Genomic DNA, 140,783 nt, shown 5'->3' on the forward strand with positions numbered 1-140,783 from the left:
CCCCATGGCCCCTGGCAGTGTCGGAGGCGGGCTGGCCGGGGCTGGGGGCAGCGGTCGGGGCCGGTGCCGCGGCAGGGCTAGCACTGCGCGGTCCCTCCGCCCCGGGGCCGCTCCCGCCTGATCCCCGCGGGCCCGCCAGCCCAGCAGCGCGCATGCGCAGAGCGGCGGCACCGAGCCCTGCGCGGGCGGGGCGCGCAGGCGCACTGGGGAGCGGGGCCGGGTTCACTTCCGGGGCTGTGGAGCTGCTGGGAGCCCTGCGCGTTCGGCGGGACTGAGGGGCTGAGGGCACGGCGGGACCATGGTGAGTGCGGGACTGGGGCTGTGAGGGGCTGAGGGCACGGCGGGACCATGGTAAGTGCGGGACTGGGGCTGTGAGGGGCTGAGGGCACGGCGGGACCATGGTGAGTGCGGGACTGGGGCTGTGAGGGGCTGAGGGCACGGCGGGACCATGGTGAGTGCGGGACTGGGGCTGTGAGGGGCTGAGGGCACGGCGGGACCATGGTGAGTGCGGGACTGGGGCTGTGAGGGGCTGAGGGCACGGCGGGACCATGGTGAGTGCGGGACTGGGGCTGTGAGGGGCTGAGGGCGCGGCGGGACCATGGTGAGTGCGGGACTGGGGCTGAGGGGCCGCTCAGCACTTGTCCCCTGGTGCCACCGCTGTCTCGGCGCTCGGAGGGGACTGGCCGCGGGCTGGGAGCGCTGGCGGCGAGGAGCAGGGCGGGGTCGGGGTGCCTGAGGCTGCTCCCTTTGTGTCTTGCAGGCTCGGAACGCGGAGAAGGCCATGTGAGTGCGGCGGGAGCACCGCTGAGTCCGGGGTCACCTCGGCTGAGGCTGCGGCCCGACCTGCTCTCACACACCCTGGCTGCTGGCCACGACTATACCTGATGTCACACATCTGTGACTGGCTGGCCCATAGAACTCGCTGTTCAGCCTCTCTTAAAGCACTGATGGTTTAGTGATGCTTTTGGGTACTCAGTTGTGCGTGTGCTGGCCCAGACGCAGTGGGAGAACCTGGTGCTGTGGAGCTCCTGTGGCTGTGCTGGGTGCGCTTGTGCAGGAGAGACCCTGTAGTAATGTACTTGTCCCCCTGCAGGCTGGGGGATAAGTACACTGAAATGTGTTATAAAGGACTCTTGTGGTTTTAGGCACTTCCCATTTTAGGAACAGAGATGCCAGGCTTGCTAGGAGGAATCACTCAGCATTGGTTTGCTTGAAAAATGAACCACTGAGGATTTTGAGTAGTGAGAAGTCATTAGCTGGAAGAGCTGGAGGTGGTCAGTGAATGTGTTCAGGCCTTTGTTTTCTGCAGACTGTAATTAAGACCATAATAAACATCCAGAGCAAAATTTGTTCCTGTTGGAATGTGGATTTGCAAAAGTAAATCTGCTTTCTTCTCTTTAGGACGGCCTTGGCAAGGTTTCGTCAAGCCCAGCTTGAGGAAGGAAAAGTCAAGGTGAGATGCAAAAGCCCTGGAGGTTTGTTAGCTCAAGTCAGGGAGGAAGGCAGGCCTTGTTCAGAGCCCAGGTGTCCTGTGCTTGACTCCAGTTAGAAGGAAAATGTTTCAGCTGACTGAATTTCATGTTCACACAGCCAGGAAAATTCTCCACTAGAGTTTCTCCAAAGCTTTTTTACTTTTATGTTTCATATTGCAGACAAAAGGGGTTTAATACCTTTTAGTAAAAGGTAGGGCCTTTTAATAAAAGGTAGAACTGTGGGGAAAGGGACAAAATAACTGCACACAAAAAACCCTGGAAACAAGATGATGCATTAGTTTGTGTAGGCAAGCCAATGGAATGTGAAGAAAGTTGAGGAGAACGTACTCTGTATAAACTGGAAATAAATTACCTTATTTAGTAGTAGTAATCAATAAAAGCTTAACATTTAGGAGGGCGTGTGTGCTGAAAATGGTGAAACTGTCCTGAATGGAACATTTGTTGTATTGGAGAAGATTATGGGGTGTTCTGAAAAAAACAGGTGATAGATTTTGGTTTGGATAAAGTGGATTTAAGTAGGATTTTGTAGTCCATGATAGTTTAATTTGTCAGGGCCGTAAATCATTGTTATTCTCCACTTACTAAAAATCCATGGTAGCAGAAGGCCCTGGAGCTTGGTAGCAAAATTTGGCATTAATGGAGCAGTAAAGGCTGTGTGAAATGCTGTGTGTCAGTGCTCAGCTGAGTTTGATGTGTGTGGTTTTCTGTCCAACAGGAGCGAAGGCCTTTCCTTGCATCAGAGTGTAATGAGCTGCCCAAAGCTGAGAAATGGAGGAGACAGGTAATGGCAACCTGTGGATTTTCTGATTCTCTAGGAAATAGGACTTTACACTTCCTGCTCAGACAGCCTGCTAACAAGGGGTTTTCCACAGTTGTCAGTACCCTGACAGTTAAATCACAGAATGTTTTCTGAGATTGTGTGAACACACAGCTCAGTGTTCAAAGTAGCTCCTACCATGTCAGGTTGCTGCAAGGCCATGTCCTGCTGACTCCTCACCATCTTCAGGGATTTAGATTCCAGGTTTTTTGTTCCAGTGTTTGATTATCTTCCTAATGATTTCTTTCCTCTTGAATTTAGTCAGAATTTCTGCAGTTTCTACTTGTATTTTATTGCTACTTGTTCTATTGCCTTGCACTTCTCAAACAATCTGGCTCTGTCTCCTTTGTTCCCTCCACTGATTTAGAAATGAATTTCTGTGTTCTTATTTGCCTAGATCATTGGGGAGATTTCCAAGAAAGTGGCACAGATCCAAAATGGTAAGGTTCTTCTAACTGTGTTTTATTTATTTGAATATCCAGTCATAAGCAGTTACAGTAAAAATCACATTTCATGTGAACTATGCTGTTTCCATGGAAAAAATTCTGAAATTCCTCTGGTGTTTCCCTGAGCTGCCTAATTTATTGCTTTTTTTTCCTCTCTAACAGCTGGATTGGGTGAATTCAGAATTCGGGACCTGAATGATGAAATAAACAAACTTCTGAGGGAGAAAGGCCACTGGGAATACAGAATAAAGGAGCTGGGAGGTCCAGATTATGCTGTAAGTGTGGAATATGTTGTACTGCATGGTTGTTCTGCTTACAGGTGAACTGACTGCTGAGAAAAATACATAACATTTAGTTAGCTATGGATAGCTTGGCCAGTGTTATTTTTATTCAGTCCCTAAAATGTTTGGCAAGTTTTAAACTATGAACTCTGTTTATTTTTCAGAGGATTGGCCCAAAAATGTTAGATCATGAAGGGAAAGAAGTTCCAGGAAACAGAGGCTACAAATACTTTGGGGCTGCAAAGGATTTACCAGGAGTTAGAGAGCTTTTTGAAAAGGAACGTAAGTAAAGAGCAGCTCTTCCCAGACATGAATCTATGTAGTAGAATACCTTGAGTAAAATGCTGTTGTAGTTTATGGGGAGTGCTGGTAACAGCATTTCTGAATGTCTTAGGTCAGCTCAGTGAAACACTGAGCACAGGTAATTAATTAAATGCTAGAGCACCTTTGGCTCTTTGTAATTAAGGAAATGTAGTAAGGAGTAAACTGGTTTCTACTGGGAATTCCAAATGGTAAGGACTGATGGCTTATAGAAACTTTCCAGCATAAGAGGCAAACTTATTGAGAAGTTGTAAATGGTACTCAGAGAGTTCAGGACTAGAAAAAGGGAACGTTGGGTTGAGCATAATTTTAGAAGCAAGAATGAGTTTTCATAATGAAAAACTGGATGTAAGGGGATGAAGCTTTGTCATGGAATGAGTGAGAATTGCTTGGGCCTGAAAGTGAGGCAAAGACAAATGATAGGAGGTACTCCAGGATGTGGGGGAACCATTCAGTGATGTACTGGAACTGGTTTGTGCAGCCAGAGGGTGACACCAGCGCTCCCAGAGCTGGCAGCAGCTCCATGGTGCTGGGTGTTGGCTGGCGCGAGGCAGCTGTGGGTGCTGTGAGGTTGGGGACAAGCTGGGGACACTCAGCAGGTGATGGAGGTGACCTGGTGGGTGACAGTGGTGTTCTTGCAGCCCTGCCACCCCCACGGAAGACTCGGGCTGAGCTTATGAAGGACATTGACGCCGAGTACTATGGCTACAGGGATGAAGATGATGGGATTCTGGAGCCCCTGGAGCAGGAACATGAGAAGAAAGGTATGTGAGATTCCAAACTGCACAGAGCAGCCCAGGAAGGGATGATGATGGATGTGAAGTTAAGGCACCTTTTTTTTTCTGATGTAGAGGATTTAGGCAAGAAGTTGAAGTCCATTGGAAAAGCTCTGGCAATAAGACCATGCTGTTCTGACTGGCTCTCAGCCACACTTGCCATTTTCCTTTGCTCCCCAGTTATAGCAGAAGCAGTGGAAAAATGGAAGATGGAGAGAGAAGCACGACTTGCAAGAGGCGAGGAGGAGGAGGAAGAAAACATCTATGCTGTCCATGAGGAAGAGGTAGGGGTGGCTCAGGTGATGTGACTTCTCATGTGTCTTTTGTGCTTCCTTCTTGGACATGGCATTACTCTGCCAAGGACATGTCTGCTGCTGTCCTGCCCCTCTCCCCACCTGTCCCACTATGCATTTTAGTAAGAATCAGTAGTAGGGGAGTGCTCTTGGCCCAAACTTAGGGAGTGCTGGAGGATGGCAGGTGAGGACAGACATTTCACTGGAGTGAGAAACACCTTTCTGTGATTTAAATGGCACTGTTTTTGTCAGGTTGTGTGTTGGTAATTCTGCTTGGTCTGGATTCTGAGTACAACCTGCCTCAGTAACAGCACAAGCAGCTTTGGGGATAGGATAATATCACACTGCCACTGTGTGAAAACCCAAGGGTGCAGGGCGTTGTTCACACTTGAATTATGATGCAGCAGGGCTTTGCTGATGCTGGTGTCACTGCTGTTTCTTCTCCCTGCTCCCAGTGAGATCTGGAGAAGGGTACTGGAAACAAGTTCCCATTTCTCAGTCTGTATCTACTTGGGTTAAACACAAGAATAAAAAGGAGGAATCCACCAGATGATCTGGTCACTCCACCAGTACCTATTTTATTTCTGTGATCCCATGGTTCATGAGCCCAGCTTTTAGGTGTGGGACCAAAGCAGTACAGAGCTGTACAGGGAAGTGGTACCCATATTTTTAAAGCACTTGCTGTCTTCTTGCATAGCTGGCTCTTCTTCTGTTCACAGCTTTGCTGTGGCAGCCAGAGATATGGAAGGGGAGGAAATGCAGCTTTACATTCATGCCCATGCCACAGCAGAGCAAAGGCCGTATGAGAACTGGAAGCAGTAATGCTGAAAATGTCAAGGAAAAGAGTCTGATCCTTGTGTTCTTATGTGCTGGGTCCTCTTCACTCATTCCTGTGTAGTGTTGAGCATGCTTTGTTCCTTCTGGCAAAGCAAGTGGAAAAGGGGTTTTTTTATGACCTCTACAGAAAATAAACTTGATGTGATTTTTTTCACTTTTTAGTCTGATGAAGAAGGTGGCAAGGAGAGAGAAGGTGAAGACGGCCAACAGAAATTTATTGCACACGTTCCAGTGCCAACTCAAAAGGAGGTAAGGCATGCCAGCACTCAGCTGCAGAGATGCACACTGGCTTTTGCAAGACACATCTTAATTTACATCAGGTCATCAGTAAAAGTGCCCTAAATGTGTGATTTCTGTGACTTGACCCTGCAGCTTTTTAATCCTCTTGCAAATGCTATAACCCTTTTCACCTGTGAATTCCCAAAAACCTTTCTAAGTATTCCATAAATTAGGAAGTGTTGTGGTATAGCTGATTATCTGAGGTTTCAGCATCTCAGCTGAGCTGAATCCACCCTGTTTGTATCTCTGCAGATTGAGGAAGCTCTTGTACGAAGAAAGAAGATGGAGCTGCTCCAGAAGTACGCCAGTGAAACCCTCCTGGCACAGAGCGAGGAGGCAAAGACACTGCTAGGATTGTAGCAGTGCACCAGTGATCTGGTTTGTGTGTGCTCCCTCTGAAAGCAGCAGCTTCCTAAGTTCTGGTAGCAGTGGGGTTTAGCTCTGGAAGTTGCTTTGGATGTGGAGCAGACTGCTGCAATTACAGTGTGCTGTGCAGAAGGAGAGCATCATTCTGGTTTCTCCACTAGGATGACTTGTACTCCAGTGCTGGAAAAGGTCAAACATTGGTGGACTTGCCTGTACATCTAACAGCTGTCTTCAGTGCTTTCAGTTTGGGAAGGGGTCTGTGCACTGGGGCCTCTTACAGATAGAACCACACCCAGTGAGCTCCTAAATCCTGGAAGAAAACCCATGGTGTTCCTGCCATCCTGTCTGCTCTGTCCTGACTGTAAATGTGCACAGCTTCTCATGCTGGGTATTGTTGAGCTGAGGAGTAGTTCACACTATTACCCTGCTTAGTTTAGGCAGATCTTAGTAGTGACTTTGGAGATTTGATTCTTTCTGAAACACATGCAGTATCTAAAACCTGTTACCATTTTTGTGATCTGTAACTGTGCCTGGATGAATTGCTTAAATGCTGGATATTCCAGCAGCTACTGTAAAAAATTTTGCAATACCATGTTCAAATATTTTTGTTAAAACTTATTTACAACCTGCTGTCCGTTTTATTCTAGCTCAAAGGATTGTGATGATTCCTTAATGGTAGCCAAAGATTGGGATCATAGATAGCCATCCCTGTAGGGATTTGAAGCTCTGCATCCCCTACTGCTCTTGGCTCGTGAATCCTGGGGCAGGAGGCAAGGTAGAGCCTGCTCAAAGTCTTATGGATGACTAATATTTTTGTACAGGTCTGAATGAATGGCATTTGAAGGTGGACATCTGCAGCCATGGGGAATCTCTGTCTAAGGAGCAGAGTATTGAACAGCCATGTCTGGGACTGTTCAGCATTTCTGGATGCTCTCAGTATTTATCTATTGCAATCTGTTGTGAATAATCCACTCCAGAACAATCAAAGCTCTAAATTATAGACACAAGCTTTGTGTTACTTGATGAAGTGATAAAAAAAAAAAAAAAACCCAAAAACCAGAATTGAAAAAGTGGAAAGCATAGCTGCTAAATTAAAACCTAAAAAAAATCCAAAAAAAGCCCAGAATAAATCAAAAGCTCAATTATTGGTAGCAAGCAGACAACTAACATCACAAGCACATTCTTCTCTCTTCTGGCAGCAGTGCAACTTTCTCTGCTTTATAAGAAAGCAGCAAACAATGTCTATGGCTTAAATTTGTTGTAGATTTGCTTAACTGTATACTGGAGATAACCAAATCAGATTTAAGCAGGGGAAAAACAGCCTGATACAAGTCTGAGGGCTTGGTAATACCAGTGGTAGATCCCTCTGTCACTCTGAATCTATAAAAGAACACAAGGGTAAAGGCAGATCAGGGACAGAGTGATGATAACAGAAATCCAAAAGCAGAATAAATTGAAAGAATGAGAAAAAAAACAACAGGATTGTAATTACATTCATGTTCAAAGGAGTATGACCAACATCATGATGTAAAAGGCAAGTTTATAAGACAGGGCTAGTCTCTGCCAACCAACACAGAAAAGGAATAAATGCACAAAACTGCAGTGTGTAACTGCAAGGCAAACTGGCTGCTGCCTGGCCCTGCTGTGCTGGGTCCTCTCTCTGTAGCTCTATGTGAAGCATTTTTGAGCTGAATGCTCTTGGCTGCATCTGAGGGAACAAATTGCAGAGTAATTATTTCCCACAATGGCCTATAGCAAAATGCCCGTGTCCTGCCAGGCTGTGGAATTGCTGGTGGAGTCAGGGTGGGGAAGTTGCTGTGGTCACAGCTAGGAAATGGATCCTGTTTGTGCTGGAGAATGGAGCAGTGGGCAGGCTCTGCCTCAGCTCTGCAGGTGCAGCTGTGTGTGTGGTGCCAGGCTTATGGCTCATACCATCTCTGGAGTGCCTCAGCCCTGAACACATCCAGGTTATAAAGCAAATACTTTCTGCCTGCTTCAGAGTTCTGCCCTGTGTGTGGTCCTGGCTTAAGCTCTCTAATTGTTCTGTCTGATGCATCCATTTGGTTCTGCTTTTGTCTCTTAGAAATGCATTTGTGTGTTTCATATAATGCCAGCCACGTCAGTGGTGCAGATGGAAGGCCACCTTCCCTGTTCTGTGTCCTGGTGAGTGCAGTGCAGTTGCTGAAGGATCAGTTTCTCCTTGCAGTCAGAGGGGTGCTGAGGAGTATTTGTTGGCAGCACTAGGAAATAAGTGTATTAGCGGATGAGCAAGATAAACAGAGACAGCTTTGCAGAGTGTCCATTAGCTAATGACATTTTGTACTGCTTGTTTCACTTTCAAGTCTATCTGTAGGGGTGCAGAGCTGAGGGACTGGTGTTTGTGAATGTTAGATTTTTTCCCAAAAGACAAATCACAGGCTGGAAGTGACCACTGTGGGGTATCTGCTCCAACCTCCCTGCTCCAGCAGGGCCATTCCAGAGTGCAGGGCACAGGATTTGTCCAGACACTTCTGGGATAGCTCCAGTGTGACAGCTCCACACCCTCTCTGAACAATCTGCACAGGGGAGAAGTTCTTCCTGGGCATCAGTTCCTGCTCGTTCCTTGTGTCCAAATGTTTGGCACCACCAAGCAGAGCCTGCTCCATCCTCTTGGCTTCACTCTCAGGGCCGGACACGCCCAGCTCCCTTGGCCTTTCCTCGTAAGAGAGATGCTGCAGTCCCTTCATTTCTTGGCCGGGCAGAACCAGACAGAATGTTTCTTCTGATCTGTTACTAAATTAAAACACGGTTGTCTCCTCGGCCGGAATGTTGTGCTGGCTGCTGCTCGCCCTGCTGCCAGCCGCGGTGCGCCGGAGGGGCCGGGGCGGGGGCCGGCCGGGCGCGGGAGATGCCGGCGGGCGCCGCTCCGCCGCCGGGGCTGGCGCCGGCCCGGAGCGTGTGACGCTGCCGTGAGCTCACGCCGGGCCGGGCGGGGCGGCCGCCGGCCCCGCACTCCGCTCGCCATGCGCCGGGCGCTGCCGCCGCTGCGCGCCCTGCTCGGGGCCGCCCGCCCGCCGCGGCTCCCGGCGCGCCGGGGGATGTGCGGCCCCTTGGCCGGGCGGAGCGGGCACAGCGCGGTGAGCGGGGCCGGGGCCCGGGCGGGCGGGCCGGGGAGCAGAGAAAGCGAAACGGGCGCGGCGGAGCGCGGCCGGGCCACCCGCCGTGCCCGTGGCCGGGGATGCCCGGGAACATCCTCGCTTCCCCGGGACGCCGGGATGGATTTCCCGGGCACTGCTGGCCGTAGTTCCCGTCCTGGGGCTGCGTGTGCTCTGGTCTTCCAGAGCGAACGAGGGAAACTCGTTCCGACTACTGCCGGCTCTGTCCCTGTGGTTGGGCAGCGCGGCACAGCACTCCGATCACCAACAATTTATTTACAGTCGAAAGGGAAACAAATCTGTTAACATCATTACCTCTGTATATCATTATATCTATCATATATATATATATATGTTCAGTTCCTTTCTTAGTGCTTTCCCCCCCTTTAATACTTTCTTTTTCTTCTTACTAGTATTACTCACTGTAAAATTCCCATTTGTAATCTGTTATCTATACATCTGTTATTTGTATGTTGCAAAATTAACGTAAAGAATCGCATCTGCTGCAAAATTCTTCCAATACCAATGTAATTTCAGCAGTTTCATGCACCCATTCACAAAGCCGGGGAAGACTGCTGTACATTTATTAGCAAGCCTTCAGCGGTATCTCTCCAGCAGTTGCGTTATTTCTGACATAACTTTCCTGAAACAGGTGCAGACTATGTGGAGACAAGGACTTCAGGTGTTTTGTTCTTTAAATTAAAAGGGTGATGATTCTACAGAGGAGAGAGCAGAAGGCTTCAGGGGGAGTTCTTGCATGTAATGACAAAAACCCAGGCTAATTTAAATGAATGAGAATGCAATATATTTACAGTGTTGACGTTATTAACTCAGGCTGCCTAGGGGGGTGGATTTCCGCTGTTGTTTGATCTGCATCCCGATTCCCAGCAGTGCCTATCCCTGTGCTGTGCCCAGCGGCAGAAAAAATGTGGTGGGTGACTAACTGATGTGGAACAAAGTGCTGCTTGCGTGGGCAAAGTGCCCTTCTCCTGCACAGGAGACACGGTGGCTGTGGGTGTGTTCCCTGAGAGCTCTGGTAGCAAAGGCTGTCCCACGTTCCAGGGCTGCAGTCCTCTCTGTGCCTGTTCCCCTCATCGTGCTCAGCCTTGGCCCTTAACCCTTCCCTTTTCATCACTGACCATAAATCCCAAGGTCCCTGTTTTCTGCTTTAGGCTCGGGAGAGAAATGAGCTTTAGATGATAGGTTTTGTTCCATGCTTTTCCAGCCTGATCCAGTAACAATTTCATTGCTCAGCAGTCCTCTCTCTGTCTCTCCTCCTTGCCCTTATCACCCAGCTCATCCTTCCTCGCTCTCCTTGCCAGGGCTCACCAAGTCCAGCTCTTCACTGCCTCTAAGGCAGGCAAGGAGATAGATTTTAGTAACTCGAGCAGCACCTTGGTTTAAGGAGGTGCTGATTTTCCCAGTTAGTCTGCCCTATGTGAAACTAGGACTGAAGCCATGTGTAGGAGCACAGCAGTCACTTGGTTGTAATCAAACTCTTGTGGAACAGAACAGTTTTACTACAAACACCTTGTAAAGGAGCAGCCAAGTACAATACTTGTATCCAAGACCTGCCTACTACTGAAAAATCTACTTTTGCATATTTTGTTAGTATTCTGTGAGGGCCAAGCCATTAAAGTGTGACTCAGTGGCGCAGCAGCATGTATTTTGTACCTCTTGGCATCAGTTTAAGTTAATTTTTCCCTATCTTCTGAAACAGTCTGGACCTATTTGTAAGGCAAAATAGCTCTCATGAGTCTGTATGGATAAGGCAGAGGGAGTTGTGGTGCTCCTTGTGTCAATGTATTTTTAGCATGAAGATGTGTCTGTAAGGCACATTAAGGTGTGCAGTATTATAGATCCCCTGCTCTCACTGGAGGTGTCTGTTCTTAGGGGGCTTTAGCTGCTGTAAACTCTATTAAATATATGTAAGGACAGGCATAACTAATGGACCCTTTGATTTCATCCCTCCTTCCAGCTCAGCGTGCTGCCATCCTTTGGATTTCTCTTTGACATTGATGGGGTGCTGGTGCGAGGGAGGACCCCCATTCCTGCTGCCAGAACAGCCTTTCAAAAGCTGGTCAACTCTCAGGGACAGTTCCTGGTGCCCGTGGTCTTTGTCACCAATGCAGGCGACTGCCTGCGCCAGAAAAAAGCTGACCAGTTGTCTCACCTGCTGGGGGTTCCCGTGAGTCACCTAAATCCATTTACTTCATTAGCATGTTGAATGTGTCAGCTGTATTATATTCTATTCAGTGCTGCTCAGTTCATCAGGTCTGTTTTTCCCTTAAGCCTCCTGACATTCTTTGCTGAAAGTGAAAAGTGCAGTTGAAAGCTAATGGCTTTTCTACTGGTAAAGGCACTGGTTTTTCCAATAGGGAAGCTAAAGATATTTATTTGGAAAGATGGTAAATAGGGATCCACAGGAGCATCTTTCCAGAATAATAGTCTTACTGGTTACTACCTGTCCTGTTGAAGGGTTAAAGAAATGTAAACTAAAAGAAGCTGATAATCTGGTACAATTAAATCAGAGCTGCAGTTTAGCACAGAGCCCACAGCTGGAATTAGTTCTGATACTCCTTCCCTCTTTACTTCTAAATTAATTTGGTGATCTTATAAAACCAGAAGAGAAAGGCTTGTTCACGTTGAATTGAGCTGGAAGCTGAAAGGGAGATGTATGATAATTTGTCAGTAAAGTATTTTTTTCTGGCTTATTATCAATACATCATTTGTGAAAGGAGAAAATGCTGATTGTTATGTAATTCCTGGAATCTCTCGCATCTGTTAATTGAATCTATATATAAACAACTTCTCTGAAAAACAACAGACTCCTTTTGTTTTTAAATCCCAAACAGATTTCCCAAGATCAAGTGATGATGTCACACAGTCCTCTGCGGATGTTCAAGAGTTATCATGAAAAATGTGTCCTGGTATCTGGACAAGGACCCCTTCTTGATATTGCTCAAGAGTATCTTTACAAAAAGAGTTTAAAAAAACCATCAACTTTCTGTCAAAGTGTTTTTCTTAATCAGGTTCAGGGGCTACTATGGATGAAGTGAAAATCAAATATTTCAACCCTACAAATGCAGTAATAAATAGTAATGGTAGTTCCTAGTATGGTGCCAAATTTATGTTTTGAATGTGGTTTTATACTAAGTGCCCAAAGAACTTGAATTATATTGATATCATGGTGGTATCAAAATTTCAAACTGTAACTTAATAACATTAGCTTTCGCATAAACATTGCTCAGGCTTCCATTAAGTCCCTTCTGCACTTTTTCCTTTAGTGGGATTTTCATTGAAGTTGGTGTAAATCATAAGTTGTAAAAATGTATATGCAACTTTTAAGCATAACTCTATTTGAAGTACAAAACTGAGAAAAAGGTATTGAGAGAACGTTCCAGTTAACAGTCAAAATTCATTAGGCCTGGTTAAGAGAGAAGCAGATGAGAAGACTGAAAACAAAACAGAAGAACTTTGATCTCTCATTTATCAGCAGTGAGGCAATCACCTTTTTGTCTCACAGGAGGAAAATTTGTCTTTGATGTTGCTTTCATTGCTAACTAATTTGTCAGCTGAACACCTTTAGATGGTTAAGGTGGAATGAGCAGTTTGAGAAGCTTTTCCTGTGAGCAGCTGTGTGTCCTTAGCTGGTGTGCCCCAGCCTTGGTTTCTGCCAGCCCATCACCATTGACACCCTGCGGGAGAAACGCCCTCTGCTCGATGCAGTTGACCATGACAGAAGGCCCAACGTCCTGGTGAGTGAAGATTTTTGTTTCAAACCTCTCTGTTTGCTCCTTGCATGACATCCTATAACATTATTTAATCAATATTTAACTACCAAGCTAATGCTGATGTTCTTACATTGTATTTTGACTTTGCCTTTCTGCTTCCTTATTTGTTTTATTACAACATTCTCAAGAACAATTCTTTTCTCTTAGTAGTAATTCTTTAACCCAGCCTTTGATTTTGTAACCTGCTGTTGTGGGAAAGCTCGCACAATCTAATACAGATACCTAATGCAAAATCTGTCTTGGAAAGCTGATTAGCTTCCTCAGAAAGTGTAGAAGGTAACATAAGCTTTTCCCTGTATATATGATTGTGTTGTCATTGTTTCTAACCCATGGGGTTGCTTTGATTGGAAATGAATGCTTTGAAGATAAATAATTTTCCCTCAAAGGGCTCCCATTGGTGTTTATGGCATTATTGAAATGTCAGCAGTAGGTACAGTGGTTCCAGTTGAATTGTGCAGAATTTAAAGCAGAAGTGAATGGCTGGGTGTGCTGTACATGTTCAGGGCCAGCCTACAAAGTGGATTTCCCCCCACTTGTAGCAAGGACATTCTCTGGCACACAGAATCCGTAACTCAGCTCCTCACCCATGTGGATGGGGGAGGTCAAGAGCCTGTTAAAGTGTTTGTCACCACAGAGAGTAAATAACGAAGTGAAAACTCTCAATTGTTTAGCAAATATATTACATGTTATACAGTGCATTCTTTATTAGAAGTGTTAAAGAAAAACATCTCAAAAACTATTTTTCAAATATCTTGGTACTACTGGAGGCCTCTTACTCCTGTGTAAAAATACACATTCATACTTTTATACACAAGTAGTTAAAACAACTAATTAAACAAGTAATTTAAACAACTGAAATTACAACACAAGTAATTTTAACAACTGGAGTTAAAAAACTCCAGGGGTAGCTGAGGAGAAGCAGGAGGCAGGTGCAGGTACAGCACAGTCTCTGCTGTCCCTGTGCCAGAGATGTCACTTCAGAGAGGAAACACAAGTTTCTGAGTGAACTGACGTCAGGTATACACCAATACAGAGTGCATTTCCTGCTGGAGGGACAGGAGGCAGCTCTGGGAGCTGTGCTTGAATTTATTCTGTTAAAAATAGATGTTTAATCTTGTAGAAAACTTTCACTTTTTTTTCTTATTGCAGTCCCCATCTGCTGTGGAGCTTCCCAAGATTGAGGGTCAGTTATCTTTATTTAACTTGCATCTATTCATTAATAAATGAAATATTTTATTTTATTATCAGAAATTATTTTTAGATTGTTGGGCACTTTGAAAATTTGTCTGAGACAATCCAAAAATTTCCTTGTTAATGACATCTGTCATTCATTTGAAAGCACCATGTGTTGTAAAGCTGGTTTTTATTGTGTGCAGTTTTCAGCCACTGGGTTTGAAGTTTGAAGGGTATATGTGAGGTCTCCTTTTCTTTTCATCTGCCTTTAACAGGCTGTTGTTGCCCTCCTTTCATAAATGAGGAATGAACTGATGTTCGTTATTCAGAAATAATTGGTCTTGCTCTTACAAGTAGTCAAGAGGCAGCTGTAGTATGAGTCTTGTGTTCACTCTTATCTCATCTGAACTGCAGGAAAGTAGAAATTGGACCTTAGGATTTTAAAATACCCATGTCAGATTATTGCTGGAGACCAAAGCAAATTTTAAAAACAACATCCAAATTTTGTTCTGAGATGAACAAATTAACATCTCTGGTGTTGTATTTAAATACTGTGTGTAAACAGAGAACTCATAAGTTATGGAAGACTTAGAAATACAATTTAGAAGTTAATATTGTAATTTCTGGAGAAACCTCACCTGTAAAATAAAATTCCTAAACCTGTAGATTTTGCAGTGGGGTCTTAATACTTCTGAGATTTTCTGTGAATGAATGGGCATGTGATATATGAAGCCCCTAAATTAATGTGACTGTTTGATAAGTTCCTGGTTATATTAAATGACTTGTCCAGTCTCTTTAGGCTAAGTTTTAGGCCCCATGTCAGAGACTCTGTCAAAACTCCATGACTGTTCTGTACCTGTGGTTCTCACAGCTGTGGTGCTGTTTGGGGAGCCAGTCAGATGGGAGACCAGCCTGCAGCTGATAATTGATGTTTTGCTGACAAGTGGCTATCCTGGAAATCCCTATGGGCAGGAAAACTACCCTCACATTCCCGTGCTGGCCTGTAACATGGACCTGATGTGGGTGGCTGAGGCACAGTCCCCAAGGTGAGTGCTTTATTCATGTAATTGGGATTTATATGGGGCTTCCTCATTTTTCCAGTAGGATTCAGAGCCGACACTTGAATACAGAATGTTTGATGGAGCTTCGCAGCAGGGCTTGGCTTTGAATGCAACGTCTCTAATGCACTTTCAGCTAATGCTGCCTTGTTGCTGGCTGCATTATTGCATCCAGGAAATCAGTTCTCAAGAGAAAAGCTGCTTTTAAGCTTTAAACCCTTTTGTTTCCTCACTCCCAGAACAGTGGAGAAAGAGAGGTTTTCCTGAGGGCCTCAGAGCCTTCGTTGAAAAGCAAAAATAAAAAAATTATCAAGGTTATTGATTTTTTTTCATTAGGTCCCTCTTTGGTATTTATCTTTTACTGGTAGGGTAAAGGACTGACCCTGCTGGTTGAAAGCAGTGAGTGGTTCTGAGCTGAGGACAATGCAGTGAGCTCTTTAAGGAGCACATGAAAAAGCAGGTAGAACATGCAGAGCAAGGTGCCAGGACCTTTTAGAATGGTTTTGTTTGATTTTGCTTTCAATAGAATGTACTTCTTTAATAGGTTTGTTTCCCCTCCCTTCCCCTGTCTGTAATTTGAAATAAAAACTTGTTACTGTGACTTGATTGTTGTCTCAGCCCTGGGTCAAAGATCTGCTCAGATACCAGTCTTTAGAAGCAGAGGCTATTTCTAATTAGCACTTTGGAAAAGCACTTTGGCTTCAGGCTACAGTAAGGCAGCCAGGATACCTCCAGTGAACAATTTTAAAATTATATAAATCTGTTGTGCCATCCCAGTCATGTGGGTTTATTTTGGTGTCTGTTTTTCATCTAATCAGCACTTAATTTTCAGTCAACCAGCTGCAGAAATGTTGCATGCTGAGTGGAATTTGACAGTTGCAGGACACAATTTATTCCTAAAAAATAATGAAGTAAAAAGCCTTGTTTGATGTTTTAAATCTGTGCTTAACGTAATTTGATTTGGTATTATATCTGTGTAGGTTTGGGCACAGAACGTTCATGGTTTGGATTTATATCTGTGTAGGTTTGAGCACAGAACATTAATGGTTTGGATTTATATCTGTGTAGGTTTGAGCACAGAACATTCATGGTTTGGTTTTATATCTGTGTAGGTTTGAGCACAGAACATTCATGGTTTGGATTTGTGTCTGTGTAGGTTTGGGGATGGACCATTTATGGTTTGGTTTTATATCTGTGTAGGTTTGGGCACAGAACGTTCATGGTTTGGTTTTATATCTCTGTAGGTTTGGGGATGGAACATTAATGGTTTGGATTCTTATCTGTGTAGGTTTGGGCATGGCACGTTCATGGTTTGCTTGGAAAACATTTACAAGAAGATCACTGGCAAGGAGCTGAAGTACGAGGCATTGATGGGCAAGCCCAGCAGGCTGACATACCAGTATGCAGAGCACCTGATCCGTGCCCAGGCCCTGCAGAGGAGCTGGGAGCAGCCCATCCAAACCCTCTATGCTGTGGGGTAAGCTGTGCTGAGCCCCACAGGTACAGCAGGGAATCCCAGACCCTCTGTGCTGTGGGGTCAGGTGTGCTGAGCCTGACAAATACACCAGGAAAATACTCACAGTGTAAATGCCAGCCAAGAAAAACACACAACTCTTACCAGCTTGTTTCACCTACCATTAAGACCATCTAACTTTCTTGGTGGTATGCTATATTTCTTGTGACATTTCTAATCTTAAAAATTAATGATGCTTTGCTGGTTTTATGTGTAATTTCTACAGAAGCACAGAAGGTGTTTTATATGCAACTAAGATTTCTCCTGATTTTTTTTTTCTGCAATAGGCTGTGTAAATCTAACAACAAAGTTTTGCCTGGGTGTTTATTCTATTAGGTTGAGTTGGTGTAACACCAACTGCCTTTGAGCAAAGGACAGTTAGATACTGTAGAGCTAGACTTTATCTCTTAGGTCATTTAGGTTGGTCATATGCTACTGCGTGTGTTGCCACATCATAGAACCCTTTTCAGAGAAGAAGATAAAGCTGTATTGTATTAAAGACTTTCAGAATCTCCAAGATGTTTGGAAATATAATAAGGTCATTCATGGGCTGCTCATACCTCGATTTTCTCTCCCCTTGCCCCGATCTGCAATATGGAGAGTGATTAATTTTTTCATGCTTCATGAAAATGGTGCAATAAGATAGCTGCAGGGCTGGACTTCTCCGTGTCTGCCTGGTTCCACACCAAGTGGTGTAAAGTATGCAATAAACTGTTGGATGGGAATGGTAAGAATGCCTTTTGAGAGCTGAAGCTGCAGTGCTGACTGAGTTTCTGGTTTCAGGGACAATCTGATGACGGATGTGTATGGAGCTAACCTGTACAACCGCTACCTGCAGGAGAGCTCCAGGACAGGCTCCAAACCCCGTCTGCAGGCCAAGGCTTCAGCAGGCAGAGCCCCTGCCCTGCTCCCCCAGGCCCACGAGCCTGGCCTCAGCTGGCAGAACGAGCTGGCACCTGCAGCTGCTGCCCGCTGCAGGTCTGTGCTGGTCTGTACCGGGGTGTACAGCCCCCACGGCGAGGTGGCCCTGCCCACCAGGGACAGCATCACTGAGAACGTCTTCCACGGCCACAGGGATTTCACCTTCGACCCTGGCTTGGTGGAGCCAGACCACATTGTGCCAGATGTGGATGCTGCTGTAGACCTGGTCTTCCAGCTGGAGAACTTTGCACCTCATTGAGGTACATAATTTCTTAAGGACCACTCAGTGCTGTGCTTTTCTTGCCCAAAACACACTGTACTTTACAAGAGTGCCACAAACTGCTGCCTTCTAAATTTTTTGCCCTCTGAATTAATACAACCTTCTATTAGGTATGCTTATCAGTAGTACATATAGGTACATGTGTGTATTTAATTATATTAAATGTCAATAATGCTTTTTATAGAGCTTCTAAATATGTAATTTATGGCTGGAGTTGCTCTTTACTGTCTTCCTCTTTGTTATGCTAGGGACTTTAACAGCAATATTTCATAGTAGCCTATTCATGTACTGGTACTTAAATCCCTTCATGAAAGTACCTCCTTTATTTTGCTGGAAGATTTAGCTTTCAGGTGTTGAGGATCTTGAGGATATGAGATTGTGGTGCTGGGTTACTCAGCCCACTCCACGTGGGCTGGCACAGAGCACAACATGTATTGTTGCCTGGCATTCCGCAAGTACTGAATGCTCCCTTCAATCAGAGTGCAGTTCAATTTGTTCCACCTTGGACTTGCTCTCATCTGACCTGCTGCTGCCTTCCTCGTGTCTCTTTTCCCATGTCCCTGGAGTTTTATTGCTCTTCTCTGCTGTGTGAATCCTTAACCGTGTTGGAACTCCCTAGTCCTGGAAGGGAAGCAGATCAGGGTGCCCTCTGTAGCCTTTTTGCTCTTTGCCTTTCTATCTCCACTTTCTTTTTTTGCACTTTTTAAAAATTTTTTAAAATTTTTTTTTAAGGAATTGTGAACCTTAGAAAGCTTTAGCAGTTTTGTTTCATGTGTTTCTGTGAGTTGGGACTTTATACTGAATCAGTGACTATTGCTCAGCCAAAAAGTGCCTCCTAATTTACTTGAAGCCACTGTGGTAATTAACTGGCCTTTAGTGTAATATATTTCATCTCATGTCAATGTTATGTGTTGTTTGGTTCATGGATTTTATAGCTGTTCGTTTAAAAAGAAAAAGTAATTTATTTTTTGTTATTTTTGTAAAATGCTTCTAAAGTTTTCATCCCAAAGATGCCTTTGAAAATATTTCTGTGTTATTTGTTATAACACAGAAGCTTGTGACATAAGTTTGGAAAACAAAACCCAATTAATTGTTTTAAACCAAAGTCAATTTACACACAAAGATCAATTCACATTAGGGAGTAGTTAGGTTTTTGAGATGGGTTTTTAAGGTTTTTTTTCTCAAATTAGAAATTGTACAAACAAAACTTGAGAGTTCATTTCTGCCAGCTTCCTGCAGGGCTGTCAGAATGACTTCCTGGCCAAATCCTTCCCTGCTCCTTACCCCAACAGCAACTCTGAGAGCTCACAGCTGCTGTGTAGTCAGATTTTGTTGCTGTGTTTCCTCTCTTTGCAGAGCACTGTAATCCCCTCTCCACTGTCAGGATTGTTGATTCATCTCTTGTAATGTTTCCTAAGCAGCTCTCAGTGTCTCGCTGGATGCAGTGTAAGGACACTGCTCTGAACAGTTCATTTCCTGCTTCTTCACTGGAAACCTATTTACAGCAGCACATTCTTGCCTTTTTATTGGTACAATGAACAGATAGCCACCTGTTTCTTTAGATATCCACCTCTTTCTTTACTTTTCTGTTAATATACCAAGTATTTGCAAAGAATGCCAAATCTAAGTAAAGATTGTAGTTTTGGAAGGTCAGGGTAATTTCAAGTCACATTGTTTCAGTACTAAAGCAGTACTCTCTAACTTTACCAGAATTGGTGAAGCAAGGAATAAAAATGTTTGAAGTTGCTGAAGAACAGAAAATGTTCTGTTTGTTTCTCCTTTTTTCTCTACAGTTTGGACAAACACTTCAAAATGTTCATGAAGGAACTGTATATAGACCTCTTAGGTCTCACCCCTCATGGAAACATTAACATAAAAGGTGTTTATAGAACAGGAAGACTGACTCTTTTTCTCTGGCATATCACCAGTAAAATCTAAAACCCTCCAGCCTCAGAGTATTACAGATTCTCCAGCTCCATGGACTGACCTCCAGCTTGGTGAGGGCAGACCTTCAAAAAGCCAAAATACTGAAAAAACAGCAGATGAAGGAAATAAAGGAAATTAGAAAATAGTGACCTGAATAACACTACACACACAAGTCAGTCACCAAAAGGGGTGGAAATCTCTTCCCATCAGTGTAAAGGGGAGAAACTGGGATTACAAGAGTTTCTCAGCAACTCAGTGGTGTGCTGGTATTCTCTGTAACTTGAACAGCAATGGGGACTAACAGATATCACAGCATATCCCACACAGTCTGTACTACAATCTTCTGTCTAGACAAAGATGGATTCTTGGGTGATGAACTATATCCTGTTTTCAATGTTGACAGAAACAGGCTGCAGACTTAAAAAGTTTCAGGAAAGTGTTTCTGTGGTCACTTCTGTGAGCAAAAGAGATTAGTGCTTATTCCAAATAGCACAGGTGAGTTTACTTCGTGTAAAGATTGGTTTAATTTGTCTAATTCAGACCACCTGGGACTCAGCTGATCTTAATTAAAAGTTCTCCTCCTTGCACTGTATTGTCTTTTATCCAAGCTCATAATTCAGTACTGGGTTCATGCTAAACATGTCTTACAGTTTAACACCCAGCAGGTGATTTATGTATTTATTGGTTTATTTATTGACCTGTTCCTGAAGCAGAAGCAGCACCTGGAGTACAGGTAAGAATTTCTGTAACCTAAGAATCACATTTTCAATAGGATTTGGGATTGGTGTCTTGTTTTATGGAGTTGTATCTGGGAAAATGCTTTCTGCTACTTCAACACCTAACTTCCTGCCCACAGATGTGGAGAAAAAATATTCAGTTAACTATAAAAAATACAGGTATTTTTCTGCAGGTACAAACTACATAGTGAAAAGTCAGTTCACCAGAGCAAATGAGAAATGGTTGTAGTGTGTGTAGATGTCTTGTACCCAAAGTATTTCGTTTTCTTAGAGAATTCCAGGAAATGAGAAAAAAAATTTAAGTGCTCATCTCATGCACTTATAACAAGCCATTAAAAGGAAAAGTTGGGTTTTTTTCCCCATGCAGATTTAGAAACTCCAGTATAAATGTGTAGAACATGAGAAAATCCAGGTCAACCCCTCCCAGGAGCAGGAGATGTTACTCATGACACCTGCACAATTTCCCTCTCTCACCAATTCCCCAGCACACCAGTGCCAGGCCGGTCACAGCCACAGCGTCTCAGCAGTAAAAACGTGTCCTTAAAGAGAATAAAGTGACAAATTCAGCTGCACCCAGCACTCTGAGGAGCCAGCTCTAGAGCCTGGCCATTGCACTGACTCCTCTTTTGACACCTGAGGCTTTACTGAAGCAGCAGACAATGCAAACCAAGAAATTCAGTATTTGGCTCCTGCAGATCACAAACTCCCATCTGCTGACGTTCAAATTAAAGAGCCAAGCAAAAAGAAAGGGGTGTTGCTTTGTTTAATTTACAGCACTTCAACCAAATCCAGGATCTAAACACTCCCCAGGGGAGGTACAGTTGTTAATTGTTCACACTTAATTGCAAGCACTGAAAAAGGTATGTGCACTCCTCCAACACTGAGAATTTCAGATTTCATTTCTCATCTTCCAGACAGCTCTGCTGGAGAGTTTGCTAAGTGGGAACAATTGAAAGTACATGCATTTCTGGAAGTGATGAAGATTTGGGAGGATTAGAGGAAGTTATTTCAGCACCATTTGTTTAATTAAGGGTACATGAGGTCATATCTTGTGTAAAAGTAGACCATACAACACTGTAGGATAGGATATATAATTTCTTAGAATTGATTTTTCTGATCATATACCACAAGGTACCCGTATAAAATAACAACAAAAGGTATTAATTGCCAAATGTTTAATTAAACCTTTTTAATGATACACAGTGCAATATATCCACTACTTTGCTAAAATTCACAACAAAAGCAGGTTTCATGTTTAAAAATACTTTTCATAATAAATTCATAAATAGATGAAGGTAAAGTATAAAAAATTACCGTAGTATGCAAGCTTGCTCCCTTGTCTCCTCATATTCAAATCATTTCGTCAGTATTGTGATAAGAAAGTTTAAAAGCAAAATAGATACTGATGATTAGAAATGTACAGCCTGCATCTCTCGAAGAAACCTTGAAAAGCAACAGATTTGTCCTAGAAAATGCAGAACCATTTTAACACTGTTATCACCCAAACCCCTGAAATAATTTTGGAATGCAGTGAATGAATTCAATATGAATTAGAGATTTTTTCCTTCCCCCCCAGAGGTGTGTGTGAGCCAGACTGGCTGGGATGCTCCCTTCTCTGGAGTTGTGGGGTTTTTACCTGTCAGATCTCAGCGAGTGAGGCACAGGAGAGGGAAAATCTGGCTGACAGCACAGAACACATCTGCCTATCAGAAATCTCAAAGAGAAATCTTTAAAAACACTTACAAAGAACTAAATTTACCTTCTGCTCAGTACCAGCCTGTATCTACTTTCTGTCTGGCAGGCAGGACAGGGTCTGGTGTTCCCCACTGACTTCCCCTGTTTTGGGAATGGTTTCTGTGTCTCACATCATTCCAACACAACTCTGTGGGAAATCTTTGATACTGCACCACCAAACCCTATTAGCAAAATTATTCTCATCAATATTATCACTCTCCTAAGAAAGCATTTATTTTGTCAAGTATCAATCTACTTTTCACACTTTATCTATTTTAATATCATTTATAAAGGGAAAGATCTTAGTTACGCACAGCATTGAACTACGAAATGAACATGAAAAACGCAGAAAAATCAAGATGCTCTGTCTTTCACATTAATGATTTTCTTTCTCTGATAATTATTTCCCTTTAGTGCAAAACCATTTCCACACAAGTTCTGTGCTTTATTTGCAATGGTATTGAGATGCTTTTGAAGACATTGGGAGGCATCTGTCTGCAGCTTTCATGTCTGTGTAAATTCAGCTCTTGGCTCACTTTTAAAAAATGTCTTCAAGTTTTCAAGACAAGTTTGCATGCCATGCCCAAAGGACAATCTTCCAAACCCTTGTTTTCACATATGACAGTCTAGGCACCCAAAAGGAGCAAGAGCTCCGCTTTTGGTGAAGCTCCTGGAAATCTATCAGTATTAGCTAATAGGAAAGCTTTTAGTGCTTTTAGCTGGGCTTCATTTAGATTTTCACCCCTAAAAAACGTGCTTGCCAGCACAGTGACAGTAAGAAAATCATCAGGACTTCTCCTCTCTTAAGTATGCTCATTTTTCTCAAATTCTGCTTTGCAAAGCAAATGTTAGCAGGTTTCTAGGCCTATATATTTTGTTTTATATTTGCATAATTATAAATATTTGTACAAGTTCCACCCTTGATGATGGACTGGATGAGAAACTGGAGATAAAATTAGCTTAAAATTAATACAAAGGGTAACAAAGGCTCCTGGGAACCACATTCTGCTGATGATTTCATTTCAGTATCTGCTTCTGCATTCCACTCCCAAGTGCTACAAGGCAGAAATCAATGTCCCCTTCTGTGCTTTTGTAATATTTTTGCACACTCTGGTACTGCCAAAAAGACATTATAAATACAAGTGCAAATACATGATCAGCCAAGGGGATCTGCTAAAAAGCAATTACTGCACCATAGCCTTGTTAATGTTCAACTGGCAGTAAACAGATTTCTTGGCAAATGTTTATGCTGTGAACTCTGAACAAGCACTACTGAATTATTCACTTGATGTACATCAGTGCCCATTTATACCCTGAGAGGTGAAACTCAGGTTTTTGCCTGTAAATCACAGGTTTATTGCTCCTCACTCTTCACCCAGGTAGTCTTTTGGTTTCCATAGAATTAAAGGAGTAAAACCAACAATCTTTCTAAAGCCTGAATTCCACAGCTGTGTGTGAGTCCCAGGTTTGATAAAGCCTTCAGCAGGGCAGTGAAAAGCTCCACATTTACTGTTTATTTCTGGTCAAGGAGCTCTCAGCCTAGTGGGTAGTGAACAAAGGAAGAGTTTGATAATCAAAGTAAACTTTAACTACGGACAGCCCAAGCACCTCCAGCTGCTAACCTAAGAAATAAACCAGATCTTCAAGTGTCTTCTGAAAAAAATTTAAAAAGCCCAAAAAACCAAGTCTTATTCTATTTCTTTTGTTCAGCTAGGAGGGCATGCAAACTTGTACTCCACTTGTTACAACACAGAAGAGCCAAGAGTTAAAACACAAAACTGATTTAAAACCATGGTTTTAGTTTTCTGGAGGAAACTGGAAACAAATTGGAATTGGTGCCTTCATTTAAAGTACAGCAAACAAATCACTGCTGCTGCACATTTTCTGACTGAGCCAGACTGACCTGCAGACAGAGCCTCATCCTTTAAGCCTAGTTTAAGAAATAAATCCAGGCAAATTGTAATGAAAAGTGTAGTGCCTGGTCTAATTCTCCTTATTCACTAAACAAACCTCAAAACAAAGAAAATGGATCAGTAATTCCTCAGTTCATCTATTGTAAAAACACCATCATTCACTGGCTGCACTGGAAGGAGGATTTATGTTCATGTTGCTTCTTGTTCCAGTTTTAAGATGAGTTACTATGTAAACTATGGATTTCAGTCTGAGAAGTAGCAATACTGTTCTTAAATGCATATGGGTTTTTCTCAGCATTCAATAATTTGGCACTAATGCTGCAGGTGGTGGGGGCTGAGCTCATCTGGGGCTCCCTGCTCAAGCAGAACTGCAGGACCATGACCTACAGATTCAAACTGTCATGGGTCATGACAGAAAGTTAAATGTTTGCAAATATTCTGTACCTCACCAGCAGGAAAAGCAGTCACTTGGTTTTAGCTTGGACTGTCTTCACAGTTTCTCCTGAGAGCAGAATATAGGGAATACACCAACAACTCCAGGGTGTGGAAATTCCCATTTTCATTCCCATTCCCAAATGTCTAACTTGGCATTTACTGCCTACTATCTTTGGAAGTAGGAATATCCTGGAAAACCACCCAAAACCACTACCAAGTGCTGCAGCTCAGCCTGCCTTTCTGTAGAAAATATCAGAACTGTGAAAACTATACTAGTTGAAAAATTTAAGGCCTTTTCATTCTCACAACTATAAAATCTGAAAACTAACTCTTGAGACAGAAGCAAACAGGCTACAAAGCACACATTACTCCTCAGTTATCTCCCTCACAGTTTAAAAAACCAGAAAGAGGGGTTCAATATTTGCTACAGGAAGATGAATAGGATTAAAACTGGTATCCATTAGCCCTTTCCTAAATCTTCCTAATTTTCATGACACTAGATAAGTTGGATGACTGAACTTGGATGAAGTGCAGCCCCCATAGCAAAACAATTCAAGTCCTTTCTGATCTGGATTTTTCAAAGAGACAAGACCTTCACTTCAAATGGTGCTTCTTGAAAGTGACTCCTTCAAATTATCAGGATTGCAAAAATTGCTTGTCATACCTGAACACCTCTGCTTCATCTGCAGAGTTTAAAATATTGCTGCTCCTGCTCTCTTTGCAAATCCACTTTTGTAAGGTGCCTGAGAGTGTAACTGCAGAGGAGTCCATCAGAACCTCAGCTACATCTACAAGGTACAGAGCTGCATCTGAAAGAACTGCATTATGAAATCTATTTTACTTTATGTAGACTTTTGATCCACTATGATGGATCAAAAGTCTACATAAGACTTTTCCTGCTGAGTGTTTTAAAGAAATGAAAAGCAGCTGGTAACTTGTGATAGGGAGAGGGGAACATCTGGGTACAAAGCTGGGAGAGAATCACTCAAAAAGACACTGGTTTCTCACAACCAAGAAGTCACAATCATGCAGTTCTTAGCTATTCTGAGGTCTTCTTTCCCATTATATGCCCATGCAGTATTTAAAGAGATGGTTTAAAAAACAAAACCAATAAAAAAATCAAATCCACTTATGCACTCTGGTAATGTAACATGAAATGTGTGACCAGAATGCACCCTGTATTTGACCATTAGGCACATGGCAAGAGATCTTGGCTACAGTCAGTTCAAGATTTCTCCAGTTCCCGTTTCCAGTGGTGCAGGTCTTGAGTTGTGGAATGAAGTGATGAGACCTGAGGGCAAAATCTCAGTGATGCTTCCGCCTGGAAAAAGAAGCCATCACTGTGCAAACAACAGGCAAATGAAATGCATCTTCCCTCTCCTCAGGGCTGCTTTAAATCACCACCCTGGTCCAGTGACAGTGCTCAGGCTGGTTTTGCTTTCTGTTAAAACACTAATTTCAAATGATAACAAAACCTGAGAGAAGCTCCCCCACCTGGGCCTGCTTCAACAATAACTAGCAATCCATATGCCCTAGGACAGGTGGCTGCTATTTGGTCCTGTAATCAAAATCTTGGCTATTATGGCCCTTGAAATACCATTATCAAAGACCCTGACACTTCCTGGTCACTGGTGGAGTTTTGAGGATTTGAAGGGATATTGTCAGAACTGTCTATTCCAAAAGTCACCTCCTTTGCCACCAGTCCCATGGTAAATGCTCAGACCTTTGGGTTTGCATCAGTCTCTTCCTCAACCAAATGTCTTCCCACCCCAAAATACCAAGTTCAAAGTAGTTCCATCCATTTTTGTAACTTGTATGAAGGTTACAGAAAATAAAACCGTGGGGACAAATGTTGAGTAACTTTTTCAGAGGGTTTGACTTTTAGGACCACCTCTCTGAAGTCCCTTTTTAAAAATAAGACACCAAAGCAAACAGGATTGTGTCTAACTTCTACAAAATTGCTGGTTTCACAGGAAGAGGAGGAGAATATGGCTACCATGCTACTCAGCATTAGGGTGAAGCACCATCTAAACTCCAGTAAAGTTAGGGATATCAGCTAGCTCTTATCAGCAACCACACCCCCAGCCTTCCACAACGTCTTTGCTGTCAAGCTTGATGCTGTCAGTGTTCTTCTCACTGAACATGGGCCCTCCGTGCCTCATCATCAGCTCTGTGGCCATCTTCACAAACACCTCCTCCACGTTGCTGGAGTCCTTCGCCGAGGTCTCTATGGCACAGATGATGTTGTCATAGTGTTCAGCCAGGCTCTGAGCTTCTTCCAGCTGAACCTCTCTAAGGTCACTTAGGTCAGACTTGTTTCCTGGAAGGAAAGGGAACAACATAGGGATTTAGAACAGCTTTTGTGTCACAGGAAGCACTTGGCAGGAGGGTCGCGGGTTGCCCAAGGAAGCTGAAGAATTTCTATTCTGTAGATTTTCAAAATGTGACTGAAAAGGCCCTGACCAACCTGACTCTGGCCTGGCTGTGAGTTGGAGCTTGCACTGGATAATCTTCCCAGCCCTTTCCAACATATATTTCTGTATTACCCATAGAGAGCAGGAAAAGTATCTGAAGAGTGTTGGATGTAGACCCTAACAGAACAGGCTAGAAATTGAACTTAAAACCATTCTGTGAAAACAGCAGCTGTCTGCTGATTCCTAGGGAAATCCAGAATGGTACTGCTGTTGTATTAGCAGCTCTACAGGCCCCAGGAGCCCCATCCGAGTCCAAAACATTCAGCTCTTTCAGTAAAACTTCCAGTTGGGTCTATTGCACACACCTTAACTGCAACCAAAACCAAAAGCTGTGGCCACGTTACACAAGCAGTGGCACTCCCAACTCACCAATCAGTAGCTGCACGATGTTGGAGCCAGCATACTTCCTGACATCCTCGATCCAGCGAGGGATGGACAGGAAGGAGCCCCTCTTGCTGATGTCGTAGGCCAGGATGGCCCCGTTGGCGCTGCGGTAGTAACTCTGCGTGATGGTCCTGAACCTCTCCTGGCCCGCCGTGTCCCAGATCTGCAGCTGAGGGGACACAGCAGGGTCAGACACAGCCCACAGTGACCCACAGTGACCCACAGTGACATGTGGAGAATTCAGGACTCCTGGACAACTGACCAATATGATTAAGCAGAAGCTGTTTATTGTTTACATTATGCACTTTTTTACAGATTCTATCTCTACTGCACACTGATCACACATTTCTTATTGGTGCCTTTGTCTTGTCCATGTGTTCCGTGTGCACCTCTCAGAATATGGGACTGGTTACAGTCCAGGTGGCTCACAGCTCTCTGCTATCTCTTTCTTGTGGTCTTGGAATTCAGTTTCTTAGCTTCTTCTTTCTTATTTTTGCACAGTTTATGTCTTAGTAGCATTGATGAATTTCAGAGGGCCCTGAGAAACTTCTGATAAGAACATTTACAAGTGGAATGGCTGGTGCACACTGCAGTCTGAGTGGTTCAGATATATTGCTGCAGTGACACACTGTGACACACAGCAGCTGCTCTCCTCAACCAAATGAGAGGACTTGATCCAAGAGCCTTGATCCAAATCTCCTGTATATGCAATGCATTCTAGCCCTGTGTTTATCTAGCCTTTTGTACATGATCTAAGGATGAGAATATATGCTTGAGAACCTTGATATAAACATATATATAATAACTACATGAGTATGTATATATATATACATATACACACACATATATATATCTACATAATCTGAGAATTTGGCTGCTCCAAATTTATACCTGCATCAGTTGGGATCCTGGTTTCCTGCCAGCAAGCTCCTTCTGTGGCAGATTTTGGAACTCTCTTGTGTGCCCAGCCCCAGCCCTTTGCCACCCTTGGCAGCAGAACAGGGTGCCAGCCTGCAGCCAAGGTCACCTGGTGTGTCACTGCCTCTACAGATGGGTTTTGGCTACCACACCATCTGTGGCTCTGCCAGTTCTGCAGTGGGAAGGAACAAAGGCAGCAGGATGTGGTCACGTAATCTGAGAGCACTGAGGCTGTTTCAGAAGGAAATATGAGACAATTAAAAGAATATAGACAAAAGAGTGTGTAAACTAAATGCCAGCAATCCTAGGTCTCAATAAAGTCAGTGAAGGATCTGTCAGTCTCATCACCTGTCCTCTTCTGGGTGGTAAAATACACATTGCAACTGAGCAGGAAGAACTGCTTGGTTTATATACTTTTGCCTAAATCCAGCAGCATAAGAATTATGAGTTTGGTATCAGAGTTTGAGTCCTCAGTATTAGATGTTCCAGAGGAAGAAACAAAATAATTCAGAGGGGACAAACACAGTATGCTGTTCATAGGGAATTTCTTTGTAAATCCTGATGTTTTATAGGTTGTCTAATGTCCTGGAACATGATGGCTTATATTCCAGGATCTTTTAATCTAAAGTAACTGTGGATGTCCTTATCCTCAGTATAAATCTCTAATCCTTTCTGAATTTTCCAAAGCTCTTGGCTTCAATATATTGTCACACTATATATTGTGAAATTAAAGAACTTCCTTCTATGAATTTATGTTCTGTTGCACTTTCACTTCTCTATCCCCAAGTGATAAATGGGAGACCATTGCTTGTGTTTTTGTGCCATTTCTTATATTTTGCATCTCCACTGAAAGAGGACATAAGCAAATACTACTGGGGTTTTTAATCCTCCCATAGGGTGAACCTTTTATTTATGGTTTCCCCTTTCTCTGAACCTCCTCATTCTAAAGTGCTGTCAACACTTTAACACAATGTGCCAGTGCTATTTTACACTAAATAATATGGAATAATTTTTCCTTTTATTTCTTTTGCATAGTAGTGTTTTCTTTGTATCTTCTGACTGCTGCATTTTTGAGCAGCAGATTTCCCTTTGGGAAAGGCTGTGCTGATAAGATCTCATTTCCTGTGCTAAGCAAGCATTCAGATCCCAGCTGATATATGTACAGCTGAAGGGAATCAATCCCAGGAAAAAGGACTTCTCAGTGCTGGTAAGAGTATTCTCAGAGCAGGGAAAGGGACTGGAATGGACTCAGAAAACCACAAAGCAATGATTATTAAAGAAACAGATAATGGTTCAGAGCAGTCAGCAGCAATTAGCAGGGACCAGGAAATTGGGGGCAGGTTTATGGATGATCTCTGCACTCAGGTCTCCCACCAGCCCTTTGTGTTTGTTAAATCTCAGCACTTGATTAGGTCAAGTGCTAGAAAAGGCTAATGATGATTACCCAACTCTTGGGAAAGGCCTGAGGGATTCTGTGCACACAAACTGGAAACACTTGAATTAAGAAATAAAATTGTTTTGGCTTACACTTTTCGTGTGGTGTAAATAAAAGTGCAGAGTGACTGAGCTGAGAACAACTCCCCCTCCAGTTTGGAAGCTTGAAAACCTTGTCTGGTCACATAATTTGTAATTTAAATAATATCTTCTAGCATTAAGAACACACACTAGAGACACAGCAAGGAGGTATTATGAACCAGATTACTTAATGTAAAGCAAGTTGTATTTCTAAAGGAACAATACAGCTAGCTTGCTTTACAGCATCTTTAGAAAATTCTAAGAAAAATATTTCCATGTAACATTAATCAGCCTGATACACTGCTAGAAATATTATTTAAGTAATTACCAAAATACAAGTTCTGACCCTAAGTAAACACTATTTTCTCCAGCATGCCTACAGAGATAAATTTCACCGAATTCTACTGAAAAAGAATAATGACAACTATAAAAAAATACCAATCACAACTATAACTTTAGCCAGCTTTTGCATAGTAGAAATTTTATATAATATTTCTGTTAAACTGTATTTACAAGCATGTAATTCTTGAAAAAAAAACCAATTGAAAACTCTTTGGAAAAAAAAAATGTAGTCATAGTATTTCTCATTCCAAAGTCCCTCAGTTTAAGCTAGAAGTTAAATACCAAAAGAACTGTAGTAGCCACAGGTAATTAAAAAAGATATGCTCATGTATTCTTTTGTATTGTACAACTGTATGATGTATGTTGTAAATTACATAATTATTAATAATTTTAATTATTATTTATAAAATTAATTATATTTTAATAATACTTACTACTACTAATAATAATTACTTAATTACTAACACTATTTATTTATTTATTTGCTTCAGCTTTGTAAATAACATGATGGTAGCCACACCTGTCACTCAGTAACTTTTCAAAGCTGTTCCTGATTTTGTAATTACTTCGGCAACTCCTTTGGTGTAAGAAAGGCAGAGAGAAGTTGGGATTGCTGGAGAATTGTGCTGAATTAATTTGAAATTACTAATTAAAAACACCTATGAAATCGGAGATTGGTGGCAGGGGGACCACTGCTAGGAACAAGGGAGAACAGGGAGTAAAGACTCCTTGTTCAGAAGGAATATGGCAGAATAAAGGAGCCACCTTTCTCCTGCTAATTGTTTCACTGCTGAATACTCATTTACTCACCAATGTTAATTGTTTCACTACTGAATATTTATTTACTCACAAAAGCTGGTTATTTTGATCTTCTCTGAGATTTGAACTTCTTGGACAGCCACACTCCTCATGGTGGCACATAAAGACAGTGAGAGACACCAGAAAAACCTGGAACAAGGAGTGTTTCAATTGGATGGAAGGAGGAAAACAAAAGGTGGTAAAATTCAAGGAGGTTCTCTGGAAGATCATTCTGGGATGTCTGCTCAGGCTAACAGAAAGCAGATTTTGAGCTACAGGAACAGACAAAATGTTGAAGATAGTGAGTGACAGGTTGGCCAAAGAGCACAGTAAATTATCATTATCAAACAGGTCAACGTGGCTGCTTCTTGCATTGATAAACATATTATTTATCAAAGGTTAATGCTTAACAGATGGCCCCAAGACACAGTAAATCATTTCTCCTTCCCTTACTACCTACATAATTTATTAAGTACTTTCCTGATTCTTCTAAAGTATCACAAGAGTTCAGCTGTGCTTTTGCTTGTGGAGCAGCAAAAATCAGGAGTAGGTGCATCCTCCAGCTGATACCTTCCTTTACAAAAATAGAAATGTCACTTTTGCAGCACAATTCCATAAAATTTCCCAGCAGTGAAACTGGACCTAAACACTGTGCTAAATGAATCTTGACCAACCGTGTCTGAATGCTGTCATCTCAAATGGCAAACAATAACATACATTCCTGTAGGCTGGCAAATCACAACACTTGCTCCTAAAAACATTTATTGAAACAGCCTTGCAACTTAATCCACGCAGTTTTTGCCAAAAGCAACGTCTCTGTAGCAGTGTATTTCAATTTAAAGTGATATTCATAGACAGAGCAGGCAGGATAAACTGTTCCATTCAAATGTTTCTCTACACAATTTTCAGAGAATGAGGACTCCCTCTTTTTCAGGAATGAAGTATTCCCATTTGCTGCAGGTTATGAGTGTCAAAAGAGTTGACAGAGAGCTACATTTTCCTCTGGATATCAAAGAATATTGCTTCCAATAGCTCTGCTTTTATCTGTGTAGCAAAGTTATTAAATCCCCAGTCAGGAGACAGGATAGTTAACAAGTCACAACTTTGTATGAATGGCAATTTGGCCAGATCATGGCACAAAATACATTTTGGGCCATTCTGAAAGGAATGCAGTTTACAGCCATGAGGCCTGAATCAAAGCCAATAATCTTGATAACATATGGGCTGCAAAAGCTTGTAAATGAAGAAGTGCAATGGTACATAAAGAAGTATTTGTTGTAAAAGGAATGTGTTTTCAACTGGTCTTCTGCTACTTTCTGAAAGTTATACTGAGGGAGAAAAACTATGGCATAGAGGAAAAAACACTTTATGCAAAACACTATGAAATGACAGCATAAAGTAGGCATTAAAGACAATTAATCAGCTCACAGGAAGTAATTCATCAAAAGAAAAAGACTTTTGTTATTACTAACCATGATTTATGGACTTGGACTTAGGAATGTCCTTACCTATCATTATGTAAAATCTTGGTTCCAGCATTTTATAAATATCTTTTCTTACAGTGACATAACAGTTATAAAATGTTTTTGTTCTGTTTGCCAGATTTTTTTCTATCACCCAAAGAACAATTTTATCAATAGGACTTTAATCACTATGCATTAAGTGATTAACACCACTTTTGAGTGATTAACAAGACCAACTTTTAGGCACTCCACTCCAGGATTTAGCCAGCTAGGAAGGATGGCTTTTAGAGAAAGCAGTATGCCACAATTTCAAACAGCATGTACTAGAACATTTCTTTTAATGAAGACAGCCTGCAGACATTTCACAAAGCTGATCTCTTTCTATATGAAATTTAGTCAAAAGCAGAAGTGTATGGAACACGTGAGACACTTGAAAGAAACAGCTGCAAGGTGCAAGGAAAGCCTCAAGTCTCATAAATAATTTTTAAAAAGTTATTTGCAGCACCTTAACCTTCAGTATTAAAAAAAAAAAAAACTACATCAAAAGAGAGACCTAAAATCCTTGGGTTCCAAATGTTTCAGAAACATTATGTAACTGTGACAGGAACATCTGAAGTTTGAAACAGAAAGGGGCATATTTAACCTTAAATTGTTTCAATCTCAAGTGTTGCTGGGTTCCAGTACTACCCTTAGCCAGACTGAAAATGAAGTTGAGGCCACTGGGGAGGTGGAACAAGTTTTTGTAGACACTTTGTTCTGAAGGAATTTCTAAAGATGAGCCTCCAAAACATTACAACAAGAAGAATTTTCTCATTCCTGCACCACTGTTTGCTAAATAGAAAACAATACTGTCCTGAGGAGCATAAACCCCTACCAGAATCAAAGCAGCAGACAAATACCTGGCCTGGTTTTGTGAGGCAAGAAGTGCAAGCAGAGTGTCTAAGGGAGCTCAAAAAGAAAATACTTCCTTATTTCCTGTTTCCAAAAGCATGCTGAGCAAACCTAACCCAGGTTAGATGGGCTGCTCTGAAATCTCAACTGGAAAAGTCTGATATAAACTTCACACACCTTAACTGACCAAACAAAAAAACCCTCCAAGCAAATACTGTCACATTCAGGCTGTGCCCCTGACCCAGCAGCTGACAAAAGCATTTGTAAGGTCAACCAGCAAGTGTTGGATTAATTTCCCTAAAGTAATACTTAAAATACTCTTCTTCAGTATTTGCATCCCTCTTTTCTTTCCTAAGTGGAAGTACAGAACAGGCTGAAGAAAAAGAAAGCTTCAAGACCTTGCACTTTCTGCCTTGTTTTTGGTAAAACACTTAGAAATAACACACAGGTTTTGTTACAGCCAGGTTACTAATCCTGGAATATCCAGGTGTAAGCAGTGACAATATGAAGAAGCACACCTGGGAGGTTTGGCTGATTTCCTGGGGTACTCCTGAAGTCCCTGGCACCAGGAACAGACACATTTGTCACTTTCTATGTGCCCAGCATTTAACAGAGGCAGGTTTCTACCTTAAAGGAGAAACCCCACTCCTCATTTGCCAGAAAGTGAGGAAGAGGCACTGACAGCACAAACAGAAAACCTGAGTTTGCACTTCAGCCCCTCAGCCCCAGACAGATGTGACAGGGAAAGGTGTGACACTAACAAGGAAATAAACACTGCTGCAGGGTATGGCTGTGAAAGTGCTAATCCCTGTCTTTCCCTAAAAAATGCCAGCCTTCATTTCTGTTTTCTGCAGCTTTCTCACCTTAATTCTCACCAAAGTTAATTTACAAGAAAAAAACAACAGAGAACTTTGACACCTACTTTGGTAAGCACAGGCCAAAACTAACCACATCACTATATCTGTCTGTCACAAGCTTTACAATTCCATCATCTTCCTCCAGGCAGTGACTGAATTAAATGCTTTTTAGTCTAACTGGGGGTAAGGATAGCTGCAGGACCCCATTCTGGAGGGGCTGGTGAAGGGATTGATCCCAGTTTAAAGCATCTACTATAAACCGTAGATTCTTTAAACATTTTCTCCCAGCTGTTCACTTGCACTCCTGTGCTCAGAGGGTGAGAACAGTTGCAGGGAATCTGTGCTACTGAGAATAGATCCACGGGGTACATGTACTAGGCTCTTCAAGCAACCAGCTGATTTCCTCCAGCATAGCCAAAAAAAAAAAAAAAAAAAAAAAAAAAAAAAAAGCAGATGTCAAATTTAGAGTTTATTGAGTCTATAAAGAAGAGCCGTAAAAACGGCACTTCCTGTGACACCCTGTAACCAGTGTCTTAAGATAACAGCATGCCTAATTTAAGAACCATGTCTCGGTCTGCCAGCTCCACATCCCTTTCTGGAAAGCCGGCAATCCAGCTGAGCTGAGCTTTCCTCTGGCTGGTAAACAAGCGGCGGCCAGACCGCAGCCCGAGCAAGGAGCGGCGGCGCGGCCGCTGCAGCGCGGCCGGAGCGCGGGGGCGCGGGCCGGGCCCGGGCTCGGCGGAACCGGCCCGGACGCGCTCGGCGCCGCCCGGCCCGTCCGGCAGCGGCTCCGGGCCGCCGGAATCCCGCCCGGGCCCGGCCCGCGGGCACGGCGGGCCCAGCGCCGCTCACCTTCACCCGCTTGCCCTGGATCTCCAGGCTCTTCATGGTGAAGTCCACGCCGATGGTGCTGCCCTGCCGCTCGGAGAAGGCCCCGGTCTTGAAGCGCTGCACCAGGCAGGTCTTGCCCACGCTGGCGTCGCCGATCAGCACCAGCTTGAAGAGGAAGTCGTAGCTCTCCTCGGGGTCGGGGCCGGCGCCCAGCGCGGCCGCTCCGGGCATGGCGGGGCGCTGCGGCCGAGGGCAGCCGGCTCTGCGCGGCTCTGCGCAGCGCCCGCCGGCCCCGCTCCGCCCGGCCTGCCCGGCCACGCTCCGCCCGGCCTGCCCGGCCCCGGGACCGCCCTGCCCGGCCACGCTCCGCCCGGCCTGCCCGGCCCCGGGACCGCCCTGCCCGGCCCTGCCCGGCCCCGGGACCGCCCCTGCCCGGCCCGGGGACCGCCCCTGCCCGGCCCCGGGACCGCCCTGCCCGGCCCCGGGACCGCCCCTGCCCGGCCCTGCCCGGCCCCGGGACCGCCCCTGCCCGGCCCCGGGACCGCCCCTGCCCGGCCCCGGGACCGCCCCTGCCCGGCCCTGCCCGGCCCCGGGACCGCCCCTGCCCGGCCCTGCCCGGCCCGGGGACCGCCCCTGCCCGGCCCGGGGACCGCCCCTGCCCGGCCCCGGGACCGCCCTGCCCGGCCCCGGGACCGCCCTGCCCGGCCCGGGGACCGCCCCTGCCCGGCCCGGGGACCGCCCCTGCCCGGCCCCGGGACCGCCCCTGCCCGGCCCTGCCCGGCCCCGGGACCGCCCTGCCCGGCCCCGGGACCGCCCCTGCCCGGCCCTGCCCGGCCCCGGGACCGCCCTGCCCGGCCCGGGGACCGCCCTGCCCGGCCCTGCCCGGCCCCGGGACCGCCCTGCCCGGCCCGGGGACCGCCCTGCCCGGCCCTGCCCGGCCCCGGGACCGCCCTGCCCGGCCCGGGGACCGCCCTGCCCGGCCCTGCCCGGCCCCGGGACCGCCCTGCCCGGCCCGGGGACCGCCCTGCCCGGCCCTGCCCGGCCCCGGGACCGCCCTGCCCGGCCCTGCCCGGCCGGGCTGTGAGGGCTTCGGGCCGGGTCGGTCGCTGCCCGGGGTCGGTCGGTGCCCGGGGTCGGTCGCTGCCCGGGGTCGGTCGCTGCCCGGGTCGCTGCCCCGGGAGCGGTTTCGGCCGCAGGTCCGTGTGTGGCGGTGCCACCACCCTGAGCCATCGTGTGTGAGCCGACACGCGGGAGGGTTCCTGACGAGGCATGAATGGGTGCCTGGGCGGAGGATCCGCGCATGCCGATGTTGGTCGGCGTCCTCGCCGCAGTGACAGACTTTTGTGTTGTGTTCTGCTGGCTTTGAGCGTTCCTTTTACAGAAACAAACAGGTGCTGTTGCCGCTCAGCCTGCCAGGAAGCGCGGCTGGCTTGCCTCGCTGGCTTTTCGCTTTCAGGTCGGAGCGGCGTGCGGTTTGTTTCCATAGGCACAGGGCTATGGTTCTGCAGCCCTGCGAGGTGCCGTGCTGCTGAGAGACGGCTTTGGAGCTGTTAACATCCAGCTACATGTCTGACATGGGTGTGTGTGACTAGCATATCACACACTGCTGCTGTGTATTAAGGTAAATATATCCCAAGAGTCTGGAATTACTTGTTTTAACTGCTATCTGGGTTACCTGCAGAGCAATGTGCTCCTTACAGGTACTCTCCTTTTGGCTATGTGGAAAATCAAGATGCTTAGAAAAATAAGATGACTAATTAAATAAATTGACACAGCAGATTTTGTCAGTCTGTTTTTTACCAAAGATCAGCTAAATTCCATCCTCATTGTTTCAGGTTATGAAACTGTGAAATTAAACTGTTTTATGGCAAAGAATGAGAGTTAAATTGTCCTGTAGGTACTGTGCAGGAGGAGGGCAATCTGATTATCCCTCTTAGCCAGCATAGCCAACCAGGCCAGCTTGGCTTCAGTTGCCCCTGAACTCAGTCTATTTTTGGGTGGCTTCATGATTATTTCTTTTCAGGTCTGGATATATTTTTTTTTGTGATCCATGGTTGCCTTCCAGCCAAGAGCAGAGGTTTGAGTACTCAGTCAGGCTGGACCAAAGGCTTTCTGTTCCTTCAGCCCTGAATTAAACAGGACACTGCATCCTTGGATATTGATCAGTCAGGACAGAAAAGGTGTTAAAGAGATAATAAGACATCACTGTGTATATGCTTTCATGCTAATTATATTTTCAGAGCTGAGAAAAACACTTAGATTAGTTAGGAAGAACAATTGCTAGAGATGTCAGTCTTTAATATTTATAAATCATTGTAACCCATCATTTTAATGGAAAACTAATGGTGCTTGTTCTGTGAAGATAATTTAAAATCAGCTATTCCAATATCTTTGCTAGAGATCATTGCAAACATTTTTTTATTAGCTATTATTGTTGCTGCTTGTCATCACGAGCCTTTAACTGCTTTTAAAATAAATAACTCCTCAAACAAAACCCACAAATTGTCAAATTATATTGTTAGGCTTATGTGAGGGATCTGTGATGAGCTGTCTCGCATTGTGAAAGCTCTGAGTTGTGGTTTGAGTGTTAAAATATTTGGTTTTCTTTGATTAATCCCCAGACACCATTGGGGTCAACACCTCTTTCATGCAAAGGTAAAACAGGAAAAACAAAAAGGGTTTGAGTCAATTCCAATTTGTATCTGGCTGTATTTGAGAGTCGTTCATCAGAGAAGAGTAGAGAGTGCTAGAAACATGCTGGAGTAGTCTCTTACTTAGTACTACTGTAGCAATACTTAGAAAACAGTTCTAAAAGCTGTGAGAAAACCCCCTAAACTGGCCTTGGTCACAGTTTCCTGTTCTCTCTGTTGCACAGGGGAAGTGAAATTTTACCTTCACCAAGCTGAGCTGCAGAGCCCTGGGTGCAGGTGGAAGGTTGTTGGCAATTTCCACATTGGATTTGGGGGTAGGGCTGGGTTATGGTTCAAAGCAGCTGCTGGAGACTTGAAGTGAATAAGGAAAGTAATTAAGTTCTGACCTTGTAAATAATCATCTATGGTGATCTCAGATGAAACAGAGAAAACACAAGGGAGATCCTAAGATCTGTTCCCCACTCTCCTGCAGCGCTGGAGACGGAGCCAAGGGCAGGGGTTCCAAGAAAGTTTAGAAACTCTGTGAGGACACAGTGAATTTACTGAATTCTCTGCAGTAGCAAGCATTCAATTCCCACTGGGGATGTGGAACAATCACCAAAATTGTTCATGAAAACCAAGATGACTTGAGTTATGGCTTGGTGGGCACATTGTTTATACTGTGTTCCAAGAGAAATTTCCAGCAAATTTCAACATTTTGTATTTACAATGCAGCCATGTAGTTTGATGTGGTAATGCTCCTTTTGTGGTACAGCCTTTCCTTGGTTAGGTTTTGGTTGAGAGAATGTTCAAGCATCTGTAGTTCTTGATATAATTTTATGGCCTGCTGATTTTACAGCTGAGTCAGATGGAATAGACCAAGTTCTTTCAGACAACAAAAGTACTGATACACTGTAATTTCTTTTTAAAGAGAACTATTTGTTAAATATTTAAAGATCACCTTTTATAATAAACATATAATATATGCATATATACAATATATATAATATATATTATATATAATATATGCAAAAAACTACTTATTTGGGTTTTTTTGGTTGTGTTTTTTAAAAAGTAATAAAATCATGTTCCCACACTCTGCATTGCCTGACATAGCCCCATTGGTCTGATGCATAAATTTTTACTCATGCACATTAAATCATGTGTACTCTGTGACTCTTGAGTTTCTGAAGCAAACCGCTCTTGTACCAGTCTATAATATTTTTAATATTTAGAGCTTTCCTTCTTGAGGAGAGTACCTGAATATTTATGTTTACAGGAGAGACAGAATGTTGTCCTCTCTGTGGATGAGGTGTGGAGCTTTTAACCCACAAAGGGCTGACACAAATGGATGGGTGTTTTGAAGCCCATCATCAGTGAACAGATACTCCTGCTGTACAGGAATTCCTGCTGGCAGCCTCTCTTTGCCATATTTGTGCTGTGTGTGAGCAGGAATTGGGAAGCAGCTCATGGACAGAGATGCTCTTTAGGGTGATGGTAAGAATTGGGTTTAATTGGGAAGTCCCATGTTGTTACAGTGGGGTTTTCCTTCTGTGCTCTCCTCCATCCTCAACCCTTTGTCCTCCCGAGCAGCAGTGGTCCCAGTGCTTGGAGGACTCCTGGAATCTCAGAAAGTGATGTCACTTAGCCCTAATCTAGCAGAAATTTTCCCTCTGCCTGGTGTCCTTTTTCTGTAGTAGCGCAGGTGGCACCAGAACTGCTGAGTAATAAGGAAATTACTGACAAATAAACAGGGATGAATTCAGTCTCCGAAACTTCTCCAGGATTTGTACTGAGTACTCCTTCTAAGCCTGCAGAGCCTACCCGTGCTATGAGAAAAATAGAAAATGTCTCCCTCATGGTGACTCCTAGCAGTGAAATAGTTTCTGTTCTGCAGCTGCTCAGCAAAGTGTGTGACTTTGTCACGTGTGGCGCGTCCTCGCCCTGCGCGGGTGTCACCTTTGTTATCAGCCAAGTTCCAGAACAATCCGGGAAGAACAAAAAAATTATAATTGTATTCATAAGTTTTCCAAGTTAAGCATTTTGAATGTTAGAAACCATCAGCTATTTCCAGTTCCTTTCAGATGACTCAGTTGTGGAGACTGGCCTCTTTGTTGTTTGAAATGCTATATTCACATACACAGCTTAATCATCTTCTGAATGAATGAAGTGCAAATCCTCCTCTGCTTGGCTTCTGCAGGCTTTTATCAATCTTAGTCACCCAGCCTTTTCTCCTTGTCTGTGCTCTGTAGAGGATGAAAGGCAGTCATTGCAGGGGTTTTATCTCCCTGGGCGTGAGGACACACACCACTCCAAAGCCATGCCAATTACAGAACTGATTCCTTAAACCCAGCTGGAAATCAGTCTCAGACACTAAAGACTGGCTGATGAAACCAAACCCCTCGGTTTACTTGGCCAGTCCTCACAGCCAGTCCCCTTGCTTTGGGTACCTGTGTATCCCTGACTCCTTGGGGACCTGCATCACCTTGTTGGAGCTGCACCTTCAGAAGTTAAGGGTCAGGGAGTTTTTGGGTACCTTTAGCAGCATTTGCACCCCCCAGGATTCCTGACTGGCATTTCCAGTGCAGCCAGTCCCACAGAGCAGAAGGGTGCACATGAACTGGGATTTACCAGCTGGCTTAAGGCTGCATGTCTGTATAATACTGCACAAAGTGTCACTGTCGAGGCAGCACGGGAATGAATAGACTTGACTCAGAAGGCTGTGAGAGTAAGACTCCAGTTTATTCAAAATACACTGCTCTTTTATACAGAGCTTCGTGAGGACCAGATCCATTGGTTCTGAAGTGAAAACAACCCACCACCATTGGTGCAGAGTGCTTGACACACAGTGATAGAACTTAACTATAAACAATGTGAAAAACAAGAGAGATAAAGAATTATTTACATTCTTCTCCAGCTCTTTCCCAGGCTTTTTGCCTGGCTAGAAACTCAGTTTCTTTCTTTGACTGAATCTGAGTCCCACACAAAGTGCTAAAGACTCAGTAAAGAAACACCTGGATATCTGCAGCATCTGCTGGCTCTTTGTTCTTTTTATCAGACATCCAAAAATCTGGGCTTTCATTCTCCTTGTGTCTGTTCGGGTTCCCCAATGCTGTCACAATAGTTGGATTTTTTTGATGGTAATTTTCCCTGATACAGATTACTGAGGGAGCTCAAGTTGTTTTAAAACTTGATAAAAAAATATTTGGGCCTTTAAGAGGCTGCACATCAGTTAGGTAGGGGAATAGTAGTGAAAAAGACCCACAAAGATATCTGATTTCATTATTTTGTTTTACCTAATATACTTCTTTCCTTTTTTGTTTTATCATACTTTGATAGGATGAAGTCATAGTACAAAGTTGTTAGTAGAATTTGAATTTACATTAAAGTCATCATCACTTTTGGAGAACAGAAGGAATAAAACCTCAGTCAAGTTTCAATATAAATATTGAGCTATGACTTTGGGAGTTGTAGTAGCAGAAAATTCCAGGCATGCCTAAAAGTGATTAATCGCAGTGAAGAAAACAAACGGAGATTGTATTGCCCAGTGTCCAGAATTATAATAACTCCAGGTTTCTGCCAATTGAAAACAATTTCTTGCACCTTCTGACACTTCAGGACAGAAAACTTGTATGGAAACTCTGGGAAGAGCTGGCAGCAATTAGCAGCTTGTTTGGAAAATCTCAGCCCATCACTTGGAAAGGGTGACAAATTTCAGGGAACTTCTGTCCCTGTCGAATTCAGCAGCCACTAGGTGCCAATGTTGGTCCAGTTTCAGAGCGGTCGGATAAAGTGATGGGAGGCAAAGGAATCCCTTCGGGAGCTCTGACTTTTTACTGTCCACAGTTTGTGTCCTTTCATTGCCCCTTTCACAGAATTCACAGAATGACCGGTTGGATGAGACTTTCAAGATCATTGAGTCCAACCCATGTCCCAATACCTGAACTAAAAGATGTCACTGAGTGCCACATCCAGTCTTTTTTTAAACACATTGAGTCCACCACTTCCCTGGGCAGGCCATGCCAGTACATTATCACTCTTTCTGTGCAAAACCTTTTCCTAATATCCAACCAATATTTCCCTTGGTGCTGCTTGAGTCTCTGTCCTCTGGTTCTGTCAGTGCTGCCTGGAGAAAGAGACCAACCCCACCTGACCACAGCCACCTTTCAGGAAGTTGTAGAGTGATAAGCTCACCCCTGAGTCTCCTTTTCTCCAGGCTAAACACCCCCAGGTCCCTCAGTCGTTCCTCACAGAGTTTGTGTTCCCAGCCCCTCTCCAGCCTCGTTGCCTCCTCTGGATGTGCTCGAGCATCTCAACATCCTTCCCAAACGGAGGGCCCAGAACTGGACACAGCACACGAGGTGTGGCCTCACCACTGCTGAGTGCAGGGGGAGAATGACCTCCCTGCTCCTGCTGGCCACACCTTTCCTGACACAGGCCAGGAGCCATTGGCCGTCTTGGCCACCAGGGCACACTGCTGGCTCGTTTTCAGCCAGCTGCTGACCAATGCCCCCAGGTCCCTTTCTGCCTGTGCACTGTCCAGCCACACCATCCCTTCAGGGTGTAATTGCTGCTGGTTTAGTTTTTGTCTTTCCATAATCCAGCTCTTGATAAGTGCACCTGAACGTTAATTTACTGGGTTTTGCAGTGTCCCTGCAAACTCAGGGAAATCAAGAATACCCTCACTTCTAAATGCTTTTCTGTCTTGAGGGCAACCTTTGGTGTCGTGGCCATTGCCATGACCTTCCCCTGCTTTGCACTGCTGCTGATGGGAGAGGGTTGCAAAGGTTGATTTTATTTGGATGTGTCAGGTCCGAGACTCCTTCTCCATGGCCCTAAGAGGCAACCTATGAATCTTTATCAAAAAATAAATTATTAGTTAAGAAGTAAAACCCTTTTGACCCCTAAAGAGGAGAGAAGAAAGATGATTCAAGGAGAAAAGGGAGGCTGCAATCCATCCCTGCTGACACTCCCTTCCCTAGAGATTAAGGTCATTTAAGAAAGGGCTTAATTTGAGTTTTTCCCCCTTGGACTAAGATGAATGCTCTGTATTTCTGTAGCCTTATTCCTTAATAGTATTCTGAGAGAAGAGATTTCAATCCACTTTTCCCAGGGAATGTCTTGATGCAGAACAGCACCATTGAATTTTAATAAGTCTGGATTGCTAGAGAACTGGATGCTTGCTGGTCAGACAAGCCAAGCCAAATGAAATCTGACCAAAATTCTAAATGCTAATGTTTCTTTTGCCTAAAATGAAGGTGCCAGGTCAGGCAGTAGCTGTGATATCACTGGGATGAACGTTGGAAGTTCTGCTGGGAAGGCACTGGAGAGGCCACGTCAGGAGCAAAGTGCCCCTGGGAAGGAGCTCAGTATAAATAGCAGCCACGTGGCCATTATGCAACTGGAGCAATTTGTTGTCACACACCCATTATTGAGTGTAATCTGAATTTCACTGGAGTCAATCTAATGGCAAAATAATTACATGGGTTCCAGCAACAGAGCCTCAACACTTTGGGAAATAGTTTTGTGCTCTGGAGAGAAAAGGCATTAAGATAAATAAACTTAGCATTGCTAAGCATTACAGTAAAATTAGCACCATCAAAGGAGTAATTAGGTAGGAATTGTTAATATTTCATCTGTTGGCAGTGAAGATAAAATCCTGTAATTAAGTTATAAATCATAACATGCAAGTGTGTGGGCCTTAAGAATCCAGGAAGAACAGCAGTTTTGTGAAGCCTCAAATTCTATTTTTATAATTCCCCAAATAGTGCATTTAAACATAAACCAGCATGAGAATGAATGTGTATTGACTAATTAATTTAGAATACAATAGTGGCAGCACACACCAGCCAAGAGCCTGTTCCACTGCATTCAATGTGTTTTGTACATTTAATTACTGTTTTGTTCTTACAGTTATGTTTACTAGTTCAAAAATAGAATAAATCCCTATTTTTTTTTTCTTGTCCTATTAAGTTAAGAATAGTCTTGGTTTTCTGCTGTTTGAAACTTTTTCCTAGGGTGAGTTTTTCTCTTTTTTTTGGATGAGTTATTCTAGGAGTTTTTAATGCAGTTCCATATCTGGTCAGTGCAAGCAGAAGATGTGCAAATAAAATGGAAAATTATTGTCATTATGTGACATATCTCTTATGACTTAGCTGGTGTTTAACTGAACAGAAAAAAATATTTTACTTTGTATTACTTGTTTTCTGTGTAGTTAAATTCTTTGAAAGGGAGCACTAAATCTGTATCCTTAAATGCACAGCCACTTAACCAAATGATAAATACAGAAAAAACTGGTTAACTTTGCAATGTATTTTGTTCCTAAGAGCAAAGCTGTGCTTGGTCTCTAGTATGAATTTAGTGTGGATTGATTTTACCTAAGTTGCTGAGCAAACCTTAGGACAGGTTTACAGTCAAAATCCTCTCAGGTTAGATATGAGTGTGAGCCCATGGAGATGTGTAAATTCAAATCTACTTCCTACACTCATCAACAAATAAGAGAAGACTATCAGAATGGAAAAATGCCACATATTCACCACATGGAGCTGCCCAGAGCTCCTGGGAAAGGCTGGGCTGATTCTCAAAGCATGGGTGAAATAAAAAGCTGTTTTCAGATTTCTTCCTCTTTACTTGGTGGGGGAAAAGAAAAAGCTGTTGAGTACACTTAGATCTCATTCATCATTTAACCTTCACCTGCAGAAGCTGAAACACATGAGAAATGTATGTTCTTAAAATACCAACATCCTTGGAACACAGGACCAGGTAGAAATCATGCAAATTAAGTGACTCAACACCAGTGGTAGGTACATTTTAGTGAAAATATTGCAATTTTACTTTGAATAAGCATCTCTTCTAAAATAACTTACATCACAGGCATGCACTTTTGCTCCTTTGTTGCAAACAGATGCTCCTGCCAGGGCAGGAGGGCTTGAGTAGGCTCTGTTCCCCAAGCCATGTCATTTCCTACCCTGTCCAGGTGCCCAGCCCTCCCTGGCAGTGGCACTTGGACTGGAGCTGCTGGCAGTTGCCACTGCCCTGTGCAGGCAGGAAGAAGGTATTTTCCATTAAAAATAAAATTAAAATATATTAAAAAGCAGGATTATCAAGTGCCTTTTTTCCCCATTTGCTCATCTCCACCCTTGGCACCTTTTGGGCAGCTCCTCCCCAGGCTCCCCTGTTCCTGCTGTGCTTTCCCAGGAGCTCCAGTGGCCCCAGCAGCTGCTGCTGCCCAGGGACAATCGTGCTGCTGCTTTCTTTCTGGATTTGGAAATCCTTCTGTCTTATAAACAAGCAGAAGAGCTTCAGTTCTTTCAGTTCTGGTGCAGAAAATAATATTTGTAGCTGATTTCAGCAGTGAGCCCCAGAGTGGCTGCACCCAGAGGAGCAACATCAGTGTTGCAAAGCCAGACACACAAGGCAGAGCCACTTTTATTTCACTGGGCAGGGCTGGGCTGGTTTATTCCTTTGGGCAGAGCTGTGCTGGTTTATTCCATTGGGCAGGGCTGGGCTGGTTTATTCCTTTGGGCAGAGCTGTGCTGGTTTATTCCATTGGGCAGGGCTGGGCTGGTTTATTCCATTGGGCAGGGCTGGGCTGGTTTATTCAGCCTGCTCTGAGCTGAGACAGGGTGGTCCTTAGGGAATGAGCTGCCTTGTGTTCCAGGGAGCTCCAGAGCTGGCTGTTAGCACATTAATAATCATATTATTAATAATAATGTTCTGTCAGGATGGTGGTTCTGTAGCACAAAGGAGAGCAACATTTTGTGATGATGGAGCCTTGCAAACTGCTCTGGTGCATTCACACCTGGAATAAACTCTAACTAAAGCCTGGCAGAAGGCAAGCAGGAAGCTGAACAGAAGTTCCAGTGTCAACAAAACACAGAGAATTTATAGGCAAAAAGGTGATTCACATACCATGATATTTAATAAATGAAACCTTCAAATATTCCTCACCTTAACTTAGAGTTTCAGTCTACACAGAATTGCTGTTCACACAAATTTCCTGTTCACACAAACCTTCTCTGTGTGCTACAGTGAGGTTTTGGTCAATAATGCTGACTCTCATGACATCTCCTGCCCACTGTGAAAGCAAACCTCATAATATTTTATTTTATTTTATTTTATTTTATTTTATTTTATTTTATTTTATTTTATTTTATTTTATTTTAATTTTATATTTTATCATCCCAGCGGTCACATCTGTGTTCCCAGATTGTGCAAGCAGATACAGCCAGCAGTTTGCCCCTTGCAGGCTAGATGCAGTGACAGTTTCTGGGGTGTTCCAAACCCATTTTGGGAGTGCTGCCTGTGTGTTTTATTTTGATAGCTGATGTATTTTCCTGCCTTTGCACGTTATGAGCAGCTGTGGTGGTAGTTATGCAGTTTGATGGAGTGTGTGGCTAAAGCATGATGCAGTGGCCCTGCCAGATAAACACTGAGTGTTGCTTTTGAGCCCTCAGTTAGTTCCAACTGTCCCCTTTGCAGAGAGGTTTTTTTTTCCCAGATAAAACACAAATGGTTGAAAAGTTATAAATACAAGGCTGTTTTGGTAGAATGTAAACTGCTGCCATGGAAGAGATTCCCTCCTCTTTCCTCTTATAGGGACAGAAAAGTTCTCACAATTTTCTTTCCTGTATTTTGTGCATCTTATTTGATGTGTTTGTTGGTGCAAGCAGAAATGTTCACTAATTGACCATTTTTAATACATTTGTACTATTGAAGCCATGCAGTAAAGCAGTTTGTTATTCTATGCATATCTAGTTTATAGGCACAGAAGAGAGTGATAAGCTCTTAGTCTGAATGATTTATTTCATTTCAGGGAAACAAGAAATATCATGTAGGAAAATCCATGAGAGATGACAGAGTGCATTTCTTCTGTAATGTTCTGCATTCGTACAGAATGGTGGCTGTCTTTTAAAAAATTGAAAAGCTCAGGGCAGAGGAAATATTCTAAAATTATCTCCAGAGGACAACTTCTGAAAATATCTTAGAAATTTAATCAGAAATGTTTAGAATCGTGAAAGAGATCAAATTTTGGTCAATATGAATGTTCAATAAGCATCCGTTCTTTCAGTTCCACATAGAATGCTTTATTATTTTTCACCCTCCAGGAAATTCCCTAAGATTTAAAATTATTTTGCTGATTGTGTTGTCATGACCAGTCCATCTTTAACTGTTTTCAAGCAGGGATCCATTCAGTGTCTGGTCTGTATAATCTGGGTGGTTTTGGTGGCAAGAAACTCCTGAATCTGAGGAAGAGAGGGTTGAGTTTTCCTGCACACAGGAATGGTCCTACCAAGCCCCCTGGGACACCGAGAGATGCTGCTGAGTTGTAAACTCACAGAGCCTGAGAAAAGAGTTGTTATAAAATAATATAATTGGTGTTTATCTCCATATATTAAAAAGTGTAGGGGTGGAAATCTTCTTTCTATAAGGGCTGAGAATCCAGTGGGAAAATGTTAAGTTAAATGATTTTTAAAAATGTGGAAACTGCTCTTCATATGAGCAGATGGCAGCAGAGTGCAACTTGCCTGTCCAAGCCTTACCAAGCTTCTTTTTGGACAAAAATTAAATCCAGCTTGCCTGAGGACCCAGACTTTGGGCTTTTCTAGCATTGACTATTCAAACCAGTGCTATCAGTGCTTTTGCTTTTTTGTTGTGGAGGAGTTTGGAGTTTCTGCCAGGCTGGTGGCAGGAAGGAGCTCACAGTACCTTGTGTGTTTTGGGGATGTTCCTCCTCAGCCGCCGCCTCCCGAGGCTGAGCTGGCACACCAGCTTTTTGGAGAACTTCAGAGCCCATGCCACTAAAAGGAGGGTAATTATTGCCCCAGCAATTAAAGCGAGGTCTCTCCAGAAGAACTGGAGACACTTGGTTGGGAGAAGCCTGGTACAAACGCCCAGATCATTCCCAGTCAGCTGCCCCAGGGCCTTCATCCTCAGCCGAGCGGGGCTGGCGCACCTGAGGCGGGCGAGCGCGGGCGCGGAGAAATCCTGCAGCCAGAGCTTCAGGTACAGGATGTGACAGTCGCAGTGCCAGGGGTTGTCCCAGAGCTGCAGCTCCTGCAGGTGGCCCAGGCTGTCCAGGGCTCCGGCGGGGATGGCGGCCAGGCTGTTGTTGTGCAGGCGCAGGCTGCGGGTCAGGCGGGGCAGGGCGGGCAGGGCGCGCAGCCCCCGCGAGCTGCAGTCCACCCCTGTCCCCCAGGGCTCCCCCAGGGACCAGCAGCTGCACGGGGATGGACAATCCTCGGCCAGGGCCCTGGGGAGCAGCAGGGCACAGCCCAGCACCGCCAGCAGCTCCATCTGCAGCTGCACAAAAAACAAGTGAGGCTTATTACCATGGTTCTGAGAGCAGAGCCACAGCAGTTAATTCTTCCCCAGGTTTGGGTTTCTGTCAGTCTCAGACTCAGTCAAAGTTTCTAACTGGGCAGAAGCCTGAGAAAGTGCTGAAAAGAATGTAAATTCTTTATCTCTCTTGTTGTTCGCATTGTTTATAGTTAAGTTCTACCACTGTGTGTCATTCACTGCACACCAATAGTTGAGGTGTTTTCACTTCAGGACCAATGGAGTTGGTCTACACAAAATTCTGTATGAAGAGCGACGCATTTTGAAATAAATCAATTATAATCTCAGCCTTCTGAAGTGGAGTCATCTCGTTCCCATCCTGCCTCAACAATGTCAGGTTTCTGGAGTAAAATCTTTGTTCTTTTTTTTGGAAGAGGTTTTACAAAGACTTCTGGGAGCCAGAGAGGAGTTTGATAAGAAGATCCATGTTTACCCTGAAAGAATTTTCTACCAAGCACATTGACATACAAACCAAGAAAGAAAGAAGGATGAATGAGAGAAACCTGCAACTTCCTATTCCAATAAGTACTTTGCTTGTCTCTTGTGACCAGTGAGTCAAGTGTAAACTTAGGTGCGTTGTCAGAATGTAGAAAAAGCATGCATGCTAGAATAAAAACAGGCTCTGAAGCCTTCTGGAAATGGAGCGTGTTGCTTTGCATTGTCTCCATCTCAACTATGACAAATCTTTAGCTTTCTGTACGTCCCACAGAACCACTCTCCCCAACTTCTGCATAAACACTGAAGACAAAGCACAGTTCTTCCCTTCCCTTCCCTCTCTGGTTCATTGTTTTCCCTTCATAATTGTACAAAAGCTATCACTGATCAAAATTCTGGGGCAGAATGTCACCAGGAAATGACAGGAAAAATCAGTTTCGTTTTAGGCAAAGGTTTCTATTCTGCTTCCATATATTAATAGATCTAGTGTTAAAATTGTGTGTTTAAACCAGTTTTCAAAATGAAATTTAAGGGATTGAATAATTGTAGATGTCTGAAAGTCTTCTTTCTTTCTGAAGCTGAAATACTCAACTCTCCTATGTATTTGTCAGTGAATTGACAAATACTCTGTTGTTCCTCTTTGTATCCTGTGCCACCCGTTGCTTATATTCTTTTCCACATTTTCTTCTATAACTGCCCAGACTGAACTCTGCTCTTGATATTGCCTTCTATATTGTGGTTCTACCCACCTCCCCCACTCCCAATTTTTTTTTGTTTGGATGGTTCATGAACAAATTTTTAACATTGGTACATACACTACATTTTGTTTTGTCCATCCTTAAAGCCTATTTTAGCCATTAAGATAAACTGAAATCTAGGATTGGGTATTCTGAGTATCTTTGCTCTGAAGCCAGATACTCATCTGTGATCTTTCAAGAAATCTACCAGAGCTCTTTTTCCCAAAGTAAACATCTTAGAAAGACAGACTAGGGCAGCTGGCTAAAATAAGTTAAATGATATTTATGGAAAAGACATCTCTTCTGATTAAATGCAGAAACAGCAAGAAACCCAAACTCAAACAGAAACAAGAACTGTGGCAGAAATGCAGAAGGGAGAGCTGGGGAGGTGCCTGGCTGACACTTACCCTGTTTGGCCCCTCCTGGTCCCTTTCCCTGTGCCTGCAGAAGTGCTGGAGTGTGGATGGCAGGGCAGGCTGAGTGCTCAGAGTCCCCCAGGAACTGTGGCAGATGAGCTTTTTCCTCTGCAGGATGGGGCAGCATCCCAGAGCTGCTATTTATGGCTGTGCTGTGGCATAAATTGCTTGGGGTGGGTCTTGTGCTTGCTGCAGACAATAGGAAATGCTTTGGGATTTTTGTTTTGTTCCTAATTAATTTTTTGCTATTGCATCTGACAGTATCTGGAAAAACTCATCTGAAATTTGTGTTTTTTTTTTATCTCCGGAAAATCTCAATGTATAAAAGTTAGTTTGGGCCTGACCTGCTGAGACACATAAGCCCCAGCAGATGAGGGAGATAAGTTAGCCTGTGAAATTGAGTTTTTCTGTATTGGTCAGCCAGGTTTGTTTAATATCTGCCTTCTCACCATTTCAATAAAAATTGTAAAAGCACACCATAACATCAAAATAACCATGATAGTCAGGTGACATCATTAAGGGATAGAGAAAGACAGGAATAGAGAAAGGAAATATTAATGCCATTGAACTGAAATAGATGAAATTGTGTTGAAGTCACCCAAAATATAGCATTTAACTTTGGTCACATGTGTTCAAAAATGATAATTCCAACTAGTGAAAGGAAGATTTCTGAAATATCTGTGTGTATTTGGCTGCAAAGCCAGTAAATTAGGGTCATACAAGTTTGTAATGCACATGTACCCATTCACCTAAACAAAGAATGCCATGTCTGTGTGAAGGGAAGGCAAAAATAGGAGTTATTTTTCACTTTTGATTGGGTATGCAAAGTTTTGGATATAAGTTTTCCTTTGCTTATTTACCAGCCATGAACACAGAAGAATTCCAATGGCAGCTGGCATTTGGAAACACATCTGGTTGTGGGTCTGGTATTCCATTCAGGCCAGTTCTGTGTAGTGTTGAATGTTTGGGGACAGGCTTGGAGCTCTGTTCTGCTTTTGGAAACGAAGCCCAGGTGAGGTTTTCATGTTGCAGATGTGCAGCAGAGCTGTGGTTTTGAGCTGTCCTTTCTTTATAACAGGCTGTTTCTGGGAGGAAAGGAAATTTCTGGTGTGTAAATTATCCTGGCAGCAATGCTTGTTGTCTAATTTTTACTTATTTTTAAAAAAACTTTCTTCATTAGGTCTAATAAGTTACCAGGAGCTGGAACTTTGTTAGGAACTTCCCTAAGAAAATGCTTTATTGTGTATCTCTGCTCTTTAGAATTTGAAAAGACAATTCAGACAGTGCCAGGGGGAAAAGACTGAATTACTCAAAGCCCATTAGAGTTTTGATCTTTTCTATGAGATGAGGAGATGAGTCCTCCCTTGCTGAGGTGAGCAGTTCACCTGCCTGTCAGGTGTGGGATGGTTGTGAGTGCACTGCTAATGGTCCTTCCATCCTCAGGATGGTTTCCCTGCCTTTGGGAAGCACATCCATGGATTCCATAATTGTCTGTGTGCCCTGTGCCTGCACAGTCTGTGCCACTGTGCCTGCAGGAGTGCTGCCATGGGATCAAAACCTTCCTGTCACACAGGGAAATCAAATGCTGTGTCCTCCTGCACTGACAACATCTGGAATCCCCTGCAATCCACACTCCCGGTTCTGTGTTAGTCCTGCATTCCTCCAGGTGTCCCTGGGGGTGGCAGAGGTGTCCAGATGTGCCCAGCTGCTTTCAGCTGTGCCCAGCTGCTCCTGCTGAGTCCCCAGAGCTGTGCCTTGGCCAGGGCTCCAGCTCCCTGTGGAGCTGAGGGTGTGCAGGGAGTGGCTGCCAGAAGCACCAGGCATTTGCATTTCTGATTTTAGGGCTGTAGCTTTTTGTAGGCCAAATGAGGATTCTTCATTTAAGAGGATTTATTAAGAGCCAATTTGGAAAAAAAAAATAGTTATAATCTGCTATAATCTCATTAGGGTATGAAAGTAATTTTTTTTCCACAGAGAGAATCTGTTTGAAGTTTTTGTGAATGGGAGAGGCTCTGTCTCCTCTCAGTGGAGAGGGATTTCTGGACACTCTTATTTCCCAAACAAGCCTCTCTCCTCACCTCTCCCCTGAAAGCCCATTTCTCTGGATCAGCTTTCTTTGGAGGCCTTGGCTTCTGCAGTGAGTTCTGTGGGGGCTGTGTGTGATTATTCAGGGAGGAAGAGGGCTGAGGGAGATTATTGCTTTCCTCGTGGCTCAGAATAAAGGCTGCAAGCTGGAGATAAATGAGCAGATCAAATGTGTGACCTGCTGAGAGCAAACTCAGCCAGAAGAAGCCATTGTCTTTTCTAGTCACTTTTAAGGAGTTCCAGTCATTTATTGCTGACAGTGACCTGCTCTTGACCAAGAAAGGCAGAAGTTTTCTCAAGCACTGTTCCCATTCCCAATGCTGAAAAAACTGCCCACCTCACATTGCCAATGGACAGCTTCTCTTTTGAAATCTCTCACCTTGATTAATTCTCTTCTTCTATACTTTCAAATAGATTGGTGAGAGCAGACTAAACCAAAATAGATCTTTGTAATTGGATGTGAGTCACTGGTAATTAATGAATTCTATAAATAAGCAAGAAGGATGATAAAAAAATCAATCACAAAATTCATTTTTACATCCAGGAATATTTCTGGCAGAAATGAATTAAAGGAAAACTGTGTTTTCTTTAAAATCAGGAGCTGTTATTGCCTGAAGGCCAAAATTTTCCTCTTACCTACTTCACTCTGCAGAACTGGCTATCAAAGCCTTCTGAGTATTTCCACATAGGAGGGCTCAGAGTTTCCTCCTGCCCATATTTTTTTCCTGCTGCACATTTATTGTGGTTTTGCCTAATGTAGTTTTGCCTCTGTCAAATCCAAAATCCCATTTCCTCAGATTATTCCACAGGCAGATAAAATATTGTCATTTAGGAAATTCTTCTTATAAATTGTACTTCACCCATTTTATCAAGAATTTCTCTCTCCTGTTCTCTCACCTGTTCTCATTGAGAACCTTCCTCTTTGCAGTTTTCCCCATTCATATTTCATCCAGTGATTTCTTATTTTCCCACTAGATGTCATCCAAGTTATTTTGTTCTCAAATTCTGAGCATTCCCCCCCCCCACCCTCCATCGGCCCTTGAGCTATAATTTCTCAATTCAAAAGAATTGCCTGAAAGAACGAAATATTGTGTTCTTTTTAGGGTATTGTTTTCCATTGTCTCCAAGATACAAATAAATCCGAGGTACAAAATGTGTGTATTAAATGATCTGTCTAAATCAGAGGGCTAAAAGCACATGTTTGTGTTTTATGGAACTTGGAGGGTTTTGAATCTGTTAATGAAAATATTCATGTTCAGTTTGGATTTACACAGCCCTGGGCTGGGCAAACTGGAAGCTCTGTGCCCCTCTCTGCCTTGCTTGCTTTGCTCTGATGAAAAACAGGTCTTTTTCTAGCTCTTTATGCACAGTCACAGTAATTAAAAATACAATCCAGTGTTCCAGGCAGGCACAACACCACACTGTATTTATAGGAATGTTTTATTTAGGGTTGGGATTGAGCTGTCAGAGGAGATCTCTTGCTCTCTATTTTCCATGTGTGGCTTTAAATTAAATTAAATTGCAATATTCCCTCTGGCAATAGCTGGGATTGGTGGAGGTTCAGTGCTTGGACCAGACTAAAGATAGTCCAAAGCAGCCCCTCCTCTCCTGGATAAATGGTTGTGTGTGGTATCCCCAGTTCCAGATGGTTTCACGACTCTGTTCCAGCTGTTTGGGCCATTGGTTGTTGAATTCCCAGTGTGACAAAGAGCTGTCCATGAATGCACCTGGCTCCAGTGCTCTGCTAACTCTTCAGGCAAGCCTGCTAAAGGTGTTTAAGCATCTTCACCAATTTATTGCATTACAGCTGGAGTAGGGTTGGGAAGAGCATTAAATAGTTCAGCACTCTGAGAGTTGTGGTGTGGTCCTTGTTTAAGGAGAGTGGTGACAAACAAAATCAGCTAAATCATCAGCTAAAAATCATCAGCTAAACTGTCTTGGTTGGAAAGCCAGGTGTCTGCTAAGGAAGGCAGGAGCCTTCCTTGAAATGGAAAATGTAATTTTCCCTCTGAATTATTACAATTTTGAAATTAAGGGGCTCTCAGGAAAAGATGTGGGAATAGGAATTACAGTTCTTCACTAGGAAAACTAAAAAAAAAAAAAAATTACAAATGTAATAGCACAAAAACAAAACAAACAAACAAAACAAAACAAAACAAAACAAAATAAAACAAAACAAAAAAACAAAAACAAAAACAAAAAAATCCCAATTCACTGCCAGAGTCAGAACATGCCTGTCCCCTGTGTGTCAGGGAGGTGGCTCAGCCCCATCCCAGGGTGGCTCAGCCCTCCTGCAGTGCCAGCTGTGCTTCTGCTGGAGCAGGATCCTGCACAAGGGGGGTGTTTTCCTTGGAGCTCCAGGGCTGGGGGAGATGGGCCTGGGCTCCTCTGGGAATGCAGGGGGAAGAAAGCTGCTCCTCTGGGAATGCAGGGGGAAGAAAGCTGCTCCTCTGGGAATGCAGTGGAACAGAAAGCTGCTCCTCTGGGAATGCAGGGGGAAGAAAGCTGCTCCTCTGGGAATGCAGGGGGCAAAGGCTGCTGTGGTGTCCCAAAATCTCAGATTGTATCCAGGTAGGAATGCTCGGCTCCCCTCCTGGGCAGAGCCTCTCCCCATGGATGATGGAATTTTCTCAGCCATGCAGGGACACTCAGTGGCCATGAACAGCAGAGATCTTCTAGAGGGAGGATTGGCTGTGGGAGAGATAAAGAAAACTGCCCAAAGAACAGCAGAGAGCTGCCCCAGCTCTGACAGATGGCAAATAGAATACACATCCCCAGCCACATCTTGCATTGTCCATCCTAAGACACTAAACCCTGCTGTTTTCTGCTTTAAGAGTTGGAAATGTAGAAGGCAGGGCCTTGAACTTTATGGCCACACTGAGCAGTTGTTCTTGGGGAGATCAATTAGATATTAATTAGTGTCTGATGTAAAAGACTACATTGGGAAAGCCCAGCTGACAAGTTTATCATGGGAACTCACTGTATAATTTCACTCACTGTCCATTATTGCTAAAATGGTTATTTTTATAATGTCCTTTACAAAGCTGTGGCTTCCTGGGTTTTGAAATAAACCAGTCAGCTCTGGGTATATATCCAGTGAGGAATTACTTTTCCCCAGTGAGAGCAGCTCCAGTCCCATTGCTCCTGCCCCACCCCTCTAACTGTGGGGCCCACGCCTGCAGATGTGCCCAGCTGTTTGCTGTGCAAAGGAACTCCAGGAGAATTTGCCTGGACTCCTGAGCACTCACGGAGAGCACCAGAAAGTCACTGCAGACAGATCTGACCCGTTTTGCAGAATTCCTGCTGCCAGCATTGTTTGGAATGTTTTACCCACAAGGAGATGTCAGAGTACAGAGCTGTCCTGGGCTTGGAAGGACAGCCCTGAGCAGTCTCCAACTCTGCAACCACAGTGTTTGCTGTAGGATGTGAGATAACATTATTGCCAGCCCCCATTTCCAGTTCTAGCATTGCATCCTCAAACCCTGATATTTGCATGTCAAAGCCATGCAGGATATTTAATTTTCTTTCTTTATTTATCAATTCTTCCTTAACCTTGCTCTGAAATTCAACAGGATGAAGAAGAGTTTTCCAGTGCTGTGAATGCAGCTGTGCCTGGAGGGTTTCACTGGGCAGGGACATGCAGGGCAGTTTGAGGTGCTCTGTTTAGGGATGTTTCTGCCATTAAACTCAGTCCAGGCAGCACAGCTCTCTGAGCACAGGTGTGTTTTGCACTGGACTTTTGGAGGAGGTATAAATCTTGTGGCTTTTGCTATTTCACCCACCAGACTGCTGAAATAAGTGCGCATCTGTCTGAAAAGCAAACAAAATTAGCTCTCCCCCACACTTTGATTTTGGCAATACCTCTGCCAAAACAAAAAACCAACCTAAGTTTATCACCAATCTCTTCAGGCAAAAATCTGTGACAAGGGCTCAGTCCCTTTTGCTGTTTTAAACCTTTGATGCTGATGTTCCAAGCCTCAAGCAAGTTCCTTTCAACTCCTTAAATATCTCATATACTATTGTTTTCAAGCTAGAGGTGATTCTTTATGTGTAAGCAGCCAGATAAAAAACAAAGGAAATAAAAGTAATTTCCAGGTCCCGGGGTAAAACTGGAGAAAGGGGGAAGAAAATTGAGCCTGGAAGAGAATAATATCAAACCCAGTGACACAATAACACAGCAGGGCAGACAGTGGGTAAAGATGGAAAACTCTGTTTGATCAGATTGTGCTAGCAGGTGAAATAGAAGCCTGTGCTTACTTCTGTCATCTAAAAATTCTCAGGGATCTTTTTATGGTTCTGTGTTATTTTTTTCATTGAAAACCAGATTATCTGGGTGAGAAATACAAGACCCTTCCCCTACACCTTTTTTCCCCCTGTTAGACTTCGACAATTTTAGCTGTTTCTTGGTGCCTTACATTGTGCCTGGCTGAATTTACCTACTTGGCTCTTCTTTTTTGTACGAGGTACTTAAGAACCACATTCCCAAAGAACACCCACATTGTTGATACTTTTTTTCCAAAGCCATTTTCAGCAAAGTAGCAAAGCAAAGGGGAGGTTTTATCCCTTTTGCTGCTTTGGAGCTGTAGAATATAATTTCTCAAATGCTTCAGCATAGGAATGCTTCTATTAGCATTGACTGGCATCTCTTTCAAAAATTATTCAGAACACTCTTTTCAAAAAGGAAAATTTTCCTGTCTAAAATGAGAAAATCCTACCAGCCCTAATTTGCAGGAAATTCTGCCTGACTCCCTTTCAACTCAAGGTCAGTTTAAGTTCTCTCTGAGTAAGAATATAATAAAAAAAATATAATTATATACACAAGTATATATAACTATTAAATACTGATTGTGTTTCCTTTGGTTAGAAAGGCAAACTAAAGATTTTGAATTCTTTCATTAACCCTGTGGGAAGTTTCTTAGGTTGATTTTAAATTACAGCTTCTCTGCTACTTTTTTTTTTACTATATGTTAATATATAAAAATCTATTCAACTTTCTTTGATCTGAAGTGCTGGATATTTGCATTTATTAAATGAGGTGAAGGTCAGCGTTCTTACTGGGAGACTGCATTTAAAGTACTGAGTTGCAAAAGGGAAATACTAAATATTAGTTTTAAAAAATATTGTAGCATTTCTTATAATTCTGTAGGTATGGAGTTCTTGATGAGAAGGAAAAACCTGTCTAAATAAATTGCATTTCTTTATGGATAGGTACTTTAAAGGATGTTTACTGTGCTTTAACCCTGAAGCACCCCATGTAAACCATAGGTAAGAGAAAATCTAAACCAGACTGGCATTAAGTGAGTGACAGGTAGAAGTATCTAAAATACTTGAAACAATAGGAAGATCATTTTAACCATCTGATTATTTCAGATTTGAGTTGTTTGATCTGCTATAGACAATTTACTTTTTATTCAAAAGCATCTTTAAACTGGTGGGTGCAAAGTTGAGGTGGATGCCGCATTTGTCAGGGTTTCATCCAGGATTTGGCAGCACTGGGTTTCATTCCAGAAAATGCAGTTATTGATGCAGGGTGGAGCAGCTCCAGTGGGGAAGACTGAAGAGAGCCCAGGAGGTGAGCAGTGCAGGGGGCAGGGAACCTGGGATGGGGTGGGAGGCCAGAGTCCAATCCCTCCTCATTCCTGTCCACTCTTGCCCCTCCTGGGTGAGACCCCCACCCTGGGGCGCTGCTTGGGCTGCAGAGCTCCTGGAGCCATTTATAGCAACAAAATCAAGTGCAGTTTGATGAAGCTCACTTTTTTTCTGGCCAAAGTATTTCACTACAGGAAAATTCCTGTTCTGCTTGCCAGGTTTGTCCCTGCTCCAGCTGTGAGGAGGGACTGAAGCATCACCTCCTCTCCTCTGCCCCCCAGGACCTCCCCTGCGGGTCCTTGGGAGGCAGAGCCACAGCCCAGGCTCTGACAAACCCAGCAGTGCTGCTCTTCTCTCTGCTGCTTCAATGGTCTCCATTTCTCCCCTCAATTCAACATAAATAGCTTAAATAGCAAAAATAGCAAGAAAAAAAAGCAAAAATAGAAAAAATATTTACCTGTGTTAGTGAAATGCGGATGAAAAATCAAACTCCTCTAATTCTAATAAAGATTTGTAGGGAACAATATGTTTATTACAGCACTGGACCTATGTGGGGACTGATTGTTTTTTAATGGACATGTGCACCTTTGAGAACTCTCAATTTTTTTTTATTACTCTTAACTAATTTCTATGTGCATAGAATTTCACAATAGGTTCATGTATATTCATTCTGCTGATTTTGTGTTACATTTACAGCTAGTTACACTTGTGCTCAGTTTTTGTCAGAAAGTACAGAAAGAACTCCTGGGTCACTCTGTGCTGTCTGTTCCAAGGTCTGAGGAGTCTTTTTTATCTCTTATCTTTTTAGTGTAGAAATTTGCATTCTTTCTCTTTTGCTAGGGCAATTTTGTTAGTGCTGCAATTACCAGACACTTATGTTAGCAAGCCCAAAGCACATTTCACTTAAATCTAAATGGATTTTACCCTGTTAAATTTTCACTCTGTCTCATTAGTGGGTAAACAGCTACCCACTAACAAAGAATTATTTTATTCCTATTTTTTGGGATGCCAGGTCCAAGGGACAGTGTGGCTGTACTGTCCTGCTCTCACCGTGTCCCCTGGTGCCCCCTGTGCTCCCCCTCTGTGCTGGGCTCAGCCCTCACCCCAGTGTGCACTTCATTGATTTCCCACCTTTCTCAGCCTCCCACTTTCCATAATGATGTGCTCAGCAATCGTTGCCATGTGCAGGATTCATTTCACACTTTGGGAAGAGCAGCCTGGATTCTGGTTAGTGTCAGCACTGTTGAAATGGTGACATCCATTTCTCTGCTATTGTCTGGTAACTCCTATTTTTTTTTCTTCTTCCTATTTTTTTTTTTTTTCTTTTTAAGTTTCTGAACAGAAATAAAATTTCCCCTCCTTATTCAAGCCAGATTTTTTTTTTTTAAATTGCAAACAAATCATATCTTTCTTCACACAAGCTGAGGCAACTTTTAGGGTGTCCTTGCTTTCTGCTGTTCCTGGATTGGGGTGCTCTCAAAGGCCCTGGTCCATGTACACACTGTGCCCTCACAACCTCACTGCTTTAGGTGGGCAGGGATTAATCCCTCTGCCCTGAGGTCATTGCTCTTCTCAGAACTGTGTAAAATACTTCCAAGACTTTTTTTGGGGTTTATTTGGCACCCTTGCACTGTAACATGGTCATAGAGGGGCCATAAAGTAACTAACCAGCATTTCTGTGTCCCTGCCTGCTGTACCTCGTGTGGAAATTTTTATTTAGCAGTAGCTGAACAAGGAGTTATGGGGAAGAAACAAAGAAAAATGTGATTTATATTTGCTCTTTGCTTGTGTGACAATTTATGAATCAGCCATAGCCTAACCTGCAATTCCACTGTCCTTCAGAGATCTCCAACTGTTTATTTTCAGCAGGAGTTAGGACCAGGTCTCCAAAATGTTATCATTCAACAGCAGATGCAGCTTTAAAACTATTTGTGGTGTTTATTTATCTGTGCAGGAATGAAGTGAATCTGCAATGAGGAATTTCCAGAGATTTCATCCAAATTGCTGGAATGAGTTCTTTCCACTTTTAATAGCAGTAGTTATGGACCTATATGCGGATTTTTATCATTAAGTCTGTTTCTGATTATAAGGCAATGTTAAATGTCTTGTAAGATTTGAAAAGCCTTCCTACTTATAGTTTTAGGTTCCCTTTTGCTTAAAAAATAGCAGCAGATTGGCAAGTTGCTGCTTTCTTGAATGAGCAAAGGAATAACGAAAATCAAGGTTTTAAAGGCCTCTGCATTATAAACCAGGTTAGATTCTCATGACATTGTTTTTATTTTCCATCATACAACAGGATTCAGTGGAAGTGGAAGAGTTTAAATGAACTGAAAGAGATGTTTTGTCAAACGTGGAGTTTCTGGTGATTCAGGGATGCAGATTTCTCCTATTTATTCTAGAGAGTTTCTTCTTTTACAGTTCTTGTCAGTAGAATTTCCTTTCCTGTAGACTCTGAATTGCCAAGTATAATTTATTTTAGAGTCTCAGCCCTGCTGTTTTCCTCTCCTCCTGTCCTTTTCAATAGTTTGTGATCTTGGCCATGCCCAGCTCTTGGGAAACTGGGAATTACTTGTGCAGTCAGTGAAATAATGTTGCAGACTAGGTCAGTCTGCTGTGACTTGTAACAATTCCCTTTGATGAAATGGTGGTTTCTGGACGCTGAATTCATTCTTGATTGAGGGAAAAGCAGCAGCAGACTGTAAAGTTTGTAAAAAAGAAAACAAAGGACAGATATAAATAACACTTGTGGCTGCTGGGATGGAGGACTGTGGCCTGCACATATACTACAAGACCTGCAGTATCAATTCAGACTTTAGCTCTTGAGAGCAACTCACTGTGGTTCAAATGATCACCACAGAATAAAAATTTCCAGGTTTATCAATGCAATATGAAAAATTTATCTTTCTTCCCTTTCCAGAGAGTGTCTTGTTAAGACACTTCCTTTGCAGACCTGGACATTCTGATTTAATACTTAAGGTTAGTGTCCACTAACAGTTGCTGTGAAAATTCAACTTCTTTTTCCTGTATCAGTTATTCTTTGGTGTTTTCTGAGCAGAGAAGAGCCACCCTTGTAGTTATTTACCTCTTATGTCCTGAAATATTTCCATATTTCAGGATTTGAAATTCCTCTCCCTTCAATACACTGCTGTTCAGTTCAATAGCTCCTTAAATCTGATTTGGTGACTTGAATTAGATGTTCTGTCAGTTTTATTTCTGTGTGGCTCCAGTCAAATGTGTGAAGGCAGCTCCAGCTGCACCTTCCCTCTTGGTAGCTGCTCTCCAGAGCACAATTAGTGGAGAACACTAATTGCAAACTGTTACATTTCCATTGCAGATGGATGCAGAGGAGCAGGCAGTGGCTTTGCTTCCCTCCTGAATGACTCCAAGTGGAAGAGCAGAGTCTGAGCCTGCCTGGGCTGTTCCTCCCCACCCCATCCCCATCTGGGGAGAGGGTCCCGGTTTGTTTGAGGCATGTTAGGGACAGAAATGTGGAGTTTTTTTCTGCAGTCCTGGTTGCAAGGGGTCGGTGAGGGGCTGCTTTCCCTGCTCTGTGATGGGAAGGTGACCTGGGAATGGTTTCCATGGCAGTGGGATGTGCTCTGTGCTGCCCGTGGCAGGGCAGAAGGAAATGATGTTGAAAACCTGAGCCCATCCGTGAGTGACTTTCAAATGACTCTGAAAAGCTGGGGAGGTTTTTGGGTGCCCATCAGTCCTTGGGTGGAAGAGTCAGGGTGTGTCTGAGCGCTGGGCATGACAGATGTTTGCTCATCAGCAATCAGAGCCTGTTCTGACTTCTGCTGTCCCCTCTGCTGCTGGAGCTGCGGAGCCTGGCAGGAAAGCAGCTCCTCTTGCTGTGTGCTGGCACTGCCTGTGCCATGGACTTGATTCCCACAACCAGCTCAGAAACAAAAAAATCCTCCCATGAGTATTGCATGTTCTTTATTTCAAAATAGCATTTTTTTATTTAAACGGTGTTTTACGTCAAATTGTATCAGCCTCCACGTATTTTCTCTTTTCTTTATGTGTTTTTGGCAACCTCAGGAGGTAGAAAATTTCTCACAAAAGACTAGACCTTGCCTTTGTTAGAGACCATTTTTCCACTTGCAATTGTGAAAAAAAGCCAGTGAGAAGCAATCAGCAAAACCAAGGCTTTCAAACAATGAAACCTTGAAGTACAGAATTATCTCAAACTCTAATACCCAAACCCTCAGCTCTCATGACCTTTCTGCTTTGCAGGGTGCACATGAGTGAAACCATTTGGATACTGATAATTTTTCACTGTCATCCCACAGTCCTTGTTTACTCCTTGACAGAGATAAGTTACCTCAAGCTCTCTGAGGCAGAATCAGAAACCAGTAATTAAGAATGTAATTTGGTTTGTGCACCTCAGGGAACACAAGGATCTCCCTGGGGTTTGACTCCTGTCCACTGAGAACCAGGGGAAGCTGCATGGAGGGAAAAATTTGGGCTGCCCATCCCCTGCAGGGAGGGTGAGGTGGAGTTACACACTGAGTAGGAGCAGTGCTCACAGGAGCAGTACAGGACAATTTGTGGGATGTCGGAATCTGAGGTATTGATGATTCTGAGATTGCAGAAAGTCTCTGTCTCTCAGCCCCGCTGCCAAAGCAGAAGCCATAATTGGTCTGTGCTGGTTTCCAGGTTGTTTATTCTGTTTATCTCTCACATGTTCTGCTGCCCTGCCCAGCTCTGTCCTGCAGGGCAGCGTGTGGGGCTCTGCCCTCAGTGGGATGTGACAAACATTAAATACCAGAAACTCCCTGGGCTGGATTTACAATAACGTGCCAATATCTGTCACCTACGTTGGACAGTGTGTCCCCAGCCTGAACCAACAGAAAAATGCCAACACCACAGTGAGACATGGAGGGCATGAAGAAGGAGAAAAAGGACAAGACACACCCAATTTCCTCCATCTTGTCCCCTTTGAACCCCTCATCTAGAAACCTAAAATTTTACTTTTGCACCCATGCCACACTTAATTATTATTTATATCAAACATTCAGAGCTTGTAATTCATCCTGTAAGATTGCAAACTGTTTTCCATGGACAGAGATCACAGCCAGTGTCTCTGGGGGCTCTGTCCAGGGGGTTCCTGACCCCTGCCAGGGTCCCAGACCTGCCAGGGCAGCCAGAGGGAAGCTCTGGATTCCCACAGTGGGATATTCATGGAATCACAGCACGGTTTGGGTTGGAAGGGACATTTAAAGCTCCCTTCACTCCAGGCCCTGCCATGGCAGGAACACCTTCCACTAGACCAGGTTGTCCAAGCCCAGCCTGGAACACTCCAGAACCTCTCTGGACAATCTGTTCCAGTGCCTCACCACCCTACAGTGAAGAATTTCCTCCCATGATCCCACCTAACCCTACTCTCAGCTTAAAGCCATCCCCCCTTGCCTCTGACCCCACACCTTCATGGAAAGCCCTCTCCAGCCTCCCTGTGAGCCCCCTTGAAGGGGCTCTCAGCTCTCCCCAGAGCCTTCTCTTCACGCAAAGTTAATTCTGCTTTATTTCCTATTATTTATTTCCTATTTTCCTATTACTTACTTATTACTGAACTTAAACCCAAACAGCTGTCTGTGTTCTGTGCTGTAGGTTTTGGCAGAGGTGGGAATTTAAGGAGACCTTTTCCTCCTGATTCTGACACTCTGCTATGGTTTTGGGAGTTTCATTAAACAAAAATTTGGGTGTACTGGCAGGAGTAATAATGGCCATGAATTGGATCTGCTGTCCAGCTGGTGACTGGGTCTACAATGCCAGTTTAGGAATTTTAGAATTCCTGGAAATTCTCCAGACAGAGTCTGAAATTGTTACAGTTCAAAAAAATAGAAGCATTTTAGGAAATAATGTCATTTAAGGAGTGAGTCTCATTTCAGAGAAGTTTGCTGTAATTCAGACACCCCTTCTAAGTGAAGAAGTGAGTGAGCTGCATAAAACAAGGACGTTTTGTTTTGCTAAGCTGAGCTCTTCTATGGGTACCTCAGTCCCGGTTTGGGTGTGATGATTTCAGCCTTGAGGTAATCTAAAAAGTTGAGGGGGCAAAATGAAGTTGAGCTATTTTGGTATGCTGAGGGAAAAAAAAGAGACAGAAAAGTAGAACAGAAACCCAAGACCTCTGAAAATCCCAGTCTTTTGAAAGTAAAGTGTAATTAAGGACATAAGGATTATTTAAATTTAATTTCACACTAGGAAACACACTCTATAGCTTTTGTATTTTGGGGAATTACACATAAAATTATTAAGAATACAAGACAGTGTAAATACTAAAGGATTCAGTGTCTTAAACTCCATGAAATTATAAATCTGAGAGAAGCCCTCCCTGTGGCTGGCAATGCCACACGTCACATGCACACTGTGAAGGTTTAGTGTCACTCTCACACTGAGCAATTCCATTTTATCCCATTTTTATTTTAAAAGTACTCCTTTCTTCCTAATCCCAGCTCCCTCCATCACCATGTAACAGACTAAGGGTGGTATCATGAAAGGGGAGAGTTTGAACTCCAGGGTTCTTTCCTCCCAAAGTTGCACAGATGCACTGAGCCCTTTGGAGCAGCTCTGGCTGGACAAGGCCACTCTGATCTGCTGCAAAAATTCTGTGACTCAGAGTAACATCTCTGATGAGTTCTCACTGCCAAATACTCCAGAGAGAGCTTCATAAATAAATGGGACAATTATTAAATAACTTTACAGATCAGGTGGACTTTAATTTACTAACAGTTAATGCCTCAATTAAACAAAAAAAAATAATGGGAGGAAGAAACTCTCCTTGAAAAATGTCATTTGTGCTAGAAGTGTGAACCCCTCTGAGGTTACCCCAGGGAGAAATTTGCCAAATGGGAATGAGGAGGGCGTTGGGAGGGGAACAGACATTGAGGATGAAGTCAAATCAGGAATTTGGTTTTGTGGGAAAAAAACAAAAACTTTGTGGTGGAGGTCAGGGGAGAAAATATCCAAGCTTCCTTTTAGGGCAAGTTTGTGGGTTTAATAGAAAAATTAATAAACTAAAAGTGCGTTTGTAGGGATCTAAGGAAATGCAAAGTCTATGAGAAATAGACTTCCAGGTTTGGGGGACATGGGAACAGGAAAAAGGGTCCAGATGGTGACAAACCCAAATGCTGCAGGAATGCTGCAGTAAATGAGGTGTGTACCTGCATTAGAATCCTGCTCCTGAACACACAGATCAGGCTCTTTTCATGATTTCCTGGCATTTTCCCTCTTTACACTTCTGCCATATTCCTGAGAATATGGCAAAGTCTGAGAGAGCTGCACACAACAAAACCTGATATTTTATGGGATTTTTAACAAATGAAACCAAGCAGGGATCTGAGTTCTGCTCATTTAAACTTTACCTGTGGCACAACTAGAGGCTATTTCTGTAGGATATAATACTAGCATGTACCTCAGTATATACTCAGTAATAGGATATTATGCTCTGGTATTTTGTTAGTAATATATTTAGCATTAAGAGACAGTTTTCTTTCTTAGAAGGTGAATATTGTTCTATGTATATATGTCCCATCTAATGTATCTTTAAGAAAAAGGTACATTAACAATTTATATCTATTCTTAAAATCTTCCTCTGCTAAACCACAAAAACCCCGAAAAATAGAAAAAAAACCCCCAAAAAAACCAACGAGGTAAAACGCCATTGAACAGAGTTTGTTTCATTGTTTGCATAATACTTTTTTCTCTCTCCTTCAAAATGAAATTAAAATAATACAAATTTTTGTTCCCAATGTGGCTCAAAGGTGCCACAATTTTCAATGGAGGTGCATGTGAGCTACACAGTGTGTTCTGAATGGAAAGGAATGGAAATCTTATTCCCCACCTTGCATTGTGGACCTTATTCCTGTATGCAAACCTTTCTCCTGGGAAAAATTCATACATGTACAGTTGAATGATCTTATTTCATCACTGGCATTATCTCAGGCAGATCATTTCACATTCTTAAAGGATCCACAGTGCATCTTTTCAGTAGCATAAATTCAGCTGGCTCTTTTAGAAATTCTGCCTTTGTTTGGCAGGTGAATGACACAGCAAAAGCACCGTGGAAGAAACCTACTTTTTTTTTTTTTGTTTTTGCCCCAGGAATTATTTTATTGCTGATTAAAACCTTCCATGGCACCACGATTAGGCCCATGTCTTTACATTAATTGGCCTCCATGTGGGGCCTAATTTTGTGTCTCTGCAGCTGCACTGAGGGAAATCAAACTTTAGAATTCACTTTTGCACTGCACGAGTTGTTTGCTAACACAGAAGGACAGCAAAGTGAATTTTCCAGCCCTTCCTTTTCCTGAGAGCCTGGGAACAAGATTGTTTTGGACCTTCTTCAAGCACTTAAATTTAACTTATGTAAAATCTGACTGTTGTCAGGAAAGGCTGCTGCATATTCCTAAGGCATCTCTGTAATTGCATATATAAAATTCAGCAGAGCAATAAAAAATCTAGCTTCAGAGTTAAATAAGGTGAATAATGGAGTGAGAAACACAAAGCCCTTAACACCTGCACTGCTGGCACAGACTTCTGGGTGTGTTTATCATTCAGTTTGTCACCTGTAGGGTGAGGGATAACAAATCCAGGGACAACACAGGCTGCCGTGGCTTTGGAGTAGGGCTTCCACAAAGGCTGCAAACTGTGCCAGCCCCTGCATAGCCAGGGCTGAAATCAGTGTAGCTCAGGTGAGGGTGGTGGGCACAGCTGGGTGCCAGTCCAGTCCCAGTTTGCCAGAGCTGTAAATCCGCGTGGGTCCAGGTGGTTGTGGTGGGCACAGTTTGGTGCCATCCAGCCCCAGGGGCACCCCGAGGCTGGGCTTTGCAGTCCAGGTAAGGCAGGGCTGTGCCCAGCCCGGGGCTGGTGCTCTTCTCTGGGGTCACTCCTCGCTCCAGGCCAGTCCAGGCGTGGCTGAGCTGGACAAATGTCCCCCATTCCTCCATCCAGCTGTCCTGGGGCTGGCTGGGCTCAGCAGGAGATCACCAGGGGGTTGGACAGGGACTGTGGGCTCTGTGCCTGCTCCACGGGCTGCTTGTGCAACAGTTCACAGGCTGCCAGCTCCTGCTGAAGGGTGTCCAGAACTTCAAACAGCTGGGCTTTGCCTTGGGAAAGCAAATTGCAAGCATGAGCATTTGAACAAAGTCAGGAAGTTGCAGTTTCACAATCATAACAGGCTTTTTTCTTCACAGGTGCCTTTTCAAGTGGTTATCATAAAATGTCTAAATTTTGTGACCAAATAATGAATTCCTGCCCATAAAAAACATGAGCATATCTGGGTTCAACTGTCTTCTCTGCTTTCCTCTTGCTTAATTTCCTGCCCACTGAGGTCTCATATACTTGTGTGAACAAAGACTATTGCATATCACCATTGCCAACCCAACCATCACTTTGGCTTGTCAGAGGAGAATGGGAAAGGTTGGGAAAGCTGCTGAATCCTCCCCAAGTGCACAGGCAGTCAGTGGAAAGCAGAGAAGATGAGCTGTGTATGGCAGTGGAGATGCAGAATGCACAGAGAGCAGCACTTGGAGTTTTGGGGAACTGAGCTGTGCTGCTGCTACAAAGGGAGGAATTTCGAGCAGCATCCCTTGGTATTATTGCTGCTGCCAGTAATGAAGGGCTGGGGCTATTTTCAAGCTAAGAACGATTTATTGCTCAGATAAACATCAGTCTCAGAGGCTCTGAGATTCTAGAGGATCAAACATTTGGCCATAGCTCACAGTAGTCACAAGTGCTTTCTTACACAGCAATACAGAACTTTCTAACCCAACAGAGAGTTGCCACAGAATTTATTTTGCTTTTCTAACCCATCACCTTTACTTACTTGTGCTGCACTGAAGATATTTTTGTCCAATGGCTTCTGTCTCACTTGCACACAAATGCTTCTGTTATAACTTCCAAACTCTAGCTCGCTCCACACAACCACACCCCTACACGATAAACCCTTCACCATCTTATCAGTACAGGTTCTCACTTACTTAAGGCATATTCTTGCTTACAACTGTAGAAACACAAGTGTTTGATTTTTCTGCTTAATGTCTGTGTATTGTATTTTTACATCAGCCCAAGCTTCTTCTGAGGCTGCAGATCAAACTCAGTGTCTGTGGAAGTTTCTGTTTCCCTGATTCCCACACCTTGGAGTCCCTGTTCCTGTGCAGGACAATTGGCAGCACCTTCTGGACACTGTGCTTGGATCCAACAGGCTCTTGCTCCCCAGGAGAACATCAAACCCATGGCTCAGCTGTGGTTCCTCTCTGTATTGGTGTCTCCTGGAGCCTACAAAAGTCTGTCTTTGCCCTCTTTTCTCTGCTCCCTCTGCAGCTGAAGAGCACAGCTTGGCTCTGGGCTGCCTGTGCCCTGGATTGCTGGGCACATCTTTGAAACTGCAAACCCCAAAGGGTTCCCATGCTGTTCTCCCTACATCCCTGTAAATAATACTCTCCAAAGATGAGCCCCCAGGCCACATCTGGTCTTTTCTAATCTTGTCTTTGACTGCTGCCTGCCTATTAAAAGCACCTCCAAGACATGTTCATTCCTTGGAGGGAAGTACAAATGCTCTGCTAATAGGAACAAAGTGATCAAAGCAAAGCCCTGGTGCCGTGATCCCTGCACAGCTTCTGCAAAGGCAGCTCTGGACCCTTGGCAAGGGACAGGAGTTTGCAAGTTTGATTTTCACAAAAGGATCACGAAATGCTGTTATCAGAGGAGAGCAGGTTTGAGCTGGCTTCTGTACAGAACTGCTCTGATGGGTAAATCCTGTGCTGCAGAGAGGAACCCAACACACTGGGGTAGCAAACCTGAGAACAGCTGCATTATATACTTGGTCATTTTTCCACTTTCTTGTATCAATGAAACCCTAAAACATTTGTAGGATACTGAATTATCCTCTAAAGGATGAACTTTAATTAAAAATTGACTAAAAAAAGCACCCTGGATGTAGTTTTGATGCATCACAGACTAGAAAGCATCACTTTCTATAGGTATGCTTCTTGCAAACCAGCTCCCTCTCCTCAGCCTCTACCCCAGGATTTGAAATATCCTTTTCCTACCCAATGTTTGTCCCAAAAGGACACTTTTCATGCTTCTTGGTCTTTAGGTGTGATTTCTTTTCTTACCAGGCTGGGGGTCACGGCAGGATTCCAAAGTGCTCAGCAGGATTTTCCCCAAGGCTTGCTTTGATATGTTCTTTAAAAAAACAAAACAACATTATGGCACAAATATGTCCTTCACCAGTTTACAGATATGTAACAGAACCCGTGTGCATTTGGGAACTAAACCAAAATGACACTGAATCTTGATTAACACAAGACTTGATATTTGCTTTATTTTCAAGCATTTTCTCTTACAACCTCCTCAGACAGTTTGTAGGGGGTTGTAATTCCTTAATATGGCTGTGGAAAGAAAAGTAACAATAATTCAGTGGAAAATACAGAATTCTCCAGAGCATGTGCCTAAACAACTGTAGGTGGCAAGGAGGGTAAGCAGAGTAAAAGCTCTTTGAGTCCTCTGCCAGGTCTGTGGGGAATGTGAACTGGACCTGGTGGTGTTATTTTAGGAAGGGTCTTCTCAGACCCAGTTCAAGGACAGAGCAAATGTCCTGTGACAGGGCTGGGTCTGAGATGCAAAAAACATTAGCCAAAGTGAGAGCACTGTAAAAACTATTTAGGATTTGGATGGTCTCTCTCATTGGTGGCTTTACATATGAAATCTGGTGGGACATTACATAACGTGCTTGGGAAAGCAAAATTTTCTAAGTTGCTGTCAAGACACTGGTGTGCTTTCTGGGAGATGCTCTTGCAATCAGTTTAATTAGCACTTAGAGAGCCCTAAGTATCTGCAGGGACAGGTTGTTCTTGCTAAAACTTCCAAGAAGTGGAAGTGGAAGGCAGCAATTCTGGAAGGAAGATGCTGTTACCTCCAGGCAGAGCTGGCCCTGCTCCCTGCACTGGGGCCTCTTCCACCTGCTTGGCTGCCCCAGTGGGGATTGGGGCAGAGTGGGAAGCAGGGTGAGGATTTCACATGGCCTCAGCAGCACAGTGTGGGGTTTTATTAGTCCTGTCAGGATGTGTGTGTGCCTTTGGGCAGTCACTGCTCAGTGGTAGGTTCTGTCTGGAATGAGATATTTCAGACATGAAAGTGAATGTACCTAAACCCACAGGTTCTGATGGGTCTCTTTTGTCTTAGGTAGATCACATCAGGGATTTAGGAGATTCGTGCTGAACTCTCCTGGCAGTTTTACCTCTTTAATACTGACTCAGATTTACATCAGCATGCAGTTAAACAAAAGATCCTGTCTAGAAGGAAAAATACATATTCTGGAATCTTGCTGATTGCTCACTCCTCCCTTTTCCTTGTTTGCTCTCAATTTTGGTTTAGAGGGTAATGAGCTTGAAGATGCAGCTCCAAGGAGACCTCTAGGCTTTTAGAAAGTCAGGCAAAGGGGTCTGAAAGCTTTCTGCAAGCACCAGACAGTTCTGAGGGCACACACCTGTAAAATTCCATCCTGCTGTAAAGGATTTTGTACTTCCTAGAAGGGATGAACATATTCTCAAATTGGAAGGGACTACAAAATCCAGTTTTCAGTCCCAGGACTGCTTTCTCACCATACCAAGTCTCGGAGTTGTTGGAGGAGCTGCAGGACATCCAGGAGCTTCTCTTCCACCAGGGACAGCTGAACCCTCTCTGTCTCCAACATCTGCAGCTCCATCTTCAGCACCTTTCTCCTCCACCTTCTGCTGCAGCTCCCCGAGCCAGGGCCCTTCCATCTGCACAAGACACAGCAAATTGAAGGCACTGGAGCTTTTCCTTTCTTGCCCAAGGACTGCAAAGCTGAGTTTTCCCCCTTTTGTGGTAAATGGGGCTCACTCTGGAAGATTCCCTTGAAGGGATCATTTCTCTAATGTACTACATAAAGTGAGATAATAGGAGTTGTTATGAAATCAGAGCTTTGCTCTTGTGCACAATGGGAATTCATTCATCACTGGGTGCAGGCAGCTCATTCAGAAATTTTAAATATTAAATTTATTATATATTTTATACTTAAATACTAGCATTACTGTCAGCTTTCTCCCCTTTTGCATTCCCATTGTTCTCTATAGAGCAAAGGTAAGTTGTGTGCCCTCACCACAATCATCTCTCTGTCTTGCAGCTCCTACCTAGCAATCATCTGTACACTCAGCAAGGCAGGAGGATGTGTCTGTCCCTGGTGCAGTGGGAACCAGGTGAGGAGCACCAAGAGCAACAACCTTTCCACTGGTTTCTCCTTGCTTTTCTCCAGATGTTAGGATGAACTTCTCATTTGACTCTCCATGGCAGTTCATAAACTAATTGCCTTTTTAATTAAGCTGGCAGCTTGCATGCCAGCTCGTATAGAAAATAATTGGCATTTCTTTGTAACACTGCACTTGGCAGCACAACACTTTATTTTTAGACTTCACTCATGTTCTCCCCACCTATCATCCCCAGGTCACCACTCTGTCTTCAGGAGGAGCTATTTTTAAGTGTTTGCCTGTTGGAAAGTAGAACTTTCTAGACATGACAAATCTCAGAACTCTCTCAAACTGCTTTTACAAGCCTCAGACTGCAGTAGTTATTAATCAGTATTTGAGAGTGCTGCCCTTCAGTTGCCTGCTGAGTCTCTTGCTTGTTAGCCTTGCTGTTATTTGTCTGATTTTCCACACTGAGCAGGTACAAACAGAAGCATATACAGCCATGTATAAAGCACTTCTGTCAGCCTCAGAGGTGGTGGTGGTGGTTTATTTATTAAGCAATGTATTTATTTGCAAGGTGCTCCAGAGGGAGCATTTCTCAGTCTTCCTATTTGCTTTCTGTTGACTACAAGGAGAGTTACCTTTTTGACCTTTTTGATTTTACTACTTGTCTGTTTTGTAGCAGCAAATTCCTCCCCTATAACTTCTGGCTAATATAAGAGGGCTTAAGAATAAATCTCCTAACAGGTTCAAAATGATTCATCCTACTGCTATTTAATTCATGTCACAGTGAGTTGGCACTATGTCTCTTCTTCTTCTCCTTGATTGCCTCTAAATCAAGAGTAACAGATTCTATTTTTCTTCTGGAATTTTGTATTAATCTGTTGATAATAGTGCTTTTCCAGACAAGCTGCACAGAACTAATATCCATCAGCAGAGATGAAAAAGAGGGCAGTATGATGCTGCAAAAGAGGATGAGCACCTCAGAATGGGGTAAAAAAGGAAAAGAAAACTGGCACTATCTGCAGGTATTTTTTTTTCTGTAGACTTGATGCTAAGCAGTAGAGAAGGAGCTTTCATTCCTCTAAAGAATATTGCAAGGATAAATTGCCATTGAATACTGCAAATTGTGTAAGGCATAAACATGATTTTATTCTGGTTTAACTTAATCAAGGGAGAAAATTATATGAAACAGTGTTAAAACACAAAGGATGGCAACATGTAAAGAAGCGGAATACTTTATTTACCCTTATGTTAAATATTTCACTAATTCACATAATCCTAACAGAACTACTGAAAGCTTTCTGCTTTAAATATGGGGTATAAAATATTCAACAAGCACAGGAGAAAGCAGACCACGGCAATGCACTATTTTTGTTTCATTAGAAAGATTTCTAGCACTTCTGTGCCCATCAGGGACTAAAGTCTGCAGAATTTAAATAGTTAAATAGAGCTCACACAGGACTGCTGGGACACAGCACTGGGGGTTTAAATAATGTGGTTATAACCCCTGCTCAAGGGGAGTTGGACATGCTGCTAACCTGAGACCTAATTTTATTCATATTTTATTATATTATTGATATATTATATTATATTTATATATTATATTTATGACACAAATATGTCAGTCTAAGCCCAAGAAAAGGACAGAGTGAATGAGATAATTTACTCCAAAACAGGGAGTCTCAGCCAGCCTGAGGGATTTATTGAAAAGTTATTATGCTCCCAGAGGTGTTGGATGCCTTTGGATATGGGAAGTGCTTCATCCACAGCTGGAGAACCTCAGTAAATCAAGGACAGTATTTGAAGGGCCTGGGGTACATCTCAACCTCAAAAGGCAGTTTTGGGTAGGAACCAGAGTAGAAATGCAAGTGCTGGAGGAAAGCAGGAGATGTCTGAGATGACAAACTACAGCACAACAACAAACATTGGCAACAGAGAGCAAAATGGCCAGAATAAAATACTGACACACATAGATGCAGCTCCCCAAAGATGCATAAACAACTCTTTCACTCTCTGCTTGGCACCTGTTACCTCTTCCATGCTTATTTCCAGTTTTTTCTCCTGGTGGCCCTTGAGTTCTGGCTGCTCTGTGAGGGGGGAGATTCTCCCTGAGAGCTCCACAGGGTCCTTCCCGTCAGTGCTGGTGGTCTCCAGGTAGGACAGCAGCTTTCTCCACGTCTTTTCATCACATCTACACACATCATTAAGAGAAAAGAGTTAGTGAGACCTCACAATAGAGATCTGCGTTTGCAAGAGCCAGTTTTCCTGTGGAACTCTTGGCAGCAGGGGTCACAAATGAGTGTCTGACACTAATTAGGGCTGGGTGGGAGTCTCCAGCAGGCTGCTCCCCACATGCCACACAGGATGGCCAAAAGCCTTCTGACTGCAGCCACAGGTTGTGAAACGATCTTTGCAAAGGGCTCAAATGGCATTAATTAACGTATTTAACTTACCCACTGCCACAGCAAGGGAGCTTGGCCAGGATCTTCTTCACGTGGCCCAGCTGGGGAGCCCCTGCCCACTTCTCCTCCTCCTCATCCGAGGCAGCCTGGCCCTCCACGGAGCGGAAGAGCTGCTCCTCTGCTGGGAGACAGGGAGCCCTCAGCAGCACCCCAACAACCCAGCTACACCCCCAGTCTGAGCCAGAACCAAGCGAGAGCCTAAACCCCCAGAGAAACCCCAGGCAGGGTCCCCCAGCATCCCTGGGAAGGGGCTGAGGCAGCTGCAGCCCAGATCCCTATTTTAAGAGTCTTGAACATTTCAGTGCTCTCTTGTGGGTAACCTGGAGCTGTTTCACCTCAGCTCTCTTCTTTCGTCGAGTTACTCTGAGGTAAGTGTGGTAAGTGTGAAGGATCAGTTGTGGGGGGCAATTACTGTTCAAGGACACAATTTTTTTACTTGTTCATCTCTCTAAGTTAGTTTTTCTGCCTAACCAATCTTATTGTACTCAATGGAACATTTTCCCCTGTTTTAGAATCTATGAGCCCATTATTTATTTGTATGAAAACATTTTCCTAAAAAGTTGCTTGTTCTTGAAATACAGGTAGTGTAATTCTATGTGGAAGCTCTGAGCTGGCAAAGTGTGTGATTTGATAGAGACATTTGTAAGAGGAGGTTTGCTTTCTAAGTCTAACCAGATGAAGAACATGCTACAATGTTAATTGTATTTACATGTCACTATTTTTAACATTCCCAAGCAGCTGCTTGCCAGCTTCACTCAACACACACCTAAAATCCAATTTTATGTCACAACAAAGAGCTCTCCAGCCTGCAGTAAAGGTGCCTTGTAACTCAGAGTTATTGTCACATAAATGCTTTTGTGGTCTTTGAACTGGATGTGCCCAAAAAACCAAATCACTGCAGGAAAGCCAAAGTGTGCAATGTTATGGCAGCTGTTTGTGTTACATGTGCTAAACAGTTTGGGCTTGTCCAGAGCCACTGGAGCAGCCAGGATGTTTCCAAGGAGCGTGACTGTACAGAATATTAAATGCAAATGGTTTCCTTGGAAATTATTTTCACTGAGGTTCTGCATTTTTATTTACAAAGAAATTAAATATTTATACTTTTTAAGCGAGGGAAAAAAGTTTTGGTGGGATGACTCATGTGGAAAAAAGCAGTTTGAAATCATAGCTGTAAGTGATAAGTTCAGTCTCTCATTAAACACAGAATCATGTGGGGAGAGAGGAGTGGAAATGAGGTTTTGCGTCGGTCTGGGATTACAAGACTCTCTAGGACTGGTTTGTGCTACGGTGATTTAACCTCTCTGGCAGTTTTGCTGCTGCTGGCACTAGGGATGAGAGAGGCAAGGCAGTGCTTGGGGCTGGCTTTGGGGCTGGGGTGGGTACCGTGGTCGGTGGTGCCCGGCGGTGCCACGGACACTCCGCGGGTGCCCGCGGGCACGGCTGCTCCCTCCTGCTGCTGCTGCTCTGCTGGGCAAGCTGGCATCGCTCCAGTTCTGACCTGCAAAACAGGCCAGAGTGTCGTAGTCAAGACGGAGACAATGCAAAGCAACACGCTCCATTTCCAGAAGGCTTCAGAGCCTGTTTTTATTCTAGCATGCATGCTTTTTCTACATTCTGACAAAGCACATAAGTTTACACTTGACTCACTGGTCACAAGAGACAAGCAAAGTACTTATTGGAATAAGGCAGTTGCAGGTTTCTCTTATTCATCCTTCTTTCTTTCTTGGTTTCTATGTCAATGCCCTTGGTAGAAAATTCTTTCAGGGATAAACATGGATCTTCTTATCAAACTTCTCTCTGGCTCTCAGAATTTGTTGTAAAACCTCTTCCATGCCAGAGTGAGGTTGGCATGCAGGAAATTCAGAAAACCAAGATGTGCCCAGCATGGCTTTGGTGGGATGCAGCTGCTGGGACTTCCTGAAGAATGGGACCATCAGCCCCAAGGGCTGCCTGAGGTGACTTCCCTGACAACCAAAGGAAGGTAGATTTCAGCTGTCCTTTGATAAGAAGAGCTGAGCAGTGCCTGTAACTTGTAGGTCAGGTCTAAGACCTCTAGGAAACATCTATGGAGTAGTCACTGTGGCCACAGGTACCTGCACCCAGTCCCGTGGGTGCAGGTATGTCAGGGAGTTGGATCCATGTCTTGTGAGCACTGGGATGAAGCAGAGTCAGAGCCTGAGCAGTGAAAAAGAATGATCCACGAATGGTGGCACACCTGGAAATCAGGGACTTGCAGGTGAGAAGCATCTCAGAATGGTGTCATCATTGCTGATAGACTCCTTTGGGATTGTCTTAGAGGTCAATTAGAGGACATCACACTTACATGTTTTAAAGGAATGGCTTTCATGGGATGTCATATAGATCAAATAATGTAACCAAGGAATAGGAATCCTCAAAGGTGCCAAATTCCCTCTAAATTCTTCCATAGGTTAGTTTTGATCCAGCAAATATTGAGTATTTCCTTTATTTTAACACATTAAATAGCAAAAATGAGAGCTAAACCACTCAGCAGGTGGGTCCTGCTGGCACAAGTTGTATAACATGAGCTTTCTGTACAAATCTTGTGCTTCCTGCCAGTACATCCAGCTGCAGCTGGGAGGGGACTTTGGCTGCAGGGACAGAGCAGCTGAGGCCACGCTGGTCACCGGAACTGCAGAACTTTTGTTTAACTCAGCTGCTGCTGAGGAGCCACACCATTGGTACTTCCCTTTTTGCCTGTGAAACTGTAAGGAGTAAACAAGACCATGAATTTAACAACAGAAGTCAATATTTGAAAACATCTGTAGGGGAGAAGCTGAGCTAAACCTTGCTGAGAAGCCAGCACTTGCTTTGCCCCCTTGAGTAGAGCTGACTGCATTAAAAACTAATGACTTTCTTCATCTGCAATTTATGGCATTATTCAGCTCAGCAATAACTGGATTTCCTGTAAAGCCAAGGTAAACATCAATCCCAGGAAGGAGCCTGGACAGTCATCAGTTCTGGAAAAAATAATTCTGGAGTTATGCACAAATAAAATGCACTGTAAAGCCTGGATATTCAGAGTGGGGGCTCTGAGAAGCATCACAGAGCTTCAGAGTTCTGGACAGCAACTGGGGGACATTCCCTTCCCACGGATACTGCATTTTGCTTTCCTGCAATGTGCTGATTTTGTGGTACTCTACAGGAATCCTTTACAATTTCTTGACCACTGTAGTTGGTGTCTGAGCAGATTGTTCTCAATTTTGAGCTGCAGTATAAATTAAGATTGATGGTGTTTCAGATTCTAGAGTTAGTTCACATAACCCAGATGCCGGTATTTCAGTGAATATTTATTGCAGCGACTAAAGTTTTAATTTTCAAGAATTTTCAAGTATCATGGAAATCTTTTCCAGCAGGTGTGGGTGAAAGGGACTTGGAAGAGCTGGAAGCAGCAATCTTCACTGCTTCTCAAACACGGGTTTAATTCTTTCCTCACTGCTATTCATACAGCATCAAATGGGTCTCCATAAATGAGAAGCAGAGTGAATAAACAGCACATTTGTTTGGGGAAAAGATCAGAGGGGGAAGTGGCGCTGGAGGTGCCTGGGAAGGTTTGTGTGGGGTGAGCGTGGCAAGGCTTCCATGGAGACGGGGAAACAGCCCCCATTCATCCCAGAGCCTTTGTCCCCAGCATTATGGGCAGCAGCAGCACTGAAGAGGGAAGAGTTTGCAAAGTACTGGACCTTGAAGTAATGTCCATGACTAATTGGCTTTTAATTGGCTCTGCTGTATTGTTATGGAAACACGGAGCTGCAGGAAAACCCACCTGCTTCTGGTGCTGAGCAAATCTTGGGCTTCAACAATTTCTGACTGATCAGAAAATAACTCTGAGGAATTATTAACTTGTCATTCACAGACCTTTAACTCGTCTCTTTTAGAGACTTCCTTGGAGCAGATCAAACAGCTGTGTGTATACATTGTCCTGAGTGTAGTTATACTGAGAGCTACACTTTATTTTCAAAGTGTTGGACTTGTGGTTTTTAACCAAAATGAGGTGTGATTTTTATTTTCATACTATTTTTCCTAAGCTGTCAGAGTTCAGGGAACTCAGAATGGTTTCAGATTTGGCTTATTCCCCGTGGGAATTAGAGACTTCGGGTGTGCACATTTCGGAATTATTTATGACTTTTCATTTACAGTTGAGATTTTGTTTTCACGCTGGAGGTGAATGTCTGTGTGGGTTTTCTGAATTCATCTGTCTCTGGTTGGTGCTTTGAGCTCCTCTCCAGCAGAAATCCTATGAATGAACTTTCTGTGATCAATCCAGATGCTTCATCTCAGCTTTTAAATAGCTTGATCTGTCAGGCATTAAAGATAAATGTTTAAAAGCATGACTTTTTAGTGGCTATAATAAAGATCACTAAATATCCTGGCTTTATATGGGCAATTAAAAAGTATAGTTATAACTTCAACTATAATAGTTGCAGTTAAGGGAGTTTTCCTGTTCTCAGCTGATGATTTTCATTTTCTTGCCAAAATCACCAGCCTCTAGAAAAAAAATCATTGAAGTGATGTCCATGTGTTTTCTTGCAAACCTTTCCATCTCCCTGCATGCTGGATATGAGCAAGCAATTGTGGAATGGTGCTGTCACACACAGCAGGACTGTGCCTTCCTGTCCTTCTTGTGGTGACTTTGAGCACTTTGGAGACAGCCCCAAACATTGTGCACACATTATGAAATGACATTGTTTGAGGTCTGCTTTTATCCCAGTCCACAAGGGATAGCAACAGGGGCATGTGGGAGCAAACACAGCCTCGCCCCCACACGCCCGTGCCAGAATTGCCTGGATACATTCTGCTTGTCCTTGCTGCTTTTCAAATGCACATTTTGATTTCTGTCTCTCCTGGTGTCCTGACTTGGATTTTACAGAAAGATGCTTGAAAGCCTGCTATAAAAAAAAAAATGAATAACTAAAATCCTGTGGTGTTCTGAGCACTGACAGCTCTAAGCAAGGCACTTGACATAAATCATCGAAGCCAGAGGAAGCAAAGCAGTGCTCCAGTGGATCATTTCCTTCTGCCATTGCTTGTGTAACAGCCCTTGCCTTCGTGTGTTCCTTCACATAGACGTGTGCAGCTTAATCCCCAGGAATCCTTCCCTTATCTCCTGGGTGCTGCAGTGCATGGCAGTAAAAATCAAATGTCCAGGGAGCCTTTCAGTGTCTTCAGAAGTGTCCTTGCTAAAAGACTACTTAACAGCTGGGTGAAGATCCTACAGAATTCCACTCTGAAAGCTTAAAAATGTGCCAGAGCTCTTTTTGATGTCTGTAAAACTGCAGCTATCCCTGAGTGTGGTACAGACTGAGAGCTCCTACTTACTGGCACGTAAATTCCTTCATGATTTATTTCAGCACCTCCCAGACTCAGAGCCTGGTGGATCTGGAGTGACAGGAGGGAAAGATGGCTCATTTAACAGCAAACACTGTGCCTTCAACCGGCTCTGAGTTATTTCTGACCAGCTCTTCCTAAGCATTTGGGAAAATCCGACAGGAATGTGTGAGGGAGGGGCTGCGAGCATCAGTTCTGCATCCCAGATGGGGATTTCTTAGGAGCTGTGCAAAGGGGTTTTGGTGCCTGCAGGTTCCCCAGGAGAGCTGTGCTGGGGCTTTGTCCGTGCAGAGGGAAAAGGAGGCACTGGGAGAGCTGAGCTGAGGTGTCAGAGACAGCAGCTGCCTGCTGGGGCCGTGGGGAAGGCGCAGCTTCCACTCTTCAGATCCTGCATCAGGAAGCAACAACAATTACCTCACCCTGCTTGCTGCTTTGCAAAAACATCCTCAGAGCTTCAGAGTGCTGTTCTCCAACAGAGACTCTGAAATTCTGCATGTTCCTTCAATCCCAGCTCCATGCCTGCTAGCTTGATACCTTTTGAAAGTTTCCTGACAGCAGCCTGTCCTCTGCCTCCTTGAGGTACTGTTCTGGTAGGTGACTGAAAAGTAACTCCTGAATTGATTCACAGAACTCAGAATGTTCTGAGTTGAAAGGAACTCACAAGGCTCAATCTTAACTGAATGGCCCATGGTTGGATCAAATCCACAATCCTGGTATTATTCACGCCATGCTATGACGAACTGAGCCAATCTCAGGGTCAATTATTTTCCTTTGCAAATGTTTATAACCTATTTGCCAGTTCCTAAAGAGCAGAAGATGCTGCCTAGTCATTCTGCATTTATTAGGATCCCGTGCTTTGGCAGCAATTATAGCAGCTTCTATTTGTCTTTTGTTGGTGATATGGTTGATTAAGAAATGTTACTGGGAGGTCAAAAAGCCACTGAAAGGAGTGTAACGTGACCATTTTAGTTGCTCCCTGGGTGTAAGAACTGATTTCTGCCAGTGTTCAACACTGTCTCATTTCCCTTCTCCATGGCTGGAGCTCTGCTTTTCTCAGCAGCACCTCCCATTTCTTTGATGAACCCCAGTCCAAGCAGGTTTGCATTGCATTCATCACCAGATTCACTTAGATCTAGGTTTAAAATTACATAGACTCTTTCCTAGCAGAACACTTAAGCAGGTGCTTAATTTTAGCCAATTACAACATCTCACTGACATAAACCCAGTTTAATTAGTTTGGCTCTAATTATGTGGCCATCAAAGGCTGCAGTGCAGAGCTGCTACAGGAGGTGAAGGAGACAGATGGTCACACTTATAGCAAAATTCCTCATGGGGAAGTTTGGTAAACAGGATTCCTGTTTTCAAAGTCAATAATATTTTAACAAAAGGCTTTGTCTCTTTGCTTCTCCCTGTTCAGAAAAAAAATTTAAAATTAAGCCAATGCTTAATTGCAGTTTTCCCCTCATTTTTGGAGCCTCTCCATGGAGGATCCCAGCTGTGTGTGAGGGGTTGCAGCTTTTTTGGTGGGGACACATCGTGCTCCCCATCACAAGCAGCCCTTGCCGTCCCCAGGGGCCCCACAGGGGGCAAAGACCCTTCCTTTGGACACTCTCACAGGTATTGAGAAACAGATATTTCCTCTTGTTTTCAGAGAGCTTCCTCAATAGATTTCCACAGGAAAAGAGGGAAATCTGTACGAAAAACAGGAAGCAGTCCTCAGAAGTTTTCTGTGATCAGCACTAGGAGGAAGACTTAAAATAAATGTGGTTGTTTGAAGCAGTAGGTGACACCAGTGGTGTTATCTTATGTGAAAACAGTGTTTAAATGTAACATCATAGGGCTGCAGCAGGATTAAAAACCTCAGGTGTTTATATATTTAGCTTTTCATTGTAGTTGACAGTAGGTGACCAGCACTTAAACTTCTGTAACCAGAGTTTTACACCATATTTTCTATTTTCACTTTTTTGAATTTTCCCTGGGCAACCCTTTTGGAAAACTTCCCATCTATCTCAGTCTTGGATGGGATCCCAAACTTTCTCATGCTTATTCCGTTCCACTTGCCCCAATATAAGACTTCATCTTTTCCCTTGGCTTTTTGACCTTCTATAATTCAGTTTCAAATCCTGAGATTTATGCATTAGAAGGGAAGACAGGTCAGGATAACATTTGACAAAATCTGACATGCAGAAATATTTGTTAATTAAAACCTTCTGGAGGTTTTGAAATGATCCTTTCTAATCCATCTTCAAACTCTCACAAAGTTCTAGATGTTATGGAGTTGTTATAGACTTTACTGTGGCTTGAAAAGGGAGAGAGAATTTGTAACTCTCCACCTTAAAAGCAACTGTAATCACATTAGGAAAATGTTCCAGTTTTCTCCCAAATTTACCCTAAACCATAACATGGCTGCATTGGGAATCTTGGGCTGTGGAGTGTTAGCTAGGTGACACAGGCCCATCAAAAATGGGGATATAGCATGTGGAATGACAATTTTGAGGGGAGAAACTCTTACATTTGTAAATCCTTCAAAGGAAACTTGACTTACTTTTACTGTCACTTTCTTAATTTCATAAAGCCAAACAAAGAAGACGGATTTGGCTTTCACAGTATATTGTTTGCATTTTAGAACTTGGGGATTATATATTCTGTGCTCATTTCTGATACAGAAAATGGCAAAAAATGAAAGCAGTGGATGTTTCTGAGTTTCACTGCGAGGCTTTAGTAATTAGACACATTGTGTTTCAAGATATATATGAAATAAAAGCTCAAAATCCTCACAATGCAAAAGCATCTAAAACAAGATCTGTTTTATCCACTCCGCTCAGCTGGCAATGCAGCTGGTTGGATTTTTAAAGGTGACACCCTGGAATGTCACAGAAATATTTCATATTGTACTTTTTGAAATCTCCATCAGAGCGAGGGCAGAAGGCTTTGGAGATCTGAGAGGGTCCCTTTGAGGTCAGAGCACAAACAGCAGTGATGTGCTGCAGTTCTAGGCTTCTTTCAGCTCAGTGCCACCAAAAGGTTTGGTTTGCTGCTCCAGCTAAAACTGTTGGAAGCACTGGTGTCTGTCAAGAGACTCTTTCATCTGAGAGAGACTTAAAAAAAGCAGCAGCAGGGCTTTGGAGTGAATGTAGATATTTCTTGGTTTTGGTTTCTGTAGATACCTTAAACAACTAAATGGGGAAAAAAATCAACATAGTCAGTGTAAAGTGCAATACTGTTGCAGTGTTAAGCTTGAGATTTGTCAGCAGAGCACCCTTCTCCCTCTAAACCATCATTTATAGTTCTTCAAAGTGCTCCTGATTATTGTGAGTGCAATCAGTTTCATCTTTCACTGCAGGAATGGTTGCTGCCCTGTGATGTGCTGTGGGGTTCAGGAACTGAGAGAGGCCCTAAGAGAGCATTTTCCCAGCTGCACTGACCAGCCTGGCAAGAACAGCTAAACGTGGCATTGACCATGCCCTGCCTGCCTTTTGGGATGGCAATTCCTCCAGCAGGGCAGAGTACATTAAACATGGGATATCCGGAGGGTCATTAAAGAAAGCTGCTGGCAGAAAAGGGAGCCAGCTGTAGGTTTGTGTCCTCAAGGATTAATGACAGCATCCCACCAGCACACACGAGTCTGCTTTGCATTAGCAAAGGCTCATCGACCCGCACTGATCCTGCCCAGAGCTGGGAGAGTCAGGATAAATACTGCCTGTTTTCAGGGCACTCATCCCTCTGGGAGCAGAAAGGACCTTGCTTTCAGATGTGAGGGCCACTGTTAATGCTGGTTTGAAAAGTAACAGGCTCAGATCTGATGAAGAGCCAAAGCTAGGGAAAAACCCAACTGGTGCATGTCGGAATCTGTGGTGTTGATGATTCCAAAATTGTAAAAAGTCTCTGTCTTTCTGCCCCACTGCCAAAGAAGAAGCCATAATTGTTCTGTGCTGGTTTCAAGGTTGTTTATTCTGTTTATCTCTCACATGTTCTGCTGCCCTGCCCAGCTCTGTCCTGCAGGGCAGCGTGTGGGGCTCTGCCCTCAGTGGGATGTGACAAACATTAAATACCAGAAACTCCCTGGGCTGCATTTACAATAACGTGCCAATATCTGTCACCTACGTTGGACAGTGTGTCCCCAGCCTGAACCAACAGAAAAATGCCAACACCACAGTGAAACATGGAGGGCATGAAGAAGGAGAAAAAGGACAAGACACACCCAATTTCCTCCATCTTGTCCCCTTTGAACCCCTAATCTAGAATCCTAAAATTTTACTTTTACACCTGTGCCACACTTAATTATTTATATCAAACACTCAGAGCTTGTAATTCACCCTGTAAGATTGAAAACTCTTTTCCATGGATAGAGATCACAGACAGTGTCTCTGGGGGCTCTGTCCAGGGGGGTTCCTGACCCCTGCCAGGGTCCCAGACCTGCCAGGGCAGCCAGAGGGATGCTCTGCACTCCCACAGGTGCATAAATTTTCTTTTCTAGCAGAAGCATTTGTTTAAAATCATTCCCAGATCTCCAGTTAAAACTCAAACACATCATTAACAGAAATCAAGGCTATTCCACATGCAGATCTGTTTGAGATGACTTTTCACAATGTCATGCCCAGTGCCTCAGGCTGCCTCCACATGTGAAAGTGCTGGCACCTGCTTCAGGAATTGTCATTCAAACACATTTATCAGAACCATGGGAATTCAGCCCTTGGATCCACGGCAGTGCAGAAGAGACACAATATATAAATTTCCAATATCCCTTCAAGCCCCTATTTACTTCAGTTCCTAGAAGGCAATGCAGGATCAAAGGTGACTCGAGTATCACTGATGTTTGGGAGAGAGTTTAACAAAACCTTGCCCCGCAGCAGAACTTCCAGGCCTGCCTTTATTCCAGAGGAGCTCCTTGTATCTCTTGTAATCCCTTTTGTCAGGCCCAAACAATGGGATTCTGTGGAAAGCTTTCAGAGGCTGTGTTTTCCCACCACGACTGAGCAAGATTCTAGGAAATACTTCTTTGTGCCCATGTGCAATTTGACACAAACAGCTGAATATTCATATTGACTCTTATTCAGTTGAATATGCTAAATTTCCTGATGCAATTGCTGTTAAACAAGAGCTGCTTCTCTCCTGTGTCTACTCTGTGCTGCTGACTGGACTAACTCATGGCTGCAGATGGAGACAACTGCAGGATTGTTCCCCAAGTCTTCCCTTCCTTGGTAATCCAGCAAAGCCATCACATCTGAAGTTCTGGGGCCTGTTACTTCTGCAAGAATTGCATTTGTTTCCAAAACCAGGGAAGAGAGTCCACAGTGCTGGTGCTGCTCTCCCTGACTCCTCATGTCACTACATTATTGCAGAAGAAAATGTAGAAAAATCTCAACATCCACGAGATGCCAGCTCCAAAGATATTCACTGTGCAACTATTGCAAGCCTTCCAAGGATTCAGCACCTGCAACTCTTCACAGTTGTTAGGTTTTGCCTGTTTAGTTATAAATAATAATTACAATGATTGTAAACGTAATTATTATTTAATTGCCTCTGGCAGGTGCATCTCCCACAGGCCCTTTGGATTTCCTCACTTGCCAAGGCTGATGGAGACCTGAGACCTCCTTGTTCTTGTACCCAAGGGTGGTGCCCGAGCAGGACCTGAGGGTGATGGACACCTCTCCAAACTACTCGGATGCTCCGATTCCCCAAACTCTATAAAAACTGCTGAAATCCGAGTAACATCATTTTGAGGCGACACATTTGACTTTTCTTCTACAAGATGAATAAAACCCAAATCAAATGTTACAGTCTGCCAGTGTTGACCTCAGCCTGCCTTCAGACCCATCTCAGCTGGTGCAGGGATAATTTCCTGAGCAATCACTCTGGAATCCACATTTAGGCTTCTTTAATCAAATTCTTTTTCATTCCCTGTGGGTCTGTTACCACTTGGAAAGTGCTCTAAGGATCGATTTTAGCATCATATACAAAACCTACCAAAAATCACGTAAATTTTAGTAGAGCAGCATGTGCAGTTATGTATTTGTACTTACTTGCCAGCATAGCATCAATACCAATGGAAAAAATTCCTTAAATTAAAAGCCCAAAACAGCCCATAAAGAAAAATTTCTCCTGGCCCCTGGTGAGGATTAGACCTGCAACTTTGAAATCTGATAGAATGTGGTTTATTTTTATAAAATGAATTTCCTGAAGAGGAAAACTACAATGCCACATTTAAAAAACTGATGAATTCTTCCTGTAGAATAGAACAGTTCAGTGGGAAGGGACTGACAGCCATCAATTAGTCCAAGTGTAACTCTTCTAAATCAGTGTTTGCTTTTTAAATATACTGTATTTGATATTCATGGTGGAGGTCTCTGGAATTCATAGCACTCAGCTTTCCCCAAGTATGCACTGATGTGAACAGATTTTAAATTAGACTTTCCTAAATAATCTAACCAGATAATTTCATCATGCTCCTTTATCATATAGACATTTCTCTAGCACCAAAATATTCATGATACAGCCTGTATTTTATATCCTTGGTTCTGGCAATGTTAGTGTAACCTCTATAAAAATAGATTTCTGAAATAACAAACGTGAATGTCAGATTCAAAATATTCCTAAATCCCTGGCCAGGGTAGGATAATACAAAGTAATAAGGTTTATTACTCAAAGTTACTTTCTTATTTTGCCACTTAAACCAACAGTTATTCTTCTGGTGACATGAGCTGTTACTGTTATTTAACGATTGACATAATCTGATAGTGCAGTTGGAGTGGTTGTAGAATATGTATCAGTAAAAGCCACTGCTGTGGGAGCAGCGCACTGCTGAAAATCCTGCTCCTTGTATTCTTCAGCACTGCTGGTGGGGGAGGTTTGGGAGGACTTTGGGATGATTTGCTCCTGTTGAAGTGAATAATTAACTGTGAATTATTAACTGTGAATTATTAACTGTGCCCTGGAGTTAATAACTTCTTTTGTGTCTAATCTGCTTAAGCTTTGTGTTTCACAGCACAGCTCTCCTGTCTGGTTCTTCTCTATTCGTGGAGTCAGGTTATTCTTATATCCTCAGAGGGGTTCTAAAGGAAAAAAGGGTTCCCCATTAATACTTCATTCATTTTTTAAATGAGATAAAATGTTGTATTTCTATCTCAAGACTATCTGGACTAGAAAGAAGAAAAATCCCTTTTTCCAGGGTTATAAAACACCATTTTTCTCTCCCTGACAGTCCCAACAGAGTGAGAAACCAAGTTGGAGCTGCCTTTATGGGCAGAGAGAGGTGAGGCACTTGCGTATGAATGATATCACACAGATTACTGAACAGAACCTTTAATATTGGACATGCACATACCAAGCAGCTTGGAGTGAAGTAAGCAAATGTGCACAGAGAAATAGCAGTGCATGTCTGTACCACCCAGCTGCAAACAGCATGATGGCCAAGTGAATGGAAATATTAAAAATATAATAAAATGTTACAAAATTTATTAATTTAAATATAATAAAGTATAAAAATATTATGTTTCTGATAAACACACAGCATTCTGAAAAATGCTCTGCTTGACCCCCAGATCCCAGCCTGTGTTGAGAACATCTGGGCCAACACAAATGATGCTTTTCAATTATGTGGGGAAATATTTGCTGTGCCAGCATGTCAGAAACACTAAGATTAGCTTTTCAGATTAGATTTTGCTGTAGGTACGAAAGGCTAAAAAGGCTCCTTGCAGTATTGGTGTGGCTGTCTCTACCACAAAAGCTGATATCTCCATTGAATGGCCTGTGCTGGTTCCCAGCCCAGCAGGAGCTCCTGGGCTCTGAAAGGAGATTAAATAAATGATTGCAGACTGGACAATAGGCATCTGCCAGGACACAAACAGAAAGGGAAAGGCTGACCTAAAGGCCAGGACTTGCGCAGGGTTTTGTCACACGAGATCTGGGCTGGGCTCTTCAGCCATCTAATCCTGTATCCTACTCATTATGTCCCAGAAGGAGAAGCTTTGCAGGCGTGTGCAAGAAATCTGTGAGTTTGCTAACAGGGAAGTTTGCGCTAAAGCTGAGAGTCAAGAGATTTTCCCAAATCTGAGATAATATTTATCACTGTAGCTCAGAAATTCTCCTTGCTAGAGGAACAGCTAACCCATTTTAAATCCTGCTAATCTCCAGCTACCAGTGATATCTGTGCACCTGAATGAGAGTGGGTTGTTACAGAAGAATGAAACAGCATCCCTAAGCTTGGAGGTCAAGTTAAAGGTGATGGTAGGAGCAGTAGCCTTCTTCTGTGGATTAAAATCACTTTTGAGAAGGGGAAACTGATGTGAAGGGACAACATCCAAAGCTGTGGTCAGCAATGTGAGTCAGGGCTCAGCTCAGAGCATGGGACCTCTGAGATTACAGATGGAGGTGAGCTTAGTTCTCAGAGCTGTGACCTTGGACTCATGCAGATGAAGCCAAGGCGATGTCAGAAACCCAAACTCTTGACATTTTATGAGTATTAAAGGCTCAAAGACAATACCTAGAGATACATTTCCCCTGCTCTTCATGGATCTGGTGCATCCTTAGTCCTCCCCTGGCCTTTCACTGCTGTATTTCAGTAATTCCCATGGTGACTCAGGTGGAGTCATCTTTCTATTTAATACCTGCTAAGTGGTTGTTTGTTTTAATATATATTTTAATTGCTTTTTTAAACTGTGTAACCTTTCCTCAAGCTCAGCACTGTGCAGGAAGGTGCTCCAAGCTTGTGGGACCCACTGGGTGAGAATAATTTTGTTTTGTCTTCTTTGACCCTGCCTCTGCTTTCATGAGCTGAGTCACAGTTCCTGTGCTGAGACACTGAACAATTCTCCCCTCTTCATCTTCGGATGAAAATTTTACAGATCCATTTCACATCTCTCCAAAGCTATCTCTCTTCCACATCTGCAAGCAGCTTTTTTCAAACTTGTTGCCTTTTCTAGGCCTCTTCCAGTTTAATTGGTTTTGGTGGAAGGATCATGAATGCCCTTGTTTTGATACAGGTGTTCTGTGAATGTGCATAATTACTTTCTTTGTATTGTTCTCTGTTCTCTTTGTAATAAATTTTACTGTAATAAACTCTGCGTTCATTACTGTGTCTGTTTCACTGAAGCTGAAAGTGTTGTCTGGGGTTGGTTTTGTTTTTTAGCCGCCAAAATGAATCTGATTTCATTTGTTTGGTACCTGCCACCATGCCATCACTCAGTGTCCTAGGATCATTCTGCAATTCTTCACAGTCGATCCTGGTTTTTCATATCTTGACTAATTGAGCAATTTAAAAAAATCTTTATTTCCTGTATTATTTCACTTAAAAATCAAATGCTAATCACAATATTGCAGCTTTCCTTACCATGAAATACAAAGCATATTTCTCCAACTAAAGTACAGAAATCTCCACGCTAAACACGTTTCCAGATTACCAGCTGTGGTTGAAATTAGGACAAAGCCAAAGTTAGGTATCCATCTCCCTCTCAGTGGATATTCTGATCTGAATCCAAGTTTTGTGATTCAGATGCACTTTTAGTGGAGACATGAATCAAATTACTGAGCTGGAACCTCACTGCTTTTAGTTGCAGAGTTTGGTTCAGACTCATCTCTGAACGATGGTCTCTTCTGCAGGGTTTAATTAGAGGGAAGCAACTGAAATATCCTGGGGTTTAACATCAGACAGGGTGCAGCTTTTTCAGCACAAATTAATCTTCTAAAATATAAAATCTAGAATGCATTTACAATGCACTTCATCCACTAAGTACATCACCAGTGTGTGCAGATGAGTTTGTTTAATCAAGGAAGGAGGGGAAGCCCTTTACATTTAAGGATATACAATCTAAGCCACATAACCTTTTTTACACCTGTTTTATAGCACTCACCTCTGACCTGCCACTTTATATATTACATGCTGGGCCAGATCATGGGTTTACAGTTTCACTTATAAAGTAATGGAAAAAATGAAGCATTTTTGTAAAGCTTGGCATGGCGGCATGTGTTCCCAGAGTCCCGGGAGCACTTTTGTCACTGAAAAGTTGCCTCATTTTAAGCTTGGTTAAAATGCAAACCAGAATCCAAAAGCATTGGTTTGCTTAACTTCAGCAAAAATAATAAAGCCCTGAAAGTGAACTCAGGTCTCTGCATGTTGAGCTGATGGATGGGTCATAAACCTGCCTTTAAAAACAACGCAGTGCCTGGTTTTCTATCTGTCCTTCAGCAGCTCTCCCAGCCCACATTCATCTTACCCATTGTGAGCTGTTACAACACAGAACTCAATTCAAATTAGCCACTTAAATTTTATTTTGCGCCTTTCTGCAGGCTGCCTGAGGAGATTCAGGTGCCCATGACAAGGACAGCCCGGAGCACAGGTGACATGCACGCCTGGCTGGTGGTGCTCTCCACACAGGAGCCTCCCCTCCCGGCAGGATGAGGGCTGCAAAAGGGGGATTTCTCTGCCCGCCGTGCCCTGCAGGCAGCAGCCTGTGCCCCATGAAGTGGAGGAGCCCAGAGATGAGCTGTGCTGCCTGCCCTGCCCATCCCCACTTGTGGGAATCAGGGAAACAGAAACTTCCACAGACACTGAGGAGTTTGATCTGCAGCCTCGGAAGAAGCTTGGGCAGATGTAAAAATACAATACACAGACATTAAGCAGAAAAATCAAACACTTGTGTTTCTACAGTTGTAAGCAAGAATATGCCTTAAGTAAGTGAGAACCTGTACTGATAAGATGGTGAAGGGTTTATCGTGTAGGGGTGTGGTTGTGTGGAGCGAGCTAGAGTTTGGAAGTTATAACAGAAGCATTTGTGTGCAAGTGAGACAGAAGCCATTGGACAAAAATATCTGCAGTGCAGCACAAGTAAGTAAAGGCGATGGGTTAGAAAAGCAAAATAAATTCTGTGGCAACTCTCTGTTGGGTCAGAAAGTTCTGTATTGCCGTGTAAGAAAGCACTTGTGACTACTGTGAGCTATGGCCAAATGTTTGATCCTCTAGAATCTCAGAGCCTCTGAGACTGATGTTTATCTGAGCAATAAATCGTTCTTAGCCCGAAAATAGCCCCAGCCCTTCACATCTAAGGGTGCCAATGACACCCACTGCCCGCGTGTGCTCCTTGCAGCTCCATCCCTCACCCCAGGCTTTGATTTCAGCTCCAACCTGGCTCAGGAAAAGGCTGGCCAGGGAGGGAGGATGGAAAAAGGAGGTGCTTTGACAGCTCCTTTCTCATGGTAATGAGCAGAGCTGCTCCTTCTCCCTGCTCTGCTCTGCTTGTCTTTCTTTAGAGAAGGAAGAATCCAGCTCTGCCTTCCAGGCACTGAGCAGACAAACTGGACGGCTCCGGGTGGTTTGTGGGCTCTGCCCATGGAGCCATTGCTCTGTTTAGGGGTTATTTGCTGGTAGTTTCCTGGATATAATGACAGGTCAAAGTGGATTAATAGAATTAAAGGCTTGGCTTGAGGACATGAGGTGGCAAAGCATCAATTACTTCCTGGTGATTTCTGCTGTGTGAGTCACTTTCCCTCAGGAAACAGAGATCCATTAATTCAGCTGCTCCATGGGAACCTGACCCAGGAAAGCTCCCTCTGCTTGGAAGGGGAAGCAATCAATGCTGCCTTTCCAGCATTAATAATTTTCTGTTCTAAAACAACACCATTTGATACAGAGGTAATTTGGATTATAAACAAGGATTATAAGCAAGCACTGGAAATTAAGCAGAGCCATGTACACTCATTAATGGAAAAACAGACCTTTCAGACTAAGGTCCAGCTTCTTTCCCAACTTTTCCTTATGACAATTTGAATATTTTCCTTTCTTTTTTTGGTTTGGTTGGATTAGAAATATGAGGAAAAATATTTTGCAACTGAAGAAACTATCTCTTCAACATGAAACCAAAGTGAAGTAGTTAAGCAAAGTGCACCCTAACTAGGAGAAAATACTTGTTTGATGCAAGATATTGCTGCTTGCAGAAACAGGGCCTTCACTGGTAAGGCTGGAGAACTGCAATTTAAGCATAAATGATTTTGAATACTTCAAAACATGTGCCAAGCCTTAGGGATTGAAAGCTCCTCCATTTTATACACAGTACAGGTCTAAACTCTAAGGATCTTAGATCCTTAATGACAGGGTTTTGATGTGAAATCAAAGCTTTGATTGTTCATATCCTGCTCAGTATTTACCTGAAAAGTTTTATACTTATTTAAGTTTCAAGTTTCTTATTTTTAAATGCATTTGAAGCATCTTTTGGAAACTGTAAATCATGATGAACAAAAACTCCCAACCCAAAGAGAGCAAAGCAGGCAGGGAACAGGGGGAGAGGGAGGAAAGCAGCAAAGGTAAAGATAAAAAGGACAGCACAGGAATAAACCTGGTGTATAATTCTGCTGTAGAGACATTAATCACAGCTTTTCTGAGAGATCCCAACCCCTGGCTGCACTGAAAGGTCTTTTGTTCAAAGTCAGTGCATTTACCCAGGAATACCCTGCCACTGGTGGGAATATTTCACAGCTGGAAGGCTTCTGAAAAACCTGTCACATCTCAGCCAGGGCTCCAGAAGCACAGAGAGAGATTTTCTGACAAAATGAAGAGACAACATCCTTATTCTTGGTTTTCTTATTCTTTTTTTCCCTGCTAAAGGAATTGTCCCTGGGGAATGTGGACAGCACTGGAAATTAAGCAGAGCCATGTACACTCATTAATGGAAACACCAACCTTTCAGACTAAGGACCAGCTTCTCTCACAACTTTTGCTTATAACAGTTTGAATATTTGGCTTTTTTTTTTTTTTTTTTTTTTTTTTTTTTTTTAGTTTGGTTGAATTAGAAATCTGAAGAAAAATATTTTGCAGCTAAGAAAACAAAACTATCTCTTCAACAAGTGAAGGATTTAATTTTACTTCTTTTTTGTATTTTAAAGTGGTACTTTGAAATCTGATTTATTAATGTCAGATAGTGATGGGGGGGCTCATGGGTGACAACAGAGTGGTGCCCCACAAACTCCAGGAAATGCCTGGTTGGAAATGCCACCCTTGCCTGCTTGCTGGCACAGAAATGGGTAGCAAAACCTCCTCTTCTGCAATTTGCACAAGCATTGCCTTTGCTCTGACTGCTCTTATTTCTGCCTTGTGTAATTTTGTGCCTAGCAGTGCCCCTTAGATTTCCCAGCTCCAGAAGAGTGAAAATGCTGTACTTGGAGCTTGGCTTAAACCTGTCAAAGCTGTGCTTTAAACTTGGCTGAGCTCAGCCTGTGCAGCCCCAGATGCTTTGATGCTGTGTGAACTCATGCCAAGGACGTGTCATGGTGTCAAGCACAGGGAGCAAAAGCAGAGCAGATGTGCAGGGAGTACCAGATTTTTCAGTGGTGTGATTAATGGGACACCATGAACCTCCCTGAAACGTTCTGCTGTGAGCAGAGGCTCTGCACAAAACAAAGCACAGGGCCTGATTTTGATTCCTCAGATTAATGAAAGGTTTGGGGTCTTTCCACTGAAATCTGACTCCCAACATTCTGCTCCTGGAAGGGGTGATGGGTGCTGTGATGGCAATTAGCACTGCAGGCTCAGGCAGCCTTCAGGGAATATTCTTCTCCTCAAACAAGGAGGGACTGCAACCCACAGTCAGTCACAGCCTCTACACCTTATTTTTCAAGTGCTTTAGGAACGATGCTGTGAAGTTGTTCCACAGAAGTAACTTCCTAATGCTCAAAGATTACATTTGGCATTCATTGGCCAACCATTTCTTTTCTTTTAAAGTGCATTCCTCTGTGGAATAGTGCACAGAACACAGGCAAATCCTAGATTACAGATACCTGCAATAATGGTTGAGCTTCAGCCCATGCTTTGTTTTTCAGTCTCTGACATTGAGCTTTAACTTTGTGATCCCTTAAGACCACGCATACCTATTCATTTTTATCAGATTTTGCCAAATGTTCAGATGGGTACCATGAAAAGCTATAAAAATGTACAAAAATTCTTTTTTCAGACACCAAGAATGGTCTCTGAGCTAAAGCCACTCTCCTGATGCAATTTACACCTTTCAGGTTGCTTGACTTGAGCACACAGATTAGATTTTCACAATCTGGAATTGTGAAAATATCATAGAATTAGAGAGTGCTTTGGGTTGGAAGGGACTGTTAAGTCAATCTTTAGATCTTTAGGTGACCTTAAAGATCTCCTGCCATAGGGGAGGTGGAATTAGGTATACCTGGATATCTTTTTTCTGTAATAAAGGACTGAAACAGATTCAGAGACCAGCTCCTTCTCCCCACCACAACCTCAGTCTTTGAATTTCCAGCCTGGGATTATCTCAGGACACGAATATGTAAGACCAGATCAATTTAACCCAAGTTTTATGTATCGTGCAGGACATCCTTTTCTAGCTTTTTTTGTTTTTCTGTTTTTTTTTCACTTTCCTTAGTATGTGACTGCAGTTTTCCTTAGGTTTTTTTCATGGGCTGCAGTTCTGAGTATCTGAGGTTCAGATTCCCAGCCAAGTCCAGGGAAACATGCTGAGTACCACAAAGAGGATAACCCCAGGCAGGCATGAGAGAGGCAAATATCAGTCTGGATTTTAATCATGCTGCTAAGCAGGCAGATGACACACTGACAAAGTTGAAAGGATGCCCAGGAGGATGAAGGGAAGGGGACAGCACAGCAAACATGGGCAGTGATTCAGCAGGAGTCCCAAACAGAACAAATCTTTGCAGTGTCACTGGAGTGCAGGAGTTGTCTGCACTGTATTTCCTCACATCTGTGACATTTATTCGCTCAGGCCCAGCCTCCTGGGAGGTTTAAATGCTGCTTGGCAGGCTACCCCTGGGTGCCTCTGCTCCTGCAGTGCGCTGAGGAACACGAGGGTATTTACAAGGGGGGCTGAGGGCTGGTTAGGATCCAGGACCACATCTGGTGCTGGTTCTTGTGTAACCCCAAAGCAGCGACTCTGGAGTGGGAGCTCTGCTTTCTGAGAGCCTCTCATGGGGACTCCAGTGCTTGGCTCTGAAAGGGGAAGGGGAGGGAGTTTTTTCTTTAAAGTGATGATTGCGTGTAAAATGCGTCTTTTTCTTTTGGAGGCAAATAAGGCAAGATGGGTAATCTGTTGATCACCCAGAAAGTTGGTGCTGTGAGAAGTCGAGAGCTGGGGGGGGCTGTACAAAGTCAGGGCAGGCAGATGAAGGAGGGATATGCACAGCTGTCACCAAGCTGCTGCCTGAACTTCCAGGCACCAATTCAGGGAAGAAAAGCTGCAGAAACACTGACTCCTCATCCCCTTGGCAAAAAGGAATCCCTCTGGTGTAGGAGGGGCTAGCACAATCCAAATCATGCACGGAAGGGCGGGGGAGGCAGCTGTGGAAGGCAGCTGGGCATGGGGTGACAGAAGCAGCCCTGCCCTGGGCTGTGGTTCTGTCCCTGTGCTGCAGCAGGGCTGGCAGGGCACTTCCACCCCTCCATCCCCAGGAAGGGATCAGCTGGGGGACAGCTCCAGCAGGGCCAGCAAACGGAGCCAGGAGGGGACAGGCGGGGTGTCCCTGTGTGTGGCACTGCCACTGAGCCACCACCGAGTCACTCCCACGCAGCAAACACGGCCAGGCAGATAAAAGGAGGATTTAGGGAGAAGCCAGGGAAAGCCTCCCCAGAACAAACACTGTCAACAAGAACCCAGCATGGAAAAAGGCAGGCAAGTGGCTACAGTGCCAGTGTTGCAGCACACTGGGGGTAAATGTTGCAGTTCCTTTGGGATAAATGAACTTGCAATTACGTGACTGGATTGGAAGTCAAGGTTTTGCTATTAATATTATTAGGGAAAGCTGTGAAAGACTCTTGCATTCGAAATAAAAGTGGTCCTGCCACAGAAAGAGATGCTATACATTTTCTACACTGCCAAATTAATCTATTTAAATTGCTCTGCACAGTTCTCTTCACCATAAATAACAATACCTTCCATTATTCCCTCCTGTGAAATCAAAATGCTGCTTTAAAGTGTTCCCAATGAGAGTAATCTGGTTTGCTTACTTAGCTTATGATTCTTCTATGACTAGAGACCCAGAAGTAGTCTAAGTTTCGTGTGATGGGAATATATTCACCTGCTACAGCTAACTTCTTCCGAAACTTGAAGCTCTGTGCTTTTTGGCAGACTTCTCTGTAATACAAAACTTCTTACCTCCTTTAGTAGAAAACAGTATCAGCTCCAGGCAAAGTCAGAAAATAAAATGAGATGACATCACTTCCTCCAGAAGAATCTGAGCGTTTTCACAGACGAGGCTCTGCAAATTCAACCTTTCCTTTCACTCTCTGAGCTCAGATCCCTGAGTGCCATCAGTCCCTGCTCCCTCCTCCTGTCAAGGATTTCTTTCTCACCTGCACATCTGCCCAGCACATGCACACCCACAGCCTCCTCTCAAATTTTATGCCACCTGGAACAAATTGCCAAGATGCCCCTCACCTCACAACAGCAAGGAGTTGGTATTGATGACAACAGTCAAGCAAAAATTGTCCCAATTTTCTTTACTCTCTAATTTTTTAAGTAGAAGAACAGTTCTAGGCTGCCTAAATATAAACCACTATCATTCTGACTGGAAATAACCACTATAGACACCTTCTGTTGTGTATTACTGTTTCCTTCCTAGGGCTTTTTTTCCCTATGCTTAATGGAGTGATCCTGTATGGAATATTTCCATATTTTCCTCCTGGTCTTGGATTATTGATTTAGACTTGTTTGGTACATCTTGTTATATTTTACAGAGTGAATGATAACCTGAGAAATTATTGAAAAGATCAGGACACTGCCTCCTGAAAGAGAAGAAAGACTGAACTGCTTCCAGGATAAAATAACCTAAAGCACAACTTTTTTAGACAAATTGACACCGATGAAATAAAGAAATGGGGAAAATTATGCGAGAGGCTTCAGTCATCACATTTACAGGAAAATATGAGAGGCTGAAACAAACTTCTCTGCATTCCATGCCAAAAGGATTCCTAGTCATTAACACATAGAAATGCTGATGGATAATTAAGTATTTTGGGAGACAGACCATGCATATGGGAAGCATTTTTGGTATTTTATGACCTCCTTCACTGACCTATGTAATTACTGTGCTGCTGATTAATGCAGCAACATAAACCTTCTGTCAACATCTCTATTATGAAGTTTATTTCGATTCTAAATGACCTCACTTTTTATTTCTTACACTGGGATCAGAAATATGGTTGTTAAATTGTTCTATTCCCTCCAAGGCTTTTAAAGAGAAAAAGAATATGGACACTTGATTAAGTAATCCATTTCTAAGCCACCTTCAATGTAGTATAGAATACAGAACGAAGTCATATTTGGCAAGAACAATTCTTGTCAAATCAATCCAATTTCCTTTTCTGACATGGCAAATGGCTCAATGGGTGAAAAAAGCAGTAGATGTGACATTTTCACTGTAGTAATAGTTCAATGTAAGGTGTTTTTATAAACAATACTTAGAAATCATGGGATTCTATTAGAATACATGGATGGTGTCACCTTGTGCTGCAGCAGAACTTTGTGGGGGGAGGGGGGAAGGGAGATTAGGGAATAGTGGTTAATGATTTGCCCTCTGGGAATAATTCCTGGGCATTGCATAAAAATGGGACTTGCCTGACTTCCTAAACTGTCCTGTCATCAGGCACTGGCAATTACACACTTTTTATACAATACCAATGGTAAATATGCAATTTCTTGTGTCGTCTTTTTCCTCTGAAATGAATTGAGCTCAAGCTTTTCAGGAAGGAATTTACTGAAATTTACCTTTAAAGTTGAGCTGACTCACTAACTTGACCGGGAGTTAAAAAATAAAAGCTGAAAGACAATCCAGACAGAAACCTGACACATGGATCAGAGCAGGAAGATCAGGATGGGCACCTGAAGAAAAGAACGATGAACTATTTGATCAACCAGGCTGGTTTAGGAACCCAATGATGTGACAGGGCCAGTTCAAACCCTGGCACAGGAACCTGTGCACTCAGAAAAAGTTCATGTTTAAGTCATACACATTTGCAGGAATATGAATCTGGAATATGAAATCAAGAATAGCTGATTTTAATTACACACTCCAATTTAGGACAATGTTTAATCACTTGCAGGTATTTAAACACCTTCTTGCCTGAATGCAAACTGTTGTTTCCTGCATTAGGGATTATAACTTCAGGTCATGGTTGGGATTTCAGATCTAAATGATAGCAAACAGGTCTCAGAGAAGGTCTAGAAAAGAGATTTAGATGCTAAAAGAGCTTTGAACATCTAAGCCTAAAGGAAGAAAGCATTTCCTTTATAAATATGAAACTATAAACAGGAGCAGTGTGTAAAGCTCATAGACTGGACTCATTCTTGAATATGATTCTCTCTGGAAGAAACTGGACTTTAGCTGGAGGAAACCTGTGGCTCACCAAGCCAGTAAAGGTGAATTCTCAGGAGAGATACCTGCAATTGTCAATGCTTTCTGCAGGACACCCAAATCCCCCCCGTTCCTCTCCAGCACTACCTTGCAGCATTAGCTCTTGCCAAATCCAGACCCTGCTCACAAACTCTGTGTGGCACCTGGCAAGGGAGAAAACTGCTCACCGGAGTGGTGACTGAAACCCAGCCAGACTTTAACAGTACACATAAGAGCAACTGAAACACAAGCTGACTTAAACCAACAGGATGAGCGACACTCTGGCCAAGGGACAGGCAGAGCCTGTGGGCTCCCAGCTGTCCCTCCCTCTCCACACCTCAGCCAGCCCATCTATTCCCCTCACCAAGCGCTCCCAGCAGCTCACCCGAGCCACAGCCATGGATGTCAGCTCCTGCACATCAGGAGAAAGGGATTGTCTCTGAGCAGGAGGCCTTTGGGCTGCCTGAGCAGCAGGGTGGGCAAGCAGAGGGAGTGGGACAAGCTGGGACAGCCAGGGCTGTGTGGGGCAGAGCTGCTGCTGAACCCTTTCCCCACCCTAACACACAGCTCTGCACTGCTCATTCACCATTTTCTGCCACTTGGGACACCTCTGTGCCACGCTGGGAACACGTGGAGCGATGGGATTCCATGTGTTATGGAATATGAGCACAGGCATGCAAGACACAATTATCATCATGCATCTCTAAGTTAAATTGTTTACACCAAGAGCTGTTTCACTGGATGGGGAGGTGCAGCTGCTTTGTGCCAACAGAGAATCTCAAAGGCTGGAAGCTGGCCTGGGCCTCTGCTCAATGTGCTACAGGGCTAAAAAAGGGGTGTACTTCCTAAATGGTCAGTCCAGCACCACTCCTGAGCTTGACAATCACTTTAAACGAGCATGCCATTTAAAACTAAGTATTATAAATGAAGGTTATCGTACAAGGAGCATATCATTTACATTTCTAAACTCACACTCTTTGTTTTGATGTAACCCACAAAGTTCCTGCTCTGCAAGGCCAGTGGACATGGTTTATTGCCTTTAAACCTGTTCCAAGGTGATCTTTTTTATCCTTCACTGTACTTTGGAAAAGCAATTCCACGGGACAAGAACTCATCTTAAATCTTTGGTGCTCATGCCAAGGAGAACGTGACAGCCCTGACAAGCTGTGTGATCCCTTGTAGCACCAGGAGTTGTGTCATTCGTCCTTGACAGCCATCTTGAACATCACGTGTCCTCGCAGTGGCTTTTAAATCCTACAGATGTTTAAAGAAATGCTTCTGTTTTCTTTGATCTTCTCCAACCATGCAAGTATTAACATAGACAATGCTGACAGAAAGACACTGGATAAAATGGTTATTTTTAGAATTTCCTCACTTCATTAAACAATACAATAGCTATGATGCCACAAATAACACACTATGAATTCTTCTTATATGCAAACAGAGGAAGTGTGTGTTTAGCAAAAGGCAAGGACTTCAGAAGATGCAATTCATTAAACTACTAGATTTAGTATTGTAAGTAAAAATATATCTATAAATATGGTTTTGCTTTGGGTTAGTGAGAAGATAAACTAGATTTTATTCCATAGGTCAGTCTGAAACTTGGGCAGAAATGTCTTAACACTTAATAACCATCAGTGAGTCCAAGTTTTGTCGGAGATAAAAAGCAACAAAAGCAGGAGACTATTAAAATAATGACCAACTTTCTGACTTCTGGAAGGATTTGTTAATGCTATTACAAAAGTGGGGTTTAGTTGGCTCTAGTGTTTTTCCTTTGAGATTCCCACTCTGTTAATTTTATGGGTTTAGGAACCTTTCAGCTCCTCTATTGCCTATTCTGTCAGCAAAGAAGCAATGAAGTCACAGCAAGTTTCAAAACACTGGCCAGAAGTTGTCCTTGTGTGCTTTTCCCCAATTCCGAGGACAAGTGGAAGAGCTTTCTATGAAATGGAGGGTCAGCCATCTGATTACAGCTGGCTTGGGATGGGACTAAGGACCAGGAAATGCAGTGAAAAGTGTGTTGGAAATGGTTTCTGAAGAACTGTCAGCAATTTGCTTTGGGGCTTTCTTGAAGCATTACCATGTTGAGTTCTTGTGCTGTGTGTCTGAGGAGTAACTTCAGCTCTCTGTAGATCAGTACCCTGACTTTGGCCTGGAAGACTCCCAGGTCTCCTGAAGACTCCTACCAAGAAAATGGATGAGTTGCTTCTAATTTCCCCCAGGCTAGATTTTACAAGGTGATTTGGAGACATCTAATAAGCCCCAACCAGTGATTCTCAAACTCACTTGTGTCCCAGCACAGTGATTTTATAGGCACTTTGTCAGACTCCAACCTACCTGTAGTGCTGCAGTTGTGATTCCAGCTGCTGGATGTATATTTGCAGATGTGGCACCTCGTTAGCTCTCACTTCCAGCTCCTTCACTTTGCCAAGACTGTTCAGGACAGCATGTCTGGCCTCTTCCACCTTCCTCCTCATCTCTGCCTGCTCCCTCTTCAGGTTATGGTTGCAGTCTTCCAGGCTGACCAGAGCTTCCTGAGAGCTCTTCAGCTCCTTCTCCAGCTCCTGATTGGACCTGATGGCTTCTTCAATCTGCCCATCCCTGGAGCTCCGGATGAGCTCCATCTCCTCCAGGACACTTTGGAGGCACTTGGTCTGGGAGTGCTTCTGTGTTAATGGTCTCTTACCCCCTATGAAGCAGGATCCTTCTTCTGTATGGCTGGCATGGCTCTTCCGCAGCCCCACCTGCAATGACCAGGAGCACAAAGCAGGGAGAAAATGATAGGTTTTTATCACATCGAGTTGATCAGCAACTAAAGCTACTTGACCTTTTGCCAAATACAAAAACAAGGAAACAATCTCTGGAAAGTAGTTTTTAATACCTAGCTATACATTCAATTTTCAAATTACTCACTATCATGTTATTGCACAAGTTTCTGTATAGCTTTAATGTCATCACTATGGTCTGTACTCAGGAGTCAAGAAGTCTGCTGAAAAAGATTTCCAATGAAGTTGTGTTCAGAAGAAGAGAGCAGGGAGCAGCTGGGGGTGTTCTGGAGCTCTCCTCTGTTGTTTTCATTTTTCCTGGAACCTCAGACTGGTGACTTCATGGCTGCTGCTGATTTCCTTTCCCTTTTTTAAAAACAAATAGTGGAAGTGTCTTTGACCTGCCTTGCTGGACATTGTGAAGAGAACTGTCATCTACTGCAAGTGGAAGTGTCACAGGTGGAGCAGGATTCTGTGAGTGCTGTGTGAGTATCAAATCAGAGCTGGTCAGAGCTGCCAGAACAATCGGTCCACGCTGCCCTTCCCTGCTCTGCCTGTTCCACGCTGTTTCATGCCAGAGTAATGGAACTGCTGTTAAGTGTGTCACTCGAGCCAGGACAGCAGAACCAGCAGAAGCCAGCCCCGGAATTAATGGTGCTCTGCAGAGGAGCCCCAGAATATTCATCAGCCTGCCTGCAGAACTGGCTCCAACTCTGAACTCTTGTGACCACACTCTGAAGAAAACATCCTTCTGATATTTCTTGTAGGCACTTCTGACTCAGACACTGCATCTGCTTGTGCACGTAAGAATCCGAAAGTTCTTACTTTAGGAAAAACCCCGCGGTGGTGCACATCCAGCATATGCTATCAGCACATCCTGACGGCACATGCAGTAGAAGAAGCAGCAGCATTGTACACGTGGGTTTGTTTAGCTGAGCTCCCCTACACTTTAAACAGAGTGCTCACCACAACTATAGCTAATGGCACACCGGTGCCATACCTTGCTCCTTAAAGCCTCCCTGTAACTCAACTTTGCAAAGCAAAGTTAATGCCGAGGCTGAACAGGCAACCGCGGTCTCGGTGCGGCAGTGGAGGGGCTATAAGCACCGACTTTCCGAGAGCAGCATCTCTCCCGAAGCACTCGGGCCCGGCCGAGCCGCCCCCGGGAGGCCGGTGCAGAAGCCGGCCCGGACTCACCTGCAGCGCCAGGCACCGCGCCCCGCTGCTCTGCAGGGCGGCGCGCAGGTCCTCCCGCAGCTCCCGCAGGTGCCGCTCTCCTCCCGCAGCCTGGCGATGCGCTCCTCGGCCGCTCCAGCGCCACCATCTCCTCGCAGCGCTCTGGGCAGCGGGGCCCCGGCGGCCGCCGCTCGGCGGGGGCTGCGCAGGCGGATCGGGGTCTCGATGTGCTCGCTCTCCCGGCCCGGCGGCAGCCGCGGCCCCGCGCGGGTGCTGAAGTGGCCGCAGAGCCGCGCGTGGAACTGGCGGAAGGTGAGCTCGGCCGAGAGCCCGTCCCACAGCCCCGCGCACTCCTCGGGCTCCGCCGCCTCCTCCAGCCCCAGCACCCGGCACAGCGTGCGGCAGTCCTCGCCGGGGATGCGGCCCGCCCCGGCGCGGTCCAGGCGGTGGGAGATCTCCTGCGGGTGCTGGTCCAGGCCGGTGGCCAGCACGGCGATCTCGTTCTCCACGCCGCGCTCCAGCCCGTAGTGGCAGGCAGGGCGCTGCCCAGCCACTGCGTGCGCCGGGCCGGCCGCCCGTAGGGGTCCCAGCCCTCCGGCGGCTCCATCGCCCCGCCCGGCCCGCGGCGCTGCCCGAGCATCCCGAGCGCCCGCCCGGCCGAGCGCTCGGCCCCGGCCCGCGGCGGGGCGGGACGGGCGGGGCGGGGCCGCCGCCGCTCCAGCGCCGCTCGCCGAGCGAGCGCCCGGCTCGCCCCGCAGCGGAGCCGCGTCCGCCTTTGTCCGGCACGGAAAGGGATTCCGGCAAAGCGGCCCGGTGCCGCCCCGCTCCGTTTGTCTGCCAGGCCCGCGACCCAAGTGCCTCTCTCATTTCTTAACTCCTTCCTCCCTTCTGCTTTCTCTTTAACGCAAGCAAGACAGCAGCATCACACAATCCACTTGGACAAGTAAAGCTCGTGAACGAGTCAGTGCTTCCACTAAATTAAAAACCCAATGTGCTTGAAAGCCGACCTTCTGTGCGCTCAGACCTCCTCAGCTCTGTCGATGAGGTGACTTTATGGTGCTGCTGTGTGGCTTTACAGAGGTCTGGGATAGAGAAGAGTAAGCGTTAAACTCGCTCAAAGGAGCTGCCCAAAGCAGTGACTTTAGTCTCTCTTTGGCTGGGGAGTACGATCGGCCTTGTGGAACGCAGGCAGCAGCACAAGCAGGGATCCTCCACCAGCACGGACATGCCACAAGCCAGGACAGAGGGGGACAGAGGGGACCATGGCCCCAGAGGGGACCGTGGCCCCAGAGGGGACTGTGGCACCAGCCATGCCCCGCTACCATGAACAGGGTGGCAAAGCCAGGTGCTGCTAACAGGCGGCATTAACAATCCAGGAAAGGCATCATGAGGAGCCAAGTTTGGGGACCATCCAAGGAGTCCTATCAAGAGGAAATAGTCTAATATTTTCTGTAGGCCAAAAAAGGAGCAAACCAAACCAGATGATATGTGACAAAAGTGAATTCAAGTTCATTTAAAGTGCTGCTCAATTCAGGGCTGGGTTTCTTTTGAGTGAACTGATGCTAAGAAATATTTTCTTTCACATGGTGGGGTTTCTCTGCAAACAGTCTTTGATGAGACATTTATGACCCCATTTGGTATTGCTCTTTTAAGATAAATCGAGAACCTGAGTAGCTTTGTTGAGGAATGAAGAATTGTTTGTAGCTCAGTTTTTTCTCAGGAAGAGCCTTACATTTTAGCACAGGAGGAAGGTAAGGTGAAGGTTTAAAAGCTTTCCCCTCCTGGAGTGAGACATTCTCAAGAGGAGTCTGTGAGGAGAAGTCCCCTCAAGAGAGGCCAGGGCTGTTTGCCTCCTCTGCAGGCTCAGTATTCTGGGAGTTCCACAAGCCTCAGCTGCCACTGTATTTTCCTCTGAATATTTCTTGTTGTCCAGTACACAGGGAGAATATTTTGTGCTAGATTCCCCTCTGGAATGGCTTTGAGGGAAATCTCAGTAATTCTGGTGATTTTTATGTCCAGATGAACATTTTATGACCAGCAAGGTAAAGGGAAGAAGTACTATGGAAAATTATTGCTAAAAATGTTAGTGGCACAAGCACACTAAAAACAAAGTTTAAAATGAAGAATTTATTTTTTTTTTCCTGAAAAGTGGGGTAAAACATGCATTGCCAATAAAGTCTTTAAGAGATGTAGCCAGCAGCCAACTGTATGAAAACTGAAGTGGTAAAGGATGAGACAGGACAGGGAAGAAGCTTCAGCCCTTCCTGTTGAAGGTAGAACAGTATGAAAAGTGATTCTGCCTGATGTCTTAGGTAAGGCGTGTTATTTGTAAAGAAGAGCAGGTGCCCCAAGCTGTTGGTAGCCCATGCCCTGCCGTGGCTGGCCCAATTCCGGTCCTAGCTGGACCAGGGTGGTGGGCTCGGTGGGGGGAGGAGGTGGGGGGATCGTGGGAAGCTTCCGCATCACGGCCGGACTGGGGGACCATGGGGGAGGCAAGGAGTGCTGGGGCTCTGCTTTCTTGGGCAACTGCTGCTGCTCAGGCCATGTCTGAGAGCTGCCAAACCTGATGCTCTCTGGGCTCCCTGGGGATGACGGGGAGTCACTCATTCTCGGCCAGGATGCTGGAGCTGTGGCAGTGCTGCGGTGGAGAGAGGAGTGGCTGAGGCCCCAGCTGCCAGTGGCACACAGGGACCCTCCTGCACAGCAGGGCCCAGAGCTGGCAAGGCTCCCCAGCACGGCTGGAGCGGCTGGCACACCTTGGCCCAGCTGCACAGCTGCCCCTCGAGGCCCCGGCGAGCAGGGGACGGCTCTGGGCAGCTCCCAGGCCAGGAGCGGGCCCCGAGCGCCTCTGCCTTTCAGGGGCAATCTCGTCCCCGCTCTTTCTCCTGCCCACCTTGCTGTGCCTCTGCCCTGTGCCCCTGGGGCTGCTCCTGGCCAGGCAGCCTCAGGGGGAGCCAGCACTGGCTGCAGCCCCAGCGGCCCCCCAGGACAAGGCCCAGCAATGGAGAGGCCAAGGAAAGCACTGGGCAGCAGCAGAACCCTCAGCAGAGTTCTTTGGAGAGCCATGGACTGGCCACAGCTCCACTGCAGCCTCTCTGGACATGTTTGCCCCTCAGGCACCCCTGCCCAGCCGGGAGCCAGGGCTGGCTCTGGCCCTGGGCTGGCAGCAGGGCTCCCGCTCGGGGCTGCTCCTGTGCCTGGGGCCTCTGGGCACTCAGGGTGGCTGCGGGAGCAGCTGCAGCGGGAGGGACGTTGGTGCAGAGTCCCGATTCCCCGGGGCTGCCAACGAGCTCCAGAGCCCTGGAAGCCGAGGCGCCTCCAGCTTTGGCTGCTGCCGGGCCGTGCAAGGGCAGGGCCTGGGGGAAGAGCTGCTGCCACACAGCCCCGCCGAGGGCTGAGCCCGGCTGAGCCCGGCACTGCAATCACCTCCTGTGCCGGTGCCCGTGCCTGGCATCGCCTTCCTTCCTGCAGCAGAGGCTGCCAACGAGACGCCGCTTCCTCCGGGAAATGCCACCTTCAGTACAGCTTCTTGCTCCATCCCTTGAAAAAGGAAAATGGACAGCTGCATCAGGTGGAGCTATTCCCTCTTGGCGAGCTGGTATCTACTAGAGGCAATGTTCGTGAAAGTGCTGGGATCATGAGAATGGACAGACTCCCCATGCTGAGCTATGGCCCTCCCTTCTCCTAATCACACTAAGACACCCCAAGATTCACAGCCTGCTTCAGAGGCTCTTTTTCCACCGACGACTTGTGCCTAATCACAACAACTAACCTAAACCCTTTTCCCTGATGTTTTCTGGGATTCCTGACAAGATCACCTCTCAGTCTTCAGAGGCAAACTTTGAGCACAGCAGGAATCTCTTCAAGTCACCATCTTTGTTGGCTTCTGCACAAAGTGCCTCAGTCATAGAGCAGGGGCTTTGCTCAGCTTCCATCCGCCCTGCTCCCCCCAGGGCTGTCCTGAGCCCTCTGCTGCAGCTGCTGCGCTGCCATGGAGCTGCTGTAAAACACAACAGCTCTGCCACACCCGCTCAGCAGGACTGGAGAAGCTTTCTGGCCTTGCTTACATTAGGCTGGTGGCTTCTCTAAACACAAGCTGAGCTTTTGAATGCTATGGCTCACCTGGCACAGAAACTGATGCTGCCTTTCTCATGGAGGCTAAACTCCCATGGGCTTTAAAAGCTTTCTGCCCAGCATAAGGCTTGGAAAAGCATTTAATGCAGCCATTTAGTGACGTTCCCCCCTCGCACAGCCCCCGAATATCAGGCTAGCCCAGAGGTCTGAAGCTGTGAGGGGAAGAATATAAGGAGATGGCAAAGATTTCCAAAAGAGGCTCTTACCCCAAAATACGTTGGTTCAGCTCTCTTTATTCTGTGGTGTCCAAGAGGAGAGCGAGGCAAAAGAGAACAAACAGGAAATGTCAGGGGTCTATACAGACTTTGGACAGGTTGGGGTTCCCTGGCTCTCCACCAACCCCCTTGGGGCAGGAAGGAGGGGTCCAGGGTTATCTTGATCAGAGTCACAGGGTCCCCGGAAAGGGGAAATAGAATGCCCATGAGCTCACTGTAACAATTTAGTATTGAAAATGGCCCAGTCTGTGTATCAAAGTAGCTTGTTTAAATGCTGGAGCCCACCAGAGCATCCCTCCAGGGCATATCTGTCTCTCCTCCACCTCTGCCTCCATGACTGCCAAACTGCACCTTTGAGAGTTCTTTTCTCCAGAAGCTGAATGGCACCATTTTATTTGGGGGAGGAAAAAAAAAAAGGAAATGTTCTATGATACTATCATCATCACAATGATATCATCATAATCACAATGAGCTACAAATTAGTTTAATGACATCAACAACTCAGACTGTGGACTTTCTTCTCAGAGTGCAGCACTGGCGTTACTATCCCTTGAAACTGCAGATGTGCTACAGTCTTTACAATCCGTTTCATGCTTACCTAATTTGGAGTCAAGCCCAGCTCTGTGAGAGCTTTAGGGATTGGGGCTACCCTGGCACTCTCGTGTGTCTGGAGTAACCTGCCCAAGGCAGCTGCCGCCTGAAGACAAAGCAGGGTACGGAAAAGCACAGGCTGTAGAACAGCTGGAACTGCAGGGAGCCCATTCCTGTCAGGAGTAACATGACCATCCCACCTTAGGAATGGGTTTTGTGAGAAACAACTGCTCACTTTAAAAAATTAAAATGTTTATTAAACATTTACAAAAACATAAGAGAAGGACTACTAAGGAAGAACAGGCCTGGGAAGGCCCCCTGCCCCATGGCTGCCTGCCAGGTGGCTGCCCCATCTTCAAGATTGATGCTTCACCTTTTACATTCCTGGAGGGTGCATCAGCCACCCCTGGCCCCTCCCAAAGTCTGTCAGTCAACCCTTCTTTGCCCTTTATTGGTGGAATTTATCTCTTGCAGCTGCATTTGAAGGTCAGGTGTTGTCACGCTGCGTCCCCCCAGCAGCAAGCTTTTCCATTCCTAACTCTCCCATGCAAGGGGTATATGTCGACACCTATGGTGTTGGATCCCCACTGCAGGGAATGACGTGCATTGACTCCGCGTTTGCAGAAGGCTGAACAAAAGCTTTATTAAGCTGTCCTATATTACTCTATACTAAAAACTATACTACTGCTATACTGAAGAAAAACCCATGACCCTTAGAGACAGTCCAACACAGAGTAGCTCCAGTTGGTCAAATGAAATCAAAAAACCATCACCAGAGTCCAATTAAGAAATTCCTCTTTGGTAAACAATCTCCATAACACAGAGATGTCAGTGTGACATCCCAGAGATGTCTGTGTGATATCACAGAGTGCTACGTGACATCACAGTGTTCTCACTATGACATCAAAGAGATGTCAGTGTTACATCAAAGACAGCTGTGTGACATCATAGAAATGTCAGTGTGACATCACAGACAGCTGTGTGACGTCACAGAGATGTCTGTGCGACCCCACAAGAAGATTTGTGACCTCATGGGGTCGAAGTGACATCACAGAGATGTCTCTGTGACATCAGAGACAGCAGTGTGACATCACAGTGATGTCATTGTGACATCAGAAAAATATGCGTGACATCAGACAGATGTCATTGTGACATCATAGAGTGCTGAGTGACATCACAGAGAGGTCATTGTTACATCACAGACAGGTGTGTGACATCACAGTTTTGTCATTGTGACATCACAAAGAAGTTGTGTGACATCAGAGAGAGAGCTGTGTTACATCACGGACAGGTGTGTGACATCACAGTGATGTCATTGTGACAACACAGAAAGCTGTGGGACATCAACTATATGTCAGTGTGACATCAGAGACAGCTGTGTGACATCACAGACAGCTGTGTGACATCACAGTGATGTCATTGTGACATCACAGAAATGTCTGTGTGACATCACAGATAGCTGTGTGACATCACAGAAATGTCTGTGTGACACCACAAAAATCTTTGTGACCTCATGGGATCGAAGTGACATCACAGAGATGTCTGTGTGACATCACTGTGACGTCACACAGCTCTCTGTGATGTCACACACACATCTCTTTGAGGTCACACGGCTCTCTGTGATGTCACACAGACATCTTTGGGATGTCACAATGTAACACATTCCACATGTGCCAAACAACAGATGCAGCAAATGAAAATAATTGTTTTTCTTCTTTCTCTGAGCTTTCTCAGAGCCTTCGCAGAATTTTCCTGCGAAAGCCTGTGTCACTCACTGTTCAAAGGATATGTGAATACCACACACGCCTTCTTTCTACCTGTCCTAGACAGCCCAGGCTGTCTGGTGGGAACAATAGGGAGTGGGGGGGAAGGGGACTCTGTGGAGAACAGAGAACATCTAAACAACAAATCACAATAACATAACTCTACATCAATAAAGCTTCTCTTAAGATACACACAATATTCATCCCTTAATTGTGAGAGCCAATCATCTCATTATCTATCTATTACAGTTTGGATGGCAACCAGAACTAACACCTTGCAAAAGGAAAAGAGGGTACAAATGTCCCTGCAGTCCCCTGGCCTAGTACCTCAGCCAGTGGGGAAAGGAAGAGGGCAGCATGTGGCCAGGAGTTTAAAAGGAGGCTGTGTCCTCCAAAACTTTGAGAGAGGAACCCCCACCAGCAGATGTCCCCATGGACTCTCTCCCTGTATTCAAATAAAGATGCAGGGCTCCTCTGGCTCCTTTATGGACACTGGCTTTTCACAGTGTGGTTTGTATGCACGCCTGTTTCCTTGTATCTCAGCATCACCAGCCTGCAGTGGAGATACTCTGACTCACTGCCACTCTGGTGTGCAGGAGAAATGGAACTAATTTCCATTAAGGCCTTCCCAGAGGGAAGGAAAAACACACCCAGAGGAGACAAGCAACCCCTGCAGGCATCCAAACTTCTGCACCAGATGCCGAGTGAGTCGCAGAGGGAACGTAGTGGGTGCATTTCCCTCAGCCTTCTCCTGAGACTCAGCAGCCAGGGCCTTGCTCTGCACATGTGTGTTGGATAATATACCAAGTTCAATTTTGTAAAATTTCTCTAGTCAGGCTTGGTTTGCCTTTGCTTTGGGGAAAGGAATTCTAATGGGTTTTTTAAGGGATGTTACACCACTCAAGGGAAATGAGTTGGACAACCAGAGCAGAACCAAGAATACATGGGGAAAGGAACAATCCATTAAGGATAAAATATGCTAATACAACACAAAAGTGGGAGGTTTATAGAACCGAGCATTGAAACAGAATTGCAATTGAAAGCACAATAAAACACAGCACAACACCTCAGTGCACAAGGGAAGAGCTACTGATGCCTCCACTCTGGGCTTCTGTAATGCCCTGGACACATCAGCCCTGCCCAGCATCCTTGTCCCTCGTTTGGTGAGCTGTGGATCTGATGCAGGCACAGTTCGGAGAAGGAGGAATTGGCTGGGTGCTCACATCCAGGGGGGTTGTGGTCAGAGGCTCAGTGGATGTCAGTGAGCAGTGGTGTCCCTCAGGGAGACAGCAAAACCATCCCTGGACACTGGGAACTCAATGTCCTGATGGTGCTGCTGGATAAGAGACCCCAAGGTGCCTCCCAAACAGAACTGTTCTGATCCCCAAGTCTTTCAGGCTTGCTCAGTGAACGAGCAGCTGGTTGAAGTGCAAAGATACTGAGAAACCACAAAATCCCTTCCCTAGGAAGAAAAATCTCCCCATCCAAACCTCACCTGTCTTTATCCAGCTCCAAGGGGAACAGACATGTCTATATCTAATCAAGTAACTTCAGCTTTAAATAAAATCTCTTCACTTATCCTTTTCCTGTGAAGTTGTGTTTAGAAAGAAGTTTTATTTTATACAGATACATTTACTAAAGACATTAAATAACAGATGCTTTTAAGGTGTCCAATACTGGAACTTCAGCAAATTCCTCCCTGATTTCCTTTCATGAGTGCCTGCTGTCAGGGAGGGATCAGAAGGTCCTGTCCAGAGGGTGGGAGCAGATGTATGCCCTCTTCTCCAGGATCTGCTTTGCAGCTTTTTTAATGGAGTCATCCAGGTTTTCATCAGCATCTATGGAGAAAGAGATAAAAGTCAACTAAGGCACCGTAAAGAGCTGTTGTAAATTTCTTTCAAGAAGTGTTTTTGAATACAAATGTAAGTGGGAGTGCCAGGAAGAAACTGAACATTCCCTTCTGAAAAAGACTGATTATTACAGACTGAGCTTCAGAGAGCCAATGTCCAACTGGTCAGCACTTCCCAAAGAGCCCAAATCCCTAATTTCCATCAGTTACTTGTCAGGAGTATATAAAGAAAATACAGATTTTATATTTCTCAATAAAGAGCCCTGACAGTTTGCTTTAGGTATGAAGTGAAGAGACTACTCTCCACAGATTCTCGGGCTGCTTCTTGTTTCAAATAAAAGCAAAGCAAAACTCTTCTGTTGGTCACATCAAACCAACATAGGTTTCATGAGTCTGTGAAAGACATAAGAGTGTAAATATTATTTCATATTATTGAACTTACTGTTTTCTAATTCGCCATTGGGGTAATAAGGCCATCATTCACTATATCAAATAGGTGGAATAAGCACTGGAAAATAAGTTTTTTTTTTTAAAACACAATTTTTAAAAAGGGAATGAATTCCATAAAGAAGACCATGTACAAAAATACAGCAATTTAAACTTCTCAGAGCCCGTTGATAATGGAGCCCTGAACCCCAATCATGTGAAGTGCAGCCTTGGTGGTCCCTTTGAGCCCAGAACTGCCAATGGTCATGGATGGGATGAGCCTTCACCCAAAACTGGCTCCAAGACTGAATGGGAATCAATTCAGAACAGGGCTCACACAAAGAGCAAAGCCTCAAGGCCAAAGCCAAAGCTTAATTGGTTGGATTTCTTTAAACACTGAATTGGAGCAAATTTGCTTGTCCGGTAGCATTACTGTTACCATTAAACTTTTCAGGAGGTACTAAATAAGCAGTGTCCTGTCCTGAACTGTGTTGCCCAAATACTGTTGAGAGCTTGCTGTGCCTCTGCCCTGTGCCCCTGGGGCTGCTCTTGGCCAGGCAGCCTCAGGGGGAGCCAGCACTGACTGCAGCCCCAGCGGCCCCCCAGGACAAGGCCCAGCAATGGAGAGGCCAAGGAAAGCACTGGGCAGCAGCAGAACCCTCAGCAGAGTTCTTTGGACAGCCATGGACTGCCCACAGCTCCCCTGCAGCATGACTACGAGTCAAGCTACCCATGCTATGAGCAGAGATACAAGAAAATTGGGGAGAAAAATTCCACAACTGACCGTCTGATCTCATACAGCTTCCTGATGCCAAGATAGCAGCCGATCAGCACAAGTGGCACAGTGATCAGTATCACCACCGTGCCTATCATGCAGGACCGGCGCACATCCCGGGGGCAGACAATTCTTGGGAGGCGCAATGGATCCGGGGCATATATTCCTGTTTCAGTGATGACATCTGTGGGAGCAATGGGGAGCGTGAGCCCGCGCTGTGCTGCACTGCTGAGCTGGCAGCACGGTGCATACGGCCAGGACGTTCTCTGTTTGCCCAGAGCTGGGGCCTGCAGGCACCTTGCCGCCCCTTGGCACAGGCTGTGCCCCCCAACAAAGCCCAGCAGGCCGGCAGGAGAGCCCGGGGCCAGCGCAGCTGCTTGGGCCGTCGCTGCTTGGAGGGACAGGGGCCAAACCCATCCCTGAGCAGCCCCTGCCAGCCCTGGCCCTCCCTGCCCTGTGACAGCTCCCCCAGCCCCAGGGGACAGAGCCAGGCCCTGTCAGGACACACTGCAGCCTTGCTCTCCCCCTGTGGCCTTTCCCCATCCTGGACACCCCATGCAGCCACTCCCAGGTTTCAGGACGGGGACTGCTCAGCCTGGCTGACCCTGGCACAGCAATCACCTTCTGTGGCGCTGTCTGGCATCTCCTCCCTTTGTGTATCAGGGGTTGGAATGGAGCCCCTGCTTCCTCCAGGAAGGGCTGCCTTCAGCAAAGCCCTGTGGTCCATCTCTGGAGAAAGGAAAACAGCTGCATGAGGTGGAACCATTCCCCACTGGGGAAGTGGCATCTTCAGGATGTAATACTTGTCAAAGACATGGATAAGGATCAGGAAAAGGCCAAGGCTGTTGAGGCTGCCACAGGGCCCTCCGTTTAACAAAGAGCTGCCCTTCCGGATCTGCCTAGGGACCAGGAAATTGCAGGGGACTGCAAGCCTGTGGTGCAGCTGGGGCTCCCTGTCAGCCTGTGCCAAATGCCTTCCTGCAGAGGCTGGGGAGAAGCTGCAGCCAGGCCAGGCTGGGAAACAGCCCTGCAGCCGTGAGAGCAGCAGCGGGGCAGCGAGGCTGCCATGGATCCCTTCCCGCTGTGCCGGGCACGGCCTGTCCAGATGTGCAGGGAAAGGCCCCGGCTGCTGAGTCCCAGGGGAAGGCTGAGGGAAATGCACCCACCACTGCGCCTCTCCAGATCACCCAGCAACTGGTCCTGATATTTGGATTTCTCCCTGGAGTTATTCCCACCTGTATGTTTGTTCTTTCTTTGCAGGGGACCTTAAAGGAAAAATTTCCATTTACCAGGAATGGATCCCACAAAACCCGGGCTCAGCCTGTGGGATCAGCAGGGACACACTACTCACCCCTGCGATGGATGATGGGCTTGCGAGCAACATCCACCAAAGGACCTGGGAAAGTTCTCCGTGCAGCCACACCTGTAACTCAAGAGCCACAGAAGCTTCTGCCATCTCTGCAGATCTGCACAGGCAGCACTGAGCCGCAGGAGCGGGGAGGGGATGGCCCAGGGCGAGGGCACACACGTGCATGGTTCTGTGCTGGCACCTGCAGCGATGCCCCCCTGGCCGAGCTTTGGGCTCTGAGCTGGCAGCTCTCGCAGGGGGAAAGGCCTTGACCTACCCTCAGCATCTCCCAGAGGCTCAATCCTGAACGTGGGTTGGGAAGCCAGATCACTTTTACCAACAGGGTTACCTGCAAAGAAAGGCAGGACAGAACAGCTCCTGTGGCACTGCTGAAGATTGTCCTTCAGGCCGCAGTGGCAGTGAGTGCCCCTGGGTGATTGGTGCCCTCCAAGGCACTCCCTCAGCTCTGCCTTCCACCCAGGAGCAGGGGCAGGGGCACCATGAGCCTGCGGTGGCCCCACACTGGGATGGAAGGAGCCCCTTGCGGGGCAGTCGGGGCAGAAAGGACTCCCTGGAGCTGCCAGCAGCTCTAAACCCAGCCCCAGCCAGGGCCAGGGCTTGGCAGCAGCAGCAGGAGCAGCTCAGGCTTCCCGGGGCTGGCAAAGGAGCTGTGAAAGGCTCAGCCCCGGGGCACAGCCCTGGGCCCGGCCCCTTCCCTCTCTGCTCTTCTCTGGGGCTGCACAGAGCACAGGAAAGGACACACTGGCATTGCACATGGGTGGAAGATGGACAACCAAATGCTCCTTCCTCCCACTGACCCGGATCCTATGGGATCACTCAGGGCTCCAGAACATAGTAGGGAAGGATTTCCAGAAATTAACAACCTTCCTACTCCTAAGGAAAATGGCACATGCGTGAGCTCTTGCCACACTGATTATACTCTAAGTAAAAATGGACTTTGAGTACTTGGCTAAAGCATGTTCCAAGGACTTCAAACTGTGATCCAGAAGGATGAGCAGGGAATCCATGTTATGATTCCATTCTAGAAAGGGACCATAAAAATGAACTGCTTCCATGGTGTGCTGGGATCTCCTTTTGCCTTTGGGAACTGGCCACTGCAAGGGGCTTCGGTAAGGCCATGGGTGCCAGATGTCAATGGACACGGCCAAAGCTGCACAGGGGACTGGGGAGCGCTGGGCTGGCTCCTGGCCACTCTCCACCCTCTTAGCAGGCCCTGTGCAACATCCCTGGAGGGGTGGCAGGAGTACCCCAAGGGCCCTGGGGCGCTCTCCCTCCCACAGAGAAATGTCCATAAAGTCCTGGGGAGAAGTGCAGCATGTAGTGCCAAAACCATTCCTTCCCTCCTGCACTCCCTCTCTGCCCCCCTCTGTTGGAACTGCTGCTCCAGCCCCAGGGCTCATACCCAGGCCCTGTCAGGACACCCTGGAGCCTTGCTCTCCCCCTCTGCCCTTTCCCCACCACGGGCACCCTGTGCAGTCGCTCTCAGGTTTCGGGACATGTCTCCCACAGAGGGACCCCAGCAGGACTGCTCAGTACCCGAGTGCCCTGAGCATAACAATTCCTCTGGGCTGTGCCGGCCTTGTCCGGCTGTGCCCGCACTGTCAAGCAGCAGAGAGGGCAGCTCAAGGCTCAGCAGGGCTCAGGCCCAGAGGCACAGCAATTTCCTCCTGTGACTGTGCCTGGCATTGCCTCCCTTCCTGCAGCAGAGGCTGCCATCGAGCCACTGCTTCCTCTGGGAAACTCAGCCTTCTGCACAGCTTTTTGGTCCTCTGGAGCACGGAAATAGCACAACTGGATCGCATGGAACCATTACACAGACAGGAGGGCACATGTTCAGGAGACATGGCTTGTGAAACTCTTTGCTATGGATCAGGAACTCATAGAAACTATTTGGGTAGTCCAGGGCCCTCCCTTCTCCAAGCTGCAGCCTCACAGGATGTGCCTGGGGACTGGGAAATTGCAGGGGATGTCAGAGTGTGCAAGGCTCGTGGTGCAGCTGGGGCTCCCTGTCAGCTGGTGCCAAATGCCTTCCTGCAGAGGCTGGGGAGAAGCTGCAGCCAGGCCAGGCTGGGAAACAGCCCTGCAGCCGTGAGAGCAGCAGCGGGGCAGCGAGGCTGCCATGGATCCCTTCCCGCTGTGCCGGGCACGGCCTGTCCAGATGTGCAGGGAAAGGCCCCGGCTGCTGAGTCCCCGGGGAAGGCTGAGGGAAATGATCCCACCACTGCGTCTCTCCAGATAACTCAGGGTCTTGCCCATGTGTTTGGAAGCCTCCAGGAACATGTCTCCTCTAAGTTTGTTCTTCCTTCTCAGGGAACCTTATGAGAAATATTTCCATTTCCATGGAATGGATCCCACAAAAGCAGGGCTCAGCCTGCAGGATCAGCAGAGACACACTACTCACCCCTGCGATGGATGATGGGCTTGCGAGCAACATCCACCAAAGGACCTGGGAAAGTTCTCCGTGCAGCCACACCTGTAACTCAAGAGCCACAGAAGCTTCTGCCATCTCTGCAGATCTGCACGGGCAGCACTGAGCCGCAGGAGCGGGGAGGGGATGGCCCAGGGCGAGGGCACACACGTGCATGGTTCTGTGCTGGCACCTGCAGCGATGCCCCCCTGGCCGAGCTTTGGGCTCTGAGCTGGCAGCTCTCGCAGGGGGAAAGGCCTTGACCTACCCTCAGCATCTCCCAAAGGCTCAATCCTGAACGTGGGTTGGGAAGCCAGATCCTTTTTATCAACAAGGTTATCTGCAAAGAAAGGCAGGACAGAACAGCTCCTGCGGCACTGCTGAAGATTGTCCTTCAGGCCGCAGTGGCAGTGAGTGCCCCTGGGTGATTGGTGCCCTCCAAGGCACTCCCTCAGCTCTGCCTTCCACTCAGGAACAAGTGAGAACCATTTCCTGGTGTGCTGGGATCCCCTTCAGCCTTCGGGAACTGGGTACTGCATGGGGGTCAGGTAAGGCCGTGGGAGCCAGATGTGAAAGGACAAGGCCAAAGCTGCACAGGGGTCCGGGGAGCTCTGGGCTGGCTCCTGGCCACTCTCCATCCTTCTTGCAGCCCAGTGCCACATCCCTGCAGAGGTGGCTGGACTAGACCATGGTGCACAGGGGCTCTCTCACTCCCACAGTTTATAGTCTTGCCAAAAAACTAGCGAAAAAATGCAGCAGGTAGCACCACAATCATCTGTCCCTCCCTCGTGCACTCACCCTCCCTTCCTTACCTCCTCTCTGTCTCTATTCCTATCACCCCTGGAATTGCTCCCCAAGCCCAAGGACACATAGCCAGGCCCCCTCAGGACACCCTGGAGTCTTGCTCTCCCCTTTTGCCCTTTCCTCACCACGGGCACCCCGTGCAGTCGGTCCCACAGAGGGACCCCAGCAGGACTGCTCAGTACCCGAGTGCCCTGAGCATAATAATTCATCCGGGCTGTGCTGTCATTGTCTGGCTGTGCCCGCACTGCCAAGCAGCAGAGAGGGCAGCTCAAGGCTCAGCAGGGCTCAGGCCCAGAGGCACAGCAATTTCCTCCTGTGACTGTGCCTGGCAGTGCCTCCCTTCCTTCAGGAAATGCTGCTTTCCATAAAGCCTCTCTGTCCATCCCTTGAGAAAGGAAGAGGCACAGCTGGATCAGATGGAACCATTACACACTGGGGAGGCGGAAACTTCAGGAGGCAATACTTGCCAAAGACATGGATATGGATCACGAAAAGGCCCAGGCTCTTGGGGCTGTGACAGGGATCTCTCTTTTCCAAGCCACCACCCCTCCTGATCTTCCTGGGGACTGGGAAATTGCAGGGGACATCAGGGTGTGCATGGCTCGTGGTGCAGCTGGGGCTCCCTGTCAGCCTGTGCCAAATGCCTTCCTGCAGAGGCTGGGGAGAAGCTGCAGCCAGGCCAGGCTGGGAAACAGCCCTGCAGCTGTGAGAGCAGCAGCAGGGCAGTGAGGCTGCCATGGATCCCTTCCCTCTGTGCCGGGCACGGCCTGTCCAGATGTGCAGGGAAAGGCCCCGGCTGCTGAGTCCCAGGGGAAGGGGGAGGGAAATGCTCTCACCATGCCCTTTCTGCAGCTCCATTGGTTTCAGGATGTTGTTTGCCTCATGGGGTTTTTTCTTTCCTGTGCCTTTGTTCTTCCCTCTCGGAGGACCTTAACAGGAAGTAGTTCCATTTCCAAGGAGTGGATCCCACAAAACTGTAGCTCAGCCCATGGGGTCAGCAGGGACACACTACTCACCCCTGTGATGGGAGCCGGCCTTGTGCGTAGGAATCAACAAAGGAGCAGGAAAAATCCTCTCTGCAGCCACACCTGTAACTCAACAGCCACAGAAGCTTCTGTCACATGGTTCCTGCCAGGTTGTCAGCAATTATTCCTTGGTGGGACAGTGAGAACATACCTGCAGGAGGCTCTAATGGCTTCAAGACTTTATGCAGCCAATCTAGTGGAGAAGCCTTCCCAGCAACCTCATCTAGATCAGAGCACAGATGAGAACATTTTCCATGGTGTGCTAGGATCCCCTTCTGCCTCTGAGAAATGGGCACTGCAAGGCGGCTGGGTCAGGCCATGGGAGCCAGATGTGAATGGACACGGCCAAAGGTGCACAGGGGCCGGACGAGCTCTGGGCTGTGGCTCCTGTGGCTCCTGGTCACCCTCCACATTCTATCTCTGCCCTGTGCCACATCCCTGGAGGGGAGGCTGGAAATCCTAGGGCCCTAGGGGCTCTCTCACTTCCACACCTGAAATTCTTGTTCAAGCACAGGGGAAAACTGCAGCAGGCAGTGCCACAACTTTCCCTCTTGCCCTCTGTCCCTCCTGCCCTTTCTCACTTCCTTCCTACCGTCTTCTATCTCTCCATCCCTCTTTCCCCTGGGACAAACACCCCAGCCCAAGGGCACATAGCCAGGCCCTCGCAGGACACCCTGGAGCCTTGCTCTCCACCTTCTGCCCTTTCCCCACCACGGGCACCCTGTGCAGTCGCTCCCAGGTTTTGGGACATGTCTCCCACAGAGGGACCCCAGCAGGACTGCTCAGTACCCGAGTGCCCTGAGCATAACAATTCCTCTGGGCTGTGCTGGCCTTGTCCGGCTGTGCCCGCACTGCCAAGCAGCAGAGAGGGCAGCTCAAGGCTCAGCAGGGCTCAGGCCCAGAGGCACAGCAATTTCCTCCTGTGACTGTGCCTGGCATTGCCTCCCTTCCTGCAGCAGAGGCTGCCAATGAGCCACTGCTTCCTCTGGGAGAGTCAGCCTTCTGCACAGCTTCTCCATCTACTTCTAGGGAAAGGAAAAGGGGCAGCGGGGTTAGCTGGTGCTGTTCCCCAACGGGAAGGTGGCATCTTCAGAAGGCAAGGAAGGCAAGGCTCGTCAAAGTCATGGTTAAGAATTAGGAAATCTCTATAAATCTTGAGGGAAAGCCAGTGCCCTTGGCTTTCCAAACAGTTGCCCTTTCTGATCTACCCAAAGACTGGGAAATTGCAGAGGAGCTCAGACCCGTGGTGCACCTGGGGCTCCCTGCCAGCTGGTGCCAAATGCCTTCCTGCAGAGGCTGGGGAGAAGCTGCAGCCAGGCCAGGTTGGGAAACAGCCCTGCAGCCGTGAGAGCAGCAGCGGGGCAGCAAGGCTGCCATGGATCCCTTCCCGCTGTGCCAGGCACGGCCTGTCCAGATGTGCAGGGAAAGGCCCCGGCTGCTGAGTCCCAGGGGAAGGCTGAGGAGATACACCCACCTTGTCTTGCCTGCTCCATTTCCTTCAGCATTTGCCTCATGTTTTCAGATGGCTCATGGGGTTTCTTGTGCCCTGTAGCCTTGTCCTTTCCTTTTGGAGGACCTTAGAGCAAAACAATGCCACTTCCCAGGAACGGATCCCACAAAACCATTTCCCAGCCTGTGGGGCCAGCAGGGACACGTTACTCACCCCTGCGGTGGGAGCCGGGCTTGCGAGCAGTAACCAGCAAAGGAGCTGGAGAAGTCCTCCCTGCAGCCACACCTGTAACCCAACAGCCACAGAAGCTTCTGCCATCTCTGCAGATCTGCACGGGCAGCACTGAGCCGCAGGAGCGGTGAGGGGATGGCCCAGGGCAAGGGCACACACGTGCATGGTTCTGTGCTGGCACCTGCAGCGATGCCCCCCTGGCCGAGCTTTGGGCTCTGAGCTGGCAGCTCTCGCAGGGGGAAAGGCCTTGACCTACCCTCAGCATCTCCCAGAGGCTCAGTGATGGGGATGGGTTGGGAAGCTGCACCACCTTCACCAACAGGTTCAGCTGCAAAGAAAGGCAGGACAGAACAGCTCCTGTGACACTGTAGGAGATCCTCAGGCTGCACCCAAGGCTCAGCCCCGGGGCACAGCCCTGGGCCCGGCCCCTTCCCTCTCTGCTCTTCTCTGCGGCTGCACAGAGCACAGGGAAGGACACTCTGGCACTGGACATGGGAGGAAGATGGACAGCTAAATGCTCCTTCCTCCCACTGACAGTGATCCTGTGGGATCACTCAGGGCTCCGGAAAGGGAGCAGTGCAAGGTTTTCAGAATCCTTCAACCTTGACTTAACCTTAATAAAAATGGAGGATGACTAACGCCTTGCCACACTGATAGTGATTATTCTGTCAGGAAAAAGGGAAATGCAGAACTTGCCTCCAGCATTCTCCAAGATATTTAAAGTGTCATTCACTAGCACTTGCAAATAATTCAAGTCACGATCCAAATCTAGAGGGAAGCAGAGACCAGACCCATTTCCATTGTGCTGGGATCCCCTTTTGCCTCAGGGAACTGGGCACTTCAAGGGGATCAATAAGGCTGTGGAAGCCAGGTGGCAATGGGCAAGACCAAAGATGCACAGAGGCCTGGGTATCTCTGGGCTGTTTCCTGGTCAATCTCCACACTCTTTCCTTGCCCTGTGTAACATCCCTGGAGAGGAAAGAGGGGCTGCCCAGGACCCACGGGGGCTCTCTCCCTCCCACAGAGGAAACCCTCCCTAAAGCCCATGGGAAATCCATCCCCAGCTCTTCCCAGGGAGCAGGGAGCGCTGTCCCGGGAAAGGGCAGCCAGGCTGCCGGCTCACCTGCTCCCCGCGCTTCCAGTGGAGCAGCCCTGGCATCCCTGGCAGGCAGGGCCACGGCCAGGAGCAGCAGGAGGAGGAGACGCAGAGCAAGGGCCATGGTGCCTTGCCCTGTGCCTGTCCTGCCGCTCTCACTGCCACCAATGTCCTGACACCGCTGTCCCTGTCTCAGCACCACTGCTGCCACCGCCACTGCTGCCGCAGCAGTTGTGCTCAAGGACTGCCTGTTCGGGCGTGGTGGTGCTCTGGAACCACGGGGCTCTGGGACCTCTGTGACCTCAGAGTCTGCTCTGACCTCAGCCTGCTGTGACCCCAGAGCCTGCTGTGACCTCATGGCTGGGCTGGATTTTGTGAGAATGGATCTCAAGAGCTGCCCTTCCAGTGAGGAGACTATGTCCCTGCAGTCATCTTTGTGCAATATAGTTTTTTTCACAAGAATTGCATTATTTGGCATTGGACAAATAAGACATTTCATGGTTCTACATGCAACAGCAATGTCAAGTCCAAAGTTCAACTCATGTTGGTGATTCCCACTATTACAGGCAGTAGCAGCCCTGCCACAGACACCGAGACCGTGTTGTGTGCTCTCCTGACCTTTGGTCTGTATTTAAAAAGTGAAGGACTTGATGCCATAGCTTAGAAAAATATTGCAACACAAGCCATCATGGTAGCTGCATGCTTCTGGGGACACCCAAACCCACTGCACGTCTTATGGGTGTCCTCAGCCAATTTCCCAAGGTCCTGCATGTAAATGGTTGACTGCCTGTCTCCCAGGGCTCACTCCCACACTCCAGGAAGTTCTGTCCCCATTTCTTCCAGTGGCTCACACATTGTAGTCACTCCCCTGCTGTTCTGCTATTGGTTGATTGTGTGTCACCCCACCTCAACTCCTCCTTCTACCCCGTATCCCCATTGGTTCATTGTACCCTGTCCCCTCCTACCTTCCCCCAGTTTACATACCCTGAACCCACCCCCTGGGGGGACACTTTCTTTTCTGCCTGCTCTCCATTGCTGGTTCCCTTCGACTGTGGTTGTTTCCTCGCCTGCTTCACCTACCGGCCTCCCAGCCTCCCTGCCTTCCTCATACCCCTCTGGACCCTCAACCTTACCCTACAATAAACCCAGCTGGATTACCATACGGAGTGCGCTCCCGTCTTTTGCTGGTGAAGAAGAATTTCAACTTCCAGGCATGGGCGTCTGGTCAGCTGGGGGAGCTGTTTGTTGGGCCTGGGGTGGAGATGTCGCCAGTTCAGCAGGCAACCCTACAGGATCTATCATTTGCTTTAATTGGATTTGTCAGATCTCTCAGGTTTTGAAGTTGTTGGTGGATGGACACTGAATGGTCAGATAAGTTTATGTAACACAGTCTTTCAAAATCTTCACAACCGTCTATATGCTAGTAAAAGAAAATTGATGGTAGTTCTGTTTTGTAAGGTTGAATGTTTGACAGCACTAATGTCTGTCATTATGTCACTAATTGTAATGGAAGTAATATTGACCTTTTTACTCAGCTAACACCCTAATTGGTATAATTGTTTTAATGCTTTGCTTGAGGTAATTTGAGGTAGAAATAAAGCTGCTGTAATTTGTTTTGCAGGGCCCCAGAGATTGAAATTGTTATTACAGTTTTCTTTATAAGGATGGGTAAATCTGTTTTTTTCCCTATGTTTTCTCTTGATAGGTTTTTTAACATTAGGTAGGTGCTATTTCAGTGAGCTGTCTGATGCTACATGGCTACATGGGCTACTTTTAATTTTTGAGGGAATGCCCTGTTAGGCTCTATTTCTGTAAATGAGCTGATATCTTTTAGGCAGTTGCTGTGGGGATTCATCTAGGCCAGCAATTTCACCCTTAGAGGCCACTGGGGTAGTACAATTGCACCACAAACTGGAGTTGCTGTATACAGGATGATGACGCGTAACATTTTATTGTGGATCTCCCTGGTACTGAAACTCAGCACGACACTCTGTTGCTAAAGAACCAAAAATTTCTAATTCTTGAGGTTCAGAAGGTGCTTTAAGAAGATCAGGGGCCTAATGATATTAATTGATGATGTGATTTGTCTTGTTGCTAGCTTCACATTAATATTTGTTACAATTAGGTATTGGCCACTCTTAACTGGTATTGGTACACTGAGTGAACAGGTCGCAAAGGGTTTGTCTGGCTTCAAATTGGTCAAATGTGGTGTCTGAGCCTGCTGACTTGGCTAAAGCAACCTAAACATTCATTTTAGTTGATCTACAGACATATCTGCACTGTAAAACTAAGTAAGTAAAACGAGTAAGCGCCAGTATATAATTTGATCAAACTCTATGTTCTTGTTCAGCTGCTTTTTGGTAAAAGCTTTCTCATATAGTTCTCAAGAAAATCTTTTAGCATCTGTTTAGGCACTGGCTAACTATAAGGCACTAAACTGTCCCTCTAACATTCAATTTTTACAAATTTGGATATCTTAGGATTCTTTTTAACACGATGGGCAACATGCTCTTGCCAGAAAAGCTCTATGATATTAACAATTTCCACAGTCCAAACATCAACATAAGACTCAAGATTTGTAGTTTTTGTGTCTTGAACAGGGAATGTCTGGCATGAACCATAGTCTCTGTGCAGCTCACGTCTGTGTGCTCATTTCCCTGCTTGTGGAATTGGCGGTGCACTCTTGTGTGTGATATGGTTTCACGTTTCTTGCTGGGACCCACTTAGGTCCGGCACCTGTAGAAACACAGGCATGCCCTTTGCCCCAGGTTACTAGTAGAAATGGTCCTTCAATCTGTCCTGTCTCAGAGTTTCTGATTAAAACTGGAGGATTTTCTTCAATTTTGCCTGTGTGCTATTTGAAAAGTGCCCAAAAATTGGAGAATTAGGTTCTGCAAATGAGCGATTAAAAAAATGGAAGACATATAAAGCTTCGCTCAAACCTCATCTGAAGTTTTGCTTGGACCACTTCCTCCTTCTCTTGATCTAAAATGTGTTTTAGAGTGTGGTGTGTCTTTTTAATGATTGCCTGACTTGTGGGGGAATAGGGAATTCTAAAAGTGTGGTGAACACCCTAATCCATCAAAAATGTGGCCAATTTCTGAGCTGTCTATGTGGGGCCATTGTCAGCTTTTACTTCTTGGGGTGTGAGAACCCCAGCCTTGCCCTGGGGTCCCATGTGGTGGTGAAATTTCTCTTCAAACCCATGATTCCAAAGAAATCTGCGTAGGCTCTTGCTGTTTGGTCTCAAGGCAGTTTATTGTTAGTTACCTAAAAGATTGTCTTCTTGGGCTGCGGCTGCTTGGTCAGCGGCCCAGGCAGAGGCACACACACACCCTGACATCCTCTCTGTCTGCTGTCTTCTTCTTCTCTCTCCTCACCCAGGGCTGTTGCTATCTTTTATATGATATATTACGTATTACATGTTTATAGTTTTCCCCCAATACCTACTACTTATATTACAAAGTGCTTTTCTACTCTAAACCAATCTGTGACTGCTAACATTACCAAGAACATGGAGGTAAGGAAAAAGAAGGAGGAAGAACAGGATCAGCCCACTTTCCTTCATCTTAGAACTTCTGACCCCCATGTACAAACTCCCTTGTCTAAGTATTAAAACCCCCCTGTACAATTCTAAAAAAATTTCCCCTCTGTTTTGTAACTACTTTTACCATATTATCTAACCTTTTTGTGACTGCTTGTTCTACTTCTAAAGTTGGTAACTCATTCCATGGCTCAAACTCAAAATCACAGCTGTTTCCAGCTGCCTGCCAGGGTCTAAAATGCTTCTGACCAAGGCCTGGAACCTCTAAAAATGTCTGAGAGACATTTTGAGTTCCAACATTGGGGTACATCTGATGAAGCAAAAGATTGAAGAAAATGTGGGCAAGCATGACTGGCTGTTTCCCCTGTGTGTGCAGAAGCAAAAACTGCACTTGAAAAAGCATCAACAGATGCATTAATAGTTTTGAACTTTCCAAAAGATGGGTATTTGGTACTATCTATGGTTTGCCATAGTTGCAAATTTTGCAGTCCTTGAGGGCTAACAGCTCCCGTAGAAACAGGAGGTGTAGAAGTGGGCAAGCACCAATAATGGCTTTTACTTGACCCTTGGAGATGCAAAACATTTGCAGAAGCTCCTTCAGGGGGAGAGGACCTTGTTTGGGTGGTGGCAGCATCTGCAGACAGCAAGCTGGTAAAGCAGCTGTCAGAGGGCCTTCACACATGGACATGGAGATGGGAAATGTCTGGCACAGGTGCCCCAGACTGAGTTGTTTGGCCGTTCCTGTGAAGCTGCAGAGGGACACCTCTTGAGAGAGGAGGAGGCTGAGGCCCCAGCTGCAGCTGGCACACAGGCACCCTCCTGCATAGGAGGAGATTCCCACTGTGCTCAAAGTTTATCTCTGAAGACTAAGAGGTGAGCTTTTCAAAAATCCTGGAAAATGTCTGGGAAAAGGTTTTAAGTTAGATGTCACGAGGTACAAATCTTCAGTGGGAAAAGAGCCTCTCCAGTATGCTGGGTGTCTTGTGATGAATTAGTTCTTCTTAGAGTAAAGATTACCAATTAAATGCAATTTTAGTTTTTACTCTAGAAGTTTAAAAGGGTTCTGAATTGATCTGAATTCTAAATCTACTTTGAAATATACTGAGCTTTTGTGTGAAAAGGGAAGAAATATTTGAGGATTTTTTCCAACAAAAATTTCTAATGTGTAAAAAAGAAAAACGAAGACAAAATGGGGTCACTTTTCTCAGGAGCCCCACGTGTGGCTGCTGCCTGCCCACCCCAGTCATGCCAAGAGCAGCCAGTGCAGGTGGCAGTGCACAGACACCTGAGCTAAAGCCCAAAGATGTGGCTGGAGCCAGGCCCTAGCCTGGCAGGAGGGCTGCACCTCTTGTCATGGTTGGACAACAGGGCCAGCGCCTTTGGGGACAGAGGGTCCTGTTCTGGGTGGTGGTAGCATATCCCTGATAGTAAAAGGGTTTTAAATCATGGGGATTTAGGGTTAAAAGGAAAATTAAGCTTAGTAGGCCCTGAAAAGAAAATAAATACCCTAAGTACAGGAAGACTTCATACCTTGCTAGAACTGCACCTGTGTAGCTAGTACATGAAAATGATATAATCGTTAGATATGATGATTACTTAGTAATTAAATGTAATTACTGTTTAATCATAAGAATAATCACGAGAAACTGTGGTCAGGGACCTAAGAAAGATCACGTGAAACTCATGTCAATGTATAAAATTGAACAATATAAGTTTCATAATTAATATATAAGTGATATAACGAAAGAGTATAAATTACGTTCAGCTCAAAAGCCATGTTGGAGTCAGATTTGGGTCTGTACCACTGATTGCCAAAGCTCTCAATAAAAGCACCATCATATAATCATAACCCATGATTATGTGTGTTCATGAACGCTAACACCCTCAGCAATAATAATGCGGCCGTGGCAGGGACAACGGAGGCATGCTGGAAGATGGAAGATGACGGGTCCAGATCTCCATGCAAGAAGGTCTTGATGGAACTTGTGAAGCTGCAGAGGCGCTGCTGTGGAGAGAGCAGTGGCTGAGGCCCCAGCTGCCAGTGGCACACAGGGACCCTCCTGCACAGCAGGGCCCAGAGCTGGCAAGGCTCCCCAGCACGGCTGGAGCGGCTGGCACACCTTGGCCCAGCTGCACAGCTGCCCCTCGAGGCCCCGGCGAGCAGGGGACGGCTCTGGGCAGCTCCCTGGCCAGGAGCGGCCCCAGAGCGCCTCTGCCTTTCAGGGGCAATCTCGTCCCCGCTCTTTCTCCTGCCCACCTTGCTGTGCCTCTGCCCTGTGCCCCTGGGGCTGCTCTTGGCCAGAATTATAATCCATGACTGTTCTGTTAGGAAAGGGACATGGAGAAGTTGCCTCCAGCATGCACCATGATCTTCACACTGTTACCTTCCAGCAGTTTAAGGCAAGCCATATCTCGATCGCAGTGTAGGCGGGAGCGCAGTCCAGAAGCGTTTTCATGCTGTGCTGGGTCCCCAGGTGCTTTAGGGAACTGGGCAATGCAGGGAGCTCCTTCCTCAGTGCGGGAAGGCACGGCCTGAGTTGTAGCTCCGGGTGCCTCCTGTGCCCCAGGGAACGGCTGTGGCTGTAAAGGTTTTGGGCTGCAGCACAGGGTCAGGGCGTAGCGAGGCCCTTGTTGTGCCTCCGGCGTTGCCGAGTAGCCCCATGGCACCCCGGGGCCACGACCCTTCCCCACCGGAGCCAGAGCTGCCCCGACAAGGGCGCGGCGGCTCCAGGGGCCCTGCCTGGCCCCCAAGGATGGGCTCTGCCCGCCCGCCTGGCCCCAGGCCGGGCTCAAGGCTTTGCAGGAAGCTCCTGCCAACTTTGCACCAGCTGGACCGAGAGTGCCCTTTGCTGTGCTGAGGAAACTGAAAAATCCCCTCGAGTTTAACCCCGGTGCACACCTCATGAGGGATCCCTGCATCACATAGCAGAGACTATCGATACTCCTTTGTGCCTCAGGAGGGATCCCTGCACCCCTCAGCAGACACCCCAAAATAGCCCTGTGTGCCTCAGGAGGAATCCATACACACCAAAGCAGAGACCCCAAAATAGTCCTGTGTGCCTCACAAAAGAATCCCGCCTCCTGCCCACCTTCGGAAGGACTCGGCTCCTCTCCAGGCCTTGACACCAAGCACTAAATGGCCACATTAATCACGAGGAACTCAAGCCCCTGCCAGCCTTACAGATTTTCCCAGTCACCTGTACGCCACAGAAGAGATCCCAAATCCCCTAAGAACCTTATGAGGAACCCCAGCCACATGCACTGCTTACACAGGACCCAAAGCCCCGCATGTCCTACTGTAAAACCCTGCACCCACAACACCTCCCCGCCACCTCGTGTGCCTCATGACGGACGCCGGTCATCTGCCAGCCTTACAGGGGGTCCCCCATCACCTGCATGCCGTAGAAAAGCCAGGCCTGCCATTAACTCTAGCCAGCAGCGTGTTCCCTGACAGAAACCAATTCCCTTCTGGGCATCGAAAACAGGTCTTGTGTGGCCGGCTGCATCTGTGGGAGCAATGGGGAGCGTGAGCCCGCGCTGTGCTGCACTGCTGAGCTGGCAGCACGGTGCATACGGCCAGGACGTTCTCTGTTTGCCCAGAGCTGGGGCCTGCAGGCACCTTGCCGCCCCTTGGCACAGGCTGTGCCCCCCAACAAAGCCCAGCAGGCCGGCAGGAGAGCCCGGGGCCAGCGCAGCTGCTTGGGCCATCGCTGCTTGGAGGGACAGGGGCCAAACCCATCCCTGAGCAGCTCCTGCCAGCCCTGGCCCTCCCTGCCCCGTGACAGCTCCCCAAGCCCCATGGGGACAGACCATCATAAAGTCTACAGCCAGCAAAGAGATCGTCCCTGTAATTGTGTGCTGCTTTTCTTCTCTGCTGCTGGTCCCAGAAACATCCCTCACACTGCTGCAAATGCCCACACATGGTCTGATCAGTCCGTATGATTTTCCAGTATGCTCTCCAAAATTTTCCAACAAGTCGACTAATAAATTCCCGGTTACCGCTGTGAATTGCACACTTGAGTTTTCTTCAGTTTTTCCCAATACCTGGAAGTTCCTGTATCTAGCAATGGCCTTGAGGATCTCTGATTCTATTCAGTCATGTTATTTTACTAAGACAGATAAAAAAGCCTTATTGGTTTTGGTTTTGCCAGGTCTGATTTTTCTCTTAGCATGATGGTTTGCTTCTTATCTACATGTAAACTTATTTTTATTTATGTTTTCTTTGTTCCCCAAGCAATTATTTTGGCAATCTGTCATTCACTTCTTAGTTAATGTTCCATACATGAACAATTCTAAGTCTCTTTTTCTAGGAATGTAAAGATCTCAGAAAGCTGTATTTTTAATTTTCATGACACTCTCTCTCTCCGCTCCCAGCTTTTACAAGGGAGTGATCCTTTTTCAAACACCCACTCCTAAGTTTTACAGCAATCCTTTTGAAAACATCCCTGAGGATTGGTAGAGTTATTTGGGAAGTGCTTGACTTAACCTGGCTAACGGATTATTATGTTTAGTGCTATAATCCTGCATTGCTTCAAGCTTCACAGCGGCAGTCCTGATTTGTGGCTCAGTGCCTGGATGCCTGTCTGAATTAAAACAATGTTTGTGAGGCAGCTGAAGAGCTTAGGCCTCAGAGATTAAAATTCCTGGGAGGAGGAGGAGGAGGAAGAAAGGATAAAATCCTGTTTCAAAGACTGTTTCTTCAATCCTAGGATGCTATAATTATGGTAGACAACACCTGTCTTCAAATATCAGTTAGCTACATCAAAACTGTCTACAGTGCCAGACACCAGGACAAATTACTTGTCACTTTGCCTCACAATGCATTAACATTAATTCTAGTGAGAGGCAGGCTGTTGCTATCATGCTGGCATGGTAGTGTGGAGGAAGGGTTTTAGAAAGCCCTTGGGAATGGGAAACTGAGGAAAAGATACATTTATGTATGCCCCATTGTTTCAGGAAAGTTTCACTTCAGCATTTCTCTGTAAACCCCCTTCTCCCCACCCCTGAGCAGCTCCCATTGGACCTGACCCCTGGGGTGGTTCTGATGTGCCCAGGCTGGACACTGTCTCTATTGTTTAGACCTTATCTCTTAATTTTGCTATATAAAACTGTATCTGGGCAGTAGCCCAGGGTCTTTGGTCCCTGCAACCGTTCAGGCAATACAATCTCTCTGGACTGCTTCCCATTGACCTCTCTTCATCTCTTTTATCTCGATCCCTTGCGGCGACCTAGGCGCGCTGCCGCTCGGACCGTGCTAACCCAGCCGCTGCCTGGTAAGCCCAGTGCAGCGGGACCGCGGCAAAACCCCGGTCCCCTGAGGGGAAAGCCAGCCGGAGGGGTCCCGGGGAGGGACGGGGGACAGCCGCAAGTGACCCCCGAGAGCCACAAGTGGTGCCCAACGTGGGGATTTGCACCGGTTTGAGCGAGCGAGCTGAGGCCGCCGTCGGCAGTTCGCCAGTTAGGAGCTTTTCCGGACGCTTTGCGATCAGTGTCACGGCCAGTGACAGAGCGGTGAGCTGTGCGAAAAATCCCCACGCAGGATGTCAGCTCCACAGGGAGAAGCTTGCGGACCACGCTGGTGGTGTGGGCACTCGCCCTTCCATGCATCCTGGCAGGACTGTCACCGTGGAGACAGAGACGCCAATTTCTGTCCAGCATGGTGCTTGCGGATGCGGGCGGCACCTTCCTAACACCCGGGAGACTGTCTGCGGGAGTCAGGAACCGCTGCTGCAGCGTGTTATCTAAAGAACGGCGGTGGCAAGTCTTGGTACTGGCGGGGAGGGGTCCGGCCAGGAGACTGGAGGTAGGCTCCCATGCTCCCACGGAGGGACACGCCAGCACACAGGCGTGGCAGGGGTCTCTGTTGTGGCTTTAGAACTTTGGGGTTTTGCTGCATGCAGCAGTCTGATTAGAGCAAATCAATGTTGTGTGAATGGCAAGAAGAATTTGCTTGTGAACAGCTGAACATGTCCCTCTCAATAACGAGCAAAATTTGCCTTGACTTGGAAGAAAGTAGACATGGAGCAATGCAGTATTTGGGTTTTATCCAGTGATAAAATGGGGCAAGAATCAACTTACCTGTTTACAGAACACAAGTACTGATACAGCCAATAGTACACCCACACAACAAAGCAATGTTCAGGACATTCCTCTTATTTCTTAACATGGAATGGGCAGAAAAATGTTGGCATTTATCTGAACTGGAAGCCATGCTCCTCTCTTGTTTCGCCTAGAGCACACTGTGTGTTATTTGCAGACTTCAGTGCCCAGCTCATCAATCCTCTCTTGGCCATGTGCTAAATGGCACAACTACCAAAATACAGGTGTCAGCATAATCAGCCCAGCACTAATCCAGCACTGCTTTGATGGTGCACAGGAGCACGGAATGGCTGGGGTTGGAAGGGACATTTAAAGGCCATCTCGTCCCATGCCCTGCAGTGAGCAAGGACAACTTTAACTAGGTCAGGCTGCTCAGAGCATGAGCTTGAATGTCTGCAGGGCAGATGTCCACCTCTCTGGGCAACCTGTGCCAGGGTTTCAAAACCTACATGCAAAGAATGGGTTTCTTTTGTCTAGTCTGAATTGACCCTCTTTTAGATTAAAACCAATCCCCCTCGCTCTGGTCACAAAAGTCCTTACTAAAAATTCTGTCCCATCAGTTTTGCAAGCCTCCTTAAGGTACTGAAAGGCAGCAATCAGGTGTCCCTGGAGTCTTCTCTCTTCCAGGCTGACCAGCCCCAGCTCTCCCAGCCTATCTCCAAAGCAGAAGGGCTCCAGCCCTCACAGCATTTTGTCCCTCCTCTGGACTAGACCCAACAGAACCATGTCCTTCCTGAGTTGGGGACCCAGAGCTGCATGCAGTACTCGGCTGTGGTGGAGACGGAGACAATGCAAAGCAACACGCTCCATTTCCAGAAGGCTTCAGAGCCTGTTTTTATTCTAGCATGCATGCTTTTTCTACATTCTGACAAAGCACATAAGTTTACACTTGACTCACTGGTCACAAGAGACAAGCAAAGTACTTATTGGAATAAGGCAGTTGCAGGTTTCTCTTATTCATCCTTCTTTCTTTCTTGGTTTGTATGTCAACGCCCTTGGTAGAAAATTCTTTTGGGGTAGACACGGATCCTTTTATCAAACTCCTCTCTGTCTCGCCGAAGTCACTGTAAATTGTGGGAATCATTAAAATTAGAGGGTTTTGGGAAAGTTGCAAAAAGCAGGCCTCAGAAACAACAGACAACAGACTAAAGCTACGCATTAAGATTTTGCAGCAGAAAAATTAAATAAGAAATAGAAAAGTAAGGACAAATAGAACAATGGGCTGTGTATTAACACTTGGCTAGAATAACTCCCTAAGCTACAGAAAAGTATATCTAGCAAGATAGTAGGACGTTCTAAGCTTACTAATGGAGCTCTGTACATTGGGTTTTAAGGCTTAAAATGCAAGTAGGTATTGTATTGGAAAGAAGCAAGCATTTTTTAGAGAAAAGGTACGTGCTGCTTATAGTGGTTGGATAAATCTATTGTCACTATACTTTTGCTTTGTATGACAGGTCAAAAAACCTTTCAAAGTAAGTTGTAACATTAAGTTCTTTGTCTGCTGCCAGGGATGTGAGCAGCTGGCATCTGCCCATTGTCACAACCATGTAATGAGACTGATGCTAGAAAAGAAACAGGTCGATTTGTGTTCCTCAGCAGTCCTATCCCATTCCTGATTTGTACACAGACCCCAGGCCAGCAATATGAAACATCTTCCACAGTATTCCAGGTGGAGTCTCACCAGAGCAGAGCAGTGCAATCACCTCCCTCAACCTGCTGGGCACTGTCCTTTGGATGCACATGGCTGGCTCATGTCCAGCCTCTCATCAGGCAGCAGCCCCAAGTCCTTCTTGGCCAGGCTGCTCTCCATCCCTTCATGCCCCAAGCTGTGAGATCAGCTGGGCTGGGACTGTGTCACAGCCCTTGGACAGAGCTGCTGGGCAGGGTGTGCTCCCTCCCAAAGAGGGCAGATCCCATTCCCCACAAAACTCCCTGCTCTCCAGGCCCCTGTGCAGCTTTGGCCTTGTCCTTCCACATCTGGATCCCACGGCCTTACCCGACCCCCTTGCAGCACCCAGTTCCCACAGAAAGAGGGGATACCAGCACACCAATAACTGGTTCTGGTTTTTGCTCCCTTCTAGATTGGGATCCTGACTTGGATGTTTGGAAATGCTGCTGAATGATGGCCTGAAGATTTTGCCAGATGCTGAAGGCAAGTTCTCAATGTACCTTTCCTGACAGAATAATCAGTGTCAATGTGGCAAGAGCTCTCTTCTACCATTTCCCTTAAGTTCCTCTGAAGGTTGATGGATTCAGGAAAATTTGCCCTACTCTTTTCTCAAGCCCTGAGTGATCCCACAGCATTGCTGTCAGTGGGAGGAAGGAGTATTTAGCTGTCCATCTTCCATCCATGTGCAATGCCGGAGTGTCATTCCGTGCTCTGTGCAGCCCCAGAGAAGAGCAGAGAGGGAAGGGACTGGGCCCAGGGCTGTGCCCTGGGGCTGAGCCTTTCACAGCTCCTTTGCCAGCCTGAGGGAGCCTGAGCTGCTCCTGCTGCTGCTGCCAAGCCCTGGCCCTGGCCGGGGCTGGGTTTAGAGCTGCTGGCAGCTCCAGGGAGTCCTTTCTGCCCCGACTGCCCCGCAAGGGGCTCCTTCCATCCCAGTGTGGGGCCACCACAGGCTCGTGGCCCCCCTGCCCCTGCTCCAAGGTGGAAGGCAGAGCTGAGGGAGTGCCTTGGAGGGCACCAATCACCCAGGGGCACTCACTGCCACTGCGGCCTGAAGGAGATGTGCAACACCTTTCTGTTAAGGTCCTCCTAGAGAGATGAACCAAGACATAGGAGACAAGAAATCCCTGGAGGCAGCCAGACATCTAGACCAGATGCTGAGTGATCTGGAGAGACGCTGTGGTGGGTGCATTTCCCTCCCCCTTCCCCTGGGACTCAGCAGCCGGGGCCTTTCCCTGCACATCTGGACAGGCCATGCCCGGCACAGCGGGAAGGGATCCACGGCAGCCTCGCTGCCCCGCTGCTGCTCTCACGGCTGCAGGGCTGTTTCCCAGCCTGGCCTGGCTGCAGCTTCTCCCCAGCCTCTGCAGGAAGGCATTTGGCACCAGCTGACAGGACATTATCCACCTCTTTGTCACACATTGCTGGGAGCAGAGCAGCACAGCACAGAACAATTATGGCATGCAGGCTCAGGGCTTTGGGTACTGAGCAGTCCTGTGCCAAGGGACAGCAAGGTGCCTGCAGGCCCCAGCTCTGGGGGAAACAGAGAGTGAGAACATCCTGGCCCTATCCACCCTACTGCCAGCTCAGCAGTGGAAAATAGTGATGGCTCACACTCCCCATTGCTCCCACAAATGCGGCTGGCACCTCAACATATGCTGAGAATATCTGGAAAAGCATGAAAAGAGATTTTTGTTGGGGAACACCTTTTTTGATTAAGATTACAGCCATTGTGGCTGGAGCAGCACTCTGCCTGATGATGTGCTCTGCCCGATTCTGGTATTGCTGGAAGAGAAAATGGAGACTGTTTTGCTGGTCTCCACCTCAAAAAACTTCCTTTAAAGGCTGCTGGTAGTCAGGGAAGATTCCCAGTGAGGCTGCAGTGGAGGATGCTGGTAGACAGGGAAGATTCCCAGAGAGGCTGCAGTGGAGCTGTGGGCAGTCCATGGCTGTCCAAAGAATTCTGCTGAGGGTTCTGCTGCTGCCCAGTGCTTTCCTTGGCCTCTCCATTGCTGGGCCTTGTCCTGGGGGGCCGCTGGGGCTGCAGCCAGTGCTGGCTCCCCCTGAGGCTGCCTGGCCAGGAGCAGCCCCAGGGGCACAGGGCAGAGGCACAGCAAGGTGGGCAGGAGAAAGAGCGGGGACGAGATTGCCCCTGAAAGGCAGAGGCGCTCTGGGGCCCGCTCCTGGCCAGGGAGCTGCCCAGAGCCATCCCCTGCTCGCCGGGGCCTCGAGGGGCAGCTGTGCAGCTGGGCCAAGGTGTGCCAGCCGCTCCAGCCGTGCTGGGGAGCCTTGCCAGCTCTGGGCCCTGCTGTGCAGGAGGGTCCCTGTGTGCCACTGGCAGCTGGGGCCTCAGCCACTGCTCTCTCCACAGCAGCGCTGCTGCAGCTCCAGCATCCTGGCCCAGGGAGCCCAGAGATCATTGAGTTGGCAGCAGTCAGACATGGCCTGAGCAGCAGCAGTTGCCCAAGAAAGCAGAGCCTTAGCACTCCTTGCCTCCCCCACGGTCCCCCAGTCCGGCTGTGATGCGGAAGCTTCCCGAGATCCCCCCACCTCCTCCCCCCACCGAGCCCACCACCCTGCTCCAGCTAGGACCGGAATTGGGCCAGCCACGGCAGGGCATGGGCTACCAACAGCTTGGGGCACCTGCTCTCCTTTACAAATAGCACACCTTAGCTATGGACAACAGCCAGAGTCACTTTTTCTACTCTTCTACCTTCAGCAGGAAGGGCTCAGGTTTCTTCCCTGTCCTGTCTCATCCTTTACCACTTCAGTTTTCATACAGTTGGCTGCTGGCTGCATCTCTTAAAGACTTTATTAGCAATGCATGTTTTAACCCTCTTATCAGGCAAAAATAAATAAAAAAAAAAATTCTTCAGTTTAGACTTTGTTTTTAGTGTGGTTGGGCCACTCACATTTTGAGCAATTAAATTTCCATAGTACATCTTTCCTTTTCCCTATTATTCATAAAACGTTCATCTGGACATAAAAATCACCAGAATTACTGAGATTTCCCTCAAAGCCATTCCAGAGGGGAATCTAGCACAAAATATTCTCCCTGTGTACTGCACAACAAGAAATATTCAGAGGAAAATACAGTGGCAGCTGAGGCTTGTGGAACTCCCAGAATACTGAGCCTGCAGAGGAGGCAAACAGCCCTGGCCTCTCTTGAGGGGACTTCTCCTCACAGACTCCTCTGAGAATGTCTCATTCCAGGAGGGTGAAATGAATGGGCAAGGAGACCAGCTCCTTTTGAATGCCTTTATTCGAGTGGCCAGCTCTGGGCGGGGGCCCGAGGGGGCGCGCACACCGCCGCTGCTCCCCGTGGCGACGCAGAGGAGGAGGTAGTCAGTTTTGCTGTGCAGCAGAACTGGGGCCTCTGTCCTCGCGGGCGTGCCTAGGAAGACGCTTCTTGGCTCGTTGGCTAGGGTTTTTACTCAGGGTTGGCTCTACTTAAGGTATGGTGACGCTCCAGGTACGATTTGTAGTGCTGGTAGGATAGAAGAACTCCTTCCCGATTGTCAAAGTCAGTTCGTTGTTCAAGTCTTAAGTTGGCTCGTCGTCTTTAGGGGTTTTTCGGAATTTTTGATCACTGTCCTCAATTTGCATATCCCCGGAAGTGCTCTGGTCGCCATCCTGTGGAGCAGCGGAGGCAGTACCCGATAATCGCAACAGGGATGCAGGGATACAGTGAAAGGGGCACAACATGGAGAGATATAAGGGAGACATCAATGGGGGTTTAACAAGTAATAACAGTCTTAATTAACACATTTAACCTCACATTCTTTAACTTCCTTCGGCTAATGAACTTATTCATAACAAGAGGAAAGCTTTCAAACCCTCACCTTACCTTCCTCCTGTTATAAATGAGAATTTATTCAGCCAGATTAAAAATAAAAATCATTTTATTTGCGGTCAAATTCTATCTAGTCAGCCACACGGAAAGGACAGAGCCGAGCCCGGGATCGACCCTGGGTGTGCAACAAGGAGTCAGCCTCAGCAGAGGTTTCCTCCTATGCCCACACACCTCTATCCTGGCACAAGCGGTTTTTATAGGGATAATTCCGCCTGAGGCCAAGATTTCAGCAGTTAGTCTTTACTTCTATTCAGAGTCTATAGGTTAATAAGATTTTCTTTTTTTAAGGTCCGGAGTAGTTGAATTCTTGATGAGAGTTTACGGGAAGGCTGCATTCACATGGATCTGTCTGAGGATTTCCATGATATCTATCTCGGACAATCAGCACCCATGATCAACACCTGGAACTCAGACATGGCCCATCTCCTGGCTGAGCTACATCCTTTTACTTGTAAATCAGTTTCCAATATACATCTAGTGTCGCCTGTAAGGGGTGGGGGGGAACTAATACGACGGGCATGATTTAACAAGTATCCAATATTACATATTTCATACAAGGAATGGCGCGAATTATATTTAATACACATAACACTCCTGTGCTAAAATGTAAGGCTCTTCCTGTGAAAAAACTGAGCTACAAACAATTCGTCATTCATCAACAAAGCTACTCAGGTTCTCGATTTATCTTAAAAGAGACAAACCAAATGGGGTCAGAAACTTCCCATCAAAGCCTGTTTACAGAGAAACCCCACCATATGAAAGAAAATATTTCTTAGCATCAGTTCCCTCAAAAGAAACCCAGCCCTTAATTGAGCAGCGCTTTAAATGAACTTGAATTCACTTTGCTCACGTATCAGCTGGTTTGGTGTGCTCTTATTTTGTCCTACAGAGAATATTCAAACTATTTGCTCTTGACAGTACTCCTTGGATGGTCCCCAAACCTGGCTCCTCATGATGTCTTGCTGGGCTGTTAATGCAGCCTGTTACCCTGTTCATGGTAGCGGGGCACAGCTGGTGCCACAGTCCCCTCTGGTGGCACAGTCCCCTCTGGTGCCACAGTCGTCTCTGTTGCCCGTCCTGGCTTGTGGAATGTCCCTGCTGGTGGAGGATCCCTGCTTGTGCTGCTGCCTATGTTCCACAAGGCCGGTCCTACTCCCCAGCCAAAGAGAGACTAAAGTCACTGCTTTGGGCAGCTCCTTTGAGCGAGTTTAACGCTTACTCTTCTCTATCCCAGACCTCTGTAAAGCCACACAGCAGCACCATAAAGTCACCTCATCGACAGAGCTGAGGCTGAGGCTGTTTCCCAGCCTGGCCTGGCTGCAGCTTCTCCCCAGCCTCTGCAGGAAGGCATTTGGCACCAGCTGACAGGACATTATCCACCTCTTTGTCACACATTGCTGGGAGCAGAGCAGCACAGCACAGAACAATTATGGCATGCAGGCTCAGGGCTTTGGGTACTGAGCAGTCCTGTGCCAAGGGACAGCAAGGTGCCTGCAGGCCCCAGCTCTGGGGGAAACAGAGAGTGAGAACATCCTGGCCCTATCCACCCTACTGCCAGCTCAGCAGTGGAAAACAGTGATGGCTCACACTCCCCATTGCTCCCACAAATGCAGCTGGCACCTCAACATATGCTGAGAATATCTGGAAAAGCATGAAAAGAGATTTTTGTTGGGGAACACCTTTTTTGATTAAGATTACAGCCATTGTGGCTGGAGCAGCACTCTGCCTGATGATGTGCTCTGCCCGATTCTGGTATTGCTGGAAGAGAAAATGGAGACTGTTTTGCTGGTCTCCACCTCAAAAAACTTCCTTTAAAGGCTGCTGGTAGTCAGGGAAGATTCCCAGTGAGGCTGCAGTGGAGGATGCTGGTAGACAGGGAAGATTCCCAGAGAGGCTGCAGTGGAGCTGTGGCCAGTCCATGGCTCTCCAAAGAACTCTGCTGAGGGTTCTGCTGCTGCCCAGTGCTTTCCTTGGCCTCTCCATTGCTGGGTCTTGTCCTGGGGGGTCACTGGGGCTGCAGCCAGTGCTGGCTCCCCCTGAGGCTGCCTGGCCAGGAGCAGCCCCAGGGGCACAGGGCAGAGGCACAGCAAGGTGGGCAGGAGAAAGAGCGAGGACGAGATTGCCCCTGAAAGGCAGAGGCGCTCGGGGGCCCGCTCCTGGCCAGGGAGCTGCCCAGAGCCGTCCCCTGCTCGCCGGGGCCTCGAGGGGCAGCTGTGCAGCTGGGCCAAGGTGTGCCAGCCGCTCCAGCCGTGCTGGGGTGTAACACCTTCTGGCAGCCCCTGGGTATTAGAGTGCCGGCTAACAATCCCCCGGAGCGGCCGGTGGGTGTTAGGAGAGTGGCTGCCCCTGGGTCTCTACTGAGATTGCCAGGTAGCAGTGTGTGCAGCGGCAGGGGTCACGCTTCCACTATGGTCACGCTTGCACTGTGGTGCTACGAGGAGCCAAGACAAAAGGATAAAGGAGAGGACGCTTGTATGCAGTCCAAGGAGGCTGCATTACCGAAATAAGTCAAGAACAAGTGCCGAGGCAAATGGGAGCTGGCTACATCTTATAAAGGGTGTGGGAGTGAAAGGGTGGCAACATGGAATAACCAATGGAGACAGAGTACAGGGTGATTACATCATGGGTTATAACCAATGGGGAAGAGAAAGGGGAGGGGAGAAGCCTCAGAAGACCAACCAACTAAAAGAACAGGGATGATTGACAGAGAATTTTCAAGAACCAAATGGGGGTGGCTACAATGACAGACAGGGGAGGTGGGTAGCACAACTTGGATTGACACATCTATTTAAGGCTGAAAGGAGAGGAACAGGAAGATTGACACTCTGAATGACAGCTAAGTGTAGGGGAAATTTAGGAGTGAACAACCTGGAAGAAACCATTATGATGGCAAAAAATAGGGGGTACCAGGAATATACCAACCAATATTTCCTAACATTGAACTTCTAACTGATATAATAAATTGTTGTAACAACTTCCAAAACACGCACCACCACACTGGGGAGCCTTGCCAGCTCTGGGCCCTGCTGTGCACGAGGGTCCCTGTGTGCCACTGGCAGCTGGGGCCTCAGCCACTGCTCTTTTCCAGAGGAGCACCAGTGCATCTTCAGAAGAGGAGCCTAACCACTCAGGCAGAGAGAACTTGACCCGTGTTCCAGAGCTGCTGGACCATCCTGAGCCCTTCCCAAAACCCACCCCTCCACAACGAGACCCTCTGCCCCTGAGCCCCCTGGCCCTGCTCCCCTGCTATGACTGAAGGTGGGCAGGCCCCATCTGCCAGGGCAGGGCTTGGCCCACGTTTTATGTTCAAATAAAGAAATTGAGTTGTCAGCGATATGTCCAGGTGGTTCCACCAGCACAGCCCACCCGGCAGCAGCACTGGCTGAGCTCCATGGGCAGGAGCAGCCGTGGATGCCCACGGTGTGGGCAGGCAGGAGCCAGGCAGGGGCTGCTGTGACCGGCGGCGGGGCCCCGAGGGGCTGGGGGAGCCCATGGGGCGTCCCTGGGCTGAGGACACATTTCCTTCAGTGGGATCATCTGGGCCTGGGCTTCATGAGGAACACAGGGATATTCTGGGGTCTCTGCTGAGCTGTGCAGGGATCCCTCATGAGGCACACAGGAGTATTTATGGCCTCTCCTAAGGTGTGCAGCGATCCCTCATGAGCTGTGCAGCAGCAGGGGGTTTTTTTCCTCTTCTGAGCACAGCAAAGGGACACTTGGCCAAGTTTATTCAAAGCTGAGATAAAATACCTTATAAACCTTTGGACCCACTGTCCCTGAGCACAGAGCCTTGTGCCTCGGCCTGATGGTGCAAAAATCCTCCCAACATCCCTCTGTTTACAAAAATCAAGGCTTTGTGCTCATTAATAGCAAAAGCTCTATGGGTGGCCTGCAGCTAATATTCTTTTGTTGGCTAGACCCCAGTCCCTGCTCAGGTCTAAATGGCTGACCCAGACCCAAGCTGCTCTTAGGACTGATTTGATCAAAGGCACTGAAGCTCTTTCACTACAAATTGTCCGGGAAAACAAGCACAGGAACTTGGCTAATGTCCGTGACAAAACCCGAGTTGAACCTTTGGGGCCAGCTCACTGCCGCCTCCCCCTACCCTTTCATTTTGAATTGATTTAATATTTGGAGTGCCAGTTCTTGGATGACATGGGCCTTCATCAAAATACTGCTTGGCCTCCTTGTGGTAAACAGGCAAAATGAAATTAAAAGGAGGCTGATGGCTGTTAAAAAACCATGTGCCTGTTTATTAAAGCTTAGAACAACAGAGGACGAGGCCTCAGGGTAAGCCGAGGGCCTGCGCGCCAAGCCAGAGGTAGCTCTAACAGTGCTGTGTAACAAGGTGTTCCTGCGGACACGAGGTGCCCTCGAAAGAGCCCGGGTGCTCCGCACCCAGGGATTTTTAAAGTCTCCTGGGGGTGCTTGATTGGTGAGCTTTGGATCCTCTGGCCCACTGGCCCTTTTCTGGGTCGCTGGCAGCTCTGTAAGATGGTGCAGTCCTGACCAATCATTTTGGAACACAGCAATCTTACTGGGTGGCTCGTTTCCCAGTCGTAGTTCCAGTTGCTGTCATCACCCTAGGATGTGACTTTTCTAGAAAATTCTTACACTTGCCCCTTCTTGACACCCCCCTTTCTCTGTTTAGTAGCCATATGCATACACTTAAACAACTGTACATTCAACTCAATAACGTACCATATTAATTATATGTCAACTCATTATATTAATTAACATTCCATAACGGCATATAATTAACCATCAATAACTCCTCCTATGAAAGTGAATTTATTTATACCATCCTGGGTGTCTCCCTTTGTGCTCCCAGTGCTTCTGGTCTGGTTTGGCTGAGAAATTTGTCCATTAAGCTTCTGTGTCTGTTTCCTATCATTCCAGTGCTGGGCCCTTTCCCGCTGCTTGGCATTTAAATACTCTGATTATTTGATTGGATAACTTACATCTTGCACTTTGTCACATTATATTGTGTTAATCCGACTCTGTCCTATCAGGAGTTTCTGGAACACATTTCCAAGCCTTCCATCTGCAGCCCAAGGGAAGCTCTTTCTGTCTTGCATCACAAAACTGCCAGGTTTTTTGCAAAGACAGCCGTTTACAAACAATATGTTGTGTGCATTAACATCTGAGGGGCTGCTTTCCAAGGCAGACCAAAAACCCATGAACAAACACCAAACCAACCAAACAACATATTAAAACCAGGTACTTCCTTTTTAGCTATTGCTTTCAATGTTTTCCAAGCCGGCCTCCTTTTCCACTGCAGTATTTTTCTTTGCACAGAAACAAACCCTTGCCAGATGATGTGACTTAACAAGGAAAACACAACTCACACACAATGGATATATTAAAGCTAAACATGCAGACTCCCGTTATCACAATCATCATCATTTATTTGCTGTTCATTTTTATGTCAGATTGTTTTCAGAAGGGTGAGAACAGTATCTCAGGTCCCCAGCTAGTTTGATGCCGTAGCCACGTATTATCTCCTTTTTCATTAGCTGTCCTTCAGGTAGTTCTTCTGCCCATTGGTTGCTCTTGTATCTCTGCCTCCTTCACCTATTTTTATCTTTTTCTGCAGTTGTAGGGATGTTTCTGTTGGTTTTGGTTTTTTTCTTGGCGCTTGTTTTGTTTGCCTGTTTTATTTGGTCACAGTTTTGCTTTTGTTTTTTGCTTTTTGGGGTTTTTTCATCAACCTTAACAGTAGAAATGACCTTGTGATTTGTATGGTGAAGTTTTGATACACAGGTATTGCACGTAAAGGTTGTTTATGTTTTTAAAAATTATCTCAGACACAGACCTGCAAGCCCCTGTGATTGGAGAACTGAGTGCTCTCAGACAGCAAATTGTGCATGAACAGGAACCTTGTAGTTCCTATCTCCATTACACACGGCAAAATGTAAAGTGGTTGGAATGGTGCCAGTTCTAGCCTTTCTTTTGCCTTCTTTTGCTGCCGTGCCATAACACCGTGCCAGAGTCCTCAATGAACTCGGTTCTCCCAGGATGGGGTGTGCAGGGAGGATCCCTCAGCTCGTGTGTGCACCTGGTGTGCACCAGGCCAGGCACGTGGCCGTCAGCCACAGCCAACCTCTGTCTGCAAAGAGAGCAGGGAGCTGCAGCTCTGAGGAACTCCGGGGTTAGGGAGCAAACAGACCAAATCCCGAATTCCTATCAGTCACTTCACTTGGGTATTGTCTGCTGATAGATTTTTATCTTCCTGCCCAGGGCTGGAAAAAAAGAACGCTGGCAGGTTGCTTTAGCTATGAAGTGAAGAGACTCCTCTCAACAGGTTCTAGGGCTGTTTCTTGTTTGAACTAAAAGCAGAGCAAAACTCTTCTGTTGGTCACATCAAAACAAGATACGTTTCATGACTCTGTGAAAGACATAAGAGTGTAAATATTATTTCATATTATTGTACCTACTGCTTTCTAATTCAGCCATGGGGTAATGAGGCCATCATTCACGATATCAAATAACAGGAAAAACCTCTGGAAAAGCAGGTTTTTTTAAAACTAAGATTGTTAAAACTAAGTTTTAAAAAAGGGAAGGAAGTCCATGAAGAAAACCATGTAGAAAGAATGCAGTTATTTAAACGTCTCAAAGCCCTTTGATAATAGAGCCCTGAACCCCTGTGATGTGCAATGCAGCCTCGGTGGTCCCTTTGAGCCCAGAATTGCCAAGGGTCAAGGCTGGGATGAGCCTTCACCCAAAACTGGCTCCAAGACTGAGTGGGAATCAATTCAGAGCAGAGCTCACATAATGTGCAAAGCCTCAGGGCCAAAGCCAAACCTTCATTGGTTGGATTTCTTTAAACACTGCACTGGACTAAATTTGCTTGTCACTGTTACCATGAAGCTTTACATGAACTAGTAAAAAAGCAGTGTCCTGTCCTGAACTGTGTTGCCCAAACACTGTTGAGAACTTGCTGTG

At 45.9% G+C, this 140,783-nt stretch overlaps 5 protein-coding genes and 1 pseudogene across 18 annotated transcripts; 2 read left to right on the forward strand and 4 right to left on the reverse strand.

Moving 5' to 3' along the window:
* The first annotated feature begins 202 nt into the window (after positions 1-202).
* ISY1 (ISY1 spliceosome associated protein) lies at positions 203-6,527 on the forward strand. 8 transcript variants are annotated; one of them, XM_085590780.1, is made up of 12 exons: positions 203-301; positions 761-783; positions 1,402-1,453; positions 2,209-2,274; positions 2,708-2,750; positions 2,919-3,031; positions 3,202-3,319; positions 4,000-4,122; positions 4,210-4,418; positions 5,427-5,513; positions 5,796-5,925; positions 5,970-6,527. In XM_085590780.1, the coding sequence occupies exons 1-11, from the start codon at positions 299-301 to the stop codon at positions 5,901-5,903; spliced, it is 945 nt and encodes a 314-aa protein (XP_085446906.1). In that variant the 5' UTR covers positions 203-298; the 3' UTR covers positions 5,904-5,925; positions 5,970-6,527. The 8 variants fall into 8 exon arrangements, with proteins under 8 accessions (XP_085446906.1, XP_085446909.1, XP_085446905.1 ...); XM_085590783.1 differs by having other exon boundaries at positions 4,315-4,418; XM_085590785.1 differs by lacking the exon at positions 203-301 and adding an exon at positions 518-551 and having other exon boundaries at positions 4,315-4,418.
* Positions 6,528-8,595: 2,068 nt separating this feature from the next.
* On the forward strand, positions 8,596-19,713 carry LOC110470663 (haloacid dehalogenase-like hydrolase domain-containing 5). 3 transcript variants are annotated; one of them, XM_085590777.1, is made up of 9 exons: positions 8,897-9,025; positions 11,022-11,231; positions 11,899-12,011; positions 12,708-12,801; positions 13,987-14,020; positions 14,882-15,056; positions 16,357-16,545; positions 17,365-17,762; positions 19,576-19,713. In XM_085590777.1, the coding sequence occupies exons 1-8, from the start codon at positions 8,912-8,914 to the stop codon at positions 17,759-17,761; spliced, it is 1,326 nt and encodes a 441-aa protein (XP_085446903.1). In that variant the 5' UTR covers positions 8,897-8,911; the 3' UTR covers position 17,762; positions 19,576-19,713. The 3 variants fall into 3 exon arrangements, with proteins under 3 accessions (XP_085446904.1, XP_085446903.1, XP_021386155.3); XM_085590778.1 differs by lacking the exons at positions 8,897-9,025; positions 19,576-19,713 and adding an exon at positions 8,596-8,753 and having other exon boundaries at positions 17,365-19,543; XM_021530480.4 differs by lacking the exon at positions 19,576-19,713 and having other exon boundaries at positions 17,365-19,543.
* A 1,904-nt stretch (positions 19,714-21,617) lies between these two features.
* RAB43 (RAB43, member RAS oncogene family) lies at positions 21,618-35,298 on the reverse strand. Its single transcript, XM_021530444.4, has 3 exons — positions 35,022-35,298; positions 27,371-27,554; positions 21,618-26,847 (listed from the first exon to the last, which is right to left on the reverse strand). The coding sequence occupies exons 1-3, from the start codon at positions 35,229-35,231 to the stop codon at positions 26,594-26,596; spliced, it is 648 nt and encodes a 215-aa protein (XP_021386119.1). The 5' UTR covers positions 35,232-35,298; the 3' UTR covers positions 21,618-26,593.
* Positions 35,299-45,728: 10,430 nt separating this feature from the next.
* GP9 (glycoprotein IX platelet) lies at positions 45,729-53,905 on the reverse strand. Of its 4 annotated transcripts, none has more exons than XM_085590815.1 (3): positions 47,586-53,905; positions 47,339-47,430; positions 45,729-46,973 (listed from the first exon to the last, which is right to left on the reverse strand). In XM_085590815.1, the coding sequence occupies exons 1-3, from the start codon at positions 47,924-47,926 to the stop codon at positions 46,822-46,824; spliced, it is 585 nt and encodes a 194-aa protein (XP_085446941.1). In that variant the 5' UTR covers positions 47,927-53,905; the 3' UTR covers positions 45,729-46,821. The 4 variants fall into 4 exon arrangements, with proteins under 4 accessions (XP_085446941.1, XP_085446940.1, XP_085446939.1 ...); XM_085590814.1 differs by having other exon boundaries at positions 47,339-47,932; positions 49,548-50,336; XM_085590813.1 differs by having other exon boundaries at positions 47,339-50,336.
* Positions 53,906-61,152: 7,247 nt separating this feature from the next.
* On the reverse strand, positions 61,153-69,939 carry LOC146766293 (EF-hand and coiled-coil domain-containing protein 1-like). The gene is made up of 3 exons (XM_085590819.1): positions 69,841-69,939; positions 68,348-68,417; positions 61,153-66,337 (listed from the first exon to the last, which is right to left on the reverse strand). Exons 1-3 carry the CDS (start codon positions 69,937-69,939, stop codon positions 66,204-66,206), a joined length of 303 nt encoding a protein of 100 aa, XP_085446945.1. The 3' UTR covers positions 61,153-66,203.
* A 2,958-nt stretch (positions 69,940-72,897) lies between these two features.
* On the reverse strand, positions 72,898-101,148 carry LOC110470662 (EF-hand and coiled-coil domain-containing protein 1-like; annotated as a pseudogene). The gene is made up of 4 exons (XR_014958206.1): positions 100,563-101,148; positions 98,938-99,344; positions 74,290-74,404; positions 72,898-73,027 (listed from the first exon to the last, which is right to left on the reverse strand). The product of XR_014958206.1 is annotated as an EF-hand and coiled-coil domain-containing protein 1-like (transcript).
* Between the last annotated feature and the right edge of the window lie 39,635 nt (positions 101,149-140,783).

This window comes from Lonchura striata, chromosome 12 (genome assembly GCF_050655825.1).
Source record: "Lonchura striata isolate lonStrDom1 chromosome 12, ASM5065582v1, whole genome shotgun sequence".
Classification (NCBI taxonomy): domain Eukaryota; kingdom Metazoa; phylum Chordata; class Aves; order Passeriformes; family Estrildidae; genus Lonchura; species Lonchura striata.

Coding starts and splice junctions, on each gene's coding strand:
- ISY1 (XM_085590779.1), top strand. Junction 3,032..3,201: donor TGGGAGGTCCAGATTATGCT/GTAAGTGTGGAA, acceptor TTTATTTTTCAG/AGGATTGGCCCAAAAATGTT. Junction 3,320..3,999: donor AGAGCTTTTTGAAAAGGAAC/GTAAGTAAAGAG, acceptor GTGTTCTTGCAG/CCCTGCCACCCCCACGGAAG.
- LOC110470663 (XM_085590777.1), top strand. CDS start 8,912: ATGCGCCGGGCGCTGCCGCCGCTGCGCGCCCTGCTCGGGGCCGCCCGC. Junction 11,232..11,898: donor CTCACCTGCTGGGGGTTCCC/GTGAGTCACCTA, acceptor AATCCCAAACAG/ATTTCCCAAGATCAAGTGAT. Junction 12,012..12,707: donor CTTCTTGATATTGCTCAAGA/GTATCTTTACAA, acceptor GGTGTGCCCCAG/CCTTGGTTTCTGCCAGCCCA.
- RAB43 (XM_021530444.4), bottom strand. CDS start 35,231: ATGCCCGGAGCGGCCGCGCTGGGCGCCGGCCCCGACCCCGAGGAGAGC. Junction 27,555..35,021: donor TCCAGGGCAAGCGGGTGAAG/GTGAGCGGCGCT, acceptor GTGTCCCCTCAG/CTGCAGATCTGGGACACGGC. Junction 26,848..27,370: donor CATCGTGCAGCTACTGATTG/GTGAGTTGGGAG, acceptor CTTTCCTTCCAG/GAAACAAGTCTGACCTAAGT.
- GP9 (XM_085590814.1), bottom strand. CDS start 47,926: ATGGAGCTGCTGGCGGTGCTGGGCTGTGCCCTGCTGCTCCCCAGGGCC.
- LOC146766293 (XM_085590819.1), bottom strand. CDS start 69,939: ATGGAGCTGCAGATGTTGGAGACAGAGAGGGTTCAGCTGTCCCTGGTG. Junction 68,418..69,840: donor TCCAACAACTCCGAGACTTG/GTATGGTGAGAA, acceptor GTTTTTTTAAAG/AACATATCAAAGCAAGCCTT. Junction 66,338..68,347: donor CTGCCGTGACCCCCAGCCTG/GTAAGAAAAGAA, acceptor TGCTTTCCCAAG/GCAAAGCCCAGCTGTTTGAA.